We start from the raw sequence: 144,179 nt of genomic DNA, 5'->3' as shown, positions 1-144,179 counted from the left end.
AATGGTCAAGGGCTACATACAAGGACAAGTGCTTACCCAAATACACCCAGCTAAGATCAATTAGCTTCAAAATCCTTAATTCTCCTCTGAGGTGTGTTCATTGTGTAGTGATAATAATGGCTTATTTTACTGACAATGAAAATGAAGAGGTAGTCATTATCTCTAGATATATGCCAAAGGCTTACCATAATACAATAAATAAGGATGAGTCATTGAGACATTTGTACCACAAAGTAATGACTATTGTGAAGATAATAATTTTGGGATTTTAGAAGTACAAATCTCCTTTTAGGAAGCAACATTTTGGCTACTTTCCCCTCACCACCTAGTAAGCTTAAAACATTTATTTCTATTTGAGATTGATTTTACTAATAAACAATTACATTAAGAAAAAATACAGCAGTAAATGTTGGCAGAAGCATTTCACAAATCAGGAATATGTTCTTATGATAATGATCTAAGCTTGCTGCTTTTCTCCCAGTAATCTTTATTACAATCAATGTTATTTACTCTTTGCATGGCACGAAGTCCATGCCTTGTAGCAGAAGGGAATTGTTTTTGGTGGTATCTAGATACCGTGGCTCTCTCACAAGGGAGACTGGCTCTGTCTGATTCCTACTCTCAGCAGTAGTCATAGAAACACAGCACCAAAAGGGAAGTGGAGTCCATTCTCCTATTCTCACACACGCAATCTCAGTATTCAATCCTATTCATCAAACCCCATTTTAAAGTGGTTTCATCTAATGAAGTCAATTAGTAGCAGAGATAGATGGGCAGATTACAGAGATAACTGCAATGTAACCTTTTCTGGTTTTAGTCTTTTCAGTACATAGATTCTTTTTACCATTTTCTTTCTTTTTTATTTTTTATTTGTTTTTTACCAGCCAGGATCTCTTGAGCACCTCTGCTTTCTTCCTGCTTTGGTTTCTTTTGTGTAGAGCAGATTGGTAATGCTGCTCTAAAATCCTCTGAGAGTCTTATAGAAAGAATGTGTGCTTTAGGGGAATACAACCTCCATGACATCTTTGCAGCCTAACAAAACGATTATTTTGTCATTAAGTGATTTTTCTGTTGTTTCAGTAACAGCAACCATCAATCACATTCCAGGAGCAAAAGAGACATTAAGAAAATTGTTTCCTTTTATACCTGTAATTGTCCTCCATTAATGAATAATGAACAGCCTTTTCCATTTCCTTTACAATCTGTATGAATTTCAGTGACATCAAAAATTACATGGGGAAAACTTGATTTGATATAAAGAGGATTTCGGTTTAGTATTTACAGATTGTCATGGATGGTGTAAAGCAAACTTTTTACTTTCCTGTTGATAAATCAGACTCACAGCAGAGGATTTCAGGGTTTTGGTATGTAGTCCTAGGACCAAGGAAAACCAAATTATTCCAGCTGTGTCAGAGCTTGACCTGGCATTTGCTCTCTTAGCAGATTTCACATAGCTAGATTTCAGATCTCCTGTAGCTACCATGCTTTCTGTAGAGTGTTTTTGAAGTGCTGCCTAATTTGTCTCTTTCAGGCAGACTGGCCATTCCAGAGTTTCTCCAGGATCTTGCCAGCAGCCTTGGCAAGGCTCTGGTTTTGGGATGCAGGATTCGCTCCCACACAGAGGAGCAGAAAGTGGCACTAGAATGGCAACATTAACATTACAAATTTTAGGCAGGAGGTTTTATTTACCCATTTGTCAGAAAGCAATTATGTGCCCATGTAAACATTTTCATCACTGAATTTAGTGACAGCTAGTTATAGTAAGTGGTATGTATTGCTTTGGTCCTTGGATTACTTTGAAAATGTCTTGCCTCATGATAATCAGTTCTGAGTTTAGCAATGATTTTTGGTCACACCATTGCCTGTGAGACCACTTTTTTGACACAGAGGCTTTCTCTTGGAAACTCTGTATTAGAAAACTATGGTGAATGGGCTTTATTAAAGCAATTACAAAACAAATTATGTCTAAGCACTTTTAATATGCAGCCTACTAGTGAGTAGTTGCCCAGAATGATTCCCTGCCACCCTGTGTGGTGGCCACTATGAAATGCATTTTGTGGTGTCAGCCTATTTCATGAAAATATCCAAAATCATTAGAATAATCACAAGAGAAAGGAAAAATGGGTACTACCTGGAATTTCAGACTCAAGCAGGAGACAGGACACACATAAGCTTATATTTCTCTGAAGCAGTCAGTGGATTGAGTTCATGGCCCAATAAACAGGAAGATTTCAGACTAGTGAAATACTCATACCGTGAAGTACTCATAGGACGTGTCTAGACAATTTAGTTCTCCAGGATTGCTACACAACAGTTTCTCCCAAATATATAAATTCAAAAATGAGAAGGAGGAAGTGATAGAAGGTAGAAATTAGAACAAACAATCACACATGAGTTCTCTTATATAAATTATATATGCACACAATGCCCCAGACCACCTGTTAACTTGCCATAGCCTTCACTCTCAGGGGCTGATCCTTCTCTTCCATGTCTTCAGCAAAGAGATGACTGCTTCTTGGCTTTGTGCAGATTTCCTTAGGGTTCTATTTTATCAGTATCCTACTAGGAAAGGACTGGATTGGAAAGAGGCTTTTTTTGTTCACAGCACAGAGACTTACCATTTGTGTGTGTACAGAAGAGAGACATCAGATTAAGTTAGAGTAAAATGCTACCATATAAATTCCCAAATCATGAAGAAGCTATCTCTGAAAAATTTTATCACAATTTTTCTCTCACTGCTGAATTTCTTGATGTAGTCCAGACTAGGCTGTAGAACAAGGCTTGAAGTTCCTAAAGCCTCCTTGGTGTTAGTGTGCAAGCAGTGGGTGTAGAGGTATTTCTTTCATCTATTTGAATAAGGTATACCTTACTTAAACCTTTCAAAACAGCAAATAGTCATATTGGCATTTTAAAATATTTTCCAAATCAAAGTATTTGTCCCCACTGGAAATCAAAGTCAAACTCTGCACATTAGGCAGGGAAGAATGTTCAGCCAAGGTGAGCCCTGGAATTCCCTAAAGCTGAAGTCCTTGAAGGGAAGTCCTTGTGTTTCTATTCTTTTCATTAATTTCTTCCACTTATACCTTTCTGACCATTCTCTTTATTTTAAAATATACACTTGTGTCTGAGAAGACCTATTCATAAAACATCAGGTAATAGTCCTTTCCATGCATATTCTATGCATCAGATTTCTGCCAGTCTTTGCATGTCAATGTTAAATATTTTCACTCTTATATTCAGCTTCTATTCCCCAACACAACAAGTGCTTGACAGATTCCTCAGCAGAATAGATTAATAGCTTGGTCTTTCACTAAGCCATTTCTACAATGCCACTGCAAATACAGGCCTCAGAAATTGAGGTGCATTGTCTACACAATGTCGAGAATGAAAAGCTCCTGTAGTTTAAGTTTGCTTACACCCACTCTCCATAACAGCCCATAATTTTTTATTGCTTCTTATATCACAATCTTAATGTCACCAAAGTGAATTCATTAATGTTTTTCATTTTCTTGTTTGTGAGATAAAGCCAATCAGCAAACTACTGTTAACTCAATTTATTTGCAAGAGGTGTTTTTCAAACAAGGAGATATTACAGCAATTGTTCATCATTAATTTTTGTTAATAGATGTGTGTTCATTTGTTGTATCTTGTAAACAAGCCACTGCATTATACAGTAAGCATACTGGTAAACTTGGAATGCTGTTTAATGTTCTCATTTTATTCTGTATAATCACAACATTTTCCAAAAAGCCATGACTAATAACCTTCAGGCAAGGCTCTGTGTGAATTTTGAAGAACTGAGAAGCTGAGCTTTGGAACCAGTCCTGAATACTACAAATCTTCACCTATATCAGAACCTGAGCAAATGGAAAGTGAATTGTTGAGGCAACCTAGCTTAGCAAGATTCTAAAAAAGGATTAGACACATATGAATACTGTAAAAAAAGCTTCTGCAGAAGGATAAAATTACAAGGGCTATCAGCCCACATGCTTCAAAGCATAAGCTGATCACCAGCTTGAGCCAGGAAGCAATGTTCTCTCATGGGAATTATTTTTATCTATAATGCCATTGCGTGCGTTTTAAAACTCCTGAATTCCTGATGAATCAATCATTGACCACTATTGAGAGACAGCAAACTAAAACAGTCTAATTAATCTGGTTTTGATATGGAAATTTCAAAATACACAGACTTGAAGAGTAATCAGCCAGCCTTTAATGAAAACTTTCAGACAAGAAACTAAAAGAACTTTCAAAGGAAAATAAATTTCAGTAATCTCTCTTTACAGATTGGGAAATGAGACTAACAACTGAGTCTTACACGTGTGCTCATCCTGCTGGGCATGAACCTGTTGCTTGCTTGTTTCAGTTCAGTTTCTCTTCACAAAAATGTCTTAATATGAGTTCTTTGTGAAATGGTTTAATTGGAAGCACTCTGAGTCCCTTTCACAGAACTGTCTTCATGTAAATCATTTGGAATCGTGTTTGACCTATGAAGAACCCTTCAGGGAGCGGTGCATGGGAAAATATACTGTCATCATTTAGCAGAAAAACTTTACCATTCCTGCAGTGCAGATTGTTCTCCCCAGAGCAGAAAAATTTCTCCAGCTAAAAGGGATTTTGTTTCAGAGCAATTCTTCCACTGTCCTTTAATGCATGCAAAGAAATGGTGCTTGGGGCTGGGTGTCAATGTCAGAGGTTTTTCTCTTTTGCACAAGGGGAAGGACAGGTTGGGCTCACTGGGCAAGGAGGTCTGAGAGGTGCCTGTCTGATCATGTATCCTGTGGTACCACCTATCTCTGGTCCCTTAGGAATTCTGTTCTCCTATCCTGACTTTTAACTGTTGAAAAAAAAACTTGCCCTGCACAAAGAGATGTGAAAGAGGAACATGATACACAGACACAGAGATCAACTGACAAGGCAAACACTAATTTTGTTACATTTCATATCTGTTGAAAGGGAAGAGATTAGTTCCCTTTTAATATCATGAAAAGGGGATGACAGAACATGAAGGGGAAAGAAAACAAGGGGAAAGGCCAACAAGAGGAGCTGTGGAATAAATGCACTGGAATACCTAGCTGAACTTTATGGGGAAAAAAGAAGTCAAGACTCCAGCCAGCTCTTATCCGAGTTCTTTGTTTTGATGGGCTCTGTTGATGCTTCTGTGAGCTGCGGTTTCTGACTAGATCCCTTATCCAGCTTTTCCACAGGATCTCAAAGTGACAGAAACAGGGAATCCACCTGAGGTGTAGTAGTTCCCAGTCCAATGAAACACTGTCCGCTAGTGTTGCTGTGGTTTTGACAGGAGATCTTATAAAGTGGTTGGACTCAAATTTTCTGTTTTCTCTGCAGTGCAGCAGACCAAGCAATGGTTGCTTATAGTTTTTTTTTTCCAGCTGTATCTGTCTTCCCCATGTCCTTATCCATTTGTTATTCATTTTGCTAAGGACTAACACTAATACTGGGATATCCAAATATTGGTAGTCCTATGTTTAATCCTGCTCCAAAGGAAAATACAATGAACCTGTTATGTTTATTGGAACATGGATGTCAAATCAAATAATTTTGCCCAATGAACTCTAAATCTGTCATTTAGTTTTTAAGCATTGAGGGAGACAGGAGAATGAAAAAGATCAAGCCAAACTGAATGAAGTCATATCAATATTAAAGTCCTGTACAAGCCAATGAAAACAGACATTTGATTTTATGAGATTTGCAAATCATTTTATGTACTGCTTGAAATATAGTATAGGAATGAATGTCAGATAACCATTTATGAAAATATAAATTAGGAAAACTGGATAAAAGTCCTTCCAGGCATGTAAGGAGGGATAACTTGCAATGTGAATAAGTGAGGCCAGACAATAATCTTGTGGACTAAAGATAATAGATTTCTAATTTTACGATTAGTAATATCTTTCTAAACAGAAAATAGATTTGTCCCTGCCATTTACATGGTGTTTGAGGACTAGCATATTTCTTTGAAAGTCATCTACTATAGAACCCTATTTCCTTGAAAATCATGTATTATAGAACCCCTTTTCATTTGATGCCAATATTTATAATACTTTTCATTCCATTGGCAATATGCTATTCTGGTTTTAACTCCATTATTTGATCACAATATCCAAAATTCTAGGTGAAAACTAGTTAAACCTCAGGCCAGGTGTCACTTCCCTGTGGTGTGGGAGAAACAAAAAAATTTTAGATGCAACACAGCAGAACATGAGAGGAAAAAGATTGCAGAGGATGAAATATCTGTCAAATGTACATCCTCATAAGACCCTTCTTGTTGCTGTTCACATATTTCCATGTCAAGGAGATGCTATTATGTTCTGACTATATTTCTCCTTTTTTTTTCAGGTTTTGGACAGTATCAAATTGTGTCAAAGTAGCTGTACTTAACATAAATAAATACTCAACAGGATAAGATTAAATCCTGTTACATAAAAGCATTATAAATAATACATTTTCCTTTAAATCTTTTAATTTGATTAAGGATATAAGACAGAAAAATCATGCAAATGTTATTCAATAAGTTTATGTCTGTCAGAAAATATGGAAATCAAAGGATTCTACTTTAAAGCATTCTTGCATCATAGTTAATCAGCATTTTTATCTTGCAGATCACAAGCTGGTATATATGAATCAATTACTGTGCTAAGACATCAATTTAAAAATTCTTTTTGAGTTCTAAAACTACTTGTCAACCTGCATGTTCTAGTAGTAAGTGCACATAGTCTCTTCAATGCTTTCTCTGATGTTGCCCATTTCCTGTCAAACACAAGGGCAAATTTCAATTATGAATTAAAACTACTATGTGAAATCAACGATGGAACTAGGAGCAGCAGTGGCCAGAGACAGGCTATTCTATAAGCTCTTTCTCTCCTCAGATCTCAAAGGGTTATTTTTACAAATGTGCATTAGTTCAGGCTCACAGCATACAGCCTCTGTGGCATTGTCAGTACTCTGAAAGCCAGGGAAAGCATGGCTCAGAGGGAATCACAAGTGTTACTGGCCACAGCAGAGCGTCCCATGAATGAGACAAAAGGCAGGTTCATCAGGAGAGTTCATTCACTCGGGACAATGCTGTGCTGAGCAGACTTACCTAGAAAGAGCAGAGTTCCTCAGCTTGAGCACACTGCAGATGCCCTGAGCAGCCGAGCTCTCACTTAAAACAGCTTCATACGGGGCTGAGTGAGGCACACGGGTGTGTGTAGGTCTGGCTCTGAGTGCCTTGCCAAGTAAGCCACTCTGGGACTTAAAACAGGCTCTCCAAGCTGTGAACTGGGATGTCCTATTTAAACAGTGCAACTGCTGCAGATCTCTAGCACCCATGTTATTTTTGCAAGGACTTAAATGCAGAAAGTCATGTCTTCTCTTTGAGAAAAGATCAAGAGAATTTTAAATGGCATTTGATCAGGTAATGAAGTCAGAAAATGCTGTCCTTAGTTTACTGCCTTGTCTGCAGTGCTGAAACTCATAGACTAACTCTCTAGGTGATGCAGGATTTAGGCTGAATTTTTAAACTGGATTAAATTTTGCTCCCACAGCTAACCATGCCAGGACACGTGGTTGCCTTTATTCCCAAACCCTTTGACACCAGTTGGTATGGGTTGTGATGAGTTGCTGTGGTGCAAATGGGGCTGGTTTCTGTTAGCACAGAGCCTTGCTTCTGTGTAGAGGTGTGTACATTGCATTCCCCGTTGCAGAACTGAGAATGTCAGTATTACTGGGGGTCTTTTGAACTCAGATGTTCTCAAACGTCTTTTCTGGATGTAGCATCACATCCATTTCACACAAAAACAGTGTTAAACAAAGTATCCAGAAATGCAGAAATTATGTTTTAAAGAGTCATAACTCCTGATATTTTCCATTATATTCTTGGTTGCAGGGAAGCACCAAGAATCCTGCTCATGGCAAAAGTACTGCATTAAGGGATCTTTGAACATTTTTTCAGAAGTGAGCAGTGCTACCTGAATTACCACACAAGAGCATGTTTTCGTGGAATTTTTTAGGGATGTTTGTGATCCTTCATTACTTAAGAACCTTGTCTTATTATGGCACTGCTGCTGTTGCTGGGAGTGTCCAAATATGCCCATCAGTTTCACAAAAGACATAGAAAGTTTAAATTTTAGCAACCATTTGACAACTTGTCCTGTCAGATACCTCACTCACAACACAGAAAGCAGATTTCACTTTTGAAGAGGAGTAATGGCTACAATGGAAGTACATAAAATCACCATGGAAGAAAATCTTGGTCAACACATGAGAATTTATGTGAGCACATGGAAAGTAATATTTAATTGAAGCTATTTTAGCATGTGGGTAAAGCTTAAGTTATATGAAACCCTCTGGGAAAGGATTGCTGTTGATAACTGGCCAGCTTCTGTCGTGGAGCAATCTAGCTTTGAGAGATTAATGAGTGTGCTAAAGCATTGGTAGTGCTTTCTTTCTGAGAATTTATTTTCAGACACCTTGATCTCTGTCATATTTTTGAAATACATGTGAAAAGTAATACCAGTGCCACAGGCAGGAAACAGCTATCTCTTTACTGCAGATATGTACAACCACAATAATACTCATTAGAGCTTTGCAAAGATCAGCATTTATTTCTGGTGGGGATGTCCAAGCCTGAGCATGCACACCACTATGTCACAAGTTTAAAGGAGGGTTTACTGAGGCAATGTCTGCATGGCTGTCTAAGATAATGCAGCAAACGTGGCTAGAAGTTTCCTCTGGACAGCTTGTGGGCTATAAACACACAGTGAGGCAGCTTTCAGGTTCAGAGAAAAAGATATGCTCAAAATATTCTATTAAAATGCATTTCATCTCTGAAATGCTGGGCTATCACAATTGTGGAGCTCTTGATAAAGTTCACAAAGAAAATCATTCTACCACTGCCTATACACTTGGTAACGAAAGACTTGCCCTGCAACCCTTCTGAAGAATAAATTCTTTCCACTAAGTTGTGAAAAGCTAGGTGTTCCCACTCTGGCATGTCTCCAAAGAATTTAGCAGTTATTTGGAGGCTGAGAAGAGGCTAGAAGGCATGTTGGAGAAAAAAAGGCATCAAGGAGACAGAGACAGGTTGTGATAAGTGTATGGCAGCCATTCCCTGGTGACCTTCCTCGAGGGACCAGACAAGTTTGTGCTAAACAGCCCAAAGAGTGAGACAAAACACAGGGCAAGAGCCATCTGCACAGCATTCCCACCCTCAGATCTCTCCTGAGAAAACAGGAAGCAATGTTACAATAATAGTTTAAACAGTACCATCCATTTCTGTTTGAACAGGAGAACGTGGCTCTATGTCCTGGACAGATGGAATTAGCAGGAGTTGTACTGTATAGATGCCACATCTCATCATCTGACATTGGCTCATGATTGTTATTGTCAGGGCATGTAAATGGTGGGTGAGGACATTTTTTCAACGTTTTTTAAAGTAATAGAATAAAAATTTCAATAAATCCCTCATTGATGTTCAGGAACAAAACATGATCAATCATCTCCATTTAGGCAACTGCATAATAAAATTTAAATTTTTGCTTCATAATCATGAATTAGATACTTTCTACCCATTTTACTGTGGAAGCATGCAAGAACTTGGCACTAAGGGGATGGGGGAGAGGGTCTGGCATCCCAGCTGCATCCTGTTATATGGTGTTCATAACAACAAAATTCTGTGTAAAATGAATAAAAGATAATTCAGCACATATGTCACTTCTGGATACGATAAAGGCTTGATTTGATATTTATTTGAAGCAGGCTCCTGGTGACTGTCTATTGTCATAGCATTAGATGAAAAGAGAGAGAACGAGTGACTCTTTGAATGTGACTGTAGTAACAAGGAGAGCCTGCAGTCATGTCTTGTTAATTTACCAAGGAGAATGTCACATTTACATTTCAAACTATCCCACTGCAGAGCTCCCAACTTGCTAGGATTATCCTGAGTTTTAAACCATCCAGACTGAGGCTCCATTGTTTACCCAGACTAATCCTCAACTTCAACCTCCTTCCCTCCCTCCTTTCCAACTACCCTGCCTACAGAAAAAAAAGAAAAAAGAAAGAAAATCTAACATTAAAAGGTGTTGCCAATCCTGCTCAGTAATTATTAGATGATTCCTCTAAAAGAGTGGGGTGAAATGTCATTTTTTCATTCTTCTACTTCCTTTCCTTCCCTTCCTCCTCCCCCCACCCATCTTCTTGCAGGCAGGCATCAGGACTAAATTTTCACTGTGATGTGCAGGGATTTAGCTGTGTGAATCCTATTACTGATCTTAATTAGAACATATCAGAACAGCCAGCCAAAAACATGCACCTTTTAATGTTCATCTGCTTGCTCTCACCACTTACCCATACCCTGGTTCTGATTCTGATTTCTCACTGGTATTTACCTATGTAGTACTAATGATCTCTGGGAATTATTCCTGATTTACATGAAAGAATTTCTAGCAGCTCCCATCTGTGACATTTATGCAGGTGCCCCATCGTCTTCTCCATTATTCTGCTTGCTTTCTTTTAGGACCTCTTCAGGTATTTTCTACATCATTCACCAGCAGGAATTATCAGCCCAAATTTTCACATCTATTTTCCAGTGACTTTATTATACAATGATGTATAAAAAACCTCAGTCCTGTGACTGCTGTTTCATTAAATTATTCGAGGATGAAATTCCAGGATGTGCTTTAAATATCCAGGAATTCACAGGTTCCATTTTAAAAATGTAAAAATAAAGCATTGACTAATTTATATGGGGATTTAAGGAAAACACACCCAGTGACTTTCTACCACAAGACAAGGGGATTTTGCTGAGGGTGTCCCTCCAGAAACCTCTTACATTCCCAGGACTTTTCTCACTGTCCAGGTGGATTCAGTATGTGCTATAATTCTGTTATTCTATCAATGCAACATTTGCAGTTGGACACAGCTGAAATGGAGCTGGGGCAGTGCCCAGTGAATTTGTCCTCCTGTCCATCACAAGAAGGTTTTTCTAAGAGCAGCCTGTCCTTTTATGTGGCACCTGTGTAGCACCAGCTGATGAAGGGCAACGCTATGTATCAGCTTCAAACCTAAAGTCAGAGGAGGAGGAACATCCAGCATTGCTCTCCTTTAATCTCTGCTCAAAGGGCTTTGTACTAATTAAGCTTTATAACACCCTTCAGAAGTGAGGGAAGAGTGCTATGGCTCGACTGTAAATGAGGGGGAGAGGAACCCAGTCAAATGACTTGGTGACAGAATCAGCCTAAGGCAATCAAGATGACAAGCCACAGCTCCAGCATCTGTCTTTTTGGTTGCTACTTAGAAATGCTTCAGTGAAAAGAAAAAAAAAAAAAAAAGAAAGAAAATCTAGATAATTTTTATCACTTCTTTGTTAAAGCCTGGCTTTTCCCAGGCCTGCCCATTTAGCTGTTCACCTTGCCTTATTTGCAGGACAGAGGCAAGAGAACCAACAGGAGACCGTTTTGTGTCCACAGCTGACAGATGACTTTGCAGATCATTCTGCCTGCTATTAAACACAGAAATTTCAGAACTGTTAAGTAGCTGATACTTTTAACTAGTAATGTATAAATACAATTTCTGACCTCTTACAAAGAAACTGGCATTTTTCAAATTGTTTTGCTTCAAATTTCTGATTGAGTCCACATGAGTCACTGCAGTCAGCAAGACTCTGGGACAAGGTATGAAGGTGAGAGCAGGGAGCAAATAAACTTTACAGCAGTCATTTTTAGCACTCCATAGAAATATTCTTTCTCCTTTGTTGTGTGTTACAATGCTGCTTTTCAGCTGCCTGCTAAAGTTTTAGCATTTAAATTTTTTTCTTGCTGTCACATTTGCCGGGTGCGACAGAGCTAAATGGTCCTCAGGTATAACTGAAAGAGCTCAGGAAATTCACAGCATTAAGAAAGACCCAAGACAGAAAATTCTTGGAAAAAACCTTCACCCCGGGTGAGCCCATTCAAGCTGTTTAAATAGATAAGCCCAAGCCAAGCTGGTTATTCTGAGTGCACAGCAAGTCTGGAAATGCTGCAGTCAGAAAGGCCTGGAGTGGTTGAACGCTGCAAATGCAGCCCAGAGGCAGATTTAACTCCCTATTCTGTCCTGGGCACTTGCTCCCCTGTGCTGTTCATGTGGCAGCTACAAGGCCTTGCTGGGGGAACAAGGGAGGCAGGACAGACCCAAGGCTGTTCTCCCTGGGGAGAGGACAACACCTAGCAGGAGGGTGAGGTGAAGAGGGTGTGGACAGGGAAACCTCTGCAGCACCAGGCAGCAAGCCCTGCTAGCATAAAGTGCCATTAGCACGGCTTCCAGCCCTCCTCTGAGCAGCATTTAGCAGCACCATAAAAATGGCAAAGAGTACAAGTACAAGTTCTGCTGGATCCCAAGCCACCACTTAGCCAGCAGAGTCTCATGGACATGAAGATAAGCCTTATCGCTATCCAAGTAATAATTAGCTAATTAATTACTCTGTCTCCTCGTTGCATTCCTCAAGATCATATTTACAATGCCTCACCCAGCTCACAGAAGATTCTTTTTCATTCAGATGAACTTTTTTTGGGTATCTCCTGCAACAGACAAGGACAAAGAAGTTCCAGGGATTTTACACATGTTTTCCAACTCCAGCCTTTGTTCCCTGCTTTTCAAAGGCTGTTTTCTCCAACATCCCTCACCACTGCACCAGGATGATGGCTCTGCTCATCTGTGGTGAGTGCAAATCTCTCCCCAGCTGCCCCTCAGATCTGGGAGTGAAACACAGCAACTGGGATGGTGCAGCTATGCTCTAGCTGGAGAAATCCTTGAGATGAGGAATCACAGTGAGGAGTAACAAGGCTGGGCTAACACCGTTGCCATTAACGATAGGAATACTTTCATCGATTTTCACCGGAAAATAGAAATCAGACATGTGCCAATAGAAGACAGACGTTCTCAAACTATATCAGACATTTCATCTAGTGTATAGTTTGTTGAAAACAAAAAAAGACAAAACTGCCTAAAAACCAGATCATATTTCATAAGCAATGAAGGTCATTGTAAATGACAATTTATTCACAAATATGTAGAAACTAACCAGGTATTGCAGCAATTTTCTTGTATTCACAGATGCTGGTTTCCAAATTCAGCTATGCTTCACAGGAAATGAGAGATGTTCTTTTCAGGGTGCTTAATTGTTTCTGCAAGCATGTTTACCACATAGGAGAAATTTACTAAGAAAGTACAACTCCTGATTTTTCCTGTTCCATTTGGCTGCTTATGAGACAAACAATCAGGATACATTTATAGCTTAAGGGACCGATTTGCCTGAGATGGAATAGCTGATTGTATTATTCTAAAGAAATAATATGTAGTATCTCAAAATAATTCCAGCTTGTTGCTCTCAGCTCACTAATGCATAATGTTCATTGCAGAAATAACAGCATTAGACCAGCACCAATCTGACAGTCCATTTTTCAATGACACTTCTTTTATTTATTTTATAAAGGAGGATTTTTTTTCCTAAACATATCTATCTATTTGTCAATAAAACATTGTTGTTTTTTCTGCAAATGAAATGAATGTCATTGGCTTTATTCCTTCATAATAAATTTCAACAAACACATAATAGTGTTTCTGAGGATTTCATCTTCCTAGCCTAGATGGTGCATAGAAAATTAAGTATTTTCTATGCTAGAGTGAAAGAGAACTATCGATAATTTTTGAGACTGTCAAATTTAATTATGAATTTTAAGGTTTTTATGACAGTCACTATAATTTAAGTATCTGAATATACCAACATGATTACAAAACATTGATCACTTACATATTTATAGCAGGTAACATGTTCTTACCTCCTAGGTAAGAACATATTGTCTGCTGTAAGTATGGAGAAACCAAGTAATGATTAATTTTATGGTAATGACATAACATCAGAAATCAAATGGTGAAAGAGCTTTCTGAATCACAAATAGGGTTTCCAGTCAATTCAGAAAAACTACTAAGCTGTTAAGGTAGCTGAAAAGAGAGGTTCAATTTCTCTTGAACTTTATGGGATTATGATTATGAAAAATTATTGATGTTACAAAGCTGGAAAGCCTTGACTTTTGAAATGGGATCATACATGAAGCATAGGATTTTTGTTTCCTATAGTAAGAGAGAAATTGTTAGCAATTTTTGGATATCACATTTAAAGTCACTGCTTTGGAATACTAAAACAAAAGGGCTAGAGCACCAAATGCACACAAAAATGTCCACAGAGTATTACTTATGTTCAAACATAACAGACTCGCCATGGAGTGTTCTGGATATTTTCTGAAAACATACCTAAAACAGTTGCTTAGAAAGAATAGAAAAGCAAAATAGAAGAAATATGTTCTGAAACTTCATCTATAATAAGCGCAGATATGTCTTCATAAGAAGCTAATTTTTATAAGCCTGCACAGCTCATGTCAGGGGATAATTCAATACTGACTTGTTACTTCTGTCTATATGATATTTTATTGCTGTAGTATCCCTAAGGCTTTTGAACTTTATTGTACTCTTAAACTTTTCCCCCTGAAAGAAATTATATATAAATAAAATTGGCTTTAGGCTACCCAACTTTACCTGGACATGCCTGGCAGTATTTAACTCTTTGGCTTTACTGACTCAGTACCCTCAAGACAACATGCAGCTCTGTCTGAAGGCAGTCCTTTAAACCAAAACTAATTCCCTTAAATTATTCCTAGCAACAAAAGTGCTCACTAAATTCCCCCCCACACACACACACACACCTGATTCATCCTTAGGAGGAATTTCCTTCAGCCTTAAAAAGGAAATATCACTGAAATTATATGTGTAATTTTCCTGTGACTGGGAGGAGAGCAAAAGGATACAATTTTATCTTCTTTTTGAACAGAAATATCTGGCATCAAATATTGTCTTCCATCAAATAGCACAGTCATTCTGATGCAAGTCTGACAGAGCTCACAATACTTGGCTATGTGCCATCATTTGCCTTCCAGTAGCATCTTTGACAGAAATTAAACATGAGTGCTCTGCATCATAAATAAATGCAACATTGCCCAGACTGAAGGAGACCTTAGTGTGTTTCAAACAGGTTTTTCCTCACTGTAGAGTGAGGGAAAGGAACTGTCTTAATAGTTCCTCTCCTGCAGCACCAGATTCAGCTCAGCGTGCGGTAAGCAGCTGGGGAGCGCGGCAGCAGTGCTCCAGCTGCTGCTGCCCCTTGGCCTTCTCAGAACCCAGTCTGCCAGGGAGGGTGCCAGGAGCCAGAGAGCAGCTGCTGAGCGCCCTCAGGTACCACCCTGCCTGAGAATGTTTGGTGCAAAGGGAGCAGCTGATCCCAGTTATGTGTAGGCAGGAGAGATTTGACGTCATGATGAGTTATAGCCTTGAGCTGTGCTTCCCCAGGCATTGAATCTGTATTTCGTACTGGATAAAAGCCACTGCCCCCATAAGCAAAGTCATAAACCAGTACAAAAACACTCTACCCATTCAAATGTGTGTTGTTGGTTTGTTCAGGGTCTGTGGGTGTTTTTAAGTAGGGGAATAATTATATTTAATGCTATGTCTGTTATCTCCTTCTACACGTTTGCTATACCATGAATCAGAGAACTGGCTTTTGATACTATAATTGAGCTTGACTTTTAATACTATAATTGAGCTTGGCTTTTGACAGAAATTTGTGTTTCCATATGATTTGTATTAGAGGTGAAATACTAATGCTCACATCCAGTAGCAGCAGATGAATTCCATCTATACTGGTGGTCTGCAGGAACACATGGCTTCAACATTCAAAATTTAAAAAATAAAAATCTATATATCCAAAAATAACCAGTACAAAATATTTCCTAAAGGTGATCTCAGTGCTTATAAGGAGGTGACAAAGACAGGCAGCAGCTGTTGATAGCACAGTCTGGGACACAGGTGTGTTTCCAGCTGAAGTCTTGATGATGGATTGATTATATGTAGGTTGCTTGTTGTTTTTGCAATCTCTTTACAAGGTGAACATGACCTTAGGTATCTGTTGCTCGTGAATAAAACATACCCAAAACTATTTCCTGAATGTATGCAGCACTCGTTTTCCCCCACAGAGGAATCAACCCACTACAAAATTCTTGCAGCCCAACCCAACTCACATCTGGTGTTGTAGCTTAATGACTTTGAGAGAGTAAAGCTAGTTTGCACATTAAAAAAAATGCCTCTTACCTGTCTCTCTTCACTCCCTCAAGGCAATCTCAAAACATCTCATTTGATGACTTAACAAGAGAATAACCATTAATACCATATGTATTGAAGGTATTCAGCTTTGTGAGCACCCATTAGGAAGTCTGGTGTGCTGGAGGCATTGATTCCTGAGCAGCTCTGATGACAGAGGAGCATTTCTGCCAGCATCACAGCACTTATGGGCTCTAGCTGCAGGACCCCAGTTACTGTTTGAGGCCAGCACAGCTCTGCAGCCATGGGCTACCAGGACTGCTTGCACAAAGATTTTCAGAGGGCATTGGTGGGTACATGACACACCCAAGTGTTCAGCCACAATCCAGCCCTGCTCAAAGGCAATAACACTGGCAATAATCTCCCACTTCAATAACTGTGCCAACTGGGAAAGGCTCTTAGACTCACTGCCAGACAGCCTTCCCAACATTATTGCTCTCCCTTTGATTCAGGCAAGCTTGGGACACAGAGGGGCAAAGTTGTTTAAACTTTTTTATCTCAATGAAACTCTGTGGTGATTTTTTTTTTCAATTTTGTCACTTTTTTCCATCCATGCTCTCTGTGGGAAAATATACACACAGAAAAATATGTACATTTGCAGCACAAACATTTTTCCAGTGACAGAAGACAGCCTTTTTTTGCTTTATTTCTGGTGCTTTTAGTCATTTCCTTTAGGCTATAATCTTCCTCTGCACTTTTAAAAGAAGAAACCTGCACAAAAAAGATCCTCCACACTTTCACAAGAAGCAATCAAAATTCTCTACTCTTTATAGATTAAAAAAATTACATCATTGATTGAAGATGTAGGCCAATGTTGGTAAAGAGTCACTTGTCATTTTGTAAGGTTTTTTTCTACATAGCATAAAATTTCTACATGAATGAGAATTTTCATTCAATGTTGAATTCTATCATTGTTGTCTTGAAGGTAGATTTGTAGTTTTGTCCCCCGGGTAAAATATGATTCTGGCTGCTTTCATCTTCTGAGCTGCCCAGATTTATTTAGTGTTACACTCTTTCTGATCATTTTCCAGGGTATCTGAGGTTTTATTAGAAACAGTAAATGCGTAGAAAGTGTGAGGGGATTCCAGTTAAGCCTTATGGTCTATTGCTTTTATCTTAGCCAAAATGCTTCTATGGCTTCTGTTTTGTGTGTAGTTTCCTGTTATGTGAGTCTATTTAGTATTGAAAAGCAGTAGGAAAGCTCTCAGGTATTATACACCAGGTCTTACTTGAATTTGATTTAAGGTTTCAAAATCAGCTTCAATGGTTGGAGTAATTATTGACCCAATGCTGTCACTCTGCCAAGAAGAAATTATTTGAGAGAAAAGATAGTTTCACAGAAATAAAAAACTTTGCCTTTTATGGATTGTCAGCTGAGTCCTTTCCAATGATTAATAATCCACTTGTACCCTTGAACATTTTGACATTTGCAATAGCACAGTAGGTGGGACCTTTTTTTTCATTTTAGTTCAGAAAAAAAAAAAAAAAAAAAAAAACCACAGAAAAAAATTTAAAGATCTGCCACTCTGTGATATTCCTGAGAGACTCATAAAGTATGAGATAGAATAAGCAAATATTAAAATTATAAGAAGATGTGTAGCTTGTCCAGACAGAGTTTTTGTCATGACAAGTAGTATTGAGTTTTATATATTCCTCTATCATCTGTTATGTACCAGTGTCAGAGAAGAGCAAAGGACAAATTAATTCCAGAAACAAAAGTAGAGAACTTTATGGGAAAAAACCTAAAGGCAGAAAAGAACTTCAGAGTATTATAAGACAGAACTATGATAACACAGGCTGGGAAAACCCAAACCCTTGTAGCATAACCTAAATTCTAGGCAAAAAATAGTGGGCAGGACCAGAGTGAATTAGTTCTCCTGTATCCTATGCTTTTCCAGTGAATATGTCCTTTAGCTAATCCATGAGTTACTCATCCTTCAGTGGACTTCAGTGAAAATGATCTTCCCTTCCAGCATTCAGTGGCCTAGTATTTCTTTTCCCATGAAGTGCAAAGAATGTTTGTCCAGTGGTTTTGACCATCCATCTGCAGGGACATAGGCAGGGCTTGCTATAACTACTCCAGAGTAATTTAAACATGATGCTCATGTTGTTTACCCAGGTTTCACCCAAACAGAGTGCAGCTAAGGTAATGTGAATCCTTTAATGAGTACTGATGATGATCAGCTCTTGAATTTCAATTTAGTTATATCTCTTGTGTCCACTTTCACCCAGGCTGACTTGAAATGCCAGCTGATATGGGTATTTAAATTTCTGGAAGGAGCTTCATCCTGAATATTAGAGACTGGCCCTCCAACAATCATCTCACCACTACAGATCTTTGAAATAATGAGTAGCTGACAAATGACTGCATTTAGGGTATATAATACCAACTGTGAATGTACTTGACAAATACAGAGGTTGTTTGGTTGCACTAGTTGATGCTGACAAAGCCTTTAAGATATTTAAAGGAATGCTGGGTAATTACAAAATATGACTCTATGAGATGAAGAAATAGTATTATAAAAGCAAGATGCATTATTTTGTTTGCTACCTTCATGGATAAAGTATAAAGCAGAGTACAAGAAATGTCTTTATCTTGATCTAGGGCTTGACTGGAATCTCCTTGCATGGAATACAAAGATGCATTTTCTTGAGTCTACTATTGATGAATGACTAGAGCAGCATTATTTTCTACAGACAAAAACCTACAAGTTCTGAGTGTAGGATTCAGTGATGCCTTGGGTTGTTCTGCCATTTGATCACATCCAAAAGGTGCATTGGCAAAGATCCTGACTGTGAATTTGAGTACCTTCATGCATAATGATCACAGTTTGGGCTCGTTTTCAGAGCCAGGTAGGTAATATTCTTCATTAGCATTATCCTGCAGCACTTTCCCTGTGAGGTGTGCTAGGGCAGAAGGTTGCTGTAGGTACTCAAGAGCTCAGTACCCACCATTCGTCAGCTGTAATTACCCAGACTTTTTTACCACTGCAGCCAAGAGCAATATACAACCAAGCATTTCTGCATATATCTGGTTATGGAAACAGGTTCATAAAATAGATTCAGTAATAACAACAACATCATGTTTAAATTATAGTGACAAGAATTACTTTGTAACACTTTAGGAACCTATAACCCACCAGGAGCTTAAAGGTCTATTATGGTTAATGAGGCTGGTAGATGTGGTACTATTACAGGAACAAATGAACAGATATATGAATCTAAAGAATAGATTGCAGTCTTAATATTTTTTCTGATCTGAACTGAACCAGTATGTTTCTATAGAGCATCTCTCTGAATGAAACCAATACTGCTGGATTTGGTATTAAGTCATAGGACAATAGCTGGACACCTACCAGGGCAACTAAAGGGCAATTAAAAGTTGAAATCCTTTTGAGGTGTTCCAATATGCCTTGAAAAATGTTTAGTAAAAGTATCAATGATGGCCGTTTCTGGCTCTAGTTTTACAAGTAAAATTATAAAAACTGATTAAATTTCATTCCTTCTGCCCCTCCATTTCAACCTGTTGGAAACATTATTGCTGTGTGGCTGAAACTCTCTTCTCCATAGTATTTTGAGACTAAAATAAACTTAGTACAGTTTAGCATGGATGTTCTGGCATGACAAGGAGGTTGAAAGTATCATCTTGGCCTTACACCTTGTTCAGTTGAGCAGCTGAAAGAGCAGATAACATGTATTCAATTATATTTAAGAAGTTTTATGTAGCTCTCTTGTCCATGATTAAAAATGATATTGTAGAAGTAGAGACAATGCATAGAAGGGCAAGAAAATGACACTGTGGAAGGATTATGGTCTAACATATAATAGACAGAATGAGGAAACAAAATTAATTCTCTCTGCAGAAAGAAGGAATCAGGGGAATATGAACATAGTCTATAAATATTTCCAAGGAGATAATACAAATGAAAAAAGGGGATTATTAATGTTATCACAAGATGGCTGCAAAAGAAGCAATGTCCTAAATGTAAGACAGGAAAATTCTGTAACAGCAAAGATAATAAATAATTACAAATAGACAATCTTTGTGGGGTTAAAAACCTTTTTGGGTGATATCTTCAGTTCACAGGGTATCACAAAAACTGGCTTAAGCATGTCAACAACTCCTACATCCTGCTGTCAGATTAAATGTTGCTGCACCATGGAGACTTAGATTAAGAAAATAAAAATTTCTTCCTAGCTACAGATGCCTGTGACTCCTGCAGAAACTGGAAGGGCAATGACCTGAACAAGGCTGACACAAATTCCCTGCAGTTAAAATTTTCTAAATACTTGCTCAACCAGTGTTCTCCTGGCCCTCTTGAGCCCAGCTGGGGCAGCACCTTCAGCTCATGGCAGCTCTTCCAGGAAGGAGTCAACTCAGCTCCAGCTTGGCATCGAGCCATGGGAGTTCCTGTAAATGCACATCCCCATCTGCATCCGTGTTCTCCAGAGCCTCAGCTGCAATGCCTTTGGCCACCTCCTCATTTCCAGTTATTCTAGCAATTTCTCCCTGCCTCTATCCCCCATTCCTCCCTCCACCAGCTCAAGTACCTGTAAATTGTCCTACAAATGAGGAGACACATATTCTCTTATGACTTCTTTTAAGTCATTATATTTATTTCTCTTTTCTTTTAAAAAATAAAAACTAAAATATTAATTCAATATTAAAATATTGAAACCTTTCCTCAAAATGTGTTTCTGTGGAGCCAGTGCTTCCTTTGTAGTTAGCCTCCTAAATTCACAGACTGACTAGAAAAAGTGCCTATGAGCTATAGTATTGGTGTCATGACATTCTGCTTTTATAACAGCACTTTTGCTACAGTTAATTCACCCAGATCAGATCTAATGCCTTCTTGAAGTCTGTGAAAACACTCCCACTGACTTCAGTAGGAGCTGCAGTCAGTGAGTGGCCTTTACAGCAAGTCTAAGGGCATTTAACCACAGTCTTATCTGAATCAAAATCTTGCTTCATAAAAAGGAAAACAAAAAAAGCTGATTTGTGTACTTTAGGAGTCTGTGTTTGAAATACAAACGTTAAAAACTTAAACACCAACTGTGAGTAAACAAACTTGCATTAGCACAAAGGGGCAGTTTGCTATGAAATTGCTGATTTTAAAAAGAATCTAAAATCATTAACTCTTTCAGAAAGCTAAATTGTTGGGTTTTGTCCAATGTGAAAGATAGGTTTCATGAAAAACCAGCCTTAAATTTTTCAAGCCTCTTTTTAATAGCGTAAAGAGAATTCTCACTTTTTACATGTCACTAACTCTGTTTATTGGCATAAATAATAAAACAGAATTAGAAAATCTTCATTATTCTGTTCTATTAACTCCTTTCTATCTCTTAGAGATGTTATACCTCAAGACTACAAAGATTTGGCCACTTCACTGAGAGTTTGTGTTTCAATACTCACCCCAGTCCCTCATCAACCAGTCAGGAAATTCAAAATCATTTCACCTCGGTCATGCCTTGTATTTCCTACAGGCTTGTTTGGTTTTAGACACTTTGCCTTTGCACTTTATTTTGGTACCCAGTGCTGCACTTGTGTCAGGCTCTCTGAAGCAAGAAAGGGCACAGTGCTCCCCACACACTGCTTATAGCCTTGGTGCTCCTCATGGTCCTCCTCAGGCTGAGAAGGGAACCTTGGACCTGGAGACAGCCCTCCCAGAAAAGCCTCCTGACAAAAGCTCTTGTTGCTGCAAAATCCATTTCTAAAAGATGCAGGAAGGTGATTTAAGGACCACAGCCTTGGACTTCTGGCATATCAGTGCTGCCTCATCTCACCTGGGACACCCAGGCCTTTGCGGCTGGTCTGGGTGCAAAGCTCCAGGATGTTTACGGCTTAAATATTGAGAGTTCAAATTTGGAAATTGCATTAAGGCTCACCTTTACCTACTAGTCAACTTGGCTCAGTCAATCCAGAGTTCTTATTTCAAGTCTAAAAGAAAAGAATATGTGGAGACTTTAGATGATATCTTACAATGTAAAGATATTTCTGTAGTATCAAGAGAAAGAAGGATTGTGTGTGTTCATGCCTTGAGCACACTGCATGAGCCCCATAATGTATGTTTTCATTGTTAATTGCTATCATTATTTGAAATATTTTGTTGCTTACAACAACAACATAATTGCAGGAATCTGGAAACGGAACAAAAATCTGTCTGTGCATCAGGCAAGCTGGTGGTGCCGTACTTTCAGCAGTAACTCAGCGCCAGTCAAGTTATTCACTGCTATTTTTATTATCAGTCTCTTTGTAATCACTTTTGAGTGCTGCAACGTCTATTCAGTCCCTCTGCAGGGACTCGCGCTTTCTCTTGACTCAACCTTTTTCTTCATAATAAGAGAAATAAATAGTACAGAGACCAAGGATGAAACTCTTCAGTGAAAATGGGTATGAATTTGAACTCATTTTCTCATCTGCTCTCCATATTTTTGTTGTTTTATTTCTGTTAAATGTTTATACTGTGCTGTTGGAAATGAATATGCATACAGATTTTATTTCTTTTAAATAAAGCCTTTTGAAGAGTATCCTACATCTTCAGAACATATGCAATAATAATGCCTTGACTAGTAACTGTGCTGAGGGAGGAAAGAGTGCCAAAGGCAGATGTTGAAAAAAAGCAGTATAATTTTAAAACATGTTTTAAAAATGTCTCCTGGTTCACAAGTTACTGTCTTACCTTTTTGTCTTTTTCACCTGCATTAGTGAGCCAGTGTTAAATCCTTAAGAAGAATAGTGTGCATGAAATAGCAAGTGTCAATAATGACACTGATTTATTTTGGAACTAATGTACTAAATTGATTATTAAATAACAATATCTTACCCCAGTGTAATGCTTGTAATCCTGAAAGATACTATTTTGCTAACTTGATATAAAATATATGCTGGTGAAATATGACACAAAGAGATGATCAACATTGGTTTGAAATGGTCATAATATAAACATGCACCATTTTCTTCCATTGTCATTTCATGACACCTGTTAAAAAAAGGCTATTTCAGGAACATTTGAGATAATTTTAAGTCATTATATGAGAAATTTTCTGACTAATCGAGTAAAACTGGATGTTTCTGCAATTTTAACTCAAACAGCAGAGGTCTTGGCATATGTCACAACGTCTTTTCTCAAATTCCTTTTTTCACTGTGCCAGTATCATGACATTACATTTGCTGTTTCTGCCCATCCCAGAGTCGAGAAGCAAGTCCTAGCAAGTTGCAATTCTCCCCTTTTCAAAAGGGATAAAAATCCTGCTTTCTGACCCACTGAGGCAGTGAGACAATGGGCTTCAAAGCCATGTCATTTCATGTTTAGGAAACCCATTGCTGACCCCAGGCTCGATACGAATGGCTTGGGCAATTGTTCCTTTCTAAGGGAAGACAAAAGACATGTTTTCTGTCAGAGGATTTTAAACGAGATGATGGCTCCTTGAAGCTGCTCAGGGGGCTGGAATAGTTCGTTCCCTGGCATACTAATGGTTTCTGGGAAGACAGAATGAAGTATATGGAGATGTTGCTTTGCCCAGCAATGATCCATGAGGTACATGCAGTCGCTGGTTTGTGGTGCACAAATTCCCTGCAGCTTCAGGCAAGAAAAGAAAAGGATCACACATCGAGCTGAAAGAAGAAAGGCAATTTAGGGTTTTGACATGTTTAATCAGCAGCTAGGATACATTAGCATGCATCTTTCCTTGCTTCTACTGAGGATTTATTTACATAGAAAGCAATTTGTCCCTTGTTGAACACATGGGGTTAGGAGCAGCAGCACGTGATGGAGGGTGCAATGACTAAAGTGACCATTAATTGTAGGGGTCTGATAGTTTACCTTGCTCAGACAGGAAGTTCAGTACTTTCAGCAGTACACCAGGCCCCAGTCAAAGCTAAGCTGCCCTGACATGATGATCCTTGAATTAATTTCTTGCTGTAATGGTATGCGTAGCCACATCAAATCCACAGTGGCTGCAGTTTTGGCAGTTAATGTCAAAGTACAGTCATGCAGTCAGAATACATTTTCACAGAGTGGATGCAGCCGCAGTCTCTGAAGACCAGCCTTAAGATTCACCAATATTCATTTATCAAAGGATGCTAGTCACTTTTGCTAGCACTACACAGGTAGCAGCAATCTCTATTCCACTTACTTATCCAGCTGAATCCTGCTTAAAATTCGTATTATGTAAGAGCTTTAATATTACCTGAACTCAAATGGGCTGCAAAATGGTATGCCAGTACTGCTTTGTGTGTGGCAGTAATGCCCATTAAGTGCAGTGTTGTGAAAACTTGCATTCATTTCATTGACAACAATGTGCTTTTTAGACAGCAAATTTCTGCAGTAGTTAATTACTACTGTTCTGAGATGGTTAATAAAGGTAATCAGATGGGCTTTTCCAGCATGATACCATCCCAGGAATGTGATAGCCACTCCGAGTCTGACCGCCCGCTGCGTGCTGCAGCTTTAATTAAGTATTCCTGAAGTGTTTGGGATTTAACAGCTTGTGATATTTAAATTCTACCTGATCCATCTTATAATGCTTATCATTCATTAAAAGAAAAGGGAAAAAAAAAGCAAAAAAAAAAAAAAAAAAGAAACAACAACAAAAAAGAAACAACAAAAATGCAGCCCTTTAAGAAGATAGTGCCAGGTGGAGAATTAGACTCATCCTTGATACATACAGAAGACTCACAGGTTGGGATTGTCTAAGTGGGGAACTTTGAAATAACCCTGAACAAAAAAAATGACTGATAGCAAAATTCTATGGCCATAAATAAAATGTGTGAGCTAATAAAGGAAAGTACCTTTTCAAAGTCCAACAAATAGGTCTATGAAGATATTAAACCCCATCATTTCATGATCAGTATGTGAAGACTGCTTCCATAGGCATGTTTACACATAGTTTCCTATTGAATGCTCCCAGTTGTGGTACTCTGTAGCTGTAAGCCATATTTATGAGCAGTACTGCTAATCCCTGATCCCAGGGCTGCCTGAAGTCAGTAGAAACACTTTGCCTCTATAGACATGTTCTTGTAAATCTCTCCTTGTTGAAGGATTTAGGTCACTGATAGTCAGTATCAGAGATACTTCATAAAACAATTCACAGAATAATACACTCTTATCCTTCTGCATTTTACTGGCTAGGTCATTACAACAGATAACCTTTCAATGACAGTATTCCATTTTAACTTGACTCCAGAGATTTAAAAAAAAAAAAGCTCCTTAATTCTATACATCTTATCCATCTTCCACACATCTGTTGCAGTAAATTAGTCAAGACTGATTTTGGCTGGATTGGTTGGTTGGTTGGTTGATTGTTTTTAATTCTGAAGTACTGTCTTCTGTGGTAGAAACCAACATGTAACTCCCAGAGGGAGCTGGGTGAGTTTGGGAATAATCAGGGCCATAGATCTAGTATGCAGCAATTTCTGTTCTCTCAAAACATCTTCACTCCTTAAACTTAACAGGTTCACTTCAGAAAAAAGAAATGTATGCCAGGAAAACTAAATTACTACCGCCAAGGCATTAATTGAGCAGTTTCTTTAGTAGAAATTAGAGGCAGTTGTTGCTAAAGAGAAAGTTGGAAGTGAAAGTGAAGATGACTGATGTCATGTGAGAGGAACATTTAGCAGCACAACCTTCACCTAGAGTCCGTGTTGGAGGCAGCCAGGTCCCAACTTCCCCTGGTGCTCCTGTGCATCAGACCTTGTTGGCACGGTCTGAAGCAGCATCACACACTTGAATATCACTCTTGATTGTGCCAAATAACTGGAAACTTGAACTTCAGAGCTGGACTTTTTTACTTAGGCCTGTCTCCAGTAGAACGGTAACACAAGGCCCATTAACGGGAGTGTCTACCTAATGATTTAAAACAAATTATTATGATGGATATGTTGGCTCAGGCAATCAGACCAACTGGATGGTGATCATTCCTGTGAAGGAGTGAGTGATTCATATGGTCTAATATGGATTAATTTATATGTAAATTACTTGTAATAGTGCAGCTTCTGCTTGAAAATCTGTGTGCATTGAAGAAAGGAAAGCGTTTCTTGGTGACTGCAGGAAGCTCGGTGTAAAAGACTGTGCCACCTCTGTTCTAAAAGCCCATCACTGATACTCAGAGGTTCACTTCCTCTAATTCATGAGAGCAGTGATTTCCACAGTGTCTAATCTGAGCCCACTCATCTGGCCCTCCTGCTTGATGAATGTTTTCCTGTGAAGACAAGAATTGACAATCAATCAGCAATGCACATTCTTTTATGACTTGTTGAGACTAAGTTGTTGTTTTGGGACACACTGATGATTTTTGGCTCGTAATTCATGCCATGCAGTCAGGCTTCAAGGTGACACAGTAGATTTTGGTGCTCAGATCAGTTGATCTAAGTTTTATGAGAAATCTTGTAGGATAATTTCTTTTACTGCTTTCACAAATTACTAGAGATAGATTTTTTGCATGTGAAAATAATACATTGTTCATTCAAAACAATATATATTTTCATTGAAAATGTCAGACATTTTAGATATAAATACTGGACTAAGACCTATGGTAATAATTTTAGCTACATTTTTAATTTTTAAAAAAATCCTTCGTTAGATGATCTTGGATCTTTGATAAAAAGATCAATTCCATCAAAATAAGTATGATAGAAGCAGAGTCTATTCACAGGAATAATTTTTTTTTTCACCAACTCCTAGCTCTTGAGGAAAAGAAAATCTTTGCTTTTTGTACCATTTTGGAGAGTGAATTAGTATTCAGTAGTACAAATAAATTGCACCAATTTTATTTCTACTGTGTTAACTTCTTAAGGAGGTATCAAGGTTTTATTCCAGTTTCTTTATAGTGCCTTATGTAATAAAATGTGTTTTCAGATTCTTAAAAACTGAAATTATCTTGTTGACTCCAGGATGTTTTTAATGTCACAATTCCATATTGCCACAATGTGTTATTGATAGCAAATCAGTTGAAGTTATCATTTAAAGCATCATGACTAAATACTTGCTTAAAAATCCTTATTTTCAGTAAGTATTGGAGATCACTGGACAAGATTTCTGTTCAGCAGTCTGATTTACTCCTTCAATAAATCTCCAGTGGTTATCTGGCAATGTTCAAAAAAAAGGAATTGGCACTTGGGGACAAGGTTTAGTGCTGAACATGGTATCAGTGTAACAGCAGGACTTAATGATCTCAGAGGTCTTTTCCAGTCTTAATGATTCTATGATTCTTTGAAAATTTTGGCATCTCCCAGTGCTTTCTTTCATCTCTCTGCTTTTTCTATCAAAAAACTCTGAGGTAGTTTACTAAAAAGCACAAGTTCACGTGTTCAGTGCAGGTGCTAGCTTCAGCTAAATGCCAATTTATACTGGTCTTAAGTAACTAGAAAACATTATTTGTGCCAAGAGCACAAGTACCTCAAATCTGATTAGATGCATAAGTGTCTGTGTGGATTAATTACTAGAATTTCTTGTGATGGATTTGGCAGAGACACAAGCTCCAACGTGAATAACAAAATAATACCCCTCTTGTTAATAGTTTAACAGCTCTGGAATAACATAATTTTTTCCCTCTCCCTACCCCCTCCTTCCCCTATTTTCATTTTTAAAACCTTTCAGCCTTACACTGTCATTTATTTGGTGTTAAAAATTACTGGTCCTTCTGGGCAAGCTAGCTCATAAAATTTAGAGAGAAAAAAGAGGTTGTACTCCCATATTTTTGCCTACTTGAAATTTATTTCCTTCCATCTTAGCAATCTAAGTCTCAGGATATAGCAAAAACAGTTCTTTGTGGTGCTGCCCTTCAAGAACAGCAATATAGGAGGACTTGGCCTTTCCCTTTAGCTTGTAATAGTCCTGGAAAATCAAAGTATCTCCCACTGCTCACAAGAGGTGGGGACGTGGTATGGGCTATGGGCAGGGCTGGCGGTGCTGCCAGCTCCAGAGGCTGCTCTTGCTGCCTCAAAGCTGCCACCAAGGCTGGACCTGGCACCTGCTGGAGGAAGGACCACCCCAGCATCCCTCAGGCTTCGCAGTCCCAAGGCAAAAGGGATTGGTCATGCTTACATTTTGTCTCCTGAGTAGACTTTCTATGTGATAGAAATCGGTTCACCTAAGAATGGGCTGGCAAGACCCATTTTATGGGCCCATCTCTATGCAAACTTCTGCCTGTCTGTCCCTGTACAGCATCAATGCAAACAGACAATAAACAAATCTCACATGAACTTTGTATACACAGAGTTGACATGGATGCACTAAGTTGCTATCCACTCATCTTTCTCCCTAAAAGCCATTAATTTCCAAATTTAAGACTTTGGTATGCAACTTCTGAGTAGTTCTATTGCAAAGTAGTTAATATTGGAGTTTTTGTCATTTAATTTAATGTCACCAAGTTCTTCCCATTTCTCCACACTCACTTCTCTCTCTCAGAGTGTCTCTCTCTTTCACTTTAGTCTTGCAGCCTTTGAAATACACACCATTAAATGGATACTGTCATGGGATTTACTCCTTGCAGTTTGTCCCTGAGGTTTGTAGAAATGAAATTTTCAGTTTTATAGCAACCTGGGCATTCTGTGTATCCTATGATCCCCCTCATATTTCAGGAGAGAAGCTCCCTATATATATTGTTTTTTTCTTTTTTGGAATATTAGAAGTCCACAGAGAAGCTAAGCCACTCTAAACTTCAAAGGGTCCCACTTTAATGAATTAGACAGCACACAAATAATGTAGGCTACGTGGAGCAAAAATAAGCACCAATGACACTGCTGTAAACTATCTGCATACAGCAGTGTAATAAAACAAGGCAGAAGCAAAAGGACTTCTGTGTTTTGTGTCTGATTAAATTGGTTTTAGATACAAAATATAATGAAGTCATAACTTATAATATTCTGACAAGACACTATGCTTCTTGCAAGAAGGCCAAATGATGTGCTTTTCAAAAGTGGTAAGGCATTTTGAAAGACTTTGTTTCTCAGTACTCACACACATACACAAATGCAGAGCAGTAAAAAGCCTTTTAGAGGTCTAACTAACCATGTAAATATAGATGCATGCCAAATCACTAGGTAACACTTCCTATTATGAGCCACAAGCCTGGATAAGTTACCTTAGATTTTAGGAAACACATCTCTGAGAGCTCTACTGCAGCTCCAATTTTCACCCTTTATCCCCAGAAGCCTAAGTATTGAAACTGTATTAGCATCACAAACGTGTATTTTTGTTGTTAAAAATAAAATTTATTCTCAGAATGTGTTTCAAAATTGCCTGGATTAGTTGGCATGTGGGTGTGCTATGTATATGAATTCATACTTCATATGCATATTCCAAACCACATGTTTTATAAACAGCACAGTAGCTTCAACACTAATTTATCTTTTGGTTTTTTCTATTCTTTATCACAGAGAGAAGTACACAGTTCAATGTATACTGAAAGTCAAGGCCAAGATTGTTTGTTTGTTTGTTTACAACTTGGTGCCTTCTGATGCTTTTTTATCTTTGACCCCAGGCTCTATAAACTTGTAGGGCATCAGTTCATCCCTTTGACATGTGTCTTCATCTCCCTCGGCATCAAAGAGAAGTTGGCTGTGCAGACAGGGGAGACAGTAGGCACTCTATTTTGGCAAATGCTTTTTTTTTGCACTCCCAGGGAAGACTGTGATATATTCTGAGCCCTCTGGATGTCACAAGCTCAGCAACTCTGACAAATAAAACATAGCAACAATCTGACATTAATTTTATGAAACCACTAGTAATGTTCATCTTTCAGCTTTGTGGAAACACTCAGAAATATAGAAAGGCTCCTCGTGCCTGCTGAGGAATAGTTAATAAGCTTGAAAGAGATAAGAAGAGGAGGATAGGCTAGACTAAAGCTGTCTCTCCTCAGTGCCTGAGTGTCAGTGTGAAGATGGGAAATATTTCATGTGCTCAGAAATAATAGTCCTCCTTATGAGCAACAAATTTGACCTCTAACTTTGTGAACAGCTCACGTCTGAAAAACAGATAAACATTAATTTTGCCTTGGGAAAGACTAGGCTCAACAAATTAACTGCTGTTATCTGGGGAACAAATATATTGAAAAGGCATTATACCTCTCTCCCAAAAAATTGCTTCAACTATCTGCTACTGTGCTGTGCACTTGAGAACACCATAGAAAAAACTGTGCATTATAGAGCTCATTATCCAGGTAGTCACAGCAAATGGTGAGCAACATCCTGCCTTTTCTTCCAAATTCCAGGACTTTGGCCTGCTAGCAGCTCCTCGCTTTCTGCCACAAAGTTTGATTTAGCGATATTAATTCAATGTGATGGCACAGAAAAGACCTAGTTTTGATTCAGTTTCACTCCTTCAGGTCAGGTGTACGAAATTTTTGTAAGTGATGCTACCACAGAGGCAGGCACTCAACTTTCCCCTTCTCCTGTATAAAAGGCATGTTCTGAGTATCCTCACATTCAGGGAGAAGCAGAGCCCAGAAAACAACTCTAATCACAAGGCTCTTGTTGAATTTGCTCTCTCCCTTCTCATCTCTTTTGCTGCCTCTTTCTCCCCTCTCCTCACCACCTTGGAAAAGAAAAAAAAAAAAACAAAAGAAGGGGGAAAAACACCTTAGGCAAGAAAAGGGTAAAAAAAAGTGTTATTTGAGTTTGGAATAATTGAAAACTGTCTTCTTATTCAGATCTGCTATACTAGATAGATAGATAGATAGATAGATAGATAGATAGATAGATAGAATAAAGCCCACCTCTATTGTCTAATAAGAGTGCTCCAGGAGCTGTTTTATAAATGTGCGGTTTGTCTATGCAGGATGACAAATCTCCCAGGAACAGATGCTGCTCTTCTATGCATTGTATAAAAAGTTGCTTTATCTGCTTAATAATGTATCTAGATTTAACCTTTCCTTTGCAACAGACAAAATTAAACAGAGTAAATCTGTCCTGGGATATGAGCCTATTAGTAATCCCAATCTCCTAACTGCTGGTAAAATACAATTGTGTTCCTTGACACATCCAGCTGCATTTGCACTATGGAAAGCTAATGCATCAACTTGGCAATAAAAATGCATGGCCTTCTGAACTGGATGTATTGGATGAGTAAATTCTGCTGGTTCTATGCAGGGTCTCCATGCACTGCTCACATGCCCCTGCTTTTTGCAAGGGTGGGAAATATAAATTGCCCCATGTTCAGTAGCTCATTTTGCAAGACTCACAAGGAGTAATTAACTCAAGTGAATGTATCATTTTAGAGACACCTTCCTATGCAAAAATCCATTGTTTGCTGGTCGTTTTTTTGTTGGGTTGTTTTGTTTAGTCTTTTGTAGGGCTTTCTTCCTTTTAAGGTGACATCCAGGATTCAGTCTGTTAAAATAACACTGTGATAGGTATGGGACAAAGTGGTGTTATATCTCATAATATTTCTAACTGCATCTGCATCAGTAGGTTTGTACTGCTTCTGTGGCAGAACTCCCCAGCCAGGCACTCCCCAGAGAGTCACAAGAGCTCAATTTTGAGTACCATGAGTACCAGGAATAGTGTCTTTGATTCCAGAGAGATGTTCTGTACTTCATTCCTTTTTTAAAGGGTTGCCTTTTACTTTGATTGCTTATTTGAGATTTGCCCTGCCAATTATTTTCTTTTGTTTCCCTGATATTGCTTACCCAGGCAATATTTTTTATCCCTTAGCACAGTTACATCTTTCAATTGCTTTTCCTAATAAGATATGTTAAATTAAGCTGTATTAATAATCAGATGAAAAACTAAACTTATAATTAAAAACTATTCTCTTCTCCTCCCCAGCTCTATTTTTCTCCTATCTGTTAAAGAACTATTTGGTTTCTAGACTTCATAGGTACTTCCAGTCACAGCCAAGATTTGTTGATGGCAAGTGCTGAGCCCAGTTATACCTCTTCTCTCCATTTATTGTCTCACCTTCTTTGCTCATAATATTCGAGCACTTCCTCAGCACATTTACAGATTGCAATTTACAGTATGGGGAGGGAAGTAAAGTTACACCATGACATCCACAATGTCTAGATAGCCTCTACAGGTCAATTCAGGTTGCCCAGCTTCATCTCTCATAGTACCACTTTTGGGAAAGGCAACATTTATAGAAAGCCATGAGGGTTTTGTGTTGACATAGCTCCTACCTTTGAATGCTTCATCACCAGGATGTAAACACAGAAGAATGCTTAATTTTCTGCCTTCCCAGGCCATTAATCATTGTCACAACCAGTTGTTCATGTTGAGGGGTCATTCCCAATCCTCCCCTCAGATCATCCACAAACCAGACTTAGCCACCACATTAGGACTATTCCTTGTGCCGTGCAGGGACTTTATTATCTGAAGCAAAGCCTGGGTTTATTATGTGGAAATAAATTATAAATTCAGGCAGTAACTGCACAAGGTTATACAAGGGGGGCTTATTTATGAAGAAGAGTCTCTAACATTAGGTTTGAAAGCGTGAAACTTACCTGCTCAAAAGGTCTAACAGATCTAATGATTTTCCATTGCAAATTTCCTTCCTTCCTTCCTTCCTTCCTTCCTTCCTTCCTTCCTTCCTTCCTTCCTTCCTTCCTTCCTTCCTTCCTTCCGCCACTTCCTTCCTTCCGCCACTTCCTTCCGCCACTTCCTTCCGCCACTTCCTTCCTTCCGCCACTTCCTTCCTTCCGCCACTTCCTTCTGCCACTTCCGCCACTTCCTTCTGCCACTTCCGCCACTTCCTTCCGCCACTTCCTTCCTTCCTTCCTTCCTTCCTTCCTTCCTTCCTTCCTTCCTTCCTTCCGCCACTTCCGCCACTTCCGCCACTTCCGCCACTTCCGCCACTTCCGCCACTTCCGCCACTTCCTTCCTTCCGCCACTTCCTTCCGCCACTTCCTTCCTTCCGCCACTTCCTTCCGCCACTTCCTTCCGCCACTTCCTTCCTTCCTTCCTTCCGCCACTTCCTTCCGCCACTTCCTTCCGCCACTTCCTTCCGCCACTTCCTTCCGCCACTTCCTTCCGCCACTTCCTTCCTTCCGCCACTTCCTTCCTTCCGCCACTTCCTTCCTTCCGCCACTTCCTTCCTTCCTTCTGCCACTTCCTTCCGCCACTTCCTTCCGCCACTTCCTTCCGCCACTTCCTTCCGCCACTTCCTTCCTTCCGCCACTTCCTTCCTTCCTTCTTTCCACCACTTCCTTCCACCACTTCCTTCCTCCACTTCCTTCTGCCACTTCCTTCCTTCCACCACTTCCGCCACTTCCGCCACTTCCTTCCGCCACTTCCGCCACTTCCTTCCGCCACTTCCTTTCTCTCTCTCTCTCTCCCTTAATATCTTCACCACAGCTACCCTTTCCCTGAGCATTGCCATTAAGTACAGAATAAGCTGTTCTTCCCAGCAGAAAGAGAGCAGATGCCTTTAGAGAAGTAGGTCAGAGGTTCCCTTTCAGAGCAGGTCTGCAGGCTGGCAATGCCTTTGCCGGTTTGGCTGTACCTCAGCACACACCCCAGTGCAAAGATGGTGCCAGCACAAAGGCTGCCATGCTCCTCACACAGTGTCATTCCTGCAGAGCCAGATCACAGAGGAATGGGCAGTGGGATTTCACTGCCCATCTGCTTTTTGGCTTCACTTTGGCTTCCAAGGCAGCACAAGGGGTTACACTCTTCAGCCCACACAAGAGCTTCACTCCCATTTCTCAAGTCTACTTAACAGGTGCTAGGGCGGCACATTCATGGAATCATTTTAATCATAGAATCATTTAAGAGCATCAAGTCCATCATTTAAGAGCATCAAGTCCAACCATTTATGCAGCTTTGCCAAGTCCACCTCTAAACTACGTCCTTAAGTGCCCCATCTACATGTTTTTTTCAATATCTTCAGTGATGATGACTCAGCACTTCCTCAGAAGCCTGTTCTGATGCCTGATCACCCTTTCAGCAAAAAATTTTTTCCTAATACCTATTCTAAACCTCTCCTCATGCAACTTGAAGTAATTTCCTCTTGCTCTACCACTTACTATTTGAGAAAAGAGACTGGCCCACACACAGCTACCGCCTCCTTTCAGATAGTTGTAAAGCGATAAGGTCATCTCTGAGCCTCCTTTTCTCCAAGCTAAAACACCTCAGCTCCCCCAGCTGCTCCTCCTATGTTTTTTTTTTTCTCATTGGGAGTTGGGAAGCTTAACATTTAGCCATGGAGATTAAATCAGTTGATTAAAGCATGCTGCTAAAAACAAGTGGGTTTTGGGTTTGATCCCCATATGGTCCATTCACCGAAGAGCTGGACTTGATGATCATTTCAGGTCCCTTCAAACTCAAGTATTCTGTGATAACAGAGAAAAGTCTGTGGAAATGGTTAATCAGTCCCAATCCTGTCAGTGAGCTGAGTGTGAATCAGAGAGACTATACCAAACTTATTTTCATACACTTACTTTGGACCACAATGGCCTTGGCAGGACAGTGAGATGGGCAGGAGTGCAAAATATAATTTATCAGATGGAAACTGGATGACAAAGCCACAAAATTCCACCAGTTTGGTTTTTGTGCACATTTTGTTTCCACTCTAACCCTACCCATCAGTGACATTTCCCAGTGACACTTTTTGCTGAAGCCCTCCATCTGCTCTACCCACCCACCAGCTCTGTCACAGCCTTTACACCCATCTGTCCTCACATCACTGTGCCTTTCATTGGACTATGTCAAATGTAACTATTTTCCAGAAAGGATAAGGATTGAATTTCAGTCATCCCAATTCAGCTTTGTGCCCAGTTACTAGAAGTCCCATTTTTGTGAACGTTTCCTTTTAAGTTAGAGCTTGATCTGAGATAATGACTGAAAATATAGCTGACAAGTCTCCTTTATCCTTTTTTTTCCTCCCCTTGCTCTGCCCTCATCTCGTCTCTTCTCTTCTCTTCTCTTCTCTTCTCTTCTCTTCTCTTCTTTTACTCTTCCACAGAGTACTATGACAAACCTGGGTTACACAGCATACCTTTCTAAGTACCTAAATTTTTCCTAGAAGGCTGTTACTATTGCTGAATAATCTGAGAAATAAACCACCTCTGATTAGTAAAAACAATAGCACATCTTTCACTCAACTGTGATTAATGCATAAAACCCAGCGTTTTCTAAAAGGACAGATTGGCACTCAGTTGATGTGTGTCTTACTGTGTGTGCAGCCCATGCACCATGCTCCAGTCCAGGCTTTTCTTTTTGGAATAAGCTTTACTCCAAATAGTCTGTGAGTGAGAAATGGGCTCTTCAACAAAGGCTGCCAGCACTGCATCTAAAGAGTGTCTGATAAACAGTGTTGCTTATGACCCGTGGGCAGAGAGGGACCTTCTGAAATTGAACAAAGGCAGGTGCAGGTCCTGCTCCTGGGGAGGAACAACCCCCTGCAGCAGCACAGGCTGGGGGCTGAGCTCTTGGAAAGCAGCTCTGTGGAGAAGGACCTGGGGGTCCTGGTGGAACACAAGCTGTCCACCAGCAGCAGTGGCCAAGGAGGCCAATGGGATCCTGGGGTGCATTTGGAGCAGCATTGCCAGCAGGCCGAGGGAAACGATCCTGCTCCTCTGCTCAGCCCTGGTGAGGCACATCTGGAATTCTGTGTCCAGTTCTGGGCTCCTCAGGACAAGAGAGACTTGGAACTCCTGCATGCAGTGGAGGAAAACAAAGATGATTAAAGAACTGGGGCATCTCACCAATAGTTTTCCGAGTACAATTTTACTGGTTTCCATTTCTGTTCATGATTTACACATCCATCTGTTTTACCATATATGCCATTGCACAAGAGACATGATATAAAAATTTCTAAGGTCTTGATTATTTAGCCAGAAGTTTTTTAGTAATTGTGATACACTGTGGAACATTACAGCATTCAAAAGTCATGTCACAAGGAGTTCCTTTGCACCCTTACATGAAAGAACATTGTACCATAAAATATTATAAAACATGTAAGAAGCCAGATGTCCTGACACCCACCTGACCTAAACTCTGTATCCTTATTTATGACTGCCTGATTTCTTTTTGAGGCAGAAAGATTTTTCAATGGTTTCTGTAAGATTTGAAAAGAGAGAGAAATATAAAGATATACATTGGACTGAAATCATAGATCTTCTGCAGGCTGTGAACCCTTTTTGAAAATAGGAGAACCTCCATATTTGTGTTTTAGTGTCCTTGAAAGAGGGCAGATTTTTTAGCTAGTTGCAGAGCTGGCTTCAGTCCAAAAAGAAGAAAGAATCCTGTGGCGAATGAGTGGTGAATTAACACGGTTTACCACCCGCTTGTGTGGGATAAACACAAAATATCTTTCCCAGGGGATCTTCTGAGACAAAGATTTCTCCCCTCTGGCTCTGACTTTCTTTCTCCAATTTGGAGATTGTAGGGAAGGTCACCCCCTTCCTATACACCTTATGCCTCATCCATATGGAAAACCTAGTTCCCCCTATTATCTCTACCGTCTTTCAAAAACATAACTCCCAGCATCCCCTATGTTTTCATGCATATTTTTTTGTTTGGAGGGAAGAAGGATGATGAAAGGAAGAGCAGGGACATTTCACATACAGCCCAGTTATTTATGCAGAGCCCTATCCACAGTGGGGTATCTGCTGGCACCTTTTATCATGTCAGCAGAACCATTGGTAGTCTAAGAGAGAGGAAGAAAAAACAAGGGCAGTAAAACTAGGAAATGTCGTTCATAAAATTTCCTTTTCACGTGGATGCTGCTTTATAGGATATTTCAATCCTCTCAAAATCAATCTGAGAACTATTCAAAATAATAAAGGAATATGGCTCAATTTCTGGCTATGAGATAAATGACATGAAAGAAAAGTTCTGAATCTAAGTGGAAGGAACAGAGACAGTATTGGTACCCTGGATATATTTGAACAGAAACAAAAAGGATTGAGGTATACAGTTATCTCTCATAGACTGATTTTATAGAAGTTGAAGGGATCAAGTAATAAAATATTTACCTGAAGCAGTTTTTCTTTTTCTTCGCAGACAAAAGAGAGATAATTGAAATAAAAGTTCTTGAAATAAAGTTCTCTTCCATTATTTTTCACTATCATCCCTGAAGAAACAGAAGGAATGGGTAGATAACTACATACCAAAATTCACATAAACCACAAACTGTGGAATAAATACTATGCAGGTCTCGAGTGCAAAGATGCAATTGCAGATGATGATCCACTTTATAATGGATATAGTTAAGCATAATAAGATCAAAAACTTAACATCAGAAAATTAGCAGAACTAGTTTATTTATATCATTTATTGGTCATTTAAATTTGGAAAAATCACAATGCATTTACTAAGTAGAGGATAAAAGAAACTAGTATTTTTCCTCATTGTTAATGTCACCTCTATGAATGACATCTAATTTCACAAATCATGTAAGAAGCAAATGGATATCAAAAGCAAAAAGTGTAACTATATAACCAAACCCAAAGGCTGTTCCAAAATTTGCCAAGTAGAAATGCCTAATGGATCTTTAAATTGCACCTGTAGAGCTCTGCCTTGACTCATTAATGCCGATACAGATCTCATACATAGCTGGGTCCATTAGCATGTCCCTGTAGCTTATTATGAAGAGCAGCTATTTGATCCACATGGCTCTCTTCCCCCTAACTCACCTGTGTGCGGGGGAGAGCTAAGAAAACATCCCCTGAGGATGAGTATAAGGCTTTGGGGTGTTTATAACCCAAACTCCTTTGAGTGTTTATAACTCCTCCCTTTGAGTCCTTCTGCCCATTTGAGCCTCCTTTCTCCTCCTTCTGCCCTGCCTGCAGCCCAGTGTCACCTTCAGTGCTCTACACGAGGCAGCAGGCCCCAGCTGCTCCACCAGCACTGCCTCCTGAGGCAGGAGCACTGCATCCCCAGCCGAGCACAGCCTCTTCTGGGAGAGCCCTGGGGCCAAACCTGAAGGAAAAGCTCAGCAAGTGTAAGGATGCAGCATAATTAAAAATGGCAGGAGTCAGCGTACCATGTTTGTTTGACAAAATTGAACAAACAGAACATCAATAGGCATAAATTAATAAAGGATATGTCATGGATTTTCATCCATAAGTACATATGGCTCAGGTCCCTTTATATATCATGCCCAGATTCCTCAAAGAGCCTTCTGCATCCTAAATATATACAATAACAGCTGAAAGGAGTTTAAAGACGGGCTAAGAGTCACTCCAAGGAGAAGGATGCAAATAGAAATAATGAGGTAAACAGGCTCAACTCAAAGTTTAAAAGTAGGTATTTTTGAATGTTCTTCTTTATAGAACTATCTGGCAGCATGGGTATCATGAAGCTACTGTGGGGAAAAGAAATGAACCATCAAATCTCTCCAGACTGCCAGAAGCAAACAACACTTAGCACTATTGTCAGTACAGTTTCTCCCTTGTGGCTTGAACAATGCTTGAAAATTATGATTAGATACAATTGAAACAGTCAGTGTACACAATAATAGGCATGAGAGAAGGCATTGTTAAGAAAAAGCCAATTAATGAATTTTCTAAGTGAGGTAGCCTACAAAAGGTGGCCTTCAGAGTGCATTTAAGAGGAATATGACCTTTTTCTCTAATATGAACAAAAACTTTTGACATATATTTTGAGATATATTAACTTAGTAACAGCTGTGAATGCAGGATATATAGAATTCTTTAATTGGTGAGGAGAGAAAAACAATTCATAAATTACTTTGACTGAAGGGACTTCCTTGAATCTTGAGTCCAAAAAGGGGCTGGTTATAAACTTCAGACACAGTGTTTGCCATTAGCCAAGGTGACTTTAGTCCTTCCACACGCAAGCCAATTTAGCAGCCACTGTTGTTCCTTACTAATGTCCTCTAAGTCCCCAAAGCAAAGACAGAACAGAAGACATGGCTTTGTTTTCATGTGGTTTTCAATGCATGCTAGAGATATGTGCTATGATAAGATAAAAAAGGAACTAGAATGTCTTCTATTTTTCCTTACCATATTAAGCAAGAAATTATCTGGGAAAATTACACATAAGCTAATTTAAAAGTATACCACACATATATTTAGTGACTAAGAAATACATCATTTTAGTTAATGGTTTCCAAGGCATGTTTTGCTAAAAATATAGAATTTCCAGTGTATAATACAGTCCTATTCCAGATATAGCACTTACTTTTCTGCTAGTTACATGGAAAATACTTCCTGTTGTCATAAGTTCTAGCTATTGTCAGTTGAAATAAGGAATTAAGATAGAAAACATTTCTATTTCTTGCCATCTTTTTTTTAAATTATGCATACAAAATTTTAAAACTGTATTGTTTCCTGAAACATGAACAAATGCTGTCTAAGTGATTAGTGAGATTTAATACTTTTATTTTTTCATATGCAAGTTAAGAACATCTTAATTTTATCACAGCCATTGTGGTAGTCTTTTCCAAAAGGGGTTTTTGAGAATATTATCTGACAAGACAGCCTGTATTTGAATGGCTAAGTATGAGATTTCACTCTAAATAGAAACTGTGGAGATAAAACTATAAGCAAAGACCCTGTGAGGAATCCTTTCTTGACTTCTCATCATTTCTTCCAGTTACTGTGTGATGATTTCTGTTCCAAATTCAAACGGAGAGAAGTCAAACAAGACTGCATTATATTTTTCCTTGCCCCTAAAATCACAGTATGTTTTCAATGAGTTATTTTAGACTCATATGAACTTTCAACACTTTCAGAACAATGTAGTGAGCATTTCAGTGTAGCAGGCAGCATATGTTCTGTCTCACAGAATGGCAGCTACCTCTGCAGACTGCCAAGTCCCATAAATTTAATGGTGCAGCCTACAGAAGGCAGGATCCTAATGGTTATATATATACATAGACAGAAATTCGTGGTGCCAGAAAGGCCCATTCAATCATCTAGTTGGACTTCCTATATATTGAGGGGCTCTTAAATTTCGCAGTGTAGCCCACTGTGTAGGAATAAATACATAGCTAGTCATCTTCATCACCCATGGCAGCTTGGATTGAGCTCCCAGCCTGCAGAGCCTGCAGCGTGCACGGGGCAGGACTGCCACAGCTCCTAGGACAGAGGGAGGGGGTCAACCACAATGGGTGCTTCCCTCTAAACCTGAGCCTTCCAGCCACTTTCTGTCACACCTTTGCTGCTCCCACATAAAGTCTGCATCTTGTGGGCCTGCAGCCACGAGAATGTACAGACAGACTGGCTTCCTCTGCAGCCCAACAAGATGTAGCACTTGAAGGCAGAAGACTTGGGGTGAAAACAGTAAGGTGCTATAGGAAGAGAAAGTAAGATGGCAGGTTCACATTTCTGATGGTGGAATTTTTTGGGATTTTGATGGCCTCCACTCAGCCTAAGGTTACCACTGGTGTCTGCACAGGCTGAAATTCATGTGTGCTAATCACAGCAAACAGTAAGGCAAGTGGCGTCAACACAGAACACTTCACAGAAAACACCTGACTTGAAGGTCAACACCTTTACAGTGTAAATTCTAGTGTGGGCACAGAAAACCCACCAGGTTTAGAGTGTAATCAAGAAGCCTACAGTCTTTTGAAGATGACTTGGGGATGGACCACAGATAAGTATTGAAAAAATTTGTGCTCATGGTTTTATGTGTGTGCGTGAGGAGATAAGGATGCCTTTCCCAAAGATCACAACATGCAGCAATTCATTAGGAATGCACAGACTCAAAGACACTGAGTTCCTTTACCTTTTCTACTAATCCATATTGCAGAAATGGGATTTAGCACAATGAGACATGGACACTTGATTTAAAATGTGATAGAAACTCACTTTGTAATACTATACTTTGATGTGTGACACCTCTAACATAGGAACAGACTAAGATTTGCTGAACTCAGCCTCCCATGCTGTTTTTGATTGTAGGCATAACTGGCCTGTTCTGATTTATACAACTGTCCCTACCAAGACAAGTACATGTATACCTGACTCAGAGACGAGCTATGAATGCATAGGGGTTCCTATATTAAATACATTTGCTATATGCTCTTTTCTGTCACTACAATGCCTTTTTCTTCATATTTCGCATTCATTTCCCTCTTTCATTAAGCTTGCTTTCCAGATAGTTGGTTAAGTTAATGTATTTGCACTTGACTCATGCATTAATCTCTGCAAACTACACGACATTTTGCATACTGCACACCTTGTCATAAATTATTGCTTGTAGTATGTATAACTCTGTATTTCCAGCCACCATATATAAAGGTAAACCAATGCCTCAGCCACTGCTGCCTCACAAAATAACATTGACAGAAGGAAGCCATTCACAAACAGAGGAATAATGAAGATTTCTTTTCAATCTAATGGGCATTAGGGAAAATATTTTAAAGTTCAGCAAGTAGTTGGAATTTTAATATATAAGTTTACTAACCCAAGTCCTAGAGCTGGCCACGATTTCTAAGAAGGATAAGAAAATGTCACTGTGCTATGAGATAAGGAGTCACTTAATCTTCCCTGTCTTATTCCTTCCTTTGTTCAGTTTTCTTTTATTAACACAAGAACAACAGGTTTCTATAGGTTTTGAATTATTCTTATTTATCTCTCTTTGCTGAAGTTCAGTTCTGTAGTTGAAAAACTAACTAGCTGGGGGTTCACACAGTGTCTGTCACTCCTTGCAAACCGCAGCAGCAATATGAAACAAAACGAGGAGTTTTTAATATATGCAGTGAGGAAAGTTAGATAGAATTTCCCTACCCTTCAAACTGGAGGCACAGCACACCACTCCCTGGATACAGATTACCCCAGCCTCACTGATCCTCCCTCTGGAGTTGTGGGATCTCAGAGTCTGTCCTCATCAGGAAGACAAATTTTCTAGAATCACACCATGTTCCAGTAGAAAAATTAAATTACTCAAAAAAAGCTATTTTTCTGGCTAATATGAAACCCTTCCATCATCAAGCAAACAAGAAAATTTAATTAATCCTGACACTCTTTCATTCAGGCATACAGTGGTTAAAGGCAAGAGTGGCAAGCAAAGCTATAAAGTCTTCCGGACAGCAACAAAAGCCTTTTCTTCTCATCATAGCTGCAATAAGATCTGAAATATTCTTAAGGTTCAAATGGCTCTTCTCCTGTCTGATTTCTTGCGTACTACACTTGCACCACTGTCTGAAGGTTGCAGTTTCTCTTTCCCATTTTTTTTGAACTCACACAAAAATGTAGCATGAATATAGCTCTCGTAGAAATCTGCAGCTGTGAGCCCAGAGATGCCCAGGTGAAAGATGCTCAAAGGAAGTTATAAGAGTTTGCTGGGAGTGGTGCTCAGAGCTTTCACTGCGGATTCAAGTTGTAGTAACAGTAACAAAAACCTGTTCAACACATCAGGCAGTAAAAGAAGGTCGTGGGAGAGCTGCAGTTTGAATGCAAGTTTGTGTGTTCACATCCACTGTATATTTTCAAGCCTTTATTTTTTTAACATGAGGAACATATCGGCAAAGCAGGTGTAGTAAGACTGATGTAGTATAGAGTGACACTGCTAAGCGTGATACTCCAGCAATGAAAATCTAGTCCAAACAATAAGGAGGAGCCCAGTCTTTCCTAGGGGCAGAAGACTTCTTGCCAAGTTGGAGAATGCTACCTACCTGCTGTGACCTCCTTGATGTCTGCTTTGTATTTTCCTGCATTCTGTGTGATACATTGATCTGCCACACTGCCAAGGTGTGGGATAAATTTGGCACGCCCTTGCTCCTCACCAGTATTGATGCAGTGGCTTTTCTTACACTCCCTTTCCTGAAGGAATGCCTGTCCTCAGCAAAGACTACTTCCTCCCTTTCTTGGTTCAGCTTTGGAATACAATCAAAACTTTGTTTGATTCTGTGGATTCTCCCACATAAATTTCTTTTTATTTCAGAAGTCAATTATATCCATTAATCATAAAGAATCTGGCAATATTATGTGATGTATGTGTGGGGCAATATATAAATGTCAAATCTTGTTGCTGCAGGTTAGAAAGGAAATGCTGTTAATGAAATATGTTTTAGGAACTGAAAAGACCAGAGCATTTCTAGGCTGGAGTTTACCAGCAACTTAAGTACTCCTGTGCCTGAAATTCAGGTGACATATAGGCTTAAATCAGTTATGCCATTTGCAATTGTTTTCAAGCAAATACATGTGCCTTCCGAGATAACATTTAAAGAAAACAAATACTTAGACAATAGACTACTTTTTCTGTTTTCAAATATTTGGGATGGCAAAAATCTTCTATTGCAAAGACACCAACAAAGCATTAATAAATTAAATTAAGAAATTAAGAGGTTTTATAAATTAAGAGGTTTTATATTATGGAAAAAAATACATTATTTCTTTGTTATTGTTCAAGATGTTATTTGTTCAGGAAGCCTACATTTTAAAGGGACAGGATAGAAGGCTTGACTTCAAGCTGGGCTGAATTTCTGTTATGTTGATAATGTCAAAGTCCCCATTTTTGACAGAAGTCTGGTGAACACCCAGGAGAGCTGGCTATTGGCAAATCCCTCCTCATGTGAATTTCTTTTCCCTCTATATTTCTGAATTTCATCTAACTGATGATTATTCTATTTTCAAGGGAAAACATTGTCCTCTGAGTGGTGTTCTGGCCCTTTTCTACATTTAAAGCATTTCCCGGCATTGCCACCAGTAAATGTCACTATCAGACACATTCTTTTGTATTAGATATTAATTAAAGAAAAAAGGGGATCATCATGTGGTAGGCAAGGAATCTGGCAGGGAGATCGAAAACACTGTTTTTTTAGCCCACAAAGTAAAACCTAATATTTTTTTCAGTAGCAACAACAATGTTGAACATGAGGGCAAAAGCATGATTGCTCCTGGAACTGAGAATCTCAAAACAACGGCTTCTGGAGAAGAAACAAACCCCCAGTGATTGCAGTAAAGTGAACCAGATACACTTAATCCCAGAACAGCAGGAAACAAAACAGACTGAGTCACAAGCTGAGCAGTAAGGATTTTTAATAAATTTTCAATTTGGAAAATATTATATGACTGCAAAGAGAAAGATAATACCTTTATGGAAGGAGTAAAATTACCACACGCTACAGCTGCTTCACTACTCTGACCTCAATAGCACACAAGAACAGATTTTTGAAGTAAGGAGGGGAAATGAGGTCTGCATTTTCTTTAATATGAACTTATTTTCAAGATAATAGGTTAATATGACTGGACAAAACATCTGTCATAGAACAGCATGGAAAATGTGGAAATATACTTTAAGCATCTTGCAGGTCTCCTGTACTGCTGCAGAAGCCCAGACCACCCAAAACAAGTAGCTTCCACTGAGAAGCAATAAAACATGAAAAGGAACTTCCCCAAAGACAATGAGATCTCAGCTGGTGTTTGCTACAAAACAGATTGCCCAGCGATTGCAGGGTAGTAGAGAAGAATAAAGTGAGATAATCAGGATAGCAGAGCCATTGTCCCCACTAACCATTTTCTAGCCTGTGTCACTCCCTATGAGGACAAACTGGGTTTAGTTCCTGGGCAGGCTGGACAATTGTATTTCCATGGTCCTGTCTAAACTACTCTGTGTTTTTGCTTCTAGAGGAGCTTATATCACATCTGAAACCCACACAATTAATCCCTTCTAGGGTGCACTTCATGGAAGCAGGACTTATTTCAACATGTAAATACGATGTTCACACTTTTTCCACGTGTTGCTCCCACAGAAGAGAAAATATATGATGTACTATGGACTTCATTGCTTGTTACCATCAAACCTTGACTAAGTAAAATATTGGGGTTTACTCTCCTATCAGGGTAGGAGAGTAAAGGTTTACCATCTCTGAACTAGTGATGAGCATTAAATATCACAATCTCTGTAACTTTCTAGCCCTCAGTCAGTACCCCACAGCATCTGCCTTTACTATCTATAGCTACTGCATTTCTCTTCAGCATCTTTCCCTTGCTGAAATACTTCTGGCTGCTCAGTGGAAATAAATCTGCACACCAATGAAGCCTTGCTGAGACTCACAAGGACTTAAGGCCTTGACTGCAAAAATAACACTTGTACTGGCTTTTAAAAAAGATTGGCAGAAGATGATGCAGAAGATCACCACGCCATTAATGCAAAGTGGCAAAAGCAAAAATTTTTTAGAGCAACTGGCAAATGCTTGGGCTTTTAGCACTTGTTTGAGATTAGCAGATATTTTACTTATATGTGATAAAACAAGCAAAAGCCAGCAAGACTTTTTAAAGGATGTTAATATCCTTCTTCCTAAATTACAAATGTTTAGCTTAGCTATTTCTCTGCACTTCGCAGATGACAATTTTTACAGAGGGATTTATCATTTTCCTACTAGTAGTGTTTGAATTTGTTTCTGGCATTTTCAAACTCGATTTTAAACCAAAGCAGAAAGATGAAGGTAAACTAAATCTCTGAGGGAAACAGGGTGGTGCATTTCTTTGCCCTGTAACTGCAGGCAGCTGGGCCAAGGGCTCCTAATGAAATTTCACTGCATTGTTAATCTCCAGCAGTGTGGGCTAAAAAGCAAAGAGCACAGAAAATCACACAAAGTAGCACAACCCCGACACACTATTGACTGGTGTTGGCAAGTGGGGACCTGGCAGAGACTGAATAAGGAGAAATTAAATGAAATAAAATAGGCACAGGCTATGGGAGCTATCATAGCATTTCTGAGTCAGGGAGCATGGCGAGTCACAAGAATCTTCACCAGCAACACAAAGAGGGAGGGTAATAGGATTGAAAGATTAGGAACTGTGTCAGTCTGGCCCAGGGAGTCAGTGGCACAGGCAGCAGGTCTGGTTTGAGTGCACAGTTTGAATTGGGACCTCTACAGTTCCTGCTGAATCATACAAGGACAACACATTTTGAGAAAATTCATTACCATGGCTATTTCTTCTTATTTATTTCTCTTTCTAAGAAACATTGGCAGTATAAATAATAATCAGAACATATGGGCTATGTTACACATTTGAAAAATAGTTTTATGGCACTTAAGTTTCCTCCCTCTATACGTTTCTGAAGGTTTCCAACTCGGTTTTTGGATGCAGGGAGAAGCAAGTCATACCAAAATCCTGATTAGCTGTTGTTGGCCAATTTCCATTCTAATTTTTCCACTACCACTTAAGCTATCCCTCTTGTGAATAAATAAACACACTGAATTGTAAGACTCTTGATCTTTATCCTGGAAATGTACACCTAAAAAAGTTCTTAGACACTGAAAAAATGCACCATTCATTTCTCTGCTATTGTTGCATCAATTACCTCAACATATTTTCAGTGGTTTAGGTGGTTTTTATTTACAATAACATTAACAGCAACATGATACAAATACTTGTTTTATTCTAAATATTTTGGTTTTGCTGGTCTTTGTGAATATGTGTTCCTCACAAAAATCAACCTGTACCAACCAGTCTGAATGCACTTGTCTCCCACTAATTGAATCTAAGCAGTTGATTGAACGTGGCTTACTTGGAGTGCTTGCTCCCACACTTTGATATTTGCTTTTTTAAATTTTAGTTTATGGTTTTGCCTGATAGAATTAGGAGAAGGAAACAAAGCACAAAGTTGCCTGTTAGCTGAAATAACCTGTATTTTCCTTCTTGCTCTATAAGAAGGCATCTTGGCATCCTGCAGCTTTGTTTTTCCTCTTGGCCTCTCCCACTCAGAGAGCAAGAAAGCAGTGTGGAAACAGTCTGGGGATACCTGCTAACTTCATTGCTGCTGCCATCAAGATCTAGAGTTAAATCCAGACCCTTTAAGGAGAATTAGAATAACCAGGCAGTGGCTGATACCATGTCTACATCTAAAAAGCCGAAACAACAGAAGCAGAAAAAAACGGATTCATCTTGTGTTGGTGGGATGGAAATCAGATTAGCCACGACAGACACAGTGAAAGATTTGTCTGCCAGGGCATAGAGATCATTAAAAGCAGAGGAACACCAGGGAAGGCTGTGGCTTGGGAACTGAGTTGCTAGAGCTGCAGCAGCTCACCAAAAGCAGGACAAATGTGAAAGACAACAGCCCCAGGGACTGAAATACTCGGCAGTGCTGCCTTTGTAATGCAAGTACGCTCCTACTCCGTCTGCCTCTGAAGGGCCCTCCTGTCAGGCTGAACAGAGAAGAAAGCCAGAGGTACATGAAACCTTGGCTGCTCTGCTGCAGTGATCACTGAAGAGTTCAGCCAAACCACACAGGCTCTCAGGGGTTTGTGCTAAGAGCCATCCGCGGCCACTGAACCCAGGAACTCACATGTGCCTGGGATTTCTCCAGCTAAGGAAAAGTTTCCTTCCTCTTCTTTGAAGACATTTAGGAAATCTTATATTTAGGCTAGAGATGTTTTTGAAAGAGAGAGTTCAAGGCTAGCTTGTTTAAATAGCAAAGCCTTCTTTTGAAAGCGAGAAACCTTCAGTTTCCGATTTCTGTGCATGCCTGATGGGCAGAGGGTTTTATTATCCTAAGTGCTCCTCTAAGGCAGGTGTACTTGGTTTATGGAACAAAACTAAATTGTCATATCTTTTTCCAATATCAGCTACATTATTTCTCCAAAACTTAAACTCTGTATCTCTGTGCCTAGGATGCATGCAAATAATACAGAAGTGGTAAAAAAAAAGGAAGAAAAATTATTTTTTCTATACCTTACTCTTTATTTTACCAGAAAACACAATCAGTGCTACCATGTATGAGTATGATATTCCCTGGGTAAAGCAGCACTCTACTGCATCTATCTATTTATTACACAGTAAATGAATATGGGTTGGGTAAGTGCCACATGAGAGCTGCTCAGGAGCAGTGCAACATTGCCACCATGTGCTCTGCACCGAGAACTGGTTTTATGGAGTCAATAGAGTTACCCTCCTTTCTGAGTCAGAGAAAAAGCAAAAAAAAAAAAAATTAAGGGTAAGTAATTTCTTCTCAACAAAAATTTTTGTTTTACTGTGGGCTTAGGCACTAGGAAACTATGTCTGGAGCATTGGCCATCAGCCACCAGTCTCTCTACAAAGTCAGCCAGCAGGCAGCACACCTGGGAGTCTCCTTTTGGTCTGTTGTTCTCGTGGGGCACACGAATTGCATTAGGAATTAATGATCCCAGGCTTAAGTGGAAAATTCAAGGACTGAAATAGATCAGGAGGGAGTGTTTTTTTCTAAAAATAACATAGTTCTTTAACATTTTTGCTGAAACTGCCAAGCAGCATCTTTCCTAGAGTAATCCAATGAAAATCACATTCTAGTTACACTGGGAATGATTATCCATACATGATTGCCTTTCAGGATCCCTGACATTTTCAATCACCTTTGACACAACCTTGTTCTTGTTCAAAGGGACTAGGTCTTGAGTAAGTGTGATGCTGATCTCAGCACTAATAGAATTCACAAACAATCTTTGCCTGAATCTTTGCTAGAATGTATTTTTATTCCTCTTGATGAAAAAGGCTTAACATTAAACATAGAACCTTAGTGCAATCAAGCTACAGTAGAGTGAAGGTATGCTATGTTTTTGGTATTTTTCACTTGGGAGAACTGGAGGAGTACATAAATGTATAATGTCTGCGATGGTGGGAAAGGCAAATTTAAATAACAAAGAAGAAACAAGATGTTTTTGTTTCATAATCTCAGTTGATGGGGAGGTGGAGGGCTACATTGAACCATTCATGCCACAGTTGGAAAAGGTCAATATGTGATTGTATCAGCAGTGTGGATACATTTACTGACTACACACAGTCAATTAAGCTTGACCACCACGTTCAAGGTCACTGAAGCCACAGTCCTCAGCTGCTCCAGAGGATGGGCAGCAAACCTGCTGGAACCAGGAAGGGACAGGTACTGAGCTGGCCCTTTCACCCTGTGGGAGACCCTGAGGACACCCTCAATGAGCAACAAGCAAATTTGAAACGTACCCTCCAGGAAGTTAATTTTTACTGAATTAACTGGCACAAATTGCACCTCTCTACCTAATGCCAGGCATGTCATGCAGCCATAGTGGTTCCTGGCTTTGCCATTCTGGTCAACACTAAATATTTTTATTGGTACACAAGACTAGAAAGTGCATCTGACAGCACTCCTTGCTTAATATTGTTTTCCAGCCCAATTCTGTCACAATTCAAAATGTTAATTATGAAATCTAAGACTTCTAATTAAATTAAATCTCCAAATAATGAACAACATTCTAAATCAGAACTTACCAGTCCCGTGGTACAGTGCTCACAGCCACAATTTTGCACCTCTGAAATTAATTTCTAGTAGAGATTCTCCTTCACACTGCCGCTGGAAATCTTCGTATCTTGTCTCAAGTCTTTCCATAACCACAGTTACTAGCTTCCTTTTATAAACAAATCCCTCATCAGCTGGCCCTTCTCTAAGAACACAGAAAGATCAGAGAGCATACTGTTCCTCTTTTGTGCAGCTTTATATTTTTCATTGTTTATGGCCTTGAGACATCAGAAAAATCTGTGATAATATTTTATCTGAGTTTACACAGTTATGAGTTAATTCATGAGACAGTCTCTGGTGATGGAGTCTTTCATTTATTACTCAGCTCTTGGATATTTGATTCTACAGCTCACCAGAAAAGACCTAGCCCACCTCAGCATGAAAAGCAGGATGCAGGCAAATACATTTCCAGCAGATAAGATCCATCAGGGAAAGTGATGTGACCCTGCTGTACTAGTCCAGCAAGACAAGAACATGTCCAATATCAAACAGACATATTAAAAAGATTCCTAATGTTATTTTCTTTCAACAATATAATGTAACATCATTACAAGAACATGCACAATTTGCAAAAAAAAAACCATGTTTGTTGTTTCATGCCATATTTAGAACATTTAAATTAAAATTGTCACTTAAAAATCCTATTTTCAGCACATACAACAAATGTAATTTTTTTCAGCTTGAGGCAAAAATTGGTTGCAGAAGCAGCTAGTGCAGCAACCACTCTAGATGCTACTACAAATTTGCTATCAATTGTTCTTAGCTGCACATGATTTTGAGGATTATGTCAGTACATGGCTAACAGACAATCATTTCCACTCCTCATTTCAGAGAAGACAAATAGATAGAAAATAAGACAGAAAATACATCTAAAGCATTCCTAAAGTAGAAGCTGTCTTAGGGCTTGAGGGTTTGGGTTCAGCTTCCAGTGTGGGTACAGGCTCTGAACTTTCCCTGACTCTTCACTGAAATGGATTTTTGTTTACTCCATTCAGCCTCTCTCCTGTATAAAAGGGCCTAATAACTTTTTAGTCACATGCTCTGCGATGAATGGATAATTGCGTCAACCCAGCAAGAGCATGACTCACTAAGTGAGCAATATCCATTTTCAACAGGGAAAAAATATCAGTGTAGATCCACTTAATTGTTCCATGATACAATTTAGCACTGCTATAGCATGTATTAAATTAATTAAAAGACTTTCCTTCCCATCAAAGGTATAATCAAGGCAATTTTCTTCCAAACATAATCAGAAAACTATGCAAGGAAAGCTTTGCAATATGAGCTATTTTTCATGTGGAAATTTAATTGATTTTCTATAATTTTTCCCCTTTGGGATTCAAATGAAGCTTTACAGAAGTTGTTGCTCTTTTACATGTAATTGGTCCACTTGAACTTTTAGAGCTTACCTGAAACTAGGCCAGCAAAGTACTTCTTTTCTCCCCTTCTTCTGAGACATTGTATCAACAGTCATTAAAAAAAAATGCCTAGAGGTCACAGAAAACTCCAGAGTGCTTAAAACAATTAACATTTATAACAGAGAAATTTTATTGTGAGGTAGCAATCAGTTTCCTCTCCTGTTGAATACATCAGCAAACATCTTTCTGAATCTTAATAATAGAGGAGTGGCTTGAAGAAACACACATTTTTTGTTTCCAAAACACTTGGCACCAGAGGAAAAATTCTATCTGGAAAGGAAAGGTTGGGGAAGGTGAACTGAAAAACAAAATTGAACACTGTTACACCAACAAATAGTAATCAATCCAGATGCTGGTATTCTCCTCTAGTCATTCCTTCAGGGAAGGCAGGGTGAAGCAGGATTACATGGAAGCTTTTTGAAACAGAAAATAAATGAAAACTCCATGCTCCTCTGGGGAGTGTCTTGGTAAGCTGCAGCTCCCAGAGAATTGGCAGCATTATACAAGAGCCCAACTGAAAAAGACAGGGAGTGTCCATGTGTTTGCTGTGTTGATTCTGATAGAGCTAGAGTGGAATGGGAGTACTAAGAGGAATTTGTAACGGCCTAAAGACAATTTTGAAGCTGACGGACCTGAATTTTGCTCTTAATTATTCCAACCAGCAGCACCTCCCTGATTTGGGCAGAACAAATGCTTCACACAAATACCAGCTTAGCCCAATATGCATCTATTCAAATTTACGGATGGTCAGCCAAAGGGTTTCAACAGCTTCTTCAGCTCTCAATATGGAGAAGATTCCCTTTTCCTACTGAAAAATGTAGCAATGCCATGGCTGGTTCTCTGTACCCTATATTATACTGATTGCTGTATAGTAGCAGCTGAGGCCAATAAAGGCAAGGAGAGAAAACAGTAAAAGAAGAATGCCCTGCAAATATAGATTGGATAGACCTTTTGGATTCTGGAAAAAAAAACCAAACTTCACTTATTCCAAAGTAAGATCAAATGTGATGTCATTTACTTCAGCAAAGAGCTCAAGGCTGAGCCATGCAGTCATGAACCAAAGATTACATATAGACACAGGTTTTCATGAAGCCCTGATGGGGTTGTGATCCAGCATTCCATTTCCAAATTCTAATCTAAGTTACCTTTTTAAGAACATAAATTAAAAGGCCTTCTCCTATCTTACTGTGCAATTGTAATGCAGTGAGACTGTTCGAAAAAAGCAGAATATTTAAATAATATATCATTGCTCGTTTTTGCAAATGCTGGCAGTGATGCTTCACAAATGGGCTGCCAGCCTGTGTACAAATCAAGAGTTGGTAGAGATGCTCCGGAACTAAAACAATCAGACTGAACCTGCTTCACTAAATTGAACCATCCTTTTTCCATTACAGGAATTGGAACTCAAGACAGAACAACCTTAACAAGCAAAATTCTTCAAACCTCAACCATTCATTCTCATGTACCTTAATCTTAGAGGAAAAATATTACTGAAATCCAGCTCCTGTCTGATGCACCACTGTGTCCCTATAGCACATTCTCCAATGTTTATTTCCAGGTTTCTTTTAATCGACCTTAGCAAAACAGCTCCAGCAACTTTTCTTTGTGGTACTTGCAGAGTCTAGTGAATCTGAATTTCAGCATGATGTTTTTCCTAAATTTAACATTATTTAATTTTATTTCATTCTTAATTTCATCGCTTCAGAACACTCGAAGTCATGATTTTTTAGTATCATCTTTGAAGGATGTCCTTGATCTGTTGACTCTCAAGCAGTGAGTCAAAAGTATCAAAAAAATATACATTTCAAAAATTAAATTTTGGGAAGTATGGGATTACAAGCAAAGCCAGATAAACACTCATTAGCACACTTGTGAGCAGAGCCCAATCCTGTCAGCTGGGAAATGGTATCAGTTGGCAGCACCTTGTAAAACACACCCTGTAATGTATGCAACCCTATTTCTCTTGAAACAGTTGCCAGCTGAATTTGGTTAGCCTGCTTTCCAGCACCTTCATACCAGGGGGCTTGGGGGTGCAGTGGGGAGGGTGTTATTCAGCTGGCTTTTGACAACCAAGCTTCTCACACGCACATTGCAAAAGAATCAAAAGCAAACATCAAGCATCGCATTCGGAGCACAAGCAACGTTTGGCTGCTCAGCCAACCCCTCTTCCCACTGCATCTCTTCTCCCTGCTGTCAGCAGAAGGATATCCACTGGGCCACTGGGGGTTTGTACAGTTCACATCACTAATGTTCATGAATGGGGAATAAATCCGTGGGATTCAGGCAATGTGTCACAACCCGAAGCAAAGAGCCTTAAACGGATCACAATTTTGTTGTGGGAAATGTTGTTCAGCCATTGAAAGCTGTCAGTATTTTTGGCAGTCTGGATTTTGAAATATATTAGTTAACAGAATCCTTGGTGAGCAGAGGAGACAAAGTGTGAGCAGCTGATTTAAACAAAGGCAATTTGGAATTAAACTTTCATCCAATAAGTAGGCTGACCATTATTTGTATTTTCCTGATTGTTTTGACAGCTTTGCAAATTCCAAGCATGAGCATGAAATGCTAACCATGCTTTGATGTTTCCTGGCCCACACACCAGCCTTCCATCTTTTTTACTTTAAAATTTTATCCAGCAGGAAAGTAGCTCATTGGATTAATGTAGTGTCAACTTCTGGAAAGCTAGTAGCAAAACTGACATAGAAAAGACAAAATCAAATATAAGGAAAAGAGGATGAAAAAATGCACTCCAGCATTTTTCTCTCAAACACCAAATGTACAGTCTGCAGCAAATCTAAATGGCAGAATCAAGACTTTAGGTAATCAGTAGAATTTTTCCTCTTGCTAAGTTATTCTGAGGAGCATAAGCAAGATCATAAATGACACTTGCTTCTTTCTAAGAAATAGGCACATCATATTGCACCTTTCAAGTTCTTATACACCTGGACATAAAAGCAGATGGATTCAAGAAAACAGAGCTTACTTGCTACAAGTTCACACCTGCTCTTCAGAAACTGCCACAAGAATCTTCAACCACAACAGCTACAGAAGAACAAACTTTGTTGTAACATATGATAGAATGAGGCTAAAGCCTTTATTTATGGTGCCAGCACTGCCACAAAATATACTGAAGAATCTCACACAAATTTTAATCTCATTTTAATGGCTCAAGAGATAACTGTTGTATATCCACATGAATTACAAGATGTTTACACTAATTTTTCAGTTGGGCATTGAAAGGCTTTCAAGAATTGCATGAAGTTAACAGAATATTTTAGTATTGTTCACTCTCCAGAAAAATAACATTTTTCATTTAATTCTACTATCTTTAGAGTCCTTTTGTCCACGATCTTCATACAGAGTGCATTATGCCAATTTTCACATTTCATTGGTTCTTTTTATACAGGCAGGTCTCTCACTGCTTTGGGTTTTTTAGTCCAGATCAGTACTATGTGGTTGCTAGAGAAATGTTTGATTAGTGATTTTTAAACTTAAGCATCTATTTCCCCAAAGTCTGGGAATATTCAGATCAAAGAGAGCTTTGAATATAGAGTTTCTACAATCTGAAATTCAGTGTGAAGTTAGATTCAGGAATGTTGTTCAGATCTATTTTTCCTCATTCTTTTGGAATGTTTATGTGGAGAGATGTACTGAACAAGATACCACAGAGTACATAAAATTTTAGATCATAAATCAGGAGAATTTTATTATCTGTCCTTTTTGGAAGTGCTGTAAATGAGACAAATATTTCTGCATTTTCATAAGGCATTAAAATTGATTTTCATTTTAACTGTGGGGCACTGCAATTGCAAATAAAGCAGCTTGTCTATAAAAATGACAGTACCTTTTAGCACTTGCTGTTCTTCTTAGAAACTTGTCACAGCCAAGCCCTAAAACCATTTTCAGTCTAATTTGCGGTATTTCACAGCCCATACACCTGCAACGCAGGCTTACAGTGTCTTGCCAGCAAAACACAAGGTGCCACCAGCAATCACAAACTCACCAAACTCCCCGTTTTTGAGATGTTCTACAACTCAGCACCGCGGCAGAGAAAGCTGTGTGCCGTGTTTTCCCCAGGGATGAGCAGACTCGGAGCACCTGGCATGGGTGTGTGTGCCGGGACGGGCAGAGGCAGGCGGCTCCCAGCCGGGGCCCGGGACACATGCGGCCCTGGGCCCAGCTGTGCCAACCGACAGCTGCCACAAGAAAGCGCCGCGCGGTGGGAATGCCCGCGGCTGCCAGCAGCGCCGGCTCTGCGGGCACGGAGCCCCTTCCCGAGGCCAGCAGAACCCTGAGCACGGCTCAGCCCCGCTCGGGCGTTCGCAAAGGCAGGGGCTGAGCGGCAGCCCGGCATGGAGGGCAGCGAGCTGCCTGCTCAGCACGGCCCAGAAAGGGAACGGAGCCCAAGGAATCCCTGAGCCAAGCCTTGTCCTCAGGAGCTGCAGCAACACACATCTCACGCATCTGAGCAGGGGAGAACAGCCTGGCTTGGCTGAAGTGTCCCGGAGTGAGCAGGGAGCCCCAGCACAAGGCTGTGCTTCAGCTGCTTCGGTCGGTGTGACTGACCTGTCTCACAGTGTCCTGTGAACACTCAGACCCTGCTGGGACCGAGATACTGCTGAGACTCCTAAGGAAAGTTCAAGGTAGAGGACAACAGGATATAAATCAGCCTGCTATCCAAGCAGACACTTTTGCACCAAATGTGTGTTTACCCACACTATGATGTAAATGAAGTTGCTGAGCAACCAGGAATTTGGTCCTATTTTTACTTCTGCATTTAGAGTAGCATCACTAACTCAGAGTCTCCCTTTATACGAATGTGTATGTTTTCACAAAGGACATCAGATATTTCAAAAGCAATTCCAAGATAAAGCAAAGTCCACTTCCAATCCTTGTCAATATGCAGAGGGGAAAAAACCACGTTAATGGAGATCAGAATCTTTAGTAGTTAGGTGTGTAAACAAGTTTCATGATTTGCACAGGACTCCAAAATATATGAGATATTTTTCTTAAAGCAAAAAGCAATGTTCTAAGCACCCACAACTACAGAAACTTCAAAAGAACCTGTGTAGTATTTGAACAGTTACGAGATATGTTTTTTACATTTCATTTGCATTGGCTCTTCATTTAAATCTTTTTAATGATAATGGATCGTATACATAACTATATATTCAGTGCAGTTAAATCAGGAATTGATTTGGCTCCATATTCTTTCAGCTAAGACTGTAAATACCAGACTCCTGTCTGCTCTATATGAATACAAATGGCCTCAGTGGAGTTCTGCCAGTTTATAGCAGCAGAAAATGAAGGCCAGAGGATCAGTCTTTTCCATAAGTGCAAGGATTTGTTCCCATGCCATCTTTTTCATAAGGTTCTGAATTATCTGGTGGGTACTCTCCATACCAAAATTATTTTCCTTCAGTGGCATTGTGTGATACAAGTGTATGCCAGGATACCTCTGGGCATTAATAGAAATATACCCATAACTGTCTGAGTCAGATTTGCCTCCATATCTTTTCATTTCTTCAGTCTTCATCTCATTCTTCCAAAACCATTACCTCAACAGATGATTACTGTTCCCTTCACAGTCATGAGAAGTGAACATTAACCCTGAACATTAGCAATATCCAAACTTTCACCTCAGTCAGCCAAGGAAACAACCCTTCCGTTTCCATCCCCAGAGGAAGAACTATTTTACATCTCAGAAAACTCAAAGAGTTCCTAAAACAAATGGTCCCTCCCCATAACTGAGGATCCATCAAGACTGTGGAGAGAAACACTCAGCATCCTTCTGGCAACACCAAAGGCAGTCACAGGTTCAACACAGATAAGCTCACTGACTGATAAGGATGCACATCTCTGCTGCACTTTGGACATCAATGAAATCATTAATACAAAGGGACTGGGGAGATGCATCACACAGCCTTCATCTCCCATGGGTTCACTCAATGTCAGAGATTTGCAGTTCAAAATCATTGTCAGTGTGATAAGGAGAAAGCTGTTCCCTACTGCCGCAACCCCTAAGTCAATCCCAAGTAGCACTCCAAATTTCCTGCTCCATGTGAGCGTTTTACCTTTAATTCTTTGGGAAAACAGGAAAAATGTTTAGAAAAGGCCATAAATAGAAAAGATTAATGTCCCTCTCCAACCCCTGCTGAAAATATTAAATATTAAACAGAATACAAGCTACCAAGAGGAAAAGATATATATTATTCAGACTTCAAACCACCTCACAAACACTAAAACAATTCCAGGTAACTAACTCCATGAGCAAGTATAAAATTTAACATGCACATAAAGTATGTTCTTAAAAATGACAACCTGGTAATGGCTAAGAGGAAAATATGCCTCCTCTGTGAAAGGTAATCAAATGAAAGGTACAAGCCAAAAACAACCACAGGGGCAGGCCAATAAAATGTCATGTAAAGAAAATAGCCTATATTGCCTAATTTTCACTGTGATATTCATGCCTGTTAACAAAGAGTAAAAATCTAACTCCTGAGTGGTGTAAATGTAAGTGAATTATTCCCATTTCTCTGTGTAAGATGAATGTCACTAAAGAGTTCCAATTTTGTTGGGTATTCTGCAGCAAAGTGTTTCTTTATATCAAAGGAAACCATATCATGACTATACTGAATGACACTTATGGAGCATAGAAGGCACCCTGAACATTTGGTAAGAATCATCTGCTTATGAGAGAAGGAATTGGATGGCTGGATGTATCCCTAATGTACAGTGAAAAATTGATAATGAAATGAATAGAAAAGGCACTTAAGAGATTCCAGAGCTGATGTGGCCTGAAGAAAATTATAAACCCCTCGACAAGTTTTCTCATCAACTCTACAGGCAATAGGATTCCCACAGGACTGATCTCTAGTTTGTGTGACTCATGCCTTTCTAAAAAAACCACACGCAAGAAGCACCTAATTCACCGTTCCACAAAGCCACAAATGCTCACCCTTAGGGCCGATTCTCTGCCTGCAGGATAGCATACCCTGTACAGAGAGGTCTCTCAGACAGAAGGCTCCTTACTTTATCTTTCCTATACATACATATGTTAATGAGGTTGTCTCCCTTATTTTTCTGTTGAGGCTTTCAAAGGCTGACCTTGCAATCACTATGCAGCACTTCTCCATTTCTTTCTCCCAGATTTGTTATGGAGCTCTTCCAGAACTTACTTCTTATCCTTCTGATTTATACACATTATCTGTATCCTTCAGAAGAAGATGAATTAATAATCAGATCTGTTCAGAAATGTTTAACTTTAGGATTTCAGTGGAAAACTCCAGTTGGATCTAAACCATTTAATTTAAAATACCTTGGGTCCAACAAAACCGTTTATTGAATTAAAATAAATTCACATATAAAAAAGCTTCAGAAAACCCAGCAGAATTGCTACACAGCCAATTACATTTTAAAAAACATTTTAACTACAGCACAGGCATTTTTTTGAGTGTGGGTGTTAAAAAAAATTCTCATTACTTTCTACAAGCAAGGTCCTGTACAAACCAGTTTTTCTATAGGACATACTTGTAATTTTGTATCAATCTCCTTAAATATCTTCTGTGAGAGCTCTTTCTTTTCTGGTGGTTTGGTTTTGGTTTTTTTTTTTTTCGAATCTCACTCTTAAATTATATCCCCTAATCAAGGTAAATACCATTCCTCAAAACCAATGCTACTCAGATTTCAGTGGAGCATAATTATGGCTTACAAAATCACTAATCCTGAAAATCTCCTTTGGAACATCAGAAGACCTTTCTTTGCTTTTATAAATTACTGACAATGAAGCAGCCAACCAGCCACAGAAAATTCATCCACAACCTTTACACAAACCTATGGTTTGGTGCCCTGTCAGTCTGCTCAGGCAGATAAATTAGCATTTATCATGCTAATCACCCACTGCAGAAATAACAGAGAGAGGTCAAGGACAAAATGTTGGTCAGCAAGGTTTAGTGAATGCAGTTATACCAGAAAATGACCAAAAATACAATGCAGCATTGTGATGTTAAACCAAACCTCGATGGCAAAGCTTCTACAGTTACTGAAAACAAAAGATTCTGAACTGTTCAGAGAAAGTGTACGTACTACCTTGTATCAGAGGTGCACTCTCTTCTCTCCCACCCATATAGCTGACTTTTACTCAACTCCAGCTTGCTGTATTTCAGTGATGCAGAGTGTAAGCTATAAGCTGTTATTTGGAATCATCTCCTGTGAAAAAATCTAAAATCTGACAGCCTTTCAATGCCAATTCCTTTAATGGATGAGATTGTTATTTTTGCCTGTGTGGAAGGTGGAGGGGGGGGTGGTTTGAGCAGTTACTGTTTTAATTTTAGGAGTTGTACCACATCAATTTTGATCAACACAAGAAGTTTGTTGGAAAGAGGAATATTTATTTTTTGCAGAACTGAAGTAACTCAAAAGACAGAGAAAAAAAATATTCCCAGATTTATTCACTCATATATCTCTATACATTTAAAGAGCTCATAGACTGATTTGTCAGCTGTTAAAAAGCTCTTAATTGCCTTACTGAAAGAACGAGGTAAAAGGCAGCTTTAGGACCAGCTTTGTACTACTCAGGAACCAAATCAGTACCAGATATAAGCACGAGTAGCCACGATGTTATTCTGAATTCCACCAGCTTGTTCTGCTCCTGTGGAGAAGTCACTCCAGCACACCTACCCTGAGCCAGTGCAGGATCCAAGGCACCTTGACAGAATAATGACAAATCTCAGGGATGCCATTCACTGGCCACGCAGATAAGAACACTAAATAAGGGTACAACAAGGAGCTACATTCATCCCATGAAAAGGTCATTCCAACAGCCCTGCACACAACACCTTTGACTCAGTTTTCAGCTGGTGCTGATTTGACACGTGTACCACTTTTCTGTTCAAACAACTCTGTAAGGGCCTTCAGCTCAGCTTCAGAGAACTTAGGGGTCAGTGCCACATTGTCATAATCAAATTCTTCATCAAGGGAGAATGGCTGAACATCATCACCCAGTAGCTGTAATGAGGAAAAACAGATACATAAATAATATTGCTGAAGGTGATAATAAGGAAGCTCAAAAATAAACTTCTAATTAATATTTAATTAAACTATTTTTTTCTGACTCTAACACTCTCAGCTGATTAAGCTCTTTTTAAGTAAAAGAATAAATTCAATTATTCAATTTGACCTAATTTAAGCCATTTAATGTGCCCCATTTGTACTGTACTGTATCTGAATGAATATCATTAACTAATTTTGCTCAAGGCAAGGAATCTAAAAACCTCCCTTGCACACATCTATTATATTCCTGCCACTTGCAGCAGCAAGGCTGGGGGGGATATGGACATGTTATATGCAGCTATGTTAAATTTCAAAGACAAATTCCATATTGTCAAAATTTGGGTTAGTATTACATAAAGCCACAGCATACATGCATCTAATACTAATGTAACATGCTTCCCAGAACTCAGTTTTAGTGAAGGAAAGGTCTGCAATGAGCAAAATGACACCTAATCAATTTTCATACTCCAATAATTTTTCCACCATCTCAGAGATATGTGAGCTTGCATTTCTTGCATGATGAACATAAGAATCTTACTGCATTTGCCAATAAGTGCTTTGTTGACATGCTGTATTGCATTTCTGCATTGCTTCTGGTTGAAATATCTTAGAATAAACACTCTGCCTATAAAATAAAACAATGAAAACAACTATGGCAGGCTCCATGCTGATAAGAAACTGCAGGGGGCTATGACAAGAAAGGTTTATGCTAAGCAGTTACATAAAATGAATTCCAGGGCAACACAGGAAACACATCTTCAGTATTAAAACTATGTAGGAATGCTCCCTATCCCTTGAGAAGTTAATATAAATTGTCTAGAAATATATTTCAAAGATTTAAGTACTTCAGCACCAAATAAGCAAAATATTTAAACACATGCTTATTTTTTCAAGCTTTTGACAAGTCCTCAATGAATCCCGTGACTACTGATATATATGAAATTAAGAATACACATGTACTTGCTGAAAAGCAGGAAGAACACTCAGCATCCCATGATCACTGCTCAGTTTAGAAGGCATAATCCTGCACAATTTGATGTGACATTTTGGTAAGAAGAAGCATTGACACAGTTAATGCCATCTAATAAGTCAGAGAATTGGTAGCTGGATTCCTCTCTGGTGGCCGAGTACTTGACAGATATGGGAGAAAGCATCTGGGTAGTATCTATACTCTTTCTTAATAAACTGTAATTTGCATGAATAATCAGGAAATAGTTTTTCTGGGGTTATATAACTCTATTAATCATCTCTACTGCTCAGTTTTCTAGGGATCTGGCTTACATGCTGGAGCTGCCAAATAATCCTGGATACAGATGAGTAGACCATGGGCATTTATAAATGGGGAGAACTTTGTAGACAGAGTTGGTCTAGAAAGCATTATTCATTCTGCACACAAAGATTATCTTGCTTATGTCCATAAACTACTTCAGCTAAACCATCAGTAACTTTTATAAATAGCCCACTTGAAAGATGTTAACAGGAGACAAAGCCTGCACACAAACTCTCATTCCCATTAGAGATAAAGCCAACTCATTGACCTCCTCAGCATATTCATGTTCATTTCCATCTTTTTCACAACCAAAGCCTTGTAGAATTCCTCGTGAGTAAGACTACCAGCAACTGTGTAACAAATGGTAGCAGCAAACAGGGTTCTACTACCTGTCTTTCATTTGCAGAAATCCAAAGCACTCTTCTAAAATACAATTCAAGGCATGAATATTTTTCAGTTATTTTGGTTGTAACAATATTTTTTACAACCTCGTGCTAGTTTTGGCTGGAGTAGAATTAATTTCCTCCACAGTGACTGGTATAGAGCTGTGTTTTGGATTTGTGCTGAGCACAGGGTTGATAATGCAGAGATGTTTTTGTTATTGCTGAGCAGGGCTCACACAGAGCCAAGGCATTTTCTGCTTTCCATGCTGCCATGGTGGTGAGGGAGCTGGGGGTGCAGGGGGGGAGACACAGCTGGGACAAGTGACCCCAGCTGACCAAAGGGACATTCCACACCACATGTGTGTGGAATCATCAGTGCATAAAGTGGGAGGAAGAAGGAGAAAGGGGGAGTTTGGAGGGATGTCCTTTGTCTTCCCAACTGACTGTCACACGTGGTGGGGCCCTGCTCTCCTGGAGGTGGCTGAGCACCACCCGTAGGAAGCAATGAATTAACTCCTTTGCTTGTGTGTGAGGCTTTTACTTTCCCTATTAAACTGTCTTTATCTCAACCCATGAGTTTTTCAGTTCACCCTTGTGATTCACTCCCAGCCCTGCTGGTGGAGAGCAAGTGAGTGGCTGTGGGGCTTGGTGTCTGCCAGGGTTAAACCACGACACACATCTAAGGTAACTGAGCTAAGAAGAGTTCAAACTACAGTAAGCCTTTATAGGGATTTTACAAAAGCAAATCTATTTTCCCCTGCCAAAAGAAAGTATACACATCCACTCTCACCTTGTCTTGGCATTCATGTCATTCCAGGAACATTTTATGCAGACACAGCATAATACTGGAAAAATTTTTGTTTACTAAACTTGACCCCACAATGGTAAACTGAAATAAGATGCCAAAATATAACATACCCCACTTCACTCTGTTAACAATTTCTCTGTTACCCACTTATTGCACATTTGAAAAGTTTATTCACACTGCATATTTATCAGTGTGCTTCATCTCTCAAATGAATACTCAAATTAGGGATTCCTTTTTATCTTCTTCTTCTGTGAAGCCATTGACTTCAAACTTCGATGAAGACAAGCAATCTAAAACTTATAAACTGCAAACTGCAATTTTGTTCTGTGTCAAAAGGAAGACATTTTATGATAGAACACTGAATTCTCTGAGCTGATCAAGTTATTACCTTGTTATTTTTGCCTAAGGAACTGAGAGAAATATGTGAATTTCAGGTGTCTAATTTAACATCTAATTGAAATCTTTTTGAGAGCTCTCCGGGAATAGACTCCTGCTCTATTAGAAAACTGCCAGTTTGCTTAAGATTGCTTCTGTGATTTACTCTCTGAAGAAAAAAATCACTTTCATTTACAGTTCCTGCATATCCAAATTAAAGGAAGGAAAGAATGTAATATTCCTATTAACTGAAATATTTTGCTAGAGGTTGTTTTACCAAGTAATATTGTAAATAAAATACCTTGAAGTTGACATTTTCAGAAGTCTATTAATAATTGGCAACTCAGTTCTTTTATTAATCTGTGAGGAGTTAAACTTAGCAGAACATCTTGTCTCCGTCCTTCTAAAACTTGTATTTCTATGTAATTACGGCACTCTATGATCACTTGTTCAAATTATGTAAAGCTTGCACGTACACTCACCAGTGATTTCATTGCATGCTCAAGGGAAAACTTACTAGTTCAAAACATTAAATAAATAAAAAAAAGAAGTGGGGGGAAGGCATATGTGCTATGATCTCATATAAGCTTAGTACAGCCTGGAGTACCTGGGAGAAAAAAAGCTTGTTTGAGCTTGGGGCAGTGGACTAGAAGTCAATAAATCTTGGCCAATTTTCCACTTCTGCTTCATCATTCTGGACAAGTCATTCAATCTCTGTGTCTTTACTGGCCTCTGAGAAGATATAACTCTTCCATCTTCTTTGACTTAGTCAATCCTGTCTTTAAGTTCTTCCGTGCTCCTGTTGCATTTATGCATAGCACGTAGCAGAAACAAACCTCAGATGAGGCCGAGCAGTAAAACTTTAACCAATGGAACTCAGTGGAAGTTGTATTTTAGGGGATAAAAGCTGCCATGCCACAGATTAAGATAAAATGACAGACATGCTAAGTACTTTTTTGAATGCTCAAACTACAGACAAATAAAGAAGAATAGAAGGCCAGATTTCTTCTTTCTTAATCCCAGCCTTACAAAAATTAGGTTTCTAGACTAAGGTAGTCAATTAGCCAAAAATAGCCCAGGCCAAGCTTGTGGATGGAAATATATTACATTTTGCAACAAATTCCTACAGCAAGGGGGATTAATCACTTTCTGCAGTTGCTTATTTCTGCCTCTTGGTGACTGGAGGACTAAAACTACATTTAAAACTCAAGTTAGGTGAGATGAATCCCACTTTGAATGCATAATTGTAGCAAGTGGATGAAAACTATGCAACTGCACTCATGTGTACCCAGAAAAGGAAATAAGAATTAATTAAGACAAAAGGAAGCAGGAATTAAGACATAAAAATACATAAAGATATTAATAAAAATCCATATCTTATATGGAAAAATATATTAAGTAGAAATAAAGGAGAAAATAAATTTCTGGGTATGGGAGGGAAATGTTCTGTGATGATGTACTTCAAAGACATAATGAATGCTGGTTCAATTTGCAGTGGGAGGTCATGTATGCTCCACTGTTGATACTGAAATCCTGAAATACATTTATGTCTAAAGGGAGGAAAGAAAGATGAAGCAACACTGGTGGACCATACAAATAATTTGCTATGTCATTCACTAAGCCACTTCCTAACACCTTTTGACAGAAAAACATTTTCAGGGAGACAAGGTGTTCTTTAACAATTATCCAAGTTATAAACTAGGTCTTAGCTGAGCTTCTTTTTTTAAACTTTCCCTAGCAATATGTTGAGAGATACACAATTTGCCCTAAAGTGCCTCACAAGTGTTTCCATAGCATAGACATTTCTCATCCTGTTATTTTTCATACAGAATGGTCTTCCATTCTCTAAGAAAACCAATTAGGCAGCCACATTATGTTGCCCTTCCCTAACAGATTTGTTTTGATGGACAGAGAACAGTCTCATTTTAAAGCAGAGATGTCTGCAGGGAAAATCTTTTTCTCTTTCTAAACTAGTCCTGCCATAAGCAATGCAAGACTTAATTTTCAAGGCAATGACAATTTGAAGCACTGAGGGACTTTAAAATGGACCTGTTCAGTCTTGACGGTTCTAAAAATCAGGCCACAGTTATATTATCTAAATGAAGGCAAAAATATGTTTATAATTTAGGGGAAAGGCTGCCTTCATTTTAAGTAGCCTGGCACCAACCAAATGGTTGTGGAAATTGTCTTTCTTCTTGAAAAATGCAGCAACTCATAGCCAATGTAATAATACTCAGTTTCTTTCATAACCCAAATTTCCCTCAAATGGAAATGAATTTTGCATGCAGTCAGATCTTTATCTATTTTTCATGAACCATAGTTTAAAGAATCATATGCAGTCCTTTATGAACACTGCAGGCTGCTACAACCCTCCATCTTCTCTACAGAAGTTATGAAATAAGAAAGTTATAAAGCCTCATTCTAGTTTTTTGGGTGTTATTTTGTGTCCAACGGATATATCTAAAGGCAAAACCTTGAATTATGTCAATCCTTAGGGAAAAGAGTGAGTATTTTTATTCACAGAATGGTAGATATTAAAGCTTGAAAGGTCATTTTAGAACGTCTACTTTTTCCCAAAGCAAACTTGCTCCTTATAGTAAATAGTTTATTGCAAGGAACTAAACACAACTGAGCCCAGGAAAGGAGGCACCATATGCAGTGCTGTAACACCAAACCTTCATTGGTCATGCGTCATTTATAAACTTGATTTAAGCCTCATGGGAGCATCAATAACCATATGAAGCTATCAAAACTGGCCCACTTTAGCTGGAAGCTAACTTCAGCTTCTATTGCAATGATCAGGCAGGGGAAAAGAGCAATGAGGAATTCTCTGCAAGAGAAACACCCCCAAAGTTAATGCTCACGCTGACTGTTTGGATCGGAAGCTTAATGACTTAAAATAAGCCTGTGAGCAATTCACACCTTCTGTTGCAGTTTGAGAAGAACTGAATTTCTGAAGGAAGACAGCAATTCTAAATTAGTCTGCACTGACTGTGTCTGACTAAAAGGCTCAGAGGCCATAAAGCAAACCTCTCCACACCAGACCCTGACAATGCAGTTTCTCAGCAGCATCTTGCTACTACTCAGTTCCAAGGGACCAGATCTTAATTCTGACCACAATATATTCTAAAATGTTTTTTTTTCTTTTAAGTGTCATGTTCAAGGGATCATTTCCTACCTCCCTGCTACAAAAACTGGCTCCTATATTAAGCCAATGAGTATGCCATAAGATCATGAGATCACTGGAAAATTAAATGGTCCATCATTCTACATAAGCAAGGGTAGCTAAAAGGCTTAAAGGGCAAAGGCTTACTTGAATATTCTGTGAGTTACACAAATTAAATATTAAAAAGCCCACATACCACTTGAAGTATTGAAGTGCACATTTTGAAAATGTAAGATTATATAGCAGCAGTGTGCAAGATAAAATAGTGTTTATTTCAATTCTTAACATATTTAAGAATTCATTATTCATTTAAAAATTAATAATATGCCTTTTTAACTCATTGCAGTTTCACATACTACATCTACATCCCTCTGTTCTTGTGGAAATAACAGTAGAAGCCAACAGGAAAAATAAAAATACCCCAAACCCCGAAAGTCTGAATGAATACATCTGACCTCATACCTCTTGGGCTTTGCTGTCTGATGGCTGGGGAACTGACCAGGCTCTGAACTTTGGCTGAATAGGTTTATCAAAGAAGGGTGTACAGCAACTCACTGTCTCTTCCACCTCTCCAGGAAGAACTAATGATCCTGCTGAATAAAAGGAGTCAACATTAACCTTCCATTCGATGCATAAATTAGCAAAATCCTGCTAGAATCCTTTAGTGCTCAGACATGGGCAGTAGCTTGTTAGTCAGAGTGTGATGCAGTTATTGTTGCATAAGCTATCATTAAAACAGAGCCACGCAGTCCTGAGCTAAAATCTAGGTAGTAATACTGAACTAAGGAAAAATCAAACTTGTCTGAAAACAGATAGGTAGCTCTTCTTTCCTAAGGGTGCTGAATTAAAATCTGGATGCAGATGCTCTTAAACTCAGAGAGCACCTGGTATTACATTCCTTTCTTTCAGAACAAAGATGAAGGTCCTTAGCAGAGACATCTGCAGTAGAAGTTATAAAACACATCGTCTGCCACTGATGAGCTGAGCAGGGTCATTCATTTCTCTTTAGCTAGAGATTCACCAGCTGTACATTGGGCATAAAGAATCATTGTAAAGCATCTTAGTATGCTTCTCACAGAACATTAAGTAAAAATACCTAGTAGAACTACTAATATTCCCCACTGCAGTGCCAGATGACTCTCTTGTCTAAGGGTATTTCACAGATGTTCGTTTCTCCCTGAGCTTTCCAAAAAGAGGTACTTGAGAGGACTTCCCCCTGTCTGGGATGGAGTGACATGTAACCTTTCCATACAGGCAGGATTTGTTCCACAGTTCACAAATGAACAGCTTTTCTGAATCACTTTTCTTTTGCAAATTTTAGCAAAACATTCATACCAGGACCAGTGGGTTTGCATTCTGTGACAGATCAGAAGGATATGCCTTAGGTTTAGAAATATCTTCTAACATGAATCAATCTCAGCTCTGCCACAGCACAGATGTGTCCATCATGTCTCAGTAATGTTTTTATGAAAGAACTTAAGGGGACCATATGTCTTGCAATTTAGTCAAAGGATTATGTAAATCTACCTACTATTTTTTCAGCTGATACACAAGTTTCTTTACAGTTATATACTACATTTACATTTATCTTGTAATCTCAGAATAAATTTTCAAAGCACTGCTTAAATGTTACTTAATGGAAGAAACAAGAGAGTACATAGATCCAGGGTGAAACGGATGAGTGTCTACTTATCTCTACCTGCACAATTTTACCACAGTAGTGGAGTTCCAGACCTCTCATTCCCCTGTGAACCTGCATTTGGAAATAAAGATTTCCTAGGTCTCCATAAAAAATCCATGATCAAATTCTTCATTTAGTTTTCTTGTGGGAATAGTGTACTATCTAAAAGCCAGCAGGGCTTCAAACTGGAAAGTAGAACGTTCTTTTAGAAAGAGTTGCATTAATTCCCTTGGGTATTTCATTTCTGGATTTTCATCTCTTGTTTTGTGATAAGTGAGTTTGTTTTCACCCTATTCTTTCAGTTGCTTATGTCTATCTCCAGCCATGAAAGTGCTTTCAGTCCTTGTTCTCAGCGTAGCATCTGTTCTGATTCTGCACCGGTTATATGAGAAAACTTTCTGAAAAGGATAGCACAGTCCACAGGTATCTAGGCTATGTCTACACATGCTCTGCAGCTGCTTTTATCATCATTTGGGTCAAAAGTATTTATAGGACAGAAGGAAGATGTGAATGCTCATTTAAAGACAATGGCATCTTCCACTATTGTTTCAAACTTGCAACCTAGCTCTATACCCTTACTAAAGTAAGGGAAGTCTGGACACCAGAAGGTTTTTATCACCTACTGATATAAACACTGATTATTTCTGCACTAAGAGCTTCTCCCCCTCAACAGACCAATCTGCAGAGAGAAGATGAGGAGGAAGCACTGTTATGCAACAGCCTGGCAATGGCTCAGAAAGATAACTCTTAAGAATTGGGACAACAGAAGGAAATTTATTTTTGCTTTTAGCAAGAAGTGCTTGTCATACTAAGAATGTCAATTCCACCTTTTAAGGCTTGTTAGTAATGCAAACAATGTTTCAATTTCCCTTCAATCACCCTGTAAGAATGTAATCAACCTTTGTTTGCCAGTAGACATGCCAGAAATGAGCTTTGTCTCACTCTATCCTGGCTGTGTGACAGCATATGAAAGTCTAATTGGTAAACGCTGCTTTCCCTGATAATGTTTAATAAAGAAACCCCTTCAGAGAGGAAAAATTAGAGAGTTTTGACAGTCGTCCTTCTCAGTGGGAGCACCCAAAGGAACTCCAGGCCATTGTAATTTCTAGCCAGTACCTCACAGCTTGTTTAAACTGCTGCTACAGCACTACTGGATGATGATCCTAATTAAGCTGCTAATTATGTTCTCTGTGGAGGTGATTAATTAGCAACAGGAAAGCCTTGGATACTGCCAACAGCACCATATATAGAGATAGCTGAACAGGCAGTGATACCAAAAAAACTGAGAAGACATTTTGAAATGCACCTCTCATACCATGAAGAATCAACTCCCTGGATGATATGGCTGACAATTTTACTGAAGTCCAGAATACTTTAATAACAGCAGATTTGGAAAGTGAACAATAATACTCTTTAGTCCCTCCCTACTACATCCCAGAAAGTGATTACTAAATCTGTCAACACTGCTGAATTGGGAGTTTTTTGCTCATTCTGTATCATAGACATCAATTGTGAGTATAGAAAAAAATAATCTACTGGCACAAGTCTGCTTTTAACTTTCAAGAGTGAGGAAGTTCAAAGTTTTGTCTATAACTTTACTGTAGCCAAATGATGCCCATCTATATATACACTGACAGCTATATATACACTGACACAGGTTTTACCACTTTCAGACACTACATTTCACGAAAATGCTGTTGATGGGGAGTTGAGAAGAGAGTGATAACAAAAAAAGCTTAACAGCTAAATTTTGCAGTCTCCTCTAATTCTCATGCTTCAGGCTGTTAGTCCCAAAGAGCTGCCTAGTGTGAAATCATCTCAAGGCAGTGTTAAATGGATTGCAGAGACTGGAGAAGAAAAACAAGAAAGGGATTCACCGGCTGGGGGGGAGTCCCATACTTTAAAAAATCCACCTCATTTAACTCTGAATCCTCTTTCTCAACATGATTTTTCTGGATGTAAGGATAGGCTCAAAACACAAATGGAGAGGCACAGATTATGAAAAATAACAGATGTTGATATAATTTGCCAAAAAAAAATTGAAATAATCAATAGTTATGCTTGGCCTCAGCTTCAAAGTAGCGGAGTCAATCAGGTTCTCCTCAGCCTCTGCAGTGTTACAGACAACTGGGACGTTGAAAAGACAAGTTTGCAGCACTTCAGTGCTCCAAGCTGGATTAGGATGAGACAATTACATCCCAGCCTATGAAGCCTCACCCACACATTTTATTAGTCCTGTTTTAATTTTCTCTTGCATTTAAACAATAGCACTCAAAATCTCCAGATATTCTCTAACATGTTTGGTACTTTATTCAAATATTAGCTATTATTACCAAGATATGCCCCAAACTCCGCATCTAGAAGTTTGTAAGCAGTCCTGGAAGGTCCTGTTGCCAAAACATAGGCAGCATACATCCATCCCTGGAGAGAACCTGATCATCTCTATTGTTGCCTTAAGCTCCTTACAGTTAGAGATTAAATTCAGGGAGAAAGAGTGATTACAGTACACCGTGCCCATGCTGTCTCTACACAATGCAGTAAGGCTGTGGTTTAGGGCAGCAATTTCACTTTGTCAATCATGGTTTATGGTGCCAAAGTCCCACAATGCCAAGCATTGCCCCTGTTTCAAGCTTTCAGCCCAGTGCTGTCAAACAAAAGCAGCTACAATGAATTTGCATGCTGGCCAAATCTGTGGGCTGCTTTTCCTACTCCAAAGAAGAAGTCCCATTCATTCACACCTTAAAGGACACTGAACTTTGCCAGATAAATTGGTAAAAAAACAAAACAAAACAAAAAAAAAAACTTCACTAGAATGACTCTTCCAGGACATCTGCCAAACAGCACTGGTTACATGGGATGTTTTAACACCTATTTTCTATCGTGCTTCTCATACAGTCAGCTTTAAGCCAGTTGCCCTTAAATGTGAATATTTACTGTATTAACGTACAGTTGCTAACTCAGCTAACTGATCTGCCTTTTAAAGCTAAGTGAAACACAGAAATATTGAGCTCCTGCCAATAACAAGGAGAGATAAAGGCTTGTTGCAATTACTAGCAAGGTATGGTATTTTTTACTGGGTAAAATAAGCTATGATATTTTTAAGCTTGTTTTGAAAATATGAAGTCTTCAATCAATCATTTGTTCTGATATAAGGTGGCAGCATTTAAAAAGGTCAACAACAGAATGTCTAATTTGTGCAACAATTTACCTCGTTTATAAACTAACTGTAATTCTACAGAATTAATCTTTCATTAAGGTATTCACTAGTGATATTATTCTAGATTACCTTATCATTACAAGCAATAGAAGGGACATAATTTTATACTTTAAATTGCATTTTGTTGCTATGGTTTCTACAGGACTAAGATTTTACCTCTCTTACTATGAAGCTATTGAGTGGATTTTGACGTGTAAGACAGCTATCAAACCATAAGTGTTATTTTCTGCACTTAGGAGTCAAGGAGAAATTTTTTAGCCCGACTCAACAACTATCTTCAAAGACCAGGATTCCCCAGGTATAAATTTGGATGTTGTTCACTTTCCTTGCAGCATTTAGAAGGAACAATTAATTTCTGACTAGGTAGAGTTTCAATGCTGTAAAATACAATCTAAAAACCTAATATTAGTGAGCATTGTTGATACAGTCTCAATCTTCACTGAGGCAATCTGCCTGAAATGAAATGTGTTTTACCAGGGTTTTCCACATGTATGTGATAAACATTTACCCTTGGACACACACAAATACACAGAAATGACCCAAAAGATGGAGAGAGACAAGGTCTGTCACAGTACTGAATGCATTAAGTTTCAGCAGAACTGTTCTTCCTCACGTTCTGCTTGGTATCGTAGCATTGGGCTTAATTCTCATCAACCACTTTGTGGCCTGTTTGGAACAATGAATATCTAACAATACTTTAATGAACTGGCTACAGGCATTTCTCTTTTCATTATAACACAAGTGAAACATGGGTTTGTGCTTCCACCAGTAAACTCCAGGGCCTTTTTAATAGATAATGCCAGAATTTAAGACATAAACATAGAACAATGCTCTACAAAGGGAAAATGGGCACATATGAACATTGCACTCAAAAAAAGTCTTTGACATTTGTACCTGATCTGGGACTGCTGTTTTACTCCCTCCTTTCTGAAAGGTTGGAGAAAGAATATTTGCTGTAAACCTGACTTACATTGGTTTATTATTTTCTTGTGAGATACTGGAAGTCTCTAAGCCCTCAGACTTCACAGGAATTCAGGACACACAGAAAGGAAAGACTAATCAAAACTTCACTGTAAGAGTGGAGAGATCAATCAAGTGGCAATAGCTAAGAAACCAAGCATCAAAGCCCTGCAGCTTCTGTCTGTGACCTCAGGCAAATCCCTTAATCTGTGTGGCCTGGTTTCCTTGTACAGTCACAGGCATAGATGAGGAAAATTAATTTCAACAATAAAAGGTTGTCACTTCTGTCTGCAAAGACCAAAGAAGGACCTATGATAGACAACTAACTATAGACATTAGCATTCCATTTACTTTTTGGAGGTGGGAGAGTTAAAATTGTTATAAACATACAGAAGAGTTCAACGCAACTCAAAATGCTCCTAATTGGAATTTTTAAAGAAGTTCACTAATTCTTTAAAAATTCAGAATTAGTCTAATCTATTTTAAGCCCAGGATGATATTGTTTTAATAGGTAGGGACAGCATTTTCATTAAATATTTCCACTTTACAGCACTGTCTCTTAGCACCCACATTACTTTACAAAAAAAACTTTTGTAATGACTGTAATTTCAATACACAATAGAAATGCATGAATATGGAGAGATTTTGCTAACAAGAAGCACTCTGCACTTCTAGAAAAGCTTGGAAAAAAAATTAAACTGCACCAGGACAAAGTACAATAAATATTCCTCTTAATTTATTATTTCATTACCTCTTAGAGTGGGGAAATTCATACCTCAGTTTGGGGAACTGGGGCAATGTGGGGAATTTTCTAGCAATAGAAGAACTGAGCAAGATCATCTCTTTTAGGGGAGAAGCAGTTCTTTAATCAATGTTCACACACTTGCATTCGAAGACAGAAAACAATGGTGAATACGAAGGGGCGAAACCTACCACTGCATGTCTCTTCATCTGTGTCTACATCTTCCAAGTGTAAGTACTTGTCCACCTGCCATGAAAACCCAAATTGGAAAACAGATAAAAATGTATCAATTTTATTCCTTATAGTACAATCTAGACCAAAGCAAAAATGCATTAAATTGTCTACTTCATCTTCTCCCTTTTCCCCTGTGTTTTTCCAAGAAAGCATATGAGTTTTCTTCGAAATGTGTAACCCAAAGGAAGTAGTTTTAGGTATAGTCAAAGATTTACTGCCAAATTGCCACATAAGTGATGGAAAGGAAGCTCAAGCTGTACAGTAAGTTTCTCAGGAACTTAGTGGGAAGATGGAGAAGTAAAATATTATCAGAGGAAAATGATGCATAAGTTACTATGCAATTTTGCAAGCTCATTTCATATGACACAAAGAGAATACATGCTGTAGGCAAACTAGAGCTTGATCCTTCTGTTTTCACACTAATGGTAAATTGATTAGGAAAAAAAAAACCCCTAAGAATTATTACATTTCTAGTATTTCACCTGGGGCTTTACTCTACTGTTTTCTCAGGCTAATGTCCCTTGAACAATCTAAACTATTTAAAACATACCCAAAGACAAGACATTTCTCATTTCAGGTACCACTCTGAATAGATGCACAGGGTGAGAATGAAAGGTTTTTGCCACCCTATCTGCAAAGAGTGTTACCATGGAGGATTGACTACATGCCCTGGATTTGCTTCTCTGTTTCCATGAAGTAATTAAAGATGCTCTCAGATATTTTTTTTTCAACCTGGTTTGAAAAGTCTCAAGACTTACATAACCTTTACACTTTAAAAGTACATACTCACTAAGATCAGAAAAAAATATGGACTGGTCTCATTCTTCTTTCCCACAGATGGGAAATACATCAGCAAATTGCAAGTAATTTGTAAATTAATACATGAAAAATCAGTCATGTTCTGCTCATAATCCCCATTTTGAAGAAAACCTCACCTTCACTTTTTCAGACAGACTGAGATCATTTCCAACAGAGACACCAGCTGTTGAGCACTCACTCATCACTGCCTGTAGATAGATAGGCAGAAATACTTACATGCATGAAACAGAATCAAAATCACAAAGCTCCTACTGATTTATACACAGTTTACAGAATCACAGAATAGGTAAGGTTGGAACGCACCACTGCAGGTCACCTTGAACAAGAAGGCTCCCCTAGAACACACTACTCAGCTTTATAAATGTTGTATATAAAAACTTTTAAAAAGTGAATGGAATGCTCCTGAAAATAGAACAGGTACAGGTAATTCTCTGGAAACCTACATGGGACCAGACTGAATCAAATGGAACGACAGTGCAAGCAATTCATAGCATGCCTAAAAAGCAGCATTTTGAACAGTAGCACTGTTTTCAATAGCACTGTTTTCCCCATTTTCCTTTCCCAGGGCAGGCTTAAAGGTTACAGCGGTCAACTTAATGTACTACGGCCTCTTCCTGCTACTACATTGCATTTTTTCTGCTGCATTCTACTATTTTTGTATTTGTTTCTTAAACTGCTAATGTGACAAAAATGTGCAGGCATGTCTGAACCTTTTTCTTTTTTAGAAACAAAAACATACATAAAGGTTTATGGAAGTTCCATTGCATAAAGGATAACATAAGTTGTACACTGCTTTATGTGGCAGAAAGACAATTCAATGTGGCTAAAGTAAGAGACACAGGGACAAATTATACCAATGAGGAACCAATACTTCTTATGTAAAAAATCGCAAAAAAATATTGGCATTATTATTACACAATCAACTGACAGAACATCATTGTTTTAAAAGCCCTGCTTGATTCTACTTCAAAGACGTGTCCTAGCAAGGAGGAAAGTGGCAGCTTCTACTCTGAGGCCTGGCAGGCCCATCATTTGAAAGCACTTTAGTGTGTTACTCAACAGACACAAAAGGACCTGCTACTTCTTTTTTAATAAAATTTAATGAAGGGCAATTTTGAGATTTTTACAGACTAGATCACAGCCTAATTATTTGTTATTCAGGCAGGAAGGCAGAAGTTCTTAACAAGTTGACTCCGATTCCCATCTCCCTTCCTTCCAGATGATGTCTGTTGTTTTCTTGTCCCTACACATTAAATCCCTAATCCCTTATGTTTCAGAAGATCAAAAATGCCCCTGGCCTGCCTACTGTTTACTTCAGGCAGTAACATAGTTTCAGGAACACAGAACTCTGTACTTCCTAAAATCTACAAGAAACAAAATGAATCTGTCCATGCTGGTGGCATCGACACTCTCAGGATTTTTTTTTTCCTTTTTGCCAGCCTCTACCACAAGCTGCAGTCTCCAGTGAAAGCATTACTTAGCTCATTGCAGGGTGCCTTATTTGTTAGTCAGATTATGGCAGCTCTTCAGCAGGGCAAATGCCACTGCCAAACACGATCTCTGCAGGTGCCTCTCTAAGCATTTAGCACTTATGTAGTATTTTAAATATTTGCCTCACATAGGATAAATGCCACTAGCCTCTAACATTTGGACAGTGTATCCCTCCATATTTTCATCTGTTTAAATGTGGTGCTTGTCCACATGGACAAATGTTAACTCATTACCTCATTCTCATTTGGCATCCGTGGTGGAAATGACACCCACATTTCTTTGCTTCTTTCAGGTGAGCCATCCTGTTTATTTCTGTTTGGTAATTCAGAAATAGAACATTTTTTTCTTAAGGAGTCCACTTTACTTTCCAGAATTGTCTTTTCCTCTTTCTCTGCAAGCAGAATCACACCAGATCAGATAACACAATGCATTATACAAGAAAAAGAAAAGTATGTGTTTAATTACATTTAATAGTGACTTTTTTACACATTCATTTTTCCTCTCATGAAAGCTTCCATGTATTTAAAATATAAAATAAAACTTCAGCATAAAACCTTACCAGACTTTACCATAAAACTGAATATGCAGTTTGAACTTCAATTGCAGAGAGTCCAATACTGAAGAATTCATTATCACAAAAGCTTATGCAAGATACAGAAAACTTCATAAAATCAACCAAGAATATAAATACCCCAAAAAGCAAGACAGTAAGGTTACACCTTACTGCATCTAGAAGCTGACTACTATGTGCATGGAAGTATGAATTTCCAAACCCACACTGAATAGCTGGGGTTTTTTGCCTTCAACCTGGCAAAAAATAAAGTAATCATAGCCAAAATAAAAATGCAGCATTTTTTATTTTAAAAGTACCATTATCAAATAAGGAGCAGTTATAGGTCAATCAATTAAAATTAACTTCACACCACATGCTCCTAATGAAAAATAAATGCTCATTTAATTAAGCTTTTTGGGTTTAGTTTGAAAAATTTACTTTGCAACAATAAAAACACTGCACTGCATTTCTAAAGCATAATTATGTATTATAAGCATTGAAGTAACTCTTGTGGAGAGTTTTAATGATGCCTTTGGGGTTGCTACATTGAACCATACAGCAAAGAATTATTAATCCCCTGGGACAGCTCTGTGCTGCAGTTACTGTGACATGCACTAAGGGCTGGCAGCCTGGGCATAACCTGAAGTCCACACTTACAAGAGTCAGGGTTCATACAAAGCAAACCACACCAGAGCAACCTAGTAAACAGGTTTCAGTGTTTATTGAAATAACAGATGGATCCCGTGAATGATTCCTAAATCCCAGGTCTCTGTAACATCTTGCTTCTCCCTGCTTCTTTTGCAAGAACTTTCCTAAAACAGTATTTGGATACAGCAGTACATACGAGCCATCATGTTTTCCAACACATTCTCTTTTAAAGCCTTGGAAATGAAGCAGTATTAGACGTGAAACTCCATTTTAAACTCTTAACTGGTAAAATGGTCACCCACTATTTGAAGATAATTTTACTCTCACCTTACTTTACAGCAAAAACTAGATGGCTAGCTCAAAAAACTTCCTTCTTTTTTTACTTTAGCAGTAAAAGAGGACAGGCTTCCTGTTTTATCCTAAGAACTTGCCAGTTTTATCTTAAAGACTGACAAGCCACAAAAGAATATTAATGTATTTTGGGGCAAATGTGTACTGGCAAATAATGCAGCTGAACATCTGCAGATCAGCAGAGTACCAGCAGGGCCTGAGGAGCAACCCAGGGTCCTTCCTCTGCACATCAGGAGCACTTCTGTATGAGAAGTGATAAAAAGATTCTGGAAGCCATACACTTTTCTCACCAGACCAACAGAGAGACAAAAGAAATCATCACTGGAAAGATCAGAAGCATAATTCATAGAGCCAACAGACTCTGAGTAAACATGACATTCCTGCACTAGCCCATGCTTTTCTTGCATACCACTGTGGTCATTCTTCTGGGCTATAAATCAGATCATCCTTCTCAAAAATATAGGTTCTGAGTTCTCCAGAGAAAATAATACCACTTTTAGCATCAAAAGACCTATGACACATAGTTGGGCAGTTATAATTAGGCACACATATGAGCTGACAAATTTATTTTATCAGGTTATATATTTTCTGGACACCTGAGATATTGTCACAGCTAAAAAGCTAGAAAGATTAAATGCGCTAGTAAGAAATCAAGTGCATTCAGAGTATTTATGTGCCATTTACCAACCCCAGCCTACAGCTTAGAAGCACTATCCCTTTTCCTAAGAGATCAGTCATAAACTTTTGACAGAAACCTTTTCCTGGTTAAGACCATTGCAAAGTTATTGGGTAAGAGAATATTAAACCATACATTTGATGAAACATTCAGCACTGCAATGTGATACTACATCCATGACTGCTTGTGAAGAAAAATTCAGAATTAAAATGTCTAAGCAAGCCAAAGCAGCTGTTAAATGCAATTCTGTGGACAGAGAATCTACTATGCAACCATGTGCATAATGAGGCCATGCCATATAAATTAAAGGGGGACAGGTGATTTAAACATTATGTTGCCAGCCTGGAGCACAGTCCCTCAGGACCAGTAAAAGCCAACTTCAGCTGCCCAAAGCAACTCTTGACACCTACAGCCTCCCAGTGCATGCACCACATAACTGGCCCCTCTGAAGCACTAACTGTAATGAACTTTAAAAAAATTATTTAAAAAAACACACAGAAGTTGTTTTGAAGTTAAAAAAACTACAATCTGAAGACAAGCATCACAGGTGTATTTCTTTGATAGTGTTCTGAATTTCAACCATTTCTGTTCTTACTTTTTGAAGAGAAGGGGAAGAAGGAAGGATGGCATTCAAGCCAGCAAGAGGATCACTGCCTTACCCCTGACTAAGTGATAATTGACTCATTATTCACAGTCACAGCTCTCAACCTGCCAAGATCCTGTTGCAGAACACTGGCCTTCACAATATGTGATAAAAATCAAAAATAAGGGATACAAACACAACAAAATGTAGCAGAGGCAGAAAGTTGAAATTATATAAAGATTCACATATTTATTCTGCAGACAGATTCTGTCTCACTTTTTAGTAATTTCACTGTCAGTATCTTAAAAATGAAATAACAAGCCAACTTAGATCTCTAGAAAAGTACATCTCAGTCTCTCAAGAGCTGTATCCATCATAATTGTGTGTCACTATGAGTATGGTGCAGACTTCAGAAACATGTTTCAATCAAAAAGGATATCCAACTTGATAAATTTTTTTCTCTCCTGCTATCTATCCTCTATATTGCCTACAATTCTCTTTGTCTTCCAATCTGGACAGGAATTTTTTGAGAATGTCTAGTGATTACCCACATATTTCAAAGAATAATGGAGTCACTTATCACAGAACCAGAGAAGAGAGCTACCTGTATTATCAGGAAAAACTTACTGTCAGTGAAATCTCTCAGATGACATAGTAGCCCCAGAAGAATGATAAAATTCTCATGGTCTGAAGCATTTCAAAGCCAGACCAGGCAGAACAATCAATAACACACCACAGAATACACTGGACAAAACAATTCAAACTAACAGGTACTTCCCACTTTTTTCAATTGGATTAATTAATTTCAAAAACAAAAACTTGTTGAGATTTAAAAACAGGCCCCTTCAGCTATAAAACAGCAACAACAAAACAACAACAAAAAATACTCATACAGGAAAGGTACTATTTTAGTTCCAATTTACTTTTTTGTCCTCAAATCCTGGACTGAGGGCCAGCAGAAGGCCTATGAATTCCTTAAATCTCTTCTAAGTTATGCTTTGATGGAAAACCTGGAATTCAAATATTACAGTGACTTTCTGCAGGACTCCTGAGCAAAAAAACAAAAAACCCAATTTTACTCACAGTACTATAATAACTGCCTTGAGCAGAGATAAGAAATACAAATGTCATGTTCATTCACTTTCTCCATTCTTCAAACACACCATCAGCAAACATTTTAAAACAAGAAAAAAAGGCTGTCACCGAAATGTTTCCACAAAACACCATTTTGACATGTTCACAAGGTGGTAACACACTCTAGAACTACCTGTATTTAACTATTTGTAACTATGTAAACCATTGTGCAGCACTGCATTCGTTTACCCTAAATTACAAGCTGCAAGAGGAAAATAAGAAATTTCAAGGCTAAAAATCCAGTTTGCTGAGAAGATAACTTTAGAACCTTTTCTTAACTTTTGTTAACTCAATCAAAGCAGCTCCCACATTTTCTGCAGTAACCCTATAACACAGTAACCATACCAAAATCTGTAGCCTTCCTGTGTTTGTATATTGTCCTGCTGGGAACAGAACATAGTGTTTTAAAGTTACTTAGCCTAAAAAAGCCATTCTGATTTATGTTAACCAGATACCTTTCTGTTTCCATGTATTTTTATGTATAAATTGCTGTATATCAATGCACTTTGACTGACCTTTCAACAGAAGAATTATCCCATATTGCATGTAGCTGGAGGATTTCAGTACTTGAGTCCTACATGCCTGTCTAAAATTAAGAGCAATTCAGGTGTAATTCAGGCACCTAAACATCATCATGTAGTGTTCCTTTAGGAGTCTAAGGGCTTAGCCTCCTGATGCCACCCAAAAAGGCAGTGGATGTTTTACAGATATTGTGCCACATCTGCTCACACTCAGCATCTGCAGTGTCCATCCCATTACTATCTGAGCTCATGTAAGGTCCATTCCAATCTCACTCTATCAAAATCTGCACTAATTTCAATGGCAGTGATCTCACAGTAGTACTGAGCAAGCAAAACTCCTTTACAGCAAAGACCTTGCCTAAAACATTTACCTCAGTGAGCAAATTAATATTTGTAACACAAAAATTCAGCTGGTGCAGCCTTTTCCCCTAACATCTTTGATCTTATCCTGATTAAATGACAAACAGTCAGCATAAAGTATTGTCTAGACTTTTTTTCTTCCTCCTTCAGAAAAGGTCAGGTTTTACTATAATCAGTAATATGGGCTTTATTTTTTAATTTCAATTTACCCATTTCTTAAGGAAATTCCACTGTATTATTTCCTCAGCTAGGATAATAACTATTCCATGGACTGGGACAAGTAATTTCAGTGGGACTAACTCTAACCTAAAAGGGTAAACTCTTCAGTCCTGATAGTTACTTTTGACTGCCATTTTTGGATACTTATTGTAGTATGTTTAAAAGTAAGTCAGGAAAGGACTTTTTTACGTGTTCCTTCAGGGGAAAGATGAATGACTGCTACTATCAAGTATATTTTCAGCTGCTCTCACAGACCTGCTCTAGCTTAATGTACAGCAATACTTCTCTAAAACCAACTGAGCTCCTAATTTGCAAAAATTTAGCTGTTTTTTTATTGTATCAGTATCTCTCCCTTTATACTTAATGGAACATATGTGTTCTGGTTTTATGTAGTGTTTATCTGTATCAATATATATGTCTCTGTTGTGCTTTTGATAGTCTCAGTGTTAGAAAAAGGGCAGTATTTCCTGTTTATTCCTCATTCACCCCATCTGATCATTTAAAAATTCATATGATTCTTTCACAGCTCAGCAGTGTTGTTGCTGGATACCTTCTCCATTTGGATACTAATGCTGTCAGTTAAATAACAAGGCAAATGTGCGCTACACCATTTCAGTAGCTTGTACAAGCAAAATCCTATTTGTTTCAAGAGATGTACAAGAACTCCCGACTTCTTTCTGAATTTGGGTTATACTAAGCCATACTTTGAACCTTTGAAGTTTATTTCTTAAATACTTAGGCTTTTTGGTTGTTTTTTTTTTTACAGTCAAAGAAACTGCAAATTTGTTTAAAGATCTCCTCAGCACAAGGAAACTACATTAAATACATATGTTGGGAGCGCTTTAAAAGAACAGTGATGTACTTTTAAAGAATGTACTTTTAAAAGAATGTGATGTACCAATAAATCAGGGCAGGATCAATCTTGAAGTCTTTCAGTGTGCTTGCATCCTAGAAGAATTCAGCACTAATAGGCGAATAGGTAAGCGCTGAAAGAAACAAGCAAATTGTATATAATTAAAAGCATCTGACATTTTCACACAAAGTATTCATTTCTTAACAAATAATATAAAAAAAGATGACAGCAGGTGGGAACAAAATAAAATGTCAGAAGGCCCAAGAGTTTTGAAAATGCTGGAATTTGGATATTATTATCACAACAATAAGGCATCCCTAAAAGGCCTGACTTATTTCTTTAAGGGAAAAGCCTACTTTCTTGAAATTAGGCACTTCTATTTAATTTTATACTGAACACTGAAAAGTACCCAATTCTACAAAGAGTTCAGCACTAAATTGGAAGTGAGGTCACTCGACTTCTGATTGTCTTGTTGAGTCACTCATACAGAGCTCTGATCTCTGACATTATTTGCTTTGTGTCATTTCCACATGTTTCCACATAAGCTTCCTCAGCTCACTGCAATACATGAAACTAAGCCAACAGCTGCATTTACTGCACTTTGATGCCTTTCTAGAGAAGGTGATGAGGTACAGCAGAATTCACTCTGTTAGTGCTTTTCATATTACCAGAATTCAATCACTGCCAATATGCCACTACAGGACAGAACCTCTACCAAAGTATCAACAGCAAAATTATTAAATATTTCCCTTTCTGTGTTCTAAAAAATCTCAGTTATGCAAGAGAATGAAAATATTTATTTTTTTTTAAATCTGAAATACTCTTCAGAAATTCTTTAGTAATAAAGGCACCACAGAAAACAAAGAATTGCTATTAGGGCAGCACTACTGTTCAAGAGCTGTTCAAGTTTCCAGGAGTCTGAGTGCCCCTGTACTTATCTGGTGCTGCCACTGAGTTACTGTGCAAATGCACAAGTCACCTCCCTTCTTTGAGCCTATTTTTTTCTGTCCATACAATTGAGATGAAGTATCTTTCAGAGCAAATACCAGGACAACAAATATTCATAAAACAAATCAGTTATTATTATTTTAAAAATAATCTATTACATTTGCATTTCTATGTCTAGTATTTTTTCTACATTTAGAGGCTCTGTATTGTATTTGGTTTTATACTATATTGAATAAAGGCTGCACAGAGATAGCTACTGAATTTATGATCAATAGAAAACTGCAAATTTTGTCTCCCAGCCAATTCTATCAAATGATCCAGCACAACACATCAATAAAAAGCTCTGAATTGACACTGTTTCCCTATTTCATGCCCTGTTTAAGTTCCCTGGGGATGACAGATTAATTTAATTCGTTTTACTGAACTGTCTAGTTGCTTTTATTGGCAAATCTACTCATAGGTTGAAATTTCTCTTGGGATTAGCATTGTCCTACTGGTCCATTTTTAAAATAAAAGTGCATTCACTGTCACTTCTCATATAGTTCTCTGCTATGCTTTCTGCTGTGAAGACTGACATTTGTAAAGTGCCCCCACTGACACTTACATGGGAAGTTTAAAGCTGTTGTTTTTCCTAAATGTGGTTAATGTAAAAAGGAAGCAGACAGCCACAGTCAAATGGACTGTGAACTGAGTATCTTGCCCAGCTTTCACAGGGGAATTAAATTAATCTGAGCACAACACAGAATATGGCCCTGGCATGCCACCTGTAAGCACAGAAGTGATCAGTAGCTTCCAAACTTCCTCCACTTGACAGTTTGTTCAGCACAGAAGCATCAAAACAACAGCACCAGGGCTAAGAAGTTTCAATCCAAGCTGTGGCTTGCTTAGATGGGTCTAATCAAGTTCCCTGGGCTTCAACACACAGGCAGTGGGAGGTGTATGAAATACAGCACAATTATCAGCAGGAATGAAATTAATTTAATCCTAGTGGTCAAATGCCCAGAACCATGGAAAAAATGCAAATCTTAACTTGGATTTGGGTAAGAATTTTGTTCATGGCAGCATTTTCCTATCCAGCTGGATGACCCCTAATCCTGTGTTTTTAGAAGTGGGAGAGGAGTTAATTTAAAATCTATATGAAAATGTTGAAGCTTGGACCATTTGGGGGCTTTTTTCTGTATTTTTTGTACAAGGTCAAATGAGATTATTTTATGCTCCAGTGAATTTCCCATTCTTCCTCTGAGTTTTAAAATATGAGCAGATGCTGCCTTCTGATTGTGAGCATCAAAGCTTTGCACCAGATTTCAAACACTCTCCCTAAGATTTGAAAGAGGCTTTTCTCCTCTGTGGCAATTTTTTCAAAAGTGGAGTTGGATGGATTTCCATGAGACTTTGCCCAAAGTTTTTCTAGAACGTGTGTAGCTTTGAACACATCACTCATTGACCACATCTGCAGAAATCTGTATCATCCACTCCTTTGTAAATTCAGCTCTTCTGAGGCTCCTGCAACTGCAAAGCTTTACAGTGAGTATGAAAGATTTCATCTTCCTGGACTCGTGCTCTAATTTACTAAATTACATTCCCATGGGTTCACCAGCACTTTTGCCCGTATATTCATCTTGTTAATATTATCCCTGTGACAAAAAACACACTTTGGATGCTCTAAATAGGAAAAATAAAGTGACTTAACTAGAATCTTGACCTAGCCCTCAAATGCCCATCCATTACAGAACCAATAAAAAAGGTTTTAAAAAAAATCTACTTATGGAGGAAGTACTCCTATAATTTTAAAATTTTATTTATTTAAGCTATATAGGTCATGTTCTGTTGGAGCAGTATGTTTTATAGGCTGAGGTCAGGGTTTCAAAAATATATTTACATATGTTTATCCATTTTCCATCAGATTTGTAGATGTGGATAAATAGTCTTACTGTAGGATTTACTTGTCAATTAGTCTATAAACTTTCATTTTCTCACTGCACCAAACACATTTTAAAAAACAGAGCCACTGGGATTTTTAGGAATACTAAAATCTGGAAGATTAAACTTCCATATCAAACATGTAGTTTTATGGTCCAGCTAAGTTATAACATATCTCTGTGCTAGTTAAACCAAACACACATCATGAAACCAATTACACAGAATTTAGAAAGACTCCAGACCTTGTTCTATGTGAACTAAGAGAGTATCTTTCCAAATAGCAGAAGGAAGAAGAGAAGTAATCAAAGGTAATATCTTACATTCAGATACAATAAAAAGACAACATTCTAAAAATGTGATTTTCTTGATTAGGATATAAGCAATTCTCAAAAAGCCAAATTGAAGTCAGGAATGTAAAAGTTCATTAATCCTGTTTCCCACATTTATAAGAATGAAACTATACTCAAAGCAGAAGGTCCTAATGTGTTCACAGGGAGTCACTCCAGGCTATTTATAGCCTCAAAAGTTCTTTTTAGCTAGGCTAGAACAGCCAAGGATGTTTGGGTCCTTCTACTCAAGGTATATTCTTTACAGCTTAACTGTGTGTAAATTTAACATATGAATGAAAATTTAAAAATCACTAGGGCATCAGATTCTTATGAGATGCTTTCAAGAATAACATAGAAACTTCAGATGAAAATATCCTTGCAATGCCAACCGCATACCTAGGATAAATTCATGCACAAGTGAAAATCACCTTCTGTAAATATGTTACTCTGTGAAATCAATGGGATCCAATTAGTTTTGTTTTCTGTTTCCAATGTTATGACAGACAAAAATCTATCAGATGACAATGTATGTTTTATGCTTTAAGTAGAATTTTTGCAGGTCACTAGTTTATAATGCAAACCAGCATGTTGGGTACTTTTAAAGGAAAATGAAAGTGGGAGGAAAACAAGTTGAGCTGTTCAGTTCATACCATCATAAGAACATGCATTTCTAAGCATTTGATTCAGGTAAAGCTCTACCTTTTATATGATTTTAGTGGCAAATGCCTACAGTGACAGTGCAAGTGACTGAAATACATGCTGAGGCTTTTTGCAAGTAGCATCATGATATGCAGCATGCTTCTATGATAGGAGCTATCCCCAGTGAATCAATCATACATAAGAAGACCAGAACCGGATTTTCAATCCTCTTATCTCATCTCCCAGTGTCTCCTTTCTCTTCTATATTTTATAGGTAGGAGAAACAGAAAGTTGCCACAAGATTATTCCTGTGGTAGCTTCAGCTCCCCCACTGGTTTCCTGCTCAATGCTTGTGACTGGCACTTAGTTCTGCCTGAAGGATAAGGACAGGACAGACTTCTGAGTACCAATCAATGGGGCATGCCACATGCTGTAATTGAAAAATACAGTGCTTCTGCAATAGTATGAGGACATCACTTCAAGTGCAAAGCAGTGGTAAAGAGAACTGTGAGTAACATGTAGCTTGCACTTATTTTTATGGCACCTGTCTGAACATGGTTAAAAAATGTGAACCTGAGCTACAGAATTGGAATTCTGTATCTCAGCAATGCTCAAACCAAGGTTAAGCTCCACTTTTTATTTCACCTGCAGAGCATGAGATCTTTTCAGCCTAATCATGAATCTGATGTCCTCTGCTGCACCTTCATGCAAGTTACCTGTTAGCTTGGCACAGGATGGGCCGGGTTGGAAGGTCACCTGGTAGGTCAGTAGGTCTAACCAGGTGACCAGTAGGTCACCTGGTCCAACCTCCCTTCCAAAGCAGGGTCATCCCAGAGCACCTTGCACAGGATTGTATCCAGAGAGATCTTGAGAATGTCCACTGAGGGAGACTCCACACCCTCTCTGGGCATCTCTTCCAGTGCTCAGTCACCTGCAAAGCAAAAATGTTCTTCCACATGTTCAGGTGGAACTTCTGTGCATCAGTTTCTACCCATTGCCTCTTTTCCTATTGCTTGGTGCCACTGAGAAAGGCCTGGCTCCATCCTCTGACACCCTCCTGTCACACACCTACAGACATTGATAAGGTCCCCTCTCATTCATCTCTTCTTGAGGCTGAACAGGCCAGACTGCCTCAGCCTTTCCTCCTAACTGATATGCTCCAGCTCCTCAATAATCTCTGTAGCTCTCTGCTGGACCTGCTTCAGGAGTTCCAAGTCTCTCTTGTCCTGAGGAGCCCAGAACTGGACACAGCACTCCAGATGTGCCTCACCAGGGCTGAGCAGAGGAGCAGGATCGTTTCCCTCGGCCTGCTGGCAATGCTGCTCCAAATGCACCCCAGGATCCCATTGGCCTCCTTGGCCACTGCTGCTCATGGACAGCTTGTGTTCCACCAGGACCCCCAGGTCCTTCTCCACAGAGCTGCTTTCCAAGAGCTCAGCCCCCAGCCTGTGCTGCTGCAGGGGGTTGTTCCTCCCCAGGAGCAGGACCTGCACCTGCCTTTGTTCAGTTTCAGAAGGTCCCTCTCTGCCCTTCTCTCCAGCCTGTCCAGGCCCTTCTGAAGGGTTGCACAGCTCTCTGGGGTATGGGCCACTGCTCCTGGCTTTGTGTCTGCAGGAACTTGCTGAGGAGGCCTCTGCCCCTTCCTCCAAGTCATTGATGAATTAGGTAAACCAGACTGGGCCCAGCATTGAACCCTGGGAGACACCACCAGTGACAGGGCCCCAACCAGACCCTGTGAGCTGATCATGACCCTCAGGGATTTGCCACTCAGCCAAATGAGGGTTGAGAACCCACCTCACTGTCCATTAATCCAGCTCACATTCCTGAGTTTGCCTACAAGGATGTTGTGAAGGACAGTGTTGAAAGCCTTGCTGAAATCAATTTAGACAATATCCACATCCCTCCAGGTAACTGTTCCATCACAGAATGCGATCACTTTTTAGCCGGCACACCCACAGGCACAGCACAGTCATCTAGTGTCAGTAAAGCTCTAAAAGTACCCAAACTGCACACTCCTAATCTCAGGCCATCTCACACTATTAAGTACTTTCCTTAGGCTCTTCTTTTATGGAGACTTCTCAAGCAAAACAATGCAAGATGTACTTAGGAAACATCTATCCTTCCAGACAGTGCATGTTCCCCTCTCCTCCCCAAAGCAAGCATAAATGGCTAACCACCTGTAGAGACACAGCAGCCTGGGAAACAATCTGTAGAAAGCTGTTCTTAGGGTTCCCACTGCTGAGAGCAAAAACAAAAGCATCACAAGGATTTGCCTAAAGTCACAAAGCAGGTGAGTAAATAGCACTGCTTGTCTTTTTATCTTTCCTTCTGTCTGTGGTATCTAACAGGAGATTTGGGAAATTACAAACCTTTCAAAAGATATGTGAATGTATTTAGAAACTCCTCATATGACTGCTCATGGCTATTAATAAATTGATCAAGGATGCTGCTCTTTAACAGTTGTTCTCCCATGATCATCCACACCTTGAGAGTCCAGTAGGTATATCTGGTTTTGTAGGCTGCTCCTGCAATAGAAAGAAAAGAGCTATATATACCTGGAGGCAGACAACAAATCAACAGAAAAGTCCCTAGTACACATAGATGGGCACTAGAAAGTATACTTTTTTCTTCTCTCCTTGTGTAGTTCTATCTTGTCAGTGGAACTTTACTCAACATTTCTCCCAAAATTCACATGGACATAGAAATTTTAAGTATAAAAGGAGAAAATGTGATCATTTATGCTTGAAATTTATGACCTTGTGTAACATGGGCCAGAGAAGAGCCAGGTCTTCTTGGCTGTTCACTCCCTTAAGTTGTTCAGTCTTTCAAATGCTGCCTTCTTTGCAGAAACAGTGACACAAACAGCATGTTGTATTTAACAACCAGGACACAGCTGTACATTCAAATTTTGGACTGAGTCCATCACCTTCAGGTGCACTGCTCACTGTACCATCAAAGCCATAAACTCAGATTTTGGACCACACGTTAAATGACAACGACACACATCTCTGTGTGTGTGTGTGTATGCTGAGGCAGGACACAGGACAGGGAGAGCATGCTGGAGCCAGACAGCCATGTAGGAACGTGAGATCACTCTTGAGAAGGGAACAAATGCTGAGAGCTGAAGGAAGGGAGCTCCACTCTCCAGTCACACAGCAACAGCTTTGCAGCCCACCTTCATCACTTAACCAGACTCTGCGGGTCCTGAACAGCTCTTGGTAAAGCATGCTGAAGTTAACCTTGCTCCTAACTCAAAAAATCTGTGTAAATGCATTTTAACAGCTGCATGACGCTAAACACTCACCATATCACTCATTTTTCATACACATAGGTCCACACTAATAGAACCAGTTTGCACACATAAACCTGATCAAGGAACGCATTATACACAAAATGCTTGATTTACATGTGCTCCTCTTTCTCCTCTCCTGATTTACCATAACACTAAGAGGTGGATTTTGGGAAAGAAAGCTTAATTCTTTAGTAAAACTTAAATAATACTAAGGAAAGGCTGCCAACCTGATATTGAAGTTAAACAAGATTGAAAAATAATTGTTTGGAGACCAGAAAGAAAATAAAGCATGACTTCTCTCATAAAGCTCTAATTTTGTTGCATTGCCTGCTTCCAAGGAAGACTAATGTTCTGAAGATATCAAAATACATGCACACCCACACGATCTAAAGTTTAAGTTTTCTAATGTTTTACAAAATCCAACCCCTATTAATCTCTCTGAGGACTGACAAAGCAGAATATAACTCAGCAGACTCTTAAAGTTGTTTATGTCTATTACAGGGCTTTGAGAGGCAAGCAGTGCCTTCTATTCCTCATTATGGTTATTAAAATCATTACCTGAAATATTGCTGTGATTTGTAAGGCTATTGTAAAAGAAAAAATGTATATATCTAATCAATAAAAAGTTAATAACTTTGTTCTTCTTTTAAGTCTGGTTCTAGGATCTCCAGCTCCCTTACAAACACACAAAATAAACTTAAAAACATTCCCATAAGGAAGAGAAAACAAATACTATTCCCAATAACAGATTAAAAAAACGAATCACCAGGAATATAAATGATTTAAAAACAAGTTGGTGGAGGGCTGACAGCCAAGCTTACATTAATTCACTCTCAAATGCTCCAGGAAACTAGAAAATTAATATGCATTTTGGGGGCATAATCATATCCTTAACCACCTGCATGGCAGCTTTCTCTGTGAAAGCCATGCTCTGCAGCCACCAGATCATCAGCCTGAGATTCAGCACCCAGACCAGGTGGTACCAAAAATCATGTATTTCAATTCTTACTCTGCTGTGCAGCTTCTACTCCTACAGAATGTGGGAAACTTCACTTCAGATATTCCCTTGCACAGCTGTTATTGAGGTCTACAGAATCATCTCCTCACAGAGAGCAAAAACCAGCCAGGTCCTAATGAAAACCTAGGTTCTGTCAGAAAAAAACAGCCACTTTCCCAGACAACAGAGGAGAGACTGGCAGCCAGAACTACCTGTTCCCTGCTTGCAATCATTTTCCAGAACTGCTGGTGCTGTAGCATGGCCCTAAATAACAGCAAGTGCAGATGATGGTATGAGGGGAATATCTACTATCCCTGAAACTGAACATGTACTTAGGATGGATGGTACAAGAAGGGTGTTCAAAAATTTATCTCAACCCATCAAGGCTTTGGTATTTTTTTCATTTTCATTCCACTTTGTTTTCTGCTGCTTCCCACCTGCTTTATTCCAGAGTCTCTCTTAAATGATCACCACACTGTGTCAGCCACAGAAAACTTTTGTGAGGTGAACAGCTGAAACCAGGCTGACCAGAAGGCTCTCACCTTTGCTAAGGAGCCAACCAGTAGTTTCTACAAAATTAAAAGGCTTCAGCAAACACCCAATTCACAGCCTCAAGGCAATGACTCCTTTAAACTATCCTGAAAAAATGAAAAAATATACAGTAATGGATTGGAATCCTCCACAATTTAAGAAGTTGATACAATGACACTTCAAGGAATGAAATTACTGCATTGTTCTGGTAAAGAATAGATACTACTAAAATCAAAAACTTATCTTCTTTTTTCCCCAATGGAATCAAACAAACTTGGAAGTGTCAAGGAAAGTAAAGCAAGGGTATCTGATCCTTTCCTTGTGCTGGCTTTGGACACTTTTAGAATCAAATATCAGTAAGTGATGCATTCAAGCAGCAACTATGCTTTCTTCTTTTTGCATTTCACTCCTGCTCATCCATCCAAATTACTTTAATGAGGTTTCTTGAGGCGATCACTCATTAAGCCTTGCTGATCATTAGCAGATTGTGCAAAATCAATTTTATTTCTCAAAACACAGTCTTCTTCCAAGCAGTTTAAGACAAATCAGAAATCTCTGCATTGAATCAAAGAGGCAGGTCAAGTGAGTATTAGCATGATTTCAATTATACCGTGATTAATTCTATTAACACAAAATGTGCTGGAATATAAACTTCCTGGTTTATGTTGCATTTTTAAGTGTTTTATGTTTGTTTAAAATACAATAGAGGCAATAAAAGAAAAATCGAGATTATGAATTTTTTAAGGAAAGAGCAGTAAAGCTAATTGTCTCTACAAACATAATAAAATCTTATGAAATGTAATTTTTCAGGGAAAAAGAACCAACTTCACTAGCACTTCTGGCATAGGTTCAAGTCAGATTTTCACAATATGGATTTGCCCTCCTAGAAGTCATTCTCAATTTCAAAAAAAGCCTGATTAATAAATGGGTTTTTTTAATAGTTCACCCATAGATTCAGAAAAAACATCCACTAAGTACATCTGTTATCAGGATTTTATAATTATGTCTACAAAAATCAGATTGAATATAAATACACTATTTTTAAATCTTATACTCTTTTGCCACTGGAAAATGCCGCATCTTTTTTCTCTACAGAGCTATCACAGTAACTACACTTTTAACAAAATTGTTGCAGCAATGAAGAATGAGGTGGCAGCATTGCAAAAAGAATGAGATTTTAGCAGACAAGGGCACTCAGAATCAATTTAAGTCTATCTAAGTTCTGGCTGCTCCCAAAAAGGCCACCACCACCTCCATTTCCTCTTCGCCTCCTGGTCTACCACTCCAGTCCATCTCTTGAGCAGACAAAATAAACCTCCAATCCAAAATAAACCACCAATACAAAACCTGGGAGTAAACAGAGCAAATGCATATAATACTCTGTTTCAAAGATATATTCTCTGCTCTGCCTTTCAGCTGTACGATCACGATTGCCTATACGAGGGGACAGCGTGAGCAAGGGAAGGATGCAGGACTGCCCCTTTGGCAGCCTGTCACAGCTGCTTATGCAACCCAGAAAGCGCAGCCTCCTCAGGAACACCCTCACAAATGGCCCAGAAAGCTGTGCCTCCTCCATGCTGCAAAAGCAGCTGCCAGCAGGGCACTCCTACACCCACCGCGCTGAGCTGGAGCCTGCAGTGCACATCATCAGCCCCCACGGTGCAAAGAGGCAGGCAAAGCTGGAACTCGAGCCTGTCCTTAACAAATGCTTGCTGTTAGCTATGTACCGTGGTCGCTGCCTTAACAAACATCCCAGGATGGTGCTTTAAAAGTAGGCCAGGTGAAAGGTGTGATTCTGGGAATTCCTGCTGGAGAAAGACATAAAACATTTTGAGTCAAGCAGTTACCCATTTTCCTGCAGGCAGAAAACTGCCTCCTTCTTGTCTAGACATCTGCAAACCTACATTTGCAGAAGAAAGCCCTCCCTGCTCTAATGTCCTGCCCTACTTTTCTCCCTCCTCCTCTCTGCTACCACCACCTGTGGGGAGGCAGAGCTCCAGGAGCAAACACAGAGGCACCAAGTTCTGGCCACAAGCAGGTGCAGGTCAACCCAGCTGGAGGAAAAAACTGAAAGTTACAAAGGACAAAAACTTTCAGATGAAGTTCCTTCCAACACCTCTCAATTCAATGGGATCTACACAGCTAATCCTGTTAAAATCAACTGGATGTTTGCCATTGCCTTCAGCAGGAGGCCTTAAGGGCACACACTTAATGCATCAGCAATTTGTGGGGATGGGAGCTGCATCTGCTCGCCTGAGTGCATTACTGAGCCTGAGAGCTGACCTCTAGATGGACAAAAACATGTGCCTCTCATGCCCACCTCATATGAGCTTTTAAAGGATATATCCATGGGCTTTAATTGCAAGCAAGCATATTGATCCTTTTGGATTTCAGTGCTATTATGCCAGTGCCATACCTGAGCAGAATTTTTTTAATGAATTTCCAATGGCTTCAAGAGTACTGCTCCCTTTAAAGATAACCTGGAAGCCCATGGCAAGGGTAACACTTCATCCAGACTGCAGCAGCCACTGCCCCCTGAAATGTGATTGTTGAGGATCTGACAGTCAAAGCACAGCTGGATTCAATCACATATTTTAGATAAGCCCTCCAAATAAAGCCCTCTCCCTCACAAGTTAAATACTGTTTACTGTCAGTTTTAGATGAGACAGAAAATTGAAGACTGTAGGATGCTGGACTCTCTGTGCCCTTTTTTTTACAGGTTTCAGCCTGTGGGTCCTGGCTAAGTATCCAGCACATTTGCATTCTGGCTGGCAAACCCTACACAAATGAGTAAGGCAGCTTTCCCTTTCCCTGCTGAGCTGGAGTGCATTACTGCAACCCACAGGAAGCCAGCTACATTTCAGCTCAGAGATGACTGTGTTTTACTGGCAGAAAATATGCTGAAAAGCCTGGAAATATCTCAATGCAATTTGGAATGATTTGGGATGAAGAAGACACAAACAACATATTATTTTAAGAAATTAATTGTAGAAGAAGAAAATCAAGTGAAATAAAGCATTTCCACAACAGTGAGAAATCTGCTGAAAATATACTAGCTCTGTCTATGTTATTAAAATAGAAATTGTGAAGGAAAAGTCTATTTATTCCTTTTCACATGGGTTCTCTGCCAGTTAAATTCAGGATGGAAGTCTTCTTGCTAAGACCAGGACAGTTTTCAACATAATTTGCCTACCATGTAGATACATTAATCTGAAGCTATTTGCTGCAGCTTTTCCAAAGCACTTTGTCACCGACAGTCAGAGACCAGCTTGGACAGTCCATGTCCTCATCCAAAAATGACATGCTGTTGTTACCAAAAAAATTTAATTTCTCCATCTTCTCAACCACAAAGTAACTGGAAAAAGAATTTCTAAAGATAAGGCATGTCAACTGGTAGAAAAAGTATAAAATTAATGTAAAATATTAAAGTGACACAACTGGGGACTAGATTTTCACTTAAATATTTGATCTTTGACCACAGACCCAAACAAGGGTCAAAATACATCGAACACTTAGATAAAAAGCTGTTGAGTATTATCTAGGCCCTACTGAAAATACAAACAAATGTGATCTGAAAGCCCTCAACTTTGGGGAAAGTTCTTCAGCATTCAACTCTGCACTACAGTTTCCTTTTATCTTTGTTTCAGAAGAAAAGGCCCATATGGATGCTACAGGGCACAGTGCCTTAGCACTGCCTTAGCACTCCTATTTCAGATGAAAAACATTACCACATCCTATCTGCATTACAGTTATTCAGTGTCTCAAGACAATTTTCGCAAACATTTGGTGTGTTTGCTTTGCTCTACTAATCAAATTCCATTTCAAGTTCCTTCTATTTCTATTCTCACAGCAGTTTCAAATGGGAGTTGAGATATTTCTAAAATACTGTGCAGCAGATGTTGTAACTCAGGAGTGGGTGAAGTAGGGCCAGGAAAACAAAAGCAGGGAGCTATGAAGAGTAAATTGTTTTCCAGGTTTTTCTGTTTATTTGTTGTGCTGTGTTATGCAAGTGGCTTATCCTCTGTGCCCCAGCACTGCTGGCTGTTGAAAGGATATGTTCCCAATGGACTTCCCAGCCTCTCATTATTTATTTGGTGTTGGAGAAAAGCACTGTGAAACTGATGAAAAATGCCACAGAAGGGTGCAAAGTTTTATTAGTCTTTCAAGGTCTGATCAGAAGGCCACCAAAGGAGAAAAAAAGACATTTCTAATTACTCTAGTGGACTTTGAGCTGGACTTTTTAGTCAGCCTTCACTCAGTGAACTGCATGCATTTGTCACTTCCTTTGCTCTGTTTCAATGTCATTGCCTGCTTGCAGCAGAGCACTCCTGGGGAAAGTAGTATGCCAACCAGCAAGAACTGTTTTCTTTTACTACCTATTGAAATTATTTTTTAACTCAACATTTATTTTAAATTACATTTTAAAATAGCACTGAAAAATTCTGAAGATGATCACAAGGTTGATAGGTGTAACAGAGTAAAAAAACTCAACCCTAAACAAGCATATGCTGCAGATATTTACAACCTAAGAGGCACCTGCTGTCACTCTGAGCTTCTTCCACAGCAAAGAGTTAAAGCTTCTGGAGACTGGTGGGTTTCTTGTTGTGCCATCTGAAGACAGGAGAGGAAAGGAAACAACCCAGTCACAGCCAGTTAGCCACAGTAGATCGAGTTCTCAGAGCACATCTGCAAATTAAGCAGATAGAATCCCCTCCATCAGGCTGTCTCTCCATGCCACGAGCCCCCTGGGCTATCACAGAAGATTCCTCACACTGCTCACATTTGAATCCCAATTACACAGAAAGATTACGGAGGACGCAAAAAACTGCTATCAGCCAGGTACGTCTGAATTGCTGCTTTGCTCAAAGCAAACTTGGTTGATACACTTAGAAAATGTTTTGAGAAATACTATATAAAAAATTTCCTTCCTTAAGCTTCTTTATGGAGGACTTCCAACTTCTGTGTGTGTCTGGATATGATTTTGATTGTGGACAATTTGGAAACAGCACTTGTTTTTCAGGGGTATGCTTTTCCATTTTGGAAATGAAAAAACAGATCTATCAAAGGGAAAAAACCACAACACTGCAAAATCAATTTAATTCTATACTAGGTACCTGTGTTCTCATCAAAATAACTGCAAACTAATTAATGGTCAGCAATGGGTGTTTACCAGCTAAGACTCCCTTATATCCTGCATTTCATTCTCTCAGTGTCCAATCAGTACAGCTCAAACATCTTATTTTTGTATAAATGAATACAGGTTCTTTGAGTTTGCTACAGTTCATAAGATCAACTCATTAGTCATTCATTATTTTGCAGCATTCAAATTACTGTGAAATTACTATAAATAATACTTTCAATGCTGAAAAATATGAGATGTCACACTAAACAGCAGCACTGATTAGTCATTGTTCTCCTGATTAGAATGTTTTTGTTGCCTAACTAACAGGTAACAGGCAAAGCCCACAGGTGAACAAACCATTTCTGGGTAGGGTCAAAGAGGACAGTAACTAATAAACACAGTCTGTGAGTGACTCAGTGCCTAAACACTGTTATCTAGAGACATTTCATAAACCCTAGATTTACTAGGATCTAGGACACAGAACAATGGCAGACTTGCTTCCATAGGAGAAGCATGAAGACAAGGAAGACTATCCAAAGGTATATGAAATGTCAGCTGCTGTTTAGGTCACTCATGCTACCCCTTGCCTCTAAAAGATGTTCTTCCTGTACTTCTCTGTGACCACCTAATAGGGTTTATGAAATGGTACATCACCCAAAATTGTAACTATGTCCATCTATTTCCATAGTAAGCACATTTCAAACTACATTAGCTACTGTTTTTAAAAAACACCTGTCTTCATCTGATTCTTCTATAAATGTATTTCCCAATGCATCCATCAACATCTGAATTCCTTACGATCTCTTCTTGCCATATAAACAACTCTTATTGGAAAAGTCTGCTCAAAATACTGTTTGATTTTAAAATAAACAGGGAGAATATTAGTTTTGCTCTTTCTGTTCACTTAGTTTCTAGCTTGGGTGACTACTGCTTCCCAAACACGGGGCTTATAAAAGTAATGCTGAGATTCTCATTTATTTGTATAATGCTTACAGCTTAACCTTCTATAAAAACACCAAATATAACGAAGTATGACTCAAGTCATCATAACTGGCAATTGTTTATTAACTCCCCCTCCTTTCTTATTTGTCTTTACTCATTGTAGTGTCTCTCAGTATCCTGTGTTGTACCACAACAAAGGCATTTGTCTGTTTATCTCTGCACCAGCTGTAATGCTAATCCAACTCCAGTTTTGAGCATAAAGCCACAAAAAAGCACTTTAAACTCTTTGTTTATAAGGTTAGATCTTTTGGGTTCCCCAAAGCTGTTCAGGGTTAGATGAGCCATGGCCCAAAGGAATCAGTGGTATTGGAAGGTTAGAGTTGGAGGTCAGCATAGCCAGAGAGCAACCACACTGTATTGACACACTGTAATTAGCAGGAAAATACATGGAAAGCCAAAGCAATTCCAGGCAGTGTCTAAGAGCTACTTCTGTCCAAAAATCTCAGACAAACCTTCCTTCCATTACATACTGAACTGTTTGCTCATGTAAAGTTCAAGAAATATGAGAGACAAGGAAATGTGTTTAAGTGCTCTTAACGTATGTTCTGTATGTCTATCAATCAAATAATTTTTACTGATCTTTTCTCCACTCTGTATCTGCAGACTCTTTAGACAGAGAACTCTGCAGAAGTGAGTACTGCTCAATATCTGGGAAATAGTTTGTGACATTGTGGACACTAACAATTGCCCTATATGGAGATTCTTAAAAGTATATGTAAAAATGTAATATGTGTACCAATATGTCAATTAAATTGTTGGCCACTTTTGATACTCTCGTTAGACTTCAAATATAAACCAGCAGTCAAATGTAGAACAGGAGAGGTAGAAGATAAAGAAGTCTAATTTTCTCATATAGAACAGAAATTTTCTTATGGCATCTTCGGTATGGAAGACATTTTACTTTTCTAAAGATCCTGTAAAACCAAAGAAGCTAAGTAACCAGGCAGCATGGAAGAAGAGACAAATGACATCTAATCAAGTAAACCTAGCTTAGTGCAAGCTCCTCTGATGATGCCATTTTTGAATGCTTGTAAGAAACAAGCAGCAGATTCCTGTTTAGCATATCACCTGAAGGTAAAAAAATTCATAAGTCTTTCTTTATGCATAATAAGGACACAACCACATGCTCAGAAATGGGTTCACTAATTTAATTAACTTATAACCAAACCTCACCCACAGTGCAGTACTTCTGAAAAGAAATCTAAATGTAGAAAAATCTAGCACCTTCAGGGCAGAGGCATTAGGCTATACAGTGAACAGAACTCAACCACAATCTCTGGATGATTCCACAAGGTAAGACAGCCATTCCATTGATTGTTTTTCAAACAGACACAGGAATGGCTATGCCTACCCTGTCTGTGTGCTCTGGCCTGAAAACACCTCACCTTTGAAAAACATTCCATGGCAGGTGCCTATTTTAGCACAGCAGTTCCCATACCAGGGAATTAAGGCAGGCAGTGCAGCAATATGGTACAACATGGCAATTGATGCAGTGTCATCAGTTCCTGTGTTTTTACAGCAACTCTTCTTCTACACAACGTTGTTCAGATCCCCCCAGGTTTTGATGTCATGTAACTAGAAGATATCAATCCTTCCTTAAAAAAGAAAGCCTATGTGTCCTGTTTTTGTTGTCACAGAAAAATGAAAAGCAGCAAGGAAAATACAAATCCTTAAACTTTCAAAAAAAAAGAGGAATTACATTTTTAAATGTAAGATTTAGTGGGTTGTTTTTTTCCTAATGTTTTGCTCACATCTGTAAATTCTGGGGATTTGGCAAAGGCTGGGACAGAGAACTTGAACATTTACTAAAGAGCACCAGTCTGCTGCCACCAAAGGCACTGCCAATGAATCAGCCAGTTATTTCCCTCCCTGTTGTCTGTGCTCTCCAAAGCTCTTTCACAGTCAATATCCAGGCTGATTACATAAACTTCTTTCAGTCTTCAAACAAACAGGTTTATGAGAGCAAGAGACACCCCTTGAAGCCCACTCATGAAAGCCTGAGCACAGCGCACAGATGACAGGCAGAGGATTCGCGCCCCACGAAGCCCCAGCGGGACCCGCAAGCCCGAGACCCCGACCGGGCTGCTCAGCACAAGCTGAGATTCACCTCGGCCCTGCCGCCCCAGCCAGCCCTGCATGGCTGCACACACAGCGGGCACCTCCCCTTATAAATGCAATCAACAAATCCTGACGTTTCCCTCGTAAACAAAACATGCAGTTTCAAGTTTCCGTGCACGTCGCTCCTCCAGCCCGCTGGCTGCGGGGCCTTGGGCAGGCTCCCTGCCCGGAGCCTCCTGCCGCCCCGGGCGAGCCCGAGCCCCGCCGGACGAGGCTCCCGCACTCGGGGGCCCGGGGCTGCGGCAGCTGGGGGGCTCCAGCCCGGCATCCCCGGCCGCCTCGGGGCGACAGACGGCCAGGAAATCCCGGCTTGCGACATCTCCGGCGCCGCTCCCTCCGCCCCGGGCGCGCCCAGGCCGAGCCCCGCCGGCAGCACACCGGCCCGGCCCCGCGGCCGCACTCACCGCCGCCCGCTCGCTGAGCCCGCCGGTCCCGATTCCCCACGGCCGCGACAAGGAAGCGGCGGCCGGGCCGGGCCGGGCACCCGGCGGGAACTACCGGCCCGGGCACCGAGCGGGAACTACCGGCCCCAGCAGCCCGCGGGCCCGCGTTCCCCTGGGAGCGGCCGTGCCCGCCCCGGGAAGCCGCCCCAGTGCAGCGCCGTGTGCAGGCTCCGTGTGCCGACAGCCCGTGTTGAGCACAAAATCCCCAAAATTCCGCGGAAATGGTGCACGCCTCGTGCTTGACTCATGTTTTGAGACGCAGAAAAGTGTGTCTCTGTGGGTTTCAGAAGGGAACTGCAGCGCGACTTCCATAGGATTTATTCAAGCTGTGTTAAATAATTGTGATAGGATCTAATCACAGTAATTGTGATAGGATCTAATTGATCTGTTTTGTTTCTTTTATTTTCTCAGCCACAATATGGCCCAGTCAACAGACAGAATGTCCCTGCAGATGGTATCCACCGTCAGTAACTCATCCTTGCTTCAGCCGGGCTTCTCTCTCCTGAATTTTGAGGGGCATGTTTTCTTTTTTGGTCAGAAAGGATGGCCAAAGAGATCCTGCCCCACTGGTGTTTTCCTTCTTGATATAAAGCAGAATGAGCTCAAAATGAAACCTGTCTTCTTCTCCAAAGACTCATGTTACCTTCCCCCTCTCCGCTACCCTGCTCTTTGCTCGCTCAGAAGCGATGCAAGGGCTGATGAGTACCAGTACATCATCCATGGTGGTAAAACACCTAACAATGATCTTTCTGATAAGATTTACTTTATAAGTTTGGTTAGCAAAACTAGCAAGAAAATGACATTCCAATGCATTGAGAAGGACCTGGGTGGAGATGTGCCTGAAGCTAGATATGGGCATACAATTAACGTAGTTCACAGCCGGGGGAAAAGGATGAGTGTTCTCTTTGGAGGGAGGTCATATACTCCTCTTGCACAGAGAACCACTGAAACATGGAACAGTGTAGTCGACTGTTTGCCATCTGTGTTTCTCATTGATTTTGAGTTTGGATGCTGTACATCATACATGCTTCCAGAGCTTCGAGATGGACTTTCTTTCCACGTTTCAATTGCCAAAGATGATACCATCTACATCTTGGGAGGCCACTCACTTCAAAATAACACCAGGCCCCCCAACTTGTACAAGCTAAAAATTGATCTGCCCCTGGGCAGCCCAGCTGTGACCTGCACCATCCTGCCAGGGGGGATATCAGTGTCAAGTGCTATAGTGACCCAGATCAGTGACACTGAATTTGTCCTTGTTGGTGGCTACCTCTCAGACAACCAGAAACGGCTGGCATGTAACACCGTAGTTCTGGAGGATAATAAGATAGAAATTGTTGAAAGTGTGGGCCCAGAGTGGACACCAGATATTAAACACTGCAGAATGTGGTTTGGCTGTGATATGGGTGAAGGGTCTGTTTTGCTGGGCATTCCAGGGGCCAACAAACAAATAATCCCAGATGCAAACTACTTCTACATTTTGAGATGCAAAGGAGCAGAAGAGGACAAGGAAGAAGAAGTGATGACACAAACTTGCAGTCAGACATCAAGTGAAGACCCTGGAGACTCCACTCCATTTGAAGATTCGGAGGAGTTCTGTTTTAGTGCTGAAGCCAATAGCTTTGATGCTAACGATGCTGATACTTACAATGAAGATGATGAAGAAGATGAGTCAGAAACAGGCTACTGGATCACCTGCTGTGCCAGTTGCAATATCGACATCAACACCTGGGTCCCTTTCTATTCAACAGAGCTCAACAAGCCTGCAATGATCCTGTGCTCCAGTGGGGCTGGCCACTGGGTCCACGCACAGTGTATGGATCTCTCAGAGACCATGCTTCTACGTCTCTCAGAAGCAAATGTCAAGTATTTCTGCAACAAGCACATTGACCTTAATAAAGGGCTACAAACTCCCCAAAAGGTGGCGTGCCTGAAAAAGCCACCCATGAAACCATTGCGCAAAAAGAAACCCATGAAGTTATCAACATCAGTGAAAAAGTCCTTCCTTCGGAGACTCTTTGAATAGATTTACACTGCTGATTTGTATTCACCTGGGAGGAAATGAAATCACAGGCAAAGGCAACAATGGTTGAAGCAGTGTGGGTTATTGGAGCTTGAAGAGATCTTATTTCAGTTATCTCAATGTTTTTGATACATTTCAAAGCACATGAAATTTTTTCTGTCTCTTATGTGTATTTTTGTAAAACCCAGACAGGGATCCCCATCTTGGAGAACACTGTGCAAACACACAGCCAGACACTGGTAAACTGTGTGCTGAATTTTTTGCTATAACTGAATTTTGTGCTATAACTTACTCCCCAGTAAGTTTAATGGAATTGCTAGTAGGGTAGGACATTGTCCCATGTAGTCAGTGCTGTTACCATCTGTCCCTTAAGAACATTATATTGCCCATTTAAATTTTTTATCTTAGTCAGTAGTTCTAGAAATATTTGACCTAATTTATAGCTGCATTACTCTAGTTTTATGTTGGTGTAATGAAATAAAATGAGACTAATTATTCTGGTTTTAAACAAAAGTAGTGGTTTTAAGTCCCTTGTGTCAGAAATAATGAAATATTCAGATACTGAGGGTCAGTTTTCTTCAGGGACTTCCATTATGGAAGGCTTATATATGGAGCATTTAATTCTGGATAATTAATTTTTTATTTTGAGAGTTATGGAATGATTATATGTCAGTTTTGGCTACTGTTGAGGAATATCATCCAACAGTAAAAATTAAATTGCTTTTCTTAAACTACTGTGTTCATCAACTGCTCTTTATGTTTGTATTTTTTAAAATTTAGTAAGATAATAAAGTTTATAATGAAAATGACTGTGTTTTTTTTTCATGTATTCATGGGTAAATCAAATGCTGTAAATCCTAAAGTTTACAAAAGGACAGCAAATATGCTTGGGAGGTCCATATGAGGCCTGATGAGGAATCAGCTTGACAGCCACCCCATGCTGTGAGCTCCCATTGACTTCAGAAAAAATTCCTTCTGATGAGCAGGACTTTTATCCAGGACTCCAGGTCCTTCACTGCCCATTTCTTTCTCAGCTTTCCCAGGGTGACTGTGTAGAGTGTGAAAGCTTAGAAGTGCAAACTGTAGCTCAGAGGGATTCATTGAGCCAGTGGAGCATTGTGAGGGTAGAAACAAATGCAGTTGGCTTCTCAAAACATGAGGAGAAGATTGGATTCAGATTGGAAAGGACAGTGTCAAGGTTGAATAGCCCAAGAGTTTACTAAGATTTTTGTGGATTCTTTTATTGGCTATTTGTGAAGCCTCATCATTCTTGGCGTTATTTTTTATTTTTGTTTCTGCTCTAAACAGCTTTTCAGAAAATCAATACCAGCAGCTCAACATTTGTGAGCCAACAATAATAGCTCAGTATTCACATCCAACTCTCATGCTGGATCCCTGAATAAAAAAGGAAAACAGGAGCAGCTGTCAGCTATTTGATCACTATGTGCAGACCCTGAGCAGCCACTCCTTTACAAAGCAGTGTGTGGAGCACAGAACTCCTGTCAACACAGACGTGTCTGCACAGTACTCCCCTTAAAACCTTAGCACCCCAAGTGAACAGCGAAGAAGAGTAAAGGGCAACTGTACAAAGTTTTCTTTTACAACTTTTCATGTGCTGAGGGAGCTTAAAGTTTGGATTGAGCCTCTAAAGGGGAAGTATATCACCCTGACTGCCCTCTCTACAGCCTGTATATGGGTATAAATTAATGGATTTCAATGCCAACTTCCCTTTTCCTTTGTTATGTTAGTTTATGTAAGCTCAGAGTATGTAGTGCTATATGTTTTTCCAAAGAGTAAGTTAATATCATTCAAAGTCCCTTCAAACTGATGAAATAGTCAATGTCCCCTTTTGAAGGTTAGTCATAGGTCTTAGAGAGCTGAATTGTCATTAAAATATATCTTCATCATGCACTTATTTAGATCAACCAAAAAAATCCACACCTACATTAAAGCCACATCATCTCAACACCAACAAAAAGGGGCAATATACTCACACAAAAACCTCCCCCCTTGCCACTTTGCCATTTTGCAACAACAAAGGGATCCCTGCAATTACTGGGCTGCCCATAATTATTGAGTTCCCTGGCAATACCCAGTCTGAGTTTTTGCCTGTTACCTCTCTCAGTTACTGTCATTACCTCAAGTTCCTTGGACAGCACACTGTATGACGAATTTGTCTGCTAGTGCAGACAAATAAAAAAATGGAAATATTTTGTGATGGGAAAGCTCAACGCTGGCCTAGCAGAAGTGACATGTGGCCTGAGATAAAGCCTTGTGGCTCAGGCACTGGTGGTGTGGTTGCAGCATGCTGGGAGCAACTCTGAATTTCCAGAACTGACTCCTGCAGCTGCAGTGACTCCCTGAATCCCTGGGAGCACAAGCACACATTGTGGTTCCTTCCAGTTCTTACCTGAGTTGTTGTTCCTTACTTAACACTGTGGCTATGAAAAAAGCAATTCACAGTCAGACTTTATGTTATACCTCACTGGGCCCATAACATAAGTGTACCGTGTATTTGAGCTGGTTTTTTAAATGTATGGTTTATTTGAGTAGGAGGGGAAAATTGCTTGGTTAAAGCATGTCCCAGCTTCACAGTGAAAGGCTGTACCAGCAGCATTAAATCACATCTCAGAGACTGTAGCTACTGCAGGAGAAAGAAGTTGTAAGTAAAACAGAAAATATTTGAAAGGACTTGAACATAAAGAGATACACAAACTTCAGCCTGTGAAGACACTTGACATAGCACTCAAGACTGCAGAAAGCACCTAATTTCCTGAGCCAGGTACTCCAAAAGCATTCATTGTCTTCAAAACCAGCTAATCAATACAAGATGTTTCTTGCTCAGACAGGTTAGAATTAACAGATAAGATGAAGTAGATTTAAGTGCAGAAGTAAATCTCTATTGTATCTGCATCCAATTGACCTGTGTGTTTTGTAACCGCAGTAAGCAGCATCATGGTTCCCAGACACAATTTAGTAACACTGTATTGCTATTATCAGCTTCTATGAGAAGAATATATGGATTTTACTGCTATTGAAAGGTGCTTGGACCTTGAAGTACCTGATTAATTTACGGAAAAGCACAGCACAAACTTTACTGGTAGCACTAAAGCATGTGTTGTCGTTCAGAGTGACTCATTGCACCAATGGACCTTTGAAAGGAGTGGAAATAATGCAAGTGGGAGCCAAAAGCAGAAGGAAAATATTGAATTCAGATTGAAAAGGAATTTGTTATTTACTGCTGAACCCTATGTAATAAAGACAGAAGGACTGGCTTACTTCTTTTTCATGATTGGTGGCTTCAGTTCCCTCTGTATTTTATTTCCTACCCTATTCCATTTCAAACATGACTAACTTTTGGGAAAGGCTTGAGCCTTTGAAAATCAAACTCCAATTTGTTGTCTCTACATTGAAAACTGTGGCACTGTGGAGCACATTTTTGCTTTGGAAAAAAGGCACGAGAATAACCTCATAAACTCTGCAGTTTCTCAATACATAAACACGTACAGGAACAACTGGGCTCTGGCCATTCCACAGATGTGCAGGACACCTTTGTAGAGACGGTGGTTACTTGTCCACTTGCTCAGAATGCCCATCTCCAGAGGAGGAGTATTAAAAATGCACCTCTTGACCTCTCTCCTCATGCTGCTAGAAAAGCTGCTAATTAAATTGTCTCTAATGTTTCTTTTTGTATCATGGACAATATTAAGCTTGATGAAAAAGGTACAAAAGCTCCTTAAATACTTAAGGAAACAGTACCTGTAGCTGGTCAGCTGCTTGACCATCACACCATATTCAGTCCCCTAAAGCAGCACTCTGAGGAGGTGTGACAGACCTCATTATTCTTCATCTTATCTCCACAGGAGTACATGGCAAGTAAAATTCAGTCAGTTACTACAGATTTAGGAGTTAAGGAGTTACATCATCCTCATTTACCAGAAAACTGTCTGAGGCTTAGGTTTTTGCTTTATATGGGCTCTGATTTTTTCTATCCAACAATTTTTTACTTGAGGGCAGATGGAAAAGCTAAATTGGTGATATAACGTCCAGATATTAGATCTCTGGTTGTCTGATTACACAGGAAATCACGTAGCTTAATTTGCTCATCATTGGTTCCATTCAAACCAGTTGGTTCACATAAATCTCTTGACCTGTAGATATCCTTGTAAGAAAGAAAGAAAGATTTTTCTGAAGTAGAATAAAGCTAAGCTACAAATAGTGGTAGATTGGAACTAATCTTTACAGCTTAACCTCTAATGAGGAGCCAAACTTTGATGCAAAAGATACTTAATGTATTAGCATGATGATAAAAGTGCAAGGCTGATTTTACATAAAATCTGGGATGGTATTTGTAAATTAACCAAAAGACATTTACAGACTAAATAAAACTGGTTTTATATCAGCTTATTTAACTGTCAAAAAGCTGCCTGTGAGGAAGGGTGCTGAAAGGACTGCTGAGATTCACAGAGTAATCTTCATTTGTGTTAAATTAGTGACTTCCAGAAGAGGGCTGGAATTACAGCTGCCTCTGGGTATTAGAACACCCTAACTGTGAAAAGCTTCCACAATTTAAATGAAAACTAAGACTACCACTAGGAAATTATATGCATCATTGAAAAACTGTAAGAAATAAAAAGTCAGAAACTTAAATATTTATAAGGCTTTTATTTTAAAGTGGTTTAATGAAATAAGAAACTGTAATACAGTAAGAAAAAGTAAAATTATAAAGCCATGCAGTGAAATAAAGCAAATAACTCAGTGTAGTCAGAAATTAAGATCCTGTAAATATCTAAAGTTTCTTTCTGAGCTACCTGATTAAAAATCAAAGTAATTTGTGTGAAGACAATATAATTATTCCTGTGAGGAAGAAAAACATGTGGTAGCAGAATTGTGGCTTCTAACATAGTTCATATAATTTATAACATGGCAATTCACAATTCCAAACCCTGGAAGAAAACAAAACCAAACAAAACCAAGCAAAAAAAGTTACATAATGTAATTGTATGAAAACTATGGTCAATACAATTTCAGAACAAGGTGGTAATTATTTACTGTAATTACTGAAGGATTTGTACCAGTAAAAAACAGAATGTGAAGGTTTGAAAGAGTACCATGAATAGAAGTCTCTCCATATTTCTAAAGCCTCTTCAAAGTCAGAAGGCTTGACAACAGGCTGCATAACCAAATGCTGCACCTGCCTTCAGTCAGGATTTGTTGGCCTTCCAGTGCATGGCTGGGTGCATGTAGCATCATTATTTCAGCTTTGTTTACAAAATCTTCACTTGCAGGTACCTACTCTTTAAGTGTTTGTTCTAATGAGCTCAAAATTCTCAGCTGATTTACAGAAAGATGTCAACAATGGGGAAATAGAAGATTAAACTAGATTCAAGTCTGAAAAAACAGAAAAGGGAAAAAAATAGTAGTTCTTCTCTGTATCAGTTATCCTGCCCAGAGCTGGTAGAGTGTGAAATGTGACTTTATAGCTTAAAATATCTCACAAAAGAGTATTGCCACATGGCACTGCATTCCTCTGTCCCCACTCACATTTTGTTCACTTTGATGAGTTACCCCAGGATGTAAGGCTTGTCTTAAGAAAACATGTGTGCAAGGATCAAACTTACTCAGCCCTTTCACAGACAGTGAGACCAATCACTTGCTGTATCAGCAGTCTGTTAAATTGAATTGGGAATTTGACCATGTTTCAGTTACAGTCACTGAAATAAAATGTGCAAAATTAACAAAGTCTGATCCCTCACTCCATGCCACAAATTCATATCAGTATCAATGCATTACCATGGATGACTTTGCATTACTTGAAATTCACTCCTGTGCAAAGGCAATGCCTTAAGTATATACCTCTTAAGTGGAGTGAAGATCACCACGAGATGAGCCAAGATTGTTAAACAAACCCCTAATTCATTCAAGCAAACTCAAGGATACAAAACAAGGTAAAACAGCTGTCCCAAATATACATACAGAGAAAAAATAAAAGTGTGCAACTATTTGTATAATTAAATATATGCTGACCAAATATGAAAACTATATCTGCAAAATTATAACTGCTAGAGAATGTTCTTTATAACTGCTGTTTGCACTCCCTAGGAAACAGGTCTATTTGTGGTGTGCATTTATAGTTATGCAAAACTATTCTTATGCTACATAGGAAATACTTGTTTTCAAAGAAATTTAAAAAAAATTAATCCAGAAATGAACACTCAGGAAGTGCAGATATAAATGATACATCATACAGAAATTTCTGTAGCCCTCATGGCTGCTTAGAAAAAAGACTCTTTCCATCTGCAGATTTTGACATTGTGTAAAACTCTGTTTAAAGAAATAATGTTAAACTAAAATCCTAAATTAGACTATTTTAAAAATAGTGATTTAATTAGTTGAAACCAAAAGAAAGGCATAATTAGCTCTTAATTCTATTTTTTAATTGTCCATAAATGGTAAATGCCAGATCCTTAAACACCATGAACGAGATACTACAAAACAAACCACAGACCATTAATTCTTTTAAATTCATTGTTCACTTACACTCAGAAACCAACTTCTGCCACATCAAAATGAAAAAAAAAAAAAGTGAATTCTTTTAGATCTGTGCTTTGATTGTTTCCGCATTTAACCTTGTTTCAGAAACATTACTGCAAACACAGTCACACCCTAGCCACAGATGCAGATCCGAAAGGCTGGATGATTTGGAGGTATTTCAGGTACTTGAGTATGTTTCATGAACATGTCAGTGAATTAAAGTCATAATTTTATGAATTATAAATATACTAAATATCACTTCAGAAAGACAAATACCAACTAAACACTGCTGTAATAGTGAAAAATATGGCATGCAGAAGTTTCAAGGGAGTTTATTGCTTTTTAACTAGTCGTGTAAGCAGCTATCTTTGAGGTTAATAAATATTATCCCTCTTTTACAGATTTGGAAAATGAGGCAGTGAGAAAAAGTTTGGTATCAGATACAGGCAGAGTACAGCAGCCGCAGTCAGGGAAATACCCTGCTGGCATGTATCTGCTCGAGGTAATAACCATCCCCTGAGAAATGGGACTGCTGCGACTAAAGTCACCTGGTGAAAATGTGCACCTACTGGTATTAATGAGGATTTACTGGTGACTTCAATGAGGCCAGGAATTCATTCAATAAAACTGTACACATGCAAATTGTACTATATACTGAAGTTACCATAGAAGTCTAAAATGCTCATGAAGCAACAAGCTACACAGCAGAGCTTGAATGTACTTTATATAATGAGATAACCACAAGGTACTGTAAATCCTGATTTAGGAGCACAAGTTTGCCTTTCAGAGTAAACAAACTATGATAAAAATCTTCTAAAAACTTCAGCTACCTTTCCTATATCTTCATGTAGTAAATTAGCATGATGATACCATCATCTGCTCCTAAGCAGTACTACAATATATATGTTAAATAATAATATTTCTAGAGTATGTGACATCAAAGTTTGCATTTTTAGTAAGTATTTTCTACAAAAATAACTGAACTTTATCCAAAACAATTATCCAACTGTCTCACTGATGAATCTTTACTTATAAAACCCAAAGAACCATCAAGAAAATAATCAAGCCCTCTTAAAAAGTAAACAGCAAAATATTCAACAGGATGCAAACAAACAGCAATGCTCCTTTGCAGCAACTGTCACAACTTTCCACAATCATATTCCCTCCCAGCTAAAACTTGCTATAAAACCTTGTTAACTTTGATTTTGTCCCTTGGAAACAATATGACCAGAACAAAACAAAGACCCTTCTTTGTGATTTTTTTCTGCTTTCATTTCATATAACAACTGGTAAATGCACCAGTGCATTGCCTCTAGGAGATGCCCAACACACACATTTTATTAAATGAACTCCTCTCAGCACCTTAAGAGGGAGTGTAAATATCAGACTTCTCTGTACCTCTGCAGGTTCAAAGAAGAATCTGATTCCTTGCAGGGAGACACCATCACAAACCCAACACCAAAGGTGCTGTACGTTTAGAGTTCTGCTGAATCATTGTTTTCCAACACCTCCAGTGGCAAAGAATCACCTAAACTACCCTCTGAATCAATGGTGAAGTTCTGGCTTTTTAATGTTTTATGAGCATTCATGAACTTCTGGAGGTACTTGGAGGTATATAGCCAGTGGTGCTTCAAGACATCCTCCATCTCATAGACCTTGGACTGCCTGGCATTCATTTTTCGGAACCTCCTAAACAGTTTGTTTCCAGACTCATTTCCTTCGCTTGCCCAGGCCCCAATGGACCCATCTCTTTCAATGATTTCAGGAACATGAGCAAGCGTTTTGTGGAAATAATTTGTAATCTTGCCCTCATATCTGTACTTGAACTTTGTAGATAAGAGCTCTGCAAAACGCTGTGAATTGAAGCTATACTGGCACAGCAGTTCTGGGCACTCCTTGGCAGGGCATGAGGATCGCCACACTGGCTTCATCTTCAGATAAAGGTCCATTAGTTCTTTTAGGGCTTCATGCCTTTCCTCACACTTAATTAATTCACATACTGCCTCTACAGTCTCTTTGGACATGAGCTTTCTAGCAAAATTTCCACTCATCTTCAGCATAGGCTTCAAGTTCATCTTCTTCCTGAGGTGTTTGTCAAGAGTCAACTGCCACCTCTTTCTCTCCTCTTTAGACACATCAGGATTCTTGTAAAGTTCACCAATCTCCATCTGGAAGATCCTGTAGAATTCTGTTGCATTGCCAATGTCGCAGTGCAATGCATCTATGGAGGGAACAGTCTCAATAAAAGGTTTGGCTGAAACACCCTTCACTCTGTCACGGAGCTCATCTACAGACTCGTGATAGGGGTTGGACCTCCATATTTCATATCGCTCCAGATTTTCAGCATGGCTCCTGGTTATGGAGTGGAAGACCAGATTCTGGGATGCCTCCAGGCGCGTTGCATCACACAGGGTACAAATATAAGTGGAACCTGAGGCCTCCAGCCCTTCCACTTCCCTCAAGAGTTTCTCATCATATCCTGTACCCCTAAAGACAAATCTAAATGTTCTCAGAATGCCTCCCATTTCAAGCAGCAGTTCACTGTTTTTCATAGCCTCTCTTTCTGCTATGAGGGGGCTCAGGATTGCTGTCAGGGTTTCATGATCTGATTCATCAGCCAGCATAAGGCACAAGGGCTTACAGCACAACTCTGAATTGGGCTTTACTTCCTCAAAGATCCTCTTGCTTTCATTCCCATGTGCTATAGAAATGTTCATGACTGTGAAGGAAAAGCGAACAGCCTTCTCTGGGACAGCAGGCCCACTTCCATGCTTCTCACTGACATCTCCCATTCCATCACAGGACTCTTTTACTACCACAGTGAAGGGGCCATTCAAATAGTCATCCAGGTTTTTTGCTTTCATGCCTTCCAAGATCTCCTCCTCCATGTCCTTTAAGGCACAAACCAAGGCCGCATCATATCGGAATCTCTTTGCAATTGTGTCTACTGGGTAATCATCAATTGAGAGTGGCAGTCCTGATAGTCCATCTATAATTCCCACTTCTGTGTTAGTGGATACATTTTTCAGGGGAGGTTTCCATTCAAATGGGTGATAACCCGGTAGAAGGGCTTTCTCAGCAGTGCGAAGAGCGTGCAAAGGCTGGAAGATCTGCCTCCCAGTGACAGCTTTTACTGTTCTGTACATTTTATGATACTGACTACAGCTGAGAAACGTGTTGATTCGGATGGCCAGACAGACAGCAGGATGAAGTCCAGATCCCCTCCCTTGCATTATAGCCTCCAGTTCATCTGCTTGTTTGTGCTCATTTTTTGCTCTCAGAGCTAGCAGGAACAAAGTCATGCATACAGCCTTTATATCACCACCCTCTTCTTTCTCAGCAAAAGCCTTGACTTGACGTTTCAGCTCCCTCAGACGATGTTTCTGAGCTCTCCTCGTCAAAGACAGGAGGTGCTGCCTCGGTCGGCCACCTTTATTGATGTAGCTATAGAGCTCTCCTTCTTTCATCTCCTTGTGGCCAGAAAGGTGTTGGCCATATTTTCCATGCGAGATCTCTTCATCACATTCCTTTACAGGGCATCTTATACTCAGATTATCAAGGATGTTCAGGAAGGATTTCACTGGTGTTACCAGATCAGTAGGAAAGCAAGGATACCAGCAGGAGGGGCAATAGCTGCCCATAACCCTGATACATTTAAGGATGCAAGTTCTGCAAAACAAGTGCCTGCACGTTGTTTCCACTGGATCTGCCAAAATATGATCACAAATCTGGCAAGAAATGGATTTAATGAAATCTACTGGGTAATCAATTACAAGCAGCTTGGTGCTGAGATGTATATCCTTGCAACTGACAATCTCTTTCATTAAATTTTTGTTGTTTATCTGTGCTTGTTTGAGATGTTGGTTCTTTACACCTCTGTTTAGCTGAGCACGTTCCCCAGTGGTTTTGACACGTTTGCCACGTTGCACGCTTGGGGGCTGGCTTTTTCTCTTGACTCCTCGTTTGGTAGTGTGGCAGACATCACAGTTTGGGGAATGGGGTTGCCACTCCATTGTGCTGTTCCTAGGAAAATACACTTCACATAGAGTATTACTGAATTTTCTATGTATAATACTCCAACAGTTGTGACAAAATCGAGTGGGATGGATAGTGTCAACATCCCCTCGCACATCAATCTTGAAAACCTTAGCAATAAGATCTGGCCAAGAGGTTGCTGTTTTTTCTTTCTTTCTCAGAAGCCAAAGAGTTTCATCATCCACTGGCCCATGCACTGGGTAAGTTCTCTTGGAACAATCAGTTTTAAATGAAACCCCACAGATGCGGCAGAGTTGCTTCAGATTGTTCTGATGAACTCTATTGTCTTGTGTTTTCATGGCATGGGCATCTTCCTCAAGTCCCTGCCTATTGCCTGTTAACTCCATCTTTTCTCCTCTTGGCACTGCTTCATCTTCATGCAGGATGATTTCTTTATTTGAAGAAACAGCCTCTTCTGCCTGATCTTTGTGTATGTGCTGGCTGTCATCAGAGGCTGTTTTTTCAAATGATCGCAATTTAAAGAGCTTGAATTTCCATTCAGAAAATTTTGTATATGTATGCTGAAGTTCTTCAGGTAGGTCCATTTGTGATGCTACTGACATCTGCAGTCTCACAGAAACTAGGTCACCTGAGAAATAGAAATATGTAAGTTAGCTTAATTTCCAAATTAAAAGACTCAATATATGAGATGAATTCCCAAATTTATTTTGACTTGGATCCTGAGGCATCACATGTCTATTTGCTCACCTGTGCACCTTACATGAAGTAGTAAAATCTAAATCTGCCCCTTCCTTCTTTTGCTTGATGGAGCTTACCATAAGTAAAGCTACTATAGACAACAGCATTACATTCTACAAGTTGGTGATTCTTTTAATGTGAAACTGGACTCAACTGATGTCTGAAAGGTAGAATTTTGTGTGTTCATGCTAGGTTATCTAAATCAGCAAACCCACTGCTCTCATGTTCCTTTTTATTTCTGAATCTGGTCAGAAGTGTTTCATACACAGCATTCCACATGGGCAGAGTAGCACATACCACTCAGTCCCAGCCTAGACTTTATTCAGGCCTCAGTTTTGTAAGGTACTTTAGCGTGTGCTTAATGAGTAGTTCCATTAAAGCAGGAGGACTGTGTTCTCTGTTGATGCAAAGCACTACAGTTCCCTGAACTCCAAAGGGGATACAGCAATGCATACTGGCTTCAGATTTGATCCTGGGAGAATATTTATACATTGTATATTAGTCATTCATTTAAGTACCTTGCTGAGATCTCTTTGTAAGGGTTACTGGTACTGGAAATCTGAAAAATGTCTGTGTAAATTTGACCCTAATTTTAGCTTTCATAGAGGTGCAGCCAAAAGTAATATCAATGTGGTTTCCATGGAAATATGGCGTGTATAAAAATAAATACAAGACTTTCACCTCAAACACAGAAACTTTTTGCTACTGCATCAGACCCAGAAAATAAAATAGTATAGAAACAACAAGAGTGACTAACCTATTTTTCATTACCTGGCTATGAGAAGTGCACAAGGTAAATAAACAGTATAGAGAAAATTCAGTTATGTTTTCTGACCTATTTTGGTGTTACTCTCTGCTTGGTGTGAGTACTAAAAATGTGGAAGACTGTACCTTAAGACAATGCACTAGAACTAGAAATTACATAGCTGTGATTTATTTTATTGATCTTATAATCACTTAGTAATCCACATAACTTGCTAGAAATCTCAGTTTGGTGTCTTTTCAGAGGCTGTCCTTCATTAGGTAATACATCCAAGTCATGGTTCAAAGTGATGATGCCCAGTGTTTCTGGGATTATTTCATCTATAACCTTTCAATAAAGTCTCATTTCAGTACAGCCCCTCACAGTCTGTTGGGAAAGGACTGTATGCATTAATTAAGTTCCACATCCAGAATAACAAACCAGTCTTATTATCTCCTTCCCGAAGAGCTGAGTTTTACTTTAAAATCATTCATTAGGCTTGGCAACTAAAGTTTAGGTTTGTTTTCATCCCAGCTTCTCTTCGCTCCATCCCACCGAGAGCAAGCTGCCCATACCACTGTCCCCATCTGCCCACATTGCTCTGTCCAGCTGCTGTACTCCTAAATATCTGTCTGCACTGCAGTCCCCTGCTGCCCATTGCTGATCCAGCCTGGCAAGGAGCATGCTTGTATTCTGCTGTTCACAGAACTGTGAGGTGCAGCTGTGCACAGATGTATCCAGAGCATTACTCCTGTTCCACTCTCTTGTCTGCATCTTGTGACAGACTTGGTGAAATTTATGCTCTGAGCAGTAACCCATTTCCCCTGAATAGTTCTGTGTTCCTGCCACCTGCAGAGTAATTGAATACCTAGTTGCCCTATACTGCCCACAGATCGTTCTCTTCTACATAACACCCTATGCAATTTTGTGCAATTTCACCATCACCAGCAGCACTTTCAGAATCTCTTAAACCATGAGTAATGCCTCTTCAGGATGACATCAAAGTCATTGTAAAGAAACAGCTAGCACAGCGCACATTTAATGCAAAATATTTAATACTTTCTTTGCTCTTCTGACCCTTTGAGTAAGTGCCACTGCAGTGTCATACTCATCTCCAAAGCCATGACCTGACTCTTGCTACTAATCATCAGCTCAAATTAATGTGACAGGGTTTACCCATGCTAAAGGAAAGTTCAAGCAGTTTTTTCTTTTCCTCTTTCATTGAACATGTCCTGGAAGAAATGAATGACAAAGATGCCCTCTCAGGTTACCAGACCTTCACCTTCTGCAGTGGTTAATTGTTGCCAACAGACTACTCATCAAATGCTTTTGAATTGTCTAGCTCCCAGGCAGTGGAGATTACAGCAACTCTCTTAAGAGAGCAAGAAATTTTCCCAGTGCTAGGAATATTTCCTGCTACTGAAAATGTGCCTGTGTTATGTTATTCTAGTTGGGGGTCATGCTTTTTTCACCTTGCCTACCCCACTCAGATTCTTACAGAGGGAACCCCAGGCATGAATCTCCAGCCATGGTTATTTAATCAACTCAAACAGCTGTGTTCAGTACCACCTTTTTTTTCTTGACAAGGGAAAAGAAATCCCTGTTTTCCGCCAGATCACAATATTTCATACATTTCTGAAGACAAGCAAGATTGCAATACTTTTCTTCACATCAAGGAAGACTTTGCTTTATAAAAAGGCTCACCAAAATGAACAGAACAACCTCTGGAGTGAGGAAGCAGATATAAAATCACTGACCTGCCCATTAAATCAGGACAAGGAACCAACACTGGGATGTCCTACAAGCATGTGGGATGCTCTCATTAATACTGCTAGCCTACCTTCAGCTCGCTGTCAGTTTGTAGAGCTGCTGCTGTGCCTGCCCAGTTTGCTCCAAATGTCAGACTTGTTTGCTGTCTCTCACGCGTGCTCTCACTCTTTCTGTATTCCCTCTGCTTTTTAAAGACACTGCAGTGCTGTTTATCTCACTTATCCTTCTCCCTCTGAGTTCCCCGTACAACACTGCTGCTAACCACAGTTTCTTTGAACTGAACACAATACAGAACTCTCAAATCCAGGTGGCACCTGGCAATTTATGAGGCTTAACCACAAAATTCATATAAACAAGGTTGTCTCGTGTGAGACTCCTGGGCTCTGAGATAAGTATGCAGACTTTCTCTGAGGAGCACCTGCACTGTTTTTTAACACAAAGTTTGCATTTAGCTTTCTTCATTATAGTTTCATAACTGGTTTCTTCACTGTTAACTCTCTGAGAGGAGAACCTAGTCTTGGTCACCCTGGTGTTCCACATCAAAGCTATTTAATTGAAGGCCAATGTCTCGCTTCCCCAGCCAACCTTCTGCAGTTAGGGTGAATGACAACAGGGATCACAAAATGTCTGTGCTTCTGATACCAGCATTTAATTTTCATGGATATTACCTATTTAGTAATATGTATCTGGGGTCTTGAAGGCCCTAAGCAGGCAGGACATCAATATAAAAGTTAGTTACATACTTATTGATTAACTGGCAGGTATTAGTTACATACTTATTGATTAACTGGCAGGTATTACACCAGGTATGGGCCATAGGTGACCACAAACAGTGTCAGTAGAGTTTTTCCTGAAAGCCCAAGAAGAAAATCTATGCTTAGCTTCCACAAAGTAACTATCTCAAAAACTGACTCAAAGTGGAAAGATGCTGTCCTATAACAGCACCCTGAGAGGTTTCAGTCTCCACACACAACATTGTGCAAAAATTCTAGTGATCCATCAGGTCCTTTCAAACATAAGTTCACACTCCAGAAGTAGGAATTTGCAATAGCAGAAAAACTACATAAACACCCAGGCATATCCCTTTTTCCAGAGACTTTATGATCCTGCAGGATTCAAATTTCATTTCTGATTTGCACATTTTTCCATGAGAAGGTGGCTGAGGGAGGCCACATTGTGGCTCAGGATCTCCCAGTTTATGCATCTCTTACCTGACAGCATCTGATGTCAGCCAGAAGAAAAATCAGCAAAAGTCGTAATACTTGATATTTGCTATAGCTAAAATAGGTGAGAGGACTCACACTCTTTTATCTACTCTGATCTTACAACACTTTCAGTTCCTAGAATCACAGAAGCCTCTAGGCTGGAAAAGGCTCTTAAGATCATCAGGTCTAACCACAAACCTAACACGGCAAGTCCACCACTAAATCTTTTCCCTAAGTGACACATCTGCATGTGTTTTAAATGTCCCCTTGGGATGGTGACTCAACAACTTCTGTTGCCAGCTGTTCCAGTACTCTTCAACCCTTTTGGTGAAGAACTTTTTCCTAATATCCAATTTAAACCTCTCCTCGTGCAACTTGAGGCCATTTCCTCTTGTCCTGTCATTTGTTACTTGGAAAATGGCCCGAGCCCACCTTGGTACAAAGTCCTTGAAAGAAAGGCAGTTGGACAGAGGAATAAGGTCTCCCCTGAACTTCCTTTTCTGCAAGCTAAACAACCCCATCTGCATCAGCTGTTCCTTATAAGACCTGTTTTCTAGGCCCTTCACCAGTCTCATTGCCCCAGCCATGTCTTTCCTGTAGTGAGAGGTCCAAAACCAAACACAGGATTCAAGGGGCAGCCTCACCAGTGCCCAGTACAGAGCAGCAATCCCTGTCCTGATTCTGCTGGCCACACTACTGCTGACTCAGGCCAGGATACCATTTGCCTTCTTGGCCACCTGGACACTGCTGGCTCATTTTGAGCTGTCAACCAGCACCTCCAGGTCCTTTTGCAACCACTCTGACTCAAGCTACTCTTGTTAAATGATGTCTTGGAGAAGTGCTTAGTCCTGAGTCTTTGTGTCACATGAGAGGCCAACAGCATCTGCAAACCAGTGTAAAGATTCAGGCTGAAGCAAGTAATGTATGGAGAAAGGAAACAAAGTGTTTATGGGTTATGCAATGCATGGAGAAAGTAAAAGGGTTTAGAGACAAATGTTGATATCCTTACTCAGATTCTGACACACACAAAACCCTAATATGAAATAAATCCCAATCAGAAACATCTGAATGTCAGGTTAAAATAGAACAGAAGCCCTAGATGTCATTCCAGGCCAAGGCAGTGTGGGACAAGGATGTCATGGCTGAGGCATTTCTGGACATCTGAGAACATTAGATGACTAGGGCCTGAGCTCACTATGCTGCTGTTTTGCCTGAACTTCCTAACAACCTACCTATTTTACTATTCACTCCCTAGCACTTGGAGAGACCTTTAAAAAAAAATACCAGGTCGAGCTGCAATGCCAGATATCAATCAAAATCACTCTCTGCAGTCACAGACTGATTTCCTCTCTTATCTTGAAATGGCAGGCACAGTTCCCTGACAATGTGCATTGTTAGGATTGAGGAATTTGAGGCTCTTTGAGAAGTTTAGCAGATCTCTCCCTCTGGGATGCTTATTCAAAACTTCACTCGGGTGGCTGGCTGCCTGTTCCGTCCCCCCAGGAGCCTGAGCTCCCGTGCAAAACCCCCTGTACAGGCATCAGCTTCCTTATCAAAGGAACAACATCAGCATACTGCTTTTCTTCCAAGTACACAGGAAATCACCTTGGAAAAATATTGTCTCGTAGGGATGGAGCAGGCAGCTAAAGATTTTAATTGATCTCAAATTGCTACAGCTTTGGGCGTGTTTTGTGTCCATAAGAGCACAATTGCTGAACAGTTTGAGTTGCACAGAGCCACTGCTGGAAAATGTTTTTCCTGTGCAGCTAGCACCACCGAGTGGAGAAAAGCATTTTTGCATTTGTTTCTGTTACAGCATGGAAATTAATACGTGATTATGGGCCTAAGCCTTACAGATTTGGAAACCCTTCTGAATAAAATAATTCATTTATTCTTGGAATAAAAGCTACAGATAAGTTCCTTGAATTCTCAGGTAAAATAGATTGGGCATCAGTGCCCTTGACACCTTGCAGATTAAAAAGAAAATATAGTATTTTTCAGACATAGAAAACCCTCCATCGAAGGATACCTGTTTTACAAAGCCATGCAGGGATAAATTTCCTAGTTTACAGCTCATCAAGGCAGCACACAGTATGTTCACTTGGCAGGGGAAAAAGCGTAGCTCTGAAATCCGTCCAGTTGTCCAGCAGCAGGTCCACAAAGTTTCAATTTATTTATTTATCCTTAATGCTGTTATTTCTTTATTGGGGTTCTTTGGAGCCCTTTCTGACGGCCCAGCTATTTCTCTCCCCTAACTCTTTAGCTTCCTGGCAGGTCCTAACAAAAAATGTGTGTTTTGGGCACCAGAAGTGCCCGGAGGGTGCATTGGGGTCTGGCATGGCCTTGCCTCCGGCAGCAGCGCCCTGCAGAGGGAGACAGGCACTCTAGCCATGGAACAATCCACTGATTCCCAGCTCCCAGGGAGCATGGCAAGCACACAGAAACACCGAAAATCCCCGGAAAACTGTGGTCCCCAGCTAACATCCCCCCAAACAATGGGAACAGTTTGTTGGATTTAAATGTGTGTTAATCAGAGATTCTTGCCAAGAAAACTCCCTAATGCGACCAACCAAATTCCCCGGGTTCGTTCCTAAGGAAATGAAGCCGGCTGTGTTCGCACTGTCCCGGTATTTCACTTCCTTACAGTTTCCCGCTCTCCTGGCCGTCGGGACAGGCTCCGCACTGCCCCGGCAGGCAGCGCACCCGGCCTCGGGGCCTGCAGGAGCCCCGGCGGCTCAGCCGGGGCGGGCCGAGGAAACTGTGTCTCAGGGGCTTTGGGTGTGCATTGAGAAGCGGCTTTTGGGCGAGTCCCAAGCCGTGAGCACACACCACAAACTCCCACCATGCCTGGCTTTCAGCGCTCCGTCAGGGCGGAGCGGAGCGCATCCTAATGGCTCTCCATGGAAGCACCTGCAGCGCGAAGAGAACATGGCCCGGCACGAGGATTCAGCCGCTGGTGGTGTCGGCTTTGTGCGTGTCGGGGAAGGGGACAGTGACAGCTTTGTGCGTGTCGGGGAAGGGGGGACAGTGACACCGTTGTGCGTGTCGGGGCGAGGGGACGGTGAGGCCGCAGCTCCCGCCCCGCCCCCGCGGCGCTGCCCCTCCGCGGCGGCAGAGGGCGCTGCAGCGGCCGTGGCGCCCGGGAGGCCGCGCCGGCTGCGAGCGGCGGCTGCGGCGCTTCCCGAGCAGAAGCGGAAGCGGCGGCGGGCTGGGAGCGGCCGCGGGTCGCGGTGAGTCCGGCGGAACGCGCGGGGCGGCCGGGAGGGCGGGGGCTGCGGCGGGCCTGGACTCCGGACTCGGGGAGCGTGGGCCCGCCTGGACTCGGGCCGCTGCGGGCGTGCGGCGGTGCCCGGCGCGGAGCGTTTTCCCCCGCGCCGGGGCTGCCGGCTGGGGAGCAGAGCCGCCTCCTGCCCTGCCCCGCGGAGCCCTGCGGCCCCTTCCACCGAGCTCGGGGCATGGCCGGGCCGGGCCGGGGGTGCCGGAGCTGCGCGCTGTGGCGCTGGGGCGCGCCGGCTGCGCTGCTCCGGAATTGAAAGCGCGGCGCGGGCAGCGCAGCGGGGCTGAGCCCGGCCGGCCCGGGGCCCGCAGGCACCGCCCGGGGCCCGGCGGTGGGAACCCGGCCGGGGTAACTCTGCCCTGACTGCCCCGGAGGAGTGACTCTGCCCTGCCCCTAGCCGTCGGACAGCGGCGGGAAAATGAGCAGCGGGGGCCCTCGGGTTGTGCTCCCGCTTGTCTCCAGCACAGCAGCTGAACTTGGGCTCTGGATTCCCCGCTGTGAAATAGGGACACTCAGTAAATTATTCTGGAACGCGTTAAAGGGTAATTTGCAAGATAAGTTACTGTTTCTAAACCCGATAGCCCTTATTTTCTAGTAGAGACTGGCAATATTTAATACTTACACTAACGTTATTAGCATGAGTTAGAAATTATTACTTCACTAGTCATAAATTATTACTTCACTAGTAACTTCCATCAATTTCATCTGGCTGAGATAGGTCACGCTGTCTTTTCGTGCTTAAACGGAAATATCAGCTGTAGGTGGGAGGAAAATGTTCTAATTATATCCCTTAGACCTAGTCATTAAAGCTTGCCGAAAGTATTCCCCCATGTTTGCCTCTGACACCTTCTGCACGCTACCCCTCAGCTCTGTGGATTTTGTGGTGTCACTGTGAGTGATTAATAAAGTGTTGATTTGAAGCTTTGGGTGAATTCTGCACTGTGTTCACCAGCTCTTAAATGACTTGCCATGAAACTGCTTTGTCTTCCCGTAGAATGAAAAGGTCATAAAACTTGTCGTTCTAGTACGAGAAAGGGGGAAAAAAGTTACAGAAGCATGCTGATAAAAGCACTTGGATTGTTTTAATGGTGTCATCCTGGGCATAATTCTTCTGCATATTCCACATTACCTACAGCTTTTCCCAGTGAGTGAAGATTCATGGAGCTCAGACTCTGCTGAATGAGAACTTGTCAAGACATAAATGGCTTTTAAGTTTCGTAGTATTGCAACACTGCAGCACTGCTTTCAGTCTTAGAAAACTGCTACTGTATTACACAAGACACACAACAGGTACCTATGCTGATTGAGCTTCAGCGTGAAAATGCACCTGAGGTGAACATGCGTTCTTTTCTTCACCCATTGAACTTCGATTTTTTCGGGTTTACTGAGTCAAGAAGAGAAACTTTTGTATCTCAGTAGCACAGATTAGCTAAGCACATGAAAAAAAAAAAGTTTTAGATCCAAACTGTGAAAACTGGCCATAAAATATTCTGGGTATAAAGCATATCAAAAAGAAAACAAAAGTAAATGTGAGTTGGAGTGAAAAGGAGTAATGTCTTAGTTGTTTCAGAATCTGTGTTTAGTTCACTGTTTGCTTTCCCAGGGTCTCAGATCATTTTACTAATGCCTCATGCCTGTAGAGGTAGGTGGTAATTAAGTGTAGCCTGGAGCCTGTGCCTTGTGGAATCACATTTGGTCACAGCCATACCTCTCCCTCCCTGTTTTTAAGTGCTTTGTGGGTGTTGACTTTGTTCCACTAGGGCAGCATCTTGCATTCTCTTTGGATCGACTGAGGGGTATAGAAAGGCATAATGCATATCTCAGTGTGTTCTCAGTGTGCAAAGGGAGAGCAGAAACCACAGTCACTGCCAAAGTAGAGTTAAATAGTACTGTTCTTCTCACTGGCAGTGTTTTCCTTGTATTTGTTATTCTGAACATTTCCCAGGAAATTCTGTCTAAAAATTCATAAACTGAAGAAAGTTTCAGGGAATTTTGGCTTGGGTTTGGTTTTTTGTTATGGAAAAACCCATAGAATATCTTGGTCTTAAATACAGTATAGTATGCTTCCACTGCTCACTAAAATTAAATTTGTTTTGACATACTTAAATAAGTTAAAATATGAATGTAACTGTGAGTGTGCCACCATCTAGTCTCCTAAGTAACATTCAAGCATGAAAATACTTAGGTGATTAAAGCCTGACAGCATTCTTTCCAAATAAAGAGAAATCACCTGGAAGTCTTCAGAAATCCCCAAGGGCTGCTCTGCTCTAGTCAGGAGCTCTTTATAGTCTAGTGAGCTCTGAATGTTGTTTGTTTTTGTCTCAAACAAAAATTCTTCTTTCAAGTCTTTAGGTTCACCTGTTAAAATGCTGTGAGTGTGGTGGCTGCCCAAAAGACTTGGATGTCTGAAAGGTTACTGCTATTAGAAAAAAAAGAAAGGTTTTATCTCAACAAAATAAGCAACATGCCTGCAGACTTTCACAAGAAATTAGAATTTAGTTTTTGCAGTTACAAGTTCTGCCTGAATCTCCTATTGCTTCAGCTTGTCTAGCCATTTGATAGCTTTGAAATGAAAGTGTTTTATAGGTATTAATTAAAAGGCATTAGCATAATTCCATGTGTTCTGCCTGGATGAGGCCATAGTGATGATAGCTACAAAGCTCCTAGTGGAAACATATGGTGCTTATCAGTTATCAGTAGACTATTGATTAATGTGCCTGGGAATAAGTGTTGCAAGTATTACTCCATAAATGAATTATCCAAAGTCACTCCACTGGTCTGTCAGTCTCATGACCCAGAAATCTATGCATACATACATATACAAGGCAGTTGAAGAAAAGAGAAAAGTTTGGCCAGTTTTTCTGTCGCAGTGCTAAAGGCATTTCCCCTGCTAGGTGTGTGCTGGCCAGGCTGCAAGGAAATTCATTATATTTGTGCACTTTGAGTAAGAAAAAGGAGTTGGACTAGTCCTCTGTATTGATTCATTATTTATATGGGTAGTCAGTGTCAATTTTCCAGAAAAGGTCATGTGGAAATTAATTGTATAAGCACTTCCTGATTTTATACAATAAAAATTTTTTCTTACAGCAACTGATACTTCCTTGCACAGTATTCCTTAAGTTAGTGCTTGAAAATATGATTCCATATTTCAGTGTTAACAACAATGCCTACTTTTACTTCTCTCTAATACTCTTAATGATAGTGGGGTTTTACAGGAAATCTGAAGACATTTTCTGATAACAGTGATTTTTTTTTTTTTGAGGAGTTTGGCATTTGAAAATCTATAAGTTCTACCTAAACTCCATTATACTACAGGAGTTGAAAAATCAAGAGTACTGAACTTTGTTGCATGCATTAATTTAAAATATGAGCAGTTTAAATTCTGCTTTGAAGTAGTTTTTGTCGATCATAAGGTCCATTATTCTCGCAGGAGTTTGCTCTTCTGGTCTGACTGTGCTATCTCACGTCAGCCTAATCACTGTGTAATGTAGCAGTGTAAATAGCAACAGAGCACAGGTTACTTCGTGAAGAAAGGTGTCATTATGGTTCAAAGCTGGAAGAGTGGGATGGGGACTCCTTTTCTTTTAACTGTCCTTTAACTGTCTTTTCTGGGGCATGAAAGTTTCATCCTTAGGGCATTCCCAGGCTTCTGCAGCAGAAGTAATGATCAAACAAGTTCTGTCCATTACCACTTGGCATGGAAAGCACTTTCCTTTCTGTTGGCAAACAACACTGTTGCTGTTGCCTTGGAGAGCGAAATCAACCTTTGCCAGCCCAAGGCCTGGGTACCTCTGTGCCCAAGCGAAAGCCCATTATCTCCAGAGTCAGCAGGTGTGGCAGCACTTCCTAGCTCTAGAAAAGAGCATTTCAGGTACATTACCAAATGTAGTTTAAGACCTTCTCTGCCTTAGACACCTCACGCTACCAAAAGCAAGAATTACCAGGTAATGATCCAGTTTAATTGCTGCTGTTCTTGGATCTGAGAGCTGGATGTTGTGGAAACAAAAAAAGGTACAGAAGGCAGTCTAGAAAAGTGTTTAATGTGTCAAACAACTAGCATTTTTAAAAAATGATAAGTTCTTGAGGCTGTGGTGTGCACAGGGCATTTAAATTAATATTTGGCTATTCTTGTACTTGCATTTGACTTAGTTTTGTTCAGCACAGAGAAAGAATAAAAACTATTATCAATAAGAAGAAAAACTGATGTGGATTTTAGGAGATCGTAGTTTTATTTCACTGGAAACTTGTTTCATAATCAAAAAGAAAGGGTAGCAGCTTGATTTGAATTTTCAGATATATCCTAGTTTGGGGTTTAAAATCCATCCTTTTCCAGCCTAAGCATTTTTTGAACTCCCCAGGAGAGGAAGGTGAAAGACTGCTTGCATAGCACTGCAATCTACAAAGTGTTCAACTAGTGAGGTTATACTAAATCAGATCCTGGCTTCTTCTTTATAAGAACAGAATTGTAAATAGTGTGGGATTTTTTTTCCTGGGAACAGCCCAAGAGAAGAGTCACGCAATTCACAGTAATTGCAATTCTTTGCAATTAATGTGACAGCTGAATTTGACTAAAGCTGTTTTATATTTCTTCTTGTGACTTCCTGAATTCCTTTGTGACATTACATTAAAGGGACGTATATTCCTCTTCTCTTTCTTAGTCTCACTAAATATATCTCTGTGGCTTAGAGTAATGTGAATTTTTCAGTCTTAGGCTGGCCTGTGGATTTTAATATCCTGCATACCAACATTCCATTGACCCAATTTAGTTCCTGTGATTTTTCATGAGATGTGGCCCATGGACTGCTCATCCTCTGCTGCAGTTGTTAAATTAGTTATGTTAGTTTAACAGTGGAAACAAGCTGGGTTTCTTCTCTGGAGAGAGTAGATCTACTGATGGCAGTCTAAAAAATAAATCTCTGTCACCAGGGCATCTTTCTAAGCATGATTCCTCTGCATCCACTCTCAGTCACAGGGGGAACTTTATGGGATTAAACTGATCATGTCTGGACTATGGCTGGAGCAGCTGCTGGGAGCATGCTCTGTGTTTAATTTGCATTTCTGTTGTGTTTAGGAGCCTCAGTGATAAAGCCTGTTGTGGTGGATAATGTATAGGGACAATACACTGGAGTGGAAAACAGGAGTGGAAGTGAGCAGCACTCTCTGGGTGCAGTACCAGACAGCTCTGCTCTGGAGTTATTTCTGCAGAAAGGGAGCACTGCTGGCCAGCTCACAACTGTCAGCCTGTGCTTTGAGCCTCTGCACCTTAGTGGTATTTTGGAAATGTCAAGAATGCTGCTCTTCAGATACTTTTCATACCCCTGCATACCCCAACAAGATGGAAAGTCATCTATTTATACAACAGAATAAACGTTCTGGTGTGATTATTCTAACTATATCTAACCAAAAAGTGGTAACTTTGTTTTTCTTTGGATATATAATGCCTCCTTTTTTGGTCTGGATAGCTGGAAAAAATAGCTCATAGTGTGTTATCATGGGCAGTATTGCCAGTTGTTTATCATGTAGATGGCCTAAAGCACATTCCTGTGATTTTTGCATGTGTTCAAAATATATATTCCCATAAATACTAGTTGAGGCCTTGTGTGATTAGTGTTTCTGTTGATTTTATGACACTAAAGATGTTATAAAATAAGTACCCAAATAAAACTACCTGTATGTCGTCCTCCTATCCATGAACATTTTGTAAAAATAAGTGTGATATTCAAATTCTGTTCTATTCAAGTGTGATATAGGCAAGAAAATGTTCAGTTTTGTGAGTTCGTGGTCAAGGTAATACTATTAATTATTCTGCCTTCAGCATCTGCAGTAGTGGTGCAGATAAACAGTTCTTAGGATTCCTCTCTTGATTGGATTTCCATCCCTAATATATTTTAAATGACTCAATGGTATTACAGTGGATTCATTAGGTGAACACTGCAAGAGACTTTTGCCTGTACTGCTGTGCAAAAGATTATCAAATCTGGGCTTATTTGGCTTGTTTTGCATGCCTGGCTCCATACCCTCAGACTATTCATACTGCCTTGCACCTGGTGATAATCTCTGTGTTTCAAAGAAATGTCATTTATAGAAAACTAACCACAGCAGGATTCTAAGAAAATTATTGTTACCATTAAATAAAATCATGGGAGAGGAAGGTTTCTTGGTCTTTAGAATTTCTATTTGTTGTTAAGACCTTTTTTTTTAAGGTTCTCTCATTCTGTGTAGGAACACTAGCAATCTGCTTGGGGATGCCTGCACTTTTTCATTTCATACCTATGAAATTTCACCCTGCTTTGGAGGAGTGTTGTAAAAACAGGCTTTAGTATGCCATCCACAACCACTCTTCAGGGAAAGGTGACTTTTATCTTAGGTTCGTACAATCATGTGCCTTGTCCTCCCTGCCAGCTAGCCTGCAAGAGGGAAAGGAGAGCAAGAGCTCTACTTGAGTACTGCTAATTTGTAAATAGCTTTTGAGGTGTGGAATTATTGTCCTTATCTCATGTGGAGCTTCTTGCTCAATTTAAAGTCCTATTGGCACTTCTAAAATGTTATCAACAATGCTGTATATTTGAATTTCATTTACAGCACATCAGCTGCTTGGTTTAGGTACTTGAACTTATATTTTATTTGTGTTCCTGCAGCTAAGTCAGTTTGAAATCTATATTGTGAATTGCTTGATAGAGAAAATGCTAAATAACATATATACACTGCAAGGAGATTATGGATTTGAGCCGTTGTCCTCCAAGAAAACATAATTCTGTATAGCATTTTTCCCACACAAAATCTATTTGAATGTGTTAGAAGTAAATAGTATGGAAAGGATAAAGGAACATCTTCAGTAGACATAGCAAGGACAAAAAGGAATGATTCCTCTTTTTACAGAAATCACATAGTCCTATGAAAGAGATTACAGGAAGGGGGGGATGTGTTTGAACTACTCTGACAGGATGCAGCGTCCTTCCCCACATATCAGAGGACAAAAAAAGATAACGGGGACAAAACAAAGGCAGTGATTTTGAATAGAACCCAATGTGTTCCAGTATTTCTGGTTGGAAATAAATGTCGCTCTCGCCAGGGAGGGAGGGTTTGCAATACTCGAAACCAACGCATCCTTGTGTCCCGCTGCAGGTGCGCGCCGTGCCATGAGCTTGCTGCACAGCGAGGGCAGCTGCGGGGCCCGCGAGGCGGAGAGCGGCTGCTGCGCCGCCATGGCCAGCGCCTGCAGCGCCGCCGCCAAGGAGGAGAGCTGCAGCGGCGGCAGCAGCGCCGGCAGCGCGCCCGCCTCCTTCTCCGACGAGACGCAGGGCTACGACGTGGAGTTCGACCCGCCCCTGGAAAGCAAATATGAGTGCCCCATCTGCTTGATGGCTCTGCGGGAAGCGGTGCAGACGCCGTGTGGCCACCGTTTCTGCAAAGCGTGCATTGTCAAATCCATAAGGTAAAGGAAAACTTGTGGAAGCTGTTTTTAAGAAGAAATTAATGTAGCAGAGCAGTTTAAGGTCAATCTAAACCGAATAGAGCTGCCCAAGATGCTTTACCAGTGAGTGCTAATAGAACTCTGGAAATTTGTTATTCATTAAAAGTGCTATATATGGCCAGAATGTCCCAACTTTGGAAGTTTTATAAGCTTTAGATGGTATGCCATTTTCACAAATTTGCCCAGGTTATGAATCTAAAAAATTGATTAAACTTCAAATAATAATTAAAAAATGAAAGGTAGACAAGTCCCCCAAATAAATTCCATTTCCAGCTCAGGATTATAAAATTACCTGTCTTTTGCCTATGATTGTTTCCCTTGATAACTGCAGGAAACTACAGATAACCTGATTTCTTTGTGCAGATAAGGCAATTCATGCTTTTAGTTCTTCCCTTGAAATTAGCTGCTTCCCTCTTGAGCTGGAAGAGAAAATGTGATGAGGAAATAGTTGTGAACAAAGCACTGAGAGAGGAATCCAGGTGGCATATGAGGGACTGGGAATATGAAACAAAGGAAGAGCAGGTTGGGCTTATAAAAATGGATGATTGAAAAGGCAAGAAAGAGCAGAGAGTACCTTGTAGAGAGCACTTGCCTTAAACCTGGAATGAAGTCATCAGTGTCCCACGCATGTGAGTATTGGATTACGTTGATAGATATTATGCTGTAGGATTTTTCCTTTTCAGCATAAGCCAAATTTTTTTCTCAGCAATTGCTCAGATAGCTTAAATGTCACTTTGGTAGGAATTTATATATTCTGTGTGACCCATATGTAGAATTGGCTCATTTCAACCTTACTTTGCACACTTTTTGTAAAGATCATTAAACTGTCTTCAGTGTGTCCTGTTCCTCAGCTGTTCTAACGGCCTGGAAAGGCTCGGGATGGCCTTGGGGCAGCCCGCACTCCAAAGGACGAAAGGAGTCTTCAGGTTTTTCGGTCTTCAGTGTTGTTTATTAATTCTTATCTACAATATTTTCTCCCGGCCCGACAGAGGTCTGCACAGCAAGCCAGCCATGAGCACACTGCCTGCCCTCGGGGTGGTCACTTACCTTTATACCAAAAACTACATATAAGATATTTACCTTTTCCCCCCAATACCTTTCACCCTTATTGACAAGTGCACATTCAGTAAGAACCAATCTCAAAGTGCCACCATCACCACTGAAGATGGATGACAAGAAGAAGAAGAAGGACAGGACACGCCCTAATTCCTCCATCTTGTCCCTTAAAAACCCCCTTGTACCGAAATTCCAAAACCTGTTTCACACTATAATTAATCTATCTCTTCACCATTTATCCCCATGTGATCCTCCCATCCTCATACAGCTGTTACGTCCTGTGCAGGATCAAAGTCTAACCACCAAACACTTCTGGCAATGTTCCAGGACCCCCGAGCCCCCCAAGGGTTGTCTGGGTGACTCTGCACATCAGGACTGCTGTGCTGAGTTCCCACATCAGTGTTACTGTTTTTCCCTGGCATTTATCCTATAGCATGCAAAATGGACAGTGCTTTCTTGATTGGTCTTTAATACCATTTGTCCATAGTGTATTCCATTTATTTTTCTTCCCTATCCATCATTTGTAGCTCACTAAATGAATAGTATGCCAGGAGTTATGTTCTCTGAATACAGTTTTGTGGCTTCTCTGTAGTTTCTGCTACATAAATTCTCTGGAAGAATTTCTCCATGGAAAGGACCATGACCAGAAGTTTCTGCTTCTTTTATACCTTTTCTGTATTTTACTTCATTTCTTTGAATAGTGATGACTGTTTCAGTGACTACTAAACAAGGTGGAAAGCAATTTTTGCTCTTGAGACTGTAGACCATCAGTGTAATATTTCAGATATTTCATTGCTAGTAAAAGTTTTCCCTCATTCCCCACTGAACTCTGTCTTTGGAGGACAATTTGAGTGACTGTTTCTGAAAGCAGGGAGGACTGCTTGAAGTGCCAGACCTCTCTGAATCCCTGAAGGGCTGAACTGCATGCTTAATTGGTATCCATAGATCAAGCTATTGATTTGGATTATGTAGTGTCTACTGTATGGTATTGATTTGCAGTGTGTACTATCTACAGTACCAGATTGATTGAGGTATTGAGAAGCTTCCACACAACTACAATGAAAACAGAAAGAGATATTTTACATTCTCTAAGTACTGCTTTTTTTTCACTGAGTGATTGTCACAGCCTTCATTTGACCAGGAAAAATTGCTTCTCTTTATTCTTCATTTTCCCACTGTCTTAACTCAAGTGAACACAGAGGTTAAGGATTTTAAATGATGAAGGATGGACAAGCGTTTTTTGAGTGATTGCTTCTTGTGATTTACACAAACAATTGTAGTTGTTCGTGTTGAAGAAGTTGTGGCTGCAACTAGAAAAAAATAATTGGAAAACCTTTTAAAGACTGGACTCTTCGATCTTACAGTGTGAAGGACATGATTAGATGAGATTTGATCACAGTAAATGTTTGCCTCCCAGAAAATCTTGGCAAGTTTTTTAATAAAGCTGTCTGAAGTGCTTTGAAGTACTATAATTCATGGAAGAGGAGAAGCTTATCTACCTAAGTAACTACAAATGTGTTTACGAATGTTACTTGTCAACAAAATATATTGCTGGAAATTTTAGAAGAACTAACTGCAGGTGCAGTAGCTAATTCAATTTCACTCCAGTCTTCTCCTGTATCTTAGGGCAAAGCTGACTTAGGGTGTGTAGTAGAGCTTGCCAAATATCAGAACCTTTGTTTATTGGAAAAGCAGAGTTGTGAGGTAACAAGGGGCAGCAGGGACATCTTTGGGTGCTGGCAGTTCATCCAGTAGCTGGCATGGCTGCAGTTAAAGTCTCTGCCAACTGTCTCAGCTTCTCAGCTAAACCACTCACTTGTTGAAATCACAGAGCAGGCTTTTCTTTCAAAATTATTCTGGCTTTACTCTTGATACCTGTATTTTAGTCTCGAGGGAATTTACAGGAATATTCATTGTACTTTGTAGCAGATGGCTGTTGTGTCACTCACACAGGTACTGTTGTGAGTGGCAGAGTGCACTGTGATAAATAGGAAAGCCTTCACTGTAATGTAAGCTAGAACTGGGGTGCATAAACTCAATCCTGTCACAGGAAATACATAGCAACATCTTTGTAGACGGATCTTAGCAGTGTTTTAAACACAATCCTGAGCCTTGTAAATAGTATTTGAAGCCTGTTTAATATACTAAAATGAGTTACTGCTTTTTCCTTACTACACTTTCCTGTTTTGGAAAATTGCATTTCATTCCTATTTTTCCCTTTATCTGATAGTTATTTAAACTGGGGATTTGGTAATCATTATTCCATTTTAATCTGTTGTTGGCTGCTCTTATTTATGATTAGCTTTTCTTTGTAGAAATAAAGCTGCTGTCTTATCAGCAGGCCTATTGAGCTGTATTCATACTCCACTAAACAGGGTGTTTGTAACCAAGCTATACCTGTGAAAACTGATTTCCTGTTGTGAAGTGAGGGAACATTTTTAGCGTGTGACAAAGATCACACTGGTCATAGCTCAGGGAGCTCTGAAACAAGGCAAGCTAGCTGCTTTCTTTCTTCTGCTTGTTTAGGATTATGTTTCTCAGGCATGTGGTGAGCTTGCTCTGCAAGCAAAATTGTGAAAGGAAGTTCATTACCTCTTTTTGAAGTGGCAACTTTACCTCCACTTCCCCTAGCAGTGTTGCTGATGTAGTTGCTGAGCAATTATTTCCTTTTCCAGCAAAGAACATAAATTCCTTCCTGGTCTCCATAGCCCACTAGGTTCTACTTCCCCTTGTGCTTGCAGGCAGTGACAATGATCTGGCCTTTGATCCTTGCACCACAAGTGCTCTCTGACATTTTTCCACCCCATGTATTTTTCCATTTTATTGGTGTTTCCATTAGCACTCGGGAGCTTTGATCCCTCATGCCTCTTTAACTGCATTATTTAATTGTGAATCAATATGTTAGCCTACTGCTTTCAGAATGAGCTGATACTGGAAAGTTTGAAGGAGGGGATCCCCTTTTTCAGAATGAGGTGATACTGGAAAATTTGATGGAGAGGATTCCGTTTTTTACTCTATTTCTAATCATTTTTGTATGTACATGCAGGTAGGCAGAACCTGATGAACTGGAACGGGCTGTTAGTTACCTTGTGCAGGTTGCAGGCATCCATGTTCTGTCAGATTCCAAACCTTCACCAGTTAGCACTGACTTCCAGTCTGTTTGCTGTTAAAATGGCTTCTGATGCAACACTCAATTCCAAGTCCAGCGTAATTTTCATAGTTTCTAATAATTTTTGTGTCTGGAGGTTTTCACCCTGTTTGCTCTATAATGAAATTGATGGATGGCCAACTGATCAAATGGTCGTAAAACAAAACCAACAAACTGAGCAGTGTGTAATGTAATGCCAAACAGATGAAGTCAGTCTCGAAAAAAAGACAATTTTGCTTTTTTTCTTAGCTGTGATCACCTTGGCTGTTTATAAAATGAGAAACAAATGAGAGGAGGTCTAAGAAAGTTTCAGTAATTGTTTTGAAGTAGTATGTGAAATATTCTTTGATGTTTGAGCTATGTGAAGTACTTGCAGAAACAGGACTGTAAGTTCTTAGTGTCTTTACATATTCCTCAACTTTGTTTCGAGAGTACTTAACATGCCATTTGTGTAAATAAAATGTGTTTGAGTTTGAAAAGTGCTACAACCCCAGTCATGCCACCTCCAGTGAAACTGTGTTTCCAATTTTTCTGAAATTCATATCATATTTTCTGGTCATTACCACATAAATACCATTGTTTTTAAAGGTCTTGCTGTGTTATTATTTGGCCACTAATGTCTTGCTGGTATCTTTTAAATTAAGTGCTTGGAAATCTGTTGGTAATATTGGAATATCTTTCCTTGCTCTTCTGCATTGTAGAGATGCAGGTCACAAATGTCCTGTAGACAATGAAATTCTGCTTGAAAATCAACTTTTTCCTGACAACTTCGCCAAACGGGAAATCCTTTCATTAACGGTCAAATGTCCCAACAAGGGCTGTAGCATGAAGATGGAGCTCAGGCACTTAGAGGTGAGAAGTCGTTTTGAAAATATGGAACCTTGCTTTCATGGACAAGTAAAAATTTGAAGTTACTTAAATAGATACCTGGTACTCATTTATGCTGATTCCATGCATTTTTCTTTCAAGACTATAACTACAGGTATTGTTTTTTAATGAGTATTTAATTGTAGTTAGGTGATTCTCAAGTGAACATCACAGTGCATGACAATCGTACTAATGCAGCCTTCTGCTGAGGATCATTCATGTTTGTCTTTTGATCAGCTATGTCCATGCTTCACACAAGTTTATTATATTCAACTAATATAGGTAGCTACTTTGAGAGGCTATTTAATAGTCTCTCAAAGTAGCTGCATATAATACTTGAAATAACTATTTTGGAAAATAATATATGCCATTAAAAGGATAAATATAAAACTAAATTTTTACTGAGAGCTTTCTTAAAGATCTGAATGCATGAAGCCTTGACCTTAGTAGTGGGACAGCAACAGGCTGTTGGTAGAGTCAGCATAAGTGTATAAGGATTTCCTTGCATGAAGGGAAGATTGTGATTTGTTTGTCTTGCACTGTGATTTCTCTTGAAAATGGATGAGATGATTGTTCTGATTTGAAGTATCAGATCCCTCTTCTGCCCTTCTGCAGGACCACCAGCTGCAATGTGATTTTTCCACTGTGGAATGCCTACAGTGCCAAGGAACCTTCCCGAAGAACCGACTGAAGGAGCACATGACCCAAGAGTGTCCGAGGCGTCAAGTGTGTTGCCCAAACTGTGCCACGTCCATGGCCTATGAAGATAAAGAGGTATTTAGCAGGAGTCTCAGTTTGTCAGCCTGCATTCACATGGGTTTGCTTGGAAAGGGAACAGCAGTTTAAAAAAAAAAAAAAAAACAACTGAAAGGTTTTGGTCTAGAAGAGCTCTTCTCTGCACTGCTGAGAAGCTGCAAACTCGGGACATGAGCCTAGAACAGGCAAAAGCTGGGGAGAGATTGTCCTTAAGTACAAACTTATGTGGAGCCATGTGGTGTGAGGAGACCTGTGGACTTGTGTAAGAACCACTGATTTCTGACCTTACATCAGACAGGCTGTATCTACTGCCCATGGAACACAAAAAGCAGTATTTACATGTGCAGTTTTTATGCCTGGGAGAGAGGATGTACCAGGAGATAACTATTTTGGGGATATCTGCTACCATACAAGACCAAGATAATTTCTGAATAATTCTTCTGGCTATGCATTTTTCACTTGGGTGATACTGAGGATAATACTTTCCTTTTGCTGTTACCATTTCTTTATCTCTATATGGATGTGTTTTATCTCAAGGACTATTGAATGTTCTTGGATATTAATATTGTGAATTGTCAATCAAATGTACCTCATATAGTCCAGCAATACAATTAAAAAACAAGTGCTTTCATATAGTTTCAGTACAATTGAACATGAATTTTAGAAACTTATGGTTAAAATTAGATTTCTTTGAAGCATAAGAGCTTTAGGAAATAAAATATCTGCAACTTCATGAATCTCTTGTATAACTCCAGGATAAAGCAGTAATGTAAAACATACTGTTTAGGGTAAAGGGATTCTCTTTGTTTCACAGTTGCATATAGCTAAATGCAAAATTAGGTATATAGATAAAAAATCTAATGTCTGATCAAGGGTGATTAGCCCTCTCTTAAACTGGGCAACTTTACTGATGTTTTCTCCCCTTCTTTTTTCTGTTTGATCACTTAAGCTTCATGACCAAACCTGTCCACTTGCCAATATATATTGTGAATATTGCAACACAGTGCTCATCAGGGAGCAGGTAAGAGACTCCCTTTTTTCTCTGTTTGTTCCAACTCAGATGTTTTGTTTTTACATTGCTTCCTTAATCTGAAATTAAACTTGGAGATACAGTTTGTCTACTAGCTGCTAAAGCACTATCTGCCTCTTTGAAAGTGTCCAGTGCAGGTGTGAAACTCCCTTAAATGCTGCTCCAGCTTGCAGTTTCAGTCTGGCAAACCTCTCTATGATTTTGGCTGCACATCACATTGTTCAGCTGTACTGCTTTTTGACAGGGGGCATGCTGCACATCTTTAATCTTGGATGGAGTTGAAAAAATACCATCAGCTGCCAGTGGTTATAGCTGACATTACAGGAAAAGGCTTTGATTTGGGCAGAGAGAGGGAGTTTTTGTACTTGGAAAGCCACTATTGGAAAGTAGCTATAAGTAAATTCACTACCAAACTGTGATGCTGCTTGTCCATTACTACTTGTCCATTACTGCTGTAATAACCATTATTATTTCTTCTGTTCAATAACAACTTTATTGGCAGAAAAATGATAAATATTGATTTGTTTAATTTGGGATGGCAACTATGTTGATGGCCTGGATTAAAATAATGATCTTGTAAAATTGCAAAATGCTCTGAGATACAGGATTGAGCTTAGTAATGACAAAGGAAAAAGTCTGTTGTTAGGCAGAATAATGAATTGCAGAAGTGGGGAACAAAGAATGTTAAACATTTGTAATAATAGCTGGTCTTTATTAGCCTTGTGCTTCATCATGACATTTAAACAAGGCAAACACCCAGGGTTATATAAACAGGGACTCTGCCTGTGAAACACTGAATTATCCTTTGCTCTGTTTAGGGCTCATAAGGCATCGGCTGAAGTTGTTGTCCTTTTGAGGGAGGGTGGATAGGCAGGATTCAGAGCAGTGAGATGACTGATCTAGATCTGGAAAAAATGGACCACAAAAAAAATGGAAGAAACTTGAACTTTTTGAGGATGATAATAAAGAGTGACACAATAAGCATTGTGAAAGTAGTCCTTCAGAAGGGAAGGAATTGAATGTGACCTGGCTGGAGGACAGGCTAGAAATAAAAAGTGTTTGGTCTAGCAAGGAAACCTGAATGCTTTCTGAGGCCTAATATAGGAACAAAGTCAATGAATTGTTACAGTACATACAAGTGGAATGTATAATTTCTATCATCAGCTAACATTTCTGTTCAAAACTTCCATATTCCCTTAAGAACTTACGTAGGTATAAACTGATCTGACTTCAGGTACATTTTGAACTTTTCTGTTTAAAATCCATCCAGCTGTATCCTTTCTGGATAAGAAAATACTCTTGATGGAGAAGTAATATCAAATCTCATTTGTTTTAGATGCCTAACCATTATAACAATGATTGTCCTACTGCCCCAGTGCCATGTTTTTACAGTGCCTTTGGGTGTCCTGAAAAGGTAAGACTTTTATCAATACCTTCTGAATTGCAGACTTTCTGCATGATTTTGTCTGTCACTTTTGTAATGTGTTTTCCTAATCTAGTCTCATTCACCAACCCAAAATCCTCAGTGATTTGTGGTTTTGGGTTTTTTGTTCGAAGGTATCTTAATTCTAAAGCAGTGCACATTGATACATTTCATTTCAAAATTGCTTTTCAAATTTAAAAAGCTCTGTGAACAATTTGCTTGATGACCTTGCTTTTATTATTTCATGTTTTCTCAGCTTTCATGTCAAAAAGTAGCTTCTAGCATTTCTTCCAAAGTTATGGCTAAATACGCTTATGACTCCTAGAGTTCCATAAAGAAAATAAATTTTATTAAATTCTAAAATTATTACTCTAAATACTTTTATTTCTAGTTTTTAATACCTCTTGGTAAAATTGGGTCTTTCCCATTCATTTCCACAGCAGTTTTCATACACCATTTAGTACCATGGAACATTTTAGCAAATTTAGAACACAGAAAAATTCTAAGTATATTTGTGACTAACAGTCTTTCAGCATGTGTTTGTTTGGAGTTGAACAGTGTTACTGAAAGTGTACACCATAATTAATGATGGATTCATAGGGATATTATCATTTTCACAAAACCTGAATTTTTTTGTCATGAATGCTCACTAACAAGAAGGTGACCCTGAATACACAGCGCTTGCCTTTGCAATATTTGATAATAATATTTTCAGTATAAAATATTCCATATTTCTTCATATCTTGCTTTTACTTTCAGGTGCACAGTTTGATATATACTGTTCCTATTTCTCACTGTATGTACTACTGAAATACTTCATGTTTTTACTCAAAATTGCCTCCATTTGAAGTGTGGGTGTTGGCTTTTAATAAGAAGTTGTTCTCAGTCTTTTCCAGAGAATTTAAATTTTGTTGTTTTCCTGGAGATGCTGCAGCTTCTGCAAAAAATACAATCAAAGATTCCCTTATTAAGTATTACATAGAATTATGCAACTATACAATATGCTATTACTAATGATAATTATTCTAACAAGAATGTATTTGTGACATCCCAAAGTCCCATGCCAACAAAACCAAAAATGCACATATCTGATTTATATTGCAGTCATTTATGTCAGTTCTATCTTAACTTCCCAGGTTTACAATTTTATGCTGAAACCACCTCATATCTATGGTTTTTTGAACCCCAGCTGTATCAGCATCAAGCCAAAGACACAAAGACCTTAAAGGTCTTTTCCAACCTAAATGATTCTGTGATTTGCCCACTGGTATTTGAACTTCTTTTTCCATTTTTCCTAACAGTGGTATTGAAGTTGGAGCTCTCTGTTGGTAAAGTGCTATTTTGTCACACCTTTGTCCTTGATTTACTGCAGCTTTTCTCACATGACAAAAACAACTACTTGTTTGATTTTCTTCAGAGCCACATTTAAAATGTGATTGTAGATGTTTGATGTGTTCCTAATGCCGTATCTCTTAAATCCTAGATGCAAAGGAATGAACTGGCACGGCATATGCAGGAGTTCACTCAGGTTCACATGAGGATGATGGCTCAGAGCTTTCAGAATATCAGTGTTACTGCTGCAAATCCTGTGCCCTTCATCAATGGCCTACCCTTTGAGCCCCTCTTCTCACATATGTCACATGCTGCATACAACTGCAATCCAGAAGTTGAAAACTTCAAGGAAACTATTCAGCAGTTGGAAGGTCGTCTGGTGAGACAAGATCACCAAATCAGGGAACTCATTGCTAAAATGGAGACTCAGAACACTCACGTGGCAGAACTCAAACGCACTATACGAAATTTGGAGGGAAAGATTACTGAAATGGAGGCACAACAATGTAATGGTATTTATATCTGGAAGATTGAGAACTTCAGTGAACATCAGAAAGCCCAGGAAGAAGAGAGACCTGTAGTGCTGCACAGTCCTGGCTTCTATACAGGGAAGCCTGGCTACAAGCTGTGCTTGCGCCTGCATATCCAGTTACCGACTGCTCAGCGCTGTGCTAATTATATCTCTCTGTTTGTGCACACTATGCAAGGGGAATATGACAGCCACCTGCCCTGGCCTTTCCAAGGCACCATCCGACTTTCTATTTTGGATCAATCAGAAGGCCCAGAAAGGCAGAACCACGAAGAGGTGATGGAAACCAAGCCAGAGCTACTGGCCTTCCAGAGACCGACAATCCACCGCAATCCGAAAGGTTTTGGTTACGTGACTTTCATGCACCTGGAGACCTTGAAGCAGAGAAGCTTCATCAAGGACGACACGGTGCTGGTGCGCTGCGAGGTGCTCACGCGCCTGGACTTGAGCAGTGTCCGCAGGGAAGGCTTCCAGGCCCGCACCACTGACGGGGCCATGTAGCCTGCAAAGTCTAACCACAGCAACGGAGCCTTGCTCGTGTTTATCCACGTGGATCACTAAAGAGCTTCAGTGTCCACAAAGGCTGGGTTTGTACAAGATCATAGTTGCCAGTGGAACTTTGTTGTTGCTGGTGTATTTTTCTCTATATGGGCTCATACGTTTAAATATTTGGTAAGGTTCTCTCTTAAAATAATAAGCTACTTCTGTAGCAAGCTAAATAAATGAAGTGTTAATCAAAACTTAACTGCCCACAGGAAAATCCTATTGCAGAACCTGTGCATCTCAGCTTGGTAAAACTTTAGTCATATCGAATAGACCTGTAAGTCTTTTCACCTCAGTGCCTTGGAATAGATGCTGTTGCAAGGAAGGAACAAAATTATTAAAGATGAGGGATTTTTTCTTTTTCTTTTTTTTTTGGTTTTTTTTTTTTTTTTTTTTTTTTGTTTTGTTTTGTTTCACAGAGCTTGGGAAAGTTGAACGAGTTTCTGTATTGACTTATCTAGAATTTTGAATTGGCTATGTGTCTCCTGAAGTTTGAAGTTAGGGTTAAGACTTTGTTCATGTCACCAAGGGTTCAGGGATGCTTTGACCCTTTCCTCCTTCAGGAAGTTTCATGTTGATGCAGAGTTGATGTTGGTATTTCCAAAAGATACGAGGTAGTGTTGTGGAGAAGGCTAAATGACTCTGAACTGAGTTCACTGAAGAAATACTTGTAATGTGGTCTGAAGGTGCCTCCCTAATTCTCTTTATTTTGATAAATCTTTCTAGAAGTGTTTGCTCTAGACCCAGAATGTCAACCACAATCATCAAGAGATATGAAAGTTTAGCATTTGAATGAAATCCCTTTGTGCTGGTGGAATCTCCTAGTGCTGGACATGTTTCAGGTTGTGAGTGCACACATGAGCAAAGGGGGATGTACTGAACAGAGAGGGTGATGCAGAATTTGTTTCACTGTTGAAACCTGAATTTGTACCAAAGCTGAACTTGTGACTTGCATTTCTTCAAGTGATCTCTTGGTGTTGTGGGTCATGTACCCAAGTCATTCATGTACCCAATGTGAATTCTCTGTGGGCAGCTTGCCATATCAGCATCCAACTGCTGTGGGTATCTCCTGTCCCTTTAGACAATAGGAGCTGGGCCAACTCAGCAATTGGGATGGTAAGGAAAGCCTGTTAATTCAGCAGTGTGAGGAAAAATTATAATCCTCTTTGCTTTTAGGAAGAAAATCTGGCTTTCATAGTGACTTATTTATCAAACACTAGATTCACTGTCAAAGAGGTTCCTAATGCTGTGTGTATTATTGTTTTCTGTGCTGATTATATGCCATGTAAATGTTAGTTTTGACCAGTCAAAGCTGAGTAGTTCAAGTTCACAGGTGCTAAAAATTTTAACTTTCATGGTGCTGATAAAGTCCTGAATCTTGTCTTTAAAAGGAGGGAAGAAAAAAGTTTTGTTTAGCCCATAACCTAAGTACATATCTAGATACTGAAGAAAGAACTAAAGATGCATGAGCTTATGTGTATTATTTATCCAAGCTAGTGGAACAACCTAAAGGCTGGAGACATTGCAGCTTAAGAGATACTGAAGAGTGTTCCAACTATTTGGCATCATCAAAGCAATACCAGTGGGGAAAGGGTGCATTGCTTAATATAAAAGACTAAAGAAAGACTACTGTACTTTAGTGGTTTGGGAGGATACTCTGCCTGCCTGCATGAGAGGTAAAAGTTCCAGGACCCAACCTACCACTTTGTTCATCAAATCCAGATGATTAAAATTTCTTCTGCTAGTAGAACCTATTAGATGGAAGAGGGATTGTGTTCAATGGAGTATTGTCACTACTGAAACATGAACTTCCTGGCTAATGGTAATGCAGTTAGTTGTTGGTGACTTTAGTTGATTCTCTATCATTAGGGGACAGGTAAGCATATGTTACTCAAAATAGGGAAAGAGCTCAGGTTTCAAACCAAAGTAGATTTTATTATGAATAGCCTCATCCTATCAGCTGAATTGTTCTGGAGTGTCTTCAGTTGGAGCACTCCCAGTAAAGCCATTCTTAACCAAGAGCTGTCAATGTCCATGGCAGTGCACAGAGGCGCTCTGCACAGAAGGCACTGTACACAGGTTCTCCATTTTCAGGCTGTGCTACCTATCTGTGTTTTTTCAAGATGCTCTAAAGCTGCCATTCTCTTTTGTTTCTCTTCTTGTTTTGGGGGGGGGCAGGAGGGAAGGGAGGGGGAGGCAGAAAAAACACTCGTACTTTGAGAGCTTCTTCCTACTCCAGGTCCTTCCTCTACCCTAGAAATAAGAAAAATGTCCTTATTCTCTGTTCAAATAATTTATACCCAAGGCCCACTAAATGCATTAACACTTTCTTTGCTTTTGAAGATTTGAGTTTTGAATGAATTTTTGCTTCAAGCCTTATCTGCCTCTGAGGAGGAAACTCCCTGTGGTGGCAGGATTTAAATGATTCAGGTTAAAGTTGTACAATAGCATAAGCCAATAGGGAATAGAAGGCTACTGCATGTATAATTCTGTACTGGCCACAGTAATATGGATTCTTTATTGACTGCTGCTATTCTATTGGTTTTGTATTTTTATACTACCAACTAGAACTCTGAGTGATGACAGATTACTGTAATATCAGAGTATTACATGGGAGACTGTCAGAGATAATTTTCTAAGTATCAGTTAAATCTTACTGTCATAAAAAGATTATAAATGTTTATGAAATATTTATTCATATACTTGTTCCATTCTCCTCTTTCCCCTTTCTTCAAATCTTCTTTTGAGAACTTGTTTTTCCATGGTGGACTGAGGTGTAATTGCTAGAACTATTTAAATGGAAGGAGAAAGGTCTGCAGCATTGAGTTGTCTCTCAATCAAAGAAATATTTGATGAACCCATGTCCTGTGTAATTTGTTCAGCAGTGGGGTTTCATTCTGTAAATCAATGCTTTGCAGCATTACTAGATCTCAAGGTGGTTTAAAAAGTGGCTTAGCTTCTTTTATCTTCCAAATTTCTGTTGTCTTTAACATGGTTTAAGTCACCAACTCTTAGTACGTGTATTTGCAAAGCTGCTATGGCACAAATTTTCCAGTTATAATATATTATGAACGTGTTATCTCTTTGCCTCTGAATGTCTTCCCCTGCAGGGCAGGGAAAATTATTTTGTTAGAAATGTTGGTATGTAATGTATATGTGGGAGCTCAGATGTGAGATGTATAGAGTTGTTTTTTAAGCAGTTTTATGATGTGTCGGGTCATGTTTGCTATCAAGGGATTAAACTCGTTAATGAAATCAAATCAGGGCGACCTTTCTGTTGTTGTTTAGAGATGGCAGCAGACCGGATACATTGATGAGGGATACAAAAGATTATTCTGTGTCAATGTTAAAGGTTTGTATTGGTTTGCATTTGAACAAAATGAAAGTACTCCTGTTCCCCTGGATGAATTGATTTATAGTTTAATATATTTTGTAATTAATGCACACCTTTATTTCTGACAGGACTTTAAAAAATAAACTAATTAAACTGTGCACTGCATGTTGCATCTTTATTCACATAGAGGGCTGTTCAGAAATATTAACTGGTACAGAACTGCTCCGGTAGTTTCTCTGTCTTGTGGGTTTTAGAGATGGGTGAAAAAGAATATATTTCATGATAAAAACCTTCTGGCATTTATAATGAGTGTTGATAGTTTTATTCATTACTAGAAGATACAGCTCATGTAATAGATAATAAAATAAATGTTCTCATAATCATCCTGTAATTTAAGATGTAACTCTCAAAAAAGCTGCACACTCTCACCTCTCTGGCCATATCTGCTTGCTTGTTTTATTTGTCATAAAAGCAACTATGGGCTGAAACTTTGTTGCAAGAGACTGAGATCAAAAACTAGAGGGAATTCCTCTGTCAGTGAGAGAAGTACAGACAGTCTTTATTGCAATCTCTGATTTATCTCAGTCTGGATCTGTTTTTAATAGCATCTGCAGGAAGGTATATTCAAAATCTTAAGATTCTTCTGAGTAACGTTATTGGTATTGCAGCAATGTGCTGTTAATGTCAAGTTAATTATGACTTTGTCTTTCATCCAGGTTGGTCCTAATAGCTTCCATCAGTAATGGATAGGAAGGCTTGCTCAGACATTGGTTATCTGTTGTGTTAATCCGTTTTTAGTGTTCCATATTTTAGGTGCACTAAAATCTTCATTTGATGAGATGCAGTAATAATAACCTTTTTTTTAAGCAGGAAAAGCTGGCATTTGCAGCTGCCCCAGGAATGGAAAGTCCATATGCAGAAGCAGAAGTGCAGCGATACAGGAACATGTTCTCACGTGTGTAAGTACAAATGTACGTGTACCTGTACATTTCTGAAAAAAAATGGCTGAACTAGAGATGGACCAGGATACTCTGACTGGATATTTTCCTGAACAAATACCAGTTCATTGCAGTAACTTCACAACAAGAGTGTGTTTTAGCTAAAATCTTTAACTAGTGCCAAACCAGTTGCTTTGCTACCTTACTCATCCCCAAAAAGCAGGAGCCCAACACTCCAGCTGTTCTGGCAAGAAAGAGAAACTCCCTGTGCCATTGCTTACTACATTGTGCTAAACTTCAGCTCTTCTGTGCTGTCACTCATTTAGGAACTATGACTTATTGAATCTGTTCCAAGACAGCATTTACAAAAGTCAACAAAACTTCCTGAATTAGCCCTGAAAAAGGTCAAGTGTGGTATTGGCATATGCAGCAGATAGAAAGCAATACAAGGGGAGGTTATTGGACCAAAAATGGTGCAGAGGGAATCTAAGGGCTGTCTGGATGAAATAAGTAAGAGGGCTGATGAATTCTGCCTATTACTCATCTGGGATTAAAAAAACCAAAAACCTCATACCACTGAAATAGGAAATTTTTATGCTAGCACAAAAACTTAACCAAAGGAAACATTCCCCTGGCACTGGTCTCACCCTCATCATTTACCACCACTGAGACTTTGCCCACTCCATCTGGAAGGGAGAGTTTCACCAGCTGGACTGAGTCAACCCTTGTGCCATCACCACCTTCACAGGACCTGACAGTCTTAGTGACCTTGAAGTACCAAATGTAAGGAGCTGTGGCCTTCAGGTCTTCTTCCTTTACTGGTTTTAAGTTATTACAATTAAATCTAACCACCTTGATAAATATAAGTCTCTGAGCACACAGGCAGATACGTGCTTAAGTTATTTTAAGTTTGTCAGGGCTCAGAATGGGTGAAGAGCTCACACTAATCTGTAGTCCTTTCCAGTTTGCAACAGCGTTAAAAAAGCCAACCCCCAGCCAGAGCTGTTCTTGTTTCTCCTGTCCTCTCTTTTTTTTCATTTCTTCTTGTCTGCACAAAAGCAGAAAGATTCTGAAATGTGGTCATATCTTGAGTCCCTCCTCACCCAGGTATTATCCCAAGTGGACCTGTTGCCACCACTTCTCAACACTTTCAAAAGACTGCAATTCTTTCTATTTAAAAAAAAAAAAACTGTAAAAAAAATTTACCTTGCTAGTGCATGCTGAATGCAGAGCAAATGAAGACTGAGCTACAGCATAGTGAAAATAATCTTTCTGCTCAAATGCTGGGGCCTTGCTTCCCTGACTGCTCTTCTGGTGATCATGTTCTTTGAACGTTTGCTCCACTGAAACAACCACTTGCATTTCACAGCTCTGAAAGCTGCATGTTGGCTGGGGGTTTTCCTCTTCCATGGAATAGGAAACTGTGTGCAAGGAGGAGATTGTGCAATAGGAAAATAATTTCTTTATTAGCTACAGTCCCAGCCTCAACTAATGAGCCTTCTTTTCCTTTTGGTTTGTGCTCTGAGTGATCTCTAAGGCCATGCAGCCCGAGTGTTCCCAAGCTCAGTGATTTCACACTGCTCCTTTGTTGCCTCCAGGAGCTGGCTGCTCTGCCACATCAGGGGGTGGTTATTGCAGCCAGTCACCCACTGATGAAGCAGGGGAAAAGCTCTGGTCTACCCCTGGTCCTGGAGATTCCAGCTGAGAGTTTCTCACTGAGGTACCAGGTTTGACTTGACTTGGCCAGACTTGACAGGTGTTGGCTTGGGACAGAATGGATTCATAGGCCATGGCTTTTGTCCAGAGACTTATCCCACTCAGCAGTGAAGGAAACATACATAGAGCAGTGTTTTAACAGTTTGGTACTGACAGTTTTGAAAAAAAACCCTCCATTCTCTTAGCTGATTAGAAGCAGGACAGATATCTTTCTAGCCCTGTGATAAATCGTCCAAAAATGTGAGGTTTCAGTTTCTTAGTCCTCTCAGACAGAACCTGATTTCCATGAAACTCAGCTGATAATTGACACACTGGAGGGGGTGGGGGGGGGAAAGGCAACAACACAAACCTTTCCTTGTCTCACCTGATATGCAGAGTCCTGACTCCTGCTACAGATCAGTATTAGTAACTTGCTGGTTTCCCCTTCAGCAGCAGCTGCTCCTCTCTCTGCGTGCTCGCACAGCAGGTGTCAGGTGAAGGTGTGAAGTCCAGGAGTTAAATCCTACAATAGTATGCTTGAGTTAGCATCTGTATTTCCATTCTGGTATTCCTGACTTCATGGACTTGTTTCTCTCCAAGATTTAATTTTGTTTCTGTTGCTGCCTTTAATAAAGACATAGTTTCAGCCAGGTATGACCTTGGCCTTTGCTAACAGTGTTAAGGAGCGAAGGTACTGCCAGGGAAAAGTGACACATACAAGTGTTCCTAGTTTCAGTATCACACCCAGATGTGATAAACTTCACAGTGTGGAGTTTAGACTTGCCTAAGCAAGTGCCTCCAGTGTGATTCACCTTCTAGAAACAACTCCCTGAGCTTGAGTTTCTTCATGCAAAAGTCCTTTACATGGGCATGTGCCTGTACTCATCCTTCTAGTTAAAATGCAGGGACTGAATATTTTAAATTCATCTCGGTGATATGTATAGTGTGTGCTTTTGGATCTTCTGGGAATGGAAGGGATTTAGACTTTATATAGGTAGAAATAAAATTGTCCTGGAATATAATTATCCTGAAAGGTAAGTCAGTACTGCTGGGAAAAGGGAGGTCAGACCACCAAACACCCAGGACAGCAATGAACTGCCACAGTGGATTTCTTGGTTTCTTGGCTGCTTTCAAACAGCAGTGGAAACCAAGGTGCGAATGCAAAGGAGCCGTATTTTAACCTCTGCCTATTTCTGGTTCCTGTATATTCTCAGTCCAGTTGTAACAGTCTCAGATAAATAAAATTATAAAGATAACAAACTTAATACAAAAATAAAAAATATATACATAAAGAGACATGTTTTAAATTGTTAAATGTAGTATTATATTGATGTACTGTATTAAACATATACAAATGTATACTATAAATAGATCATGTATAATACATAATGTATCTATACAAAGGTAAGAAAATTAAATTCTAACAAAAATTGCACAAGTCCAGTCCAACTGTCCTCAGGTTTTTGAGCCAGAACTGTGCATCCAACACCATCACATGTCCTTACCAGCATGAGGAAGGGTAAAAGGGTGGGTAAGCCTTTCTGCCATGGAATTGTACTTACTCATAGTTCCTTTGAGCCGCATCTCTAATCCTATGTTCAGTTTTGGACTCCTCACTGCA

The 144,179-nt window shown here is 39.6% G+C and overlaps 4 protein-coding genes across 4 annotated transcripts; 2 read left to right on the top strand and 2 right to left on the bottom strand.

Annotated features, from left to right (window-relative positions):
* Nucleotides 1-58,287: 58,287 nt before the first annotated feature.
* On the bottom strand, nucleotides 58,288-98,184 carry IFTAP (intraflagellar transport associated protein). Its single transcript, XM_059475240.1, is given in 9 exon segments — nucleotides 58,288-59,583; nucleotides 59,585-59,718; nucleotides 66,228-66,358; nucleotides 72,557-72,611; nucleotides 73,535-73,606; nucleotides 75,143-75,300; nucleotides 87,013-87,168; nucleotides 94,000-94,074; nucleotides 98,110-98,184. Coding segments are annotated over 7 exon segments (720 nt in total). The 5' UTR covers nucleotides 87,122-87,168; nucleotides 94,000-94,074; nucleotides 98,110-98,184; the 3' UTR covers nucleotides 58,288-59,522.
* A 382-nt stretch (nucleotides 98,185-98,566) lies between these two features.
* On the top strand, nucleotides 98,567-100,174 carry RAG2 (recombination activating 2). Its single transcript, XM_059475296.1, has one exon. It carries the CDS (start codon nucleotides 98,567-98,569, stop codon nucleotides 100,172-100,174), a length of 1,608 nt encoding a protein of 535 aa, XP_059331279.1.
* Nucleotides 100,175-108,180: 8,006 nt separating this feature from the next.
* RAG1 (recombination activating 1) lies at nucleotides 108,181-111,303 on the bottom strand. The gene has a single exon (XM_059474979.1). It carries the CDS (start codon nucleotides 111,301-111,303, stop codon nucleotides 108,181-108,183), a length of 3,123 nt encoding a protein of 1,040 aa, XP_059330962.1.
* A 14,269-nt stretch (nucleotides 111,304-125,572) lies between these two features.
* On the top strand, nucleotides 125,573-140,083 carry TRAF6 (TNF receptor associated factor 6). The gene is made up of 6 exons (XM_059474425.1): nucleotides 125,573-125,868; nucleotides 130,813-130,963; nucleotides 131,594-131,752; nucleotides 132,684-132,755; nucleotides 134,101-134,178; nucleotides 135,671-140,083. The coding sequence occupies exons 1-6, from the start codon at nucleotides 125,573-125,575 to the stop codon at nucleotides 136,547-136,549; spliced, it is 1,635 nt and encodes a 544-aa protein (XP_059330408.1). The 3' UTR covers nucleotides 136,550-140,083.
* The last annotated feature ends 4,096 nt before the right edge of the window (nucleotides 140,084-144,179 follow it).

This window comes from Ammospiza nelsoni, chromosome 6, assembly GCF_027579445.1.
Source record: "Ammospiza nelsoni isolate bAmmNel1 chromosome 6, bAmmNel1.pri, whole genome shotgun sequence".
NCBI classification, from domain to species: domain Eukaryota; kingdom Metazoa; phylum Chordata; class Aves; order Passeriformes; family Passerellidae; genus Ammospiza; species Ammospiza nelsoni.
This window is presented reverse-complemented; position numbering and strand designations above follow the sequence as displayed.

What these genes read in the sequence shown, in the direction of transcription:
- RAG2 (XM_059475296.1), top strand. Translation starts at nt 98,567, where the DNA reads ATGGCCCAGTCAACAGACAGAATGTCCCTGCAGATGGTATCCACCGTC.
- TRAF6 (XM_059474425.1), top strand. Translation starts at nt 125,573, where the DNA reads ATGAGCTTGCTGCACAGCGAGGGCAGCTGCGGGGCCCGCGAGGCGGAG. An exon ending in TGCATTGTCAAATCCATAAG is followed by an intron (nt 125,869 to 130,812) that starts GTAAAGGAAAAC and finishes TCTGCATTGTAG; the next exon opens with AGATGCAGGTCACAAATGTC. An exon ending in TGGAGCTCAGGCACTTAGAG is followed by an intron (nt 130,964 to 131,593) that starts GTGAGAAGTCGT and finishes GCCCTTCTGCAG; the next exon opens with GACCACCAGCTGCAATGTGA.
- RAG1 (XM_059474979.1), bottom strand. Translation starts at nt 111,303, where the DNA reads ATGTCAGTAGCATCACAAATGGACCTACCTGAAGAACTTCAGCATACA.